Source organism: Thamnophis sirtalis, unplaced genomic scaffold (genome assembly GCF_051295495.1).
Source record: "Thamnophis sirtalis isolate CommonGarterSnake01/CBP01778 unplaced genomic scaffold, rThaSir2_p1.2 scaffold_1, whole genome shotgun sequence".
Classification (NCBI taxonomy): domain Eukaryota; kingdom Metazoa; phylum Chordata; class Lepidosauria; order Squamata; family Natricidae; genus Thamnophis; species Thamnophis sirtalis.
The window spans coordinates 116,896,065-117,040,243 of record NW_028261381.1 but is presented as its reverse complement, the minus strand read 5'-3'; the positions used below and the strand labels follow the sequence as shown (position 1 = coordinate 117,040,243).

The 144,179-nt window shown below is 38.4% G+C and overlaps 2 protein-coding genes across 2 annotated transcripts; both read left to right on the top strand.

The window, feature by feature from the left end:
• The first annotated feature begins 40,779 nt into the window (after positions 1–40,779).
• Positions 40,780–118,398, top strand: SPRED1 (sprouty related EVH1 domain containing 1). The gene is made up of 6 exons (XM_014070887.2): positions 40,780–41,644; positions 91,754–91,928; positions 100,580–100,748; positions 101,876–101,925; positions 112,737–112,895; positions 116,367–118,398. The coding sequence occupies exons 1-6, from the start codon at positions 41,613–41,615 to the stop codon at positions 117,024–117,026; spliced, it is 1,245 nt and encodes a 414-aa protein (XP_013926362.2). The 5' UTR covers positions 40,780–41,612; the 3' UTR covers positions 117,027–118,398.
• On the top strand, positions 51,976–54,317 carry LOC148049708 (syncytin-A-like). Its single transcript, XM_087725498.1, has one exon. It carries the CDS (start codon positions 51,979–51,981, stop codon positions 53,179–53,181), a length of 1,203 nt encoding a protein of 400 aa, XP_087581624.1. The 5' UTR covers positions 51,976–51,978; the 3' UTR covers positions 53,182–54,317.
• Positions 118,399–144,179: the final 25,781 nt, after the last annotated feature.

Below are 144,179 nucleotides of genomic sequence, written 5' to 3'. Positions count from 1 at the left end.
ATACATCTCTTGTTCTTCCAGTGGCAAGAATTCTTGCCTCTTCTTACCTTAGAGCACCCATATTAAAACAAACCATGGTATTTTATCAGTCAAATGAAATAAGCCAAAAAACCAGGCACCTCTGTGGGGGGGCGGGTTAACAATGAAATTAAAATGCCATGTTCGTGTACATTAGAACTATAAAAATAAAACACAAACACACATCCTTCACATTATATACAATTGAATTGAAAATCCCTGATATTGCCATTCAGCAATATGGAGTGCTGAATGTCTGTTGGTTCCTCCATCCAAAAGAAGAGGAAGTAGGCAGAACTCTTGCCAATTTCACTGTGCCTTGGGTACTACAGTACAGTAAGGATTAAATGGGAGAGATTTCAAGGATCCTCAAGCAGTCAATGCAGCCAAGATCACTCTTGGCTTTATTTTGAAATGTCATTTGTGCAGTCTGTCTTCATTGTTTAATAACTATCTCATGTCCTGTTCCATTACAGATGCTATAGTAGCATGTAACCATGACTAGAGATACTAAGAAAACATATCTCACTGCAAAATAGTCAATATGATATGGTATAACTTTAGATGCTTTATATGCAATACAATAATGGTAGCAAAGGGCTTGGATGTATTCTTTCAAACTATCACTGGGTTCTCCTTATATGAACCTGAGTATGGCATAGTGGCAGAATATTATTTTATTTTCTTTGTATCCGTAGAGTGGGGTGAAGAAATTGGATGTTTCTTTTTCCAAACAATGGAAGCTTAGCATTAGGGCTAGCATTTTGGTGCTTTTCTTTCCAACCTCTGAAGGTAGCTCTGATATAGAGGTGGGTTCCTACCAGTTCGCACCTATTCGCTAGAACCGGTTCGTCAAATCTACCGAACCGGTTAGAAGAGGTTCCACCTGTGGACCCGGAAAGCAGGCCACACCTACAGAAAAGGTTCCAAAAATTTTTGAAACCCACCACTGGTCCTTGGATATGATTATTCTACACTATCATGCTCATATTTATAAAACTCAGTGCCTCTGTGAAAGGTAAGGATGACTACTGCGTTTGTGGTGCAATCAGAACATTGCGTGTGTTGAAGTTGTTTTAACGCAAACCAAAGATGCCTTTTAAAAAACAAGTTTACTACATATTCTTATGCATGTGCTGTGTGTGAGGTAATTTAAGGTGGTTCTGACAAGTGTCGTTGGCATCTTCATATCCGGTCACATGGGTGGCAAGCCACTCCCATCCGGTCACATGGGCAGCAAGACACTCCCACAAAGGAGGCCACACCCACAGAGTAGGTTCGAACAATTTTTGAAACCCACCACTGCTCTGATGTTTCCTTGCCATCTATTTTTTGTGTATTAAGTCTTTCAGCGGCAAACATAATCACAGATCAGTGATACTAACTGCTTTGGGATGGAGGATTTGAGAATAAATGTAGTGGTTTAAGCACCCTTAAGAATTGCATCAAAAACATATCCACACATCATGTATGCTTTTATTTTAAAACCATAGCCTACTTTCAAAATTCTGAAACAGATTCTACTTCCACATATTCTAATGTTCATTTCCTGCAGCTGCAAATTTAATTTAGGGTGTTTTTTTCTCTTTATTGTGAGGATGAGCTGTTGTAATACCATGTTTCATGGAACAGGAAACCACGGTAGACCAGACAGTGACAGCAACCCCAAAGGCCAGACTAAGGCCAGGGTTCTCTTTCTCTTAGAATTATTTCTAGAAAATAATACAAGAGTTGCTATTAGTTAGATTTAATAATTTCTTACAATAAGAAAATATCGAAGTTCCAAAGTGGTTTATAAATGCAAGAATTTTCTAAATCTGCCTCCTATCTATAAGTAATTCTCTCTTTTTTGGCATCTCCTTGTACTGTTCTCCATTTACCTGAAACAATATATACTTTTTCTTCAAATCTGGATTTACAGGTTAACAGAGTTGGAAAGGACCTTGTAGGTCATATAGTCCAACTCCCCCACCCAAGCAGGAAACCCTACATCTTTCTGACAAATGGCAGTCCAATCTCTTCTTGAAGGCCTCCAGTGATGAAGCTCCCTATATTCCACATGTCCAGTGAAATGGACTAATAAATATTCTGCCCTGATTTTTTGGAACAATAGAATACAGATAATCCTCCACTTACAACAGTTCATTTAGTGAACTAGAAAAAAGCACTGGCACTGAAAAAAGGAACGTATGACCCTTTTTTACACAATCATTGTAGTAAACCTATGACTATGTGATCAAAATTCGAACACTTGGAAACTGACTCATATTTATTATAGTTGCAATGTCCCAGGGTCATATGACCTTCTGAAAAAGAAAGTCAATAGGGAAGCCAGATTCACTTAATAACTGTGTGACAAACCGCAGTGAACTATGGCAAGAAAGTTCGTAAAATGGGGAAAACTCACTTAACAAATATCTCACTTAGAAACAGAAATTATGAGCTCAATTATGGTCGTAGGTTGCGGAGTACCTGTAACACAAATTTTGTTTCCTGAACAGGAGAAAATGTTTGATGCAGAATTTGAATCCATGTTTCATTTCAACACACTGAGAGAACCGCCAATATGTAGAGGCATGCCATAGGATCTCCTGTGCAGAAGATATTTAGATACAACACGTATAACTTCCATTGACACTCTTGTCTGTCTCTGAAATATGAAACTATCTTAAGCCAATGACTTTTTTTTCACCTAAAGCATCTCTCCTTTTGAACCAACCTGTTTGATTTTCTAGGAAGCTGGAAAAATCAGTAGGAGAGATAACCTGAAAAAAAGTTGAAAACTTAGGATAAATTAAACACAAGTGGAAAAAGAGAAGCTGACCCTTGACTTAATTTGTGTACAACTATCAATTGTTTCAGAGTCCCAAAGAGCAAGTATTCTGGCGATTAGTTATCCAACTTCTCCTTCCTTCCTAGAAGACGTCAGGAAATGATTAAAGTCACTCCTTGTCATCTAACTGGTGTCTTTTGATAATATTTCATCACTTACTTACTATTAGGATATAACTCATAATCTCTCTGCAGTCTTCAAGGAATTACAATAAATGATAAAAAGGGGGTGAGGCAAATTTGCACATTGAAAAGCATTCATAATAAATAATAGAGATTTCAATAATGGATGAATGGTGCAAAAGCTGATGGAATTAGCAAGAGATGGCTAAATTGACTGCTTTGGTCAAGGAAGAAAATACAAATACCTTTGTTTCTACCTGGAAACCGTATACTGGACATTGTGCTTGAGATAGAAAAAATGAAATTTTGATTTTGGCTTTTACCAATTAGATAGATATGGTGTTATGGAAATGACTAGCTTAAACTACTATGTAAAACTAAAAAGTTGTGGTTTGATGTTATTACCCTATTTTAGGAAATTGCTGTTAATTTCTTTCTCCTCCCCTTCTTTTCCACACTTTTCCCTTCCCCTTTCGCCCTTCCCATTCCCTATTTCTGCTTCTTTTTGCTTTTGTATTTTTTTGTATGTGATATCATAAATTAATAAAATTGTTATAAACCCACAAACCCACAAACAAATAAATAATAGAGATTGATGTTTTAAAATTATTTAGCAGAAAAGAAAGTTACAACCCTCACCTCTTTTTATGCACATTCAATCCCATACTACACATTTGCAATGACTGCAGCTTTAAGAAGACTTGGGAGGAATGACTCTAGTCCTGTTAACCAAATGGCGCCTAAATATACTGTTCTCCAGGATATGGCCACAATAACAGATTACTTAAAGTGGTTTTCAGCTATTCACTGCCCAATATTATGCTTCTAACAAAATGCGGAAGTCTAAAATATCTCTGTAATTATGGTAAACACAGACAACAATCACTGAAATTGTAGAGTACTACTCTCTCTCCTTAACCTACAGGCTGTATATAGAAAGCTAAATGAAATAGTTTTTCTTCTCCTGTGTAATTAGATATGTACTACATTCCAGGTGTTGGGAGATTATAGGGGCTTGCTTTTGCTGGGGGCCAAATTCTAATTCATTTCCTTTCCCAGTTTGTGCTGTTTGTTGCATTTTGAATAGAAGAATAGAGACATTTTAAGCAAGCCCCCCTGACTTCTATTAAATGTGTTTCAATTCAATGTGTTTAGGGGCGAGATGAAAATGTAGCTCCTTGCTGAAAAGCATCGTAGAACAATATGTTAGCTATTAGATTTGACATTGTCATAAATCTCATTCTCATCCTTCTTTCATATATCTAGGATCAAAATGATTATATTAAAACTGCACTAATTATGACAGAAGCATACATATGTATTTATTTAAAGAAAAAATGATATCTCCTCTTTCTCCTTGATGAGAGAAACCATCCAGACTCTAAGGAAGTGTTCTGGGGTGTGTGGGAGTAAAAATGCAGCTTTTCTTGACCGATCCATATCTTTTTCAAGCATTTTTCATGACCCTTAAAAAGGCATAACTGTTTTAAAGAGTATATCAGTGGTGGGTTGCGGGCAGTATGCTCTGGTATGGGAGCAGCAGGCACTGTTCCGGTACGGTGTTTTGGAGGGCCCGCCCACCTGCCCGCATTCCTGAGCTGTATTTGACCCGACCGGCCATTTCTGCGCATTTGATACAGACACATCTTGTTTTCAGGTTAACCCAGAGCCTGAGTACATGCATACTTAGTAAAAATCTAATATATGATTAATTTCTTTTCAAGTCATGAATCTAAAATTTGTAAAATTAATTTTTGCTATTTGCCTTTTTTCTTCATTATTTTTTGTGATTTTTTGCTATTTATTATACATTATAGATTGTACTTTATTCTCCTGGCCTGTGCAGTATCTTCAGAGTATTTTTATTTCAGTAAAAATAGAATTAAAAAACAAAATAAATCTAATTTTTCCAGTGAAAATTTTATTTTATATACTTAGAAAATGTTCATCCTACATTTCATTGTAATGTAACCCCAAGATAATCAGTACATAAAAATAAAAAGCAATAAAATGAATAATAGTTGAGCTGTCAAATTCACTCTGTGCCCTTAACTGCTTGTCTCTAATACCTAGTTCTCAAACTGATTAAACAGCCTGATGGATGATTAACTATGTTTCACTGGTTTTCATTTTAAAGTTCAGTTCCCTTTAGAAGGCAAAAAATTAATATAGCAATAGCAATAGCAGTAGACTTATATACCGCTTCATAGGCCTATCAGGCCTCTCTAAGCGGTTTACAGAGAGTCAGCATATTGCCCCCAACAATCTGGGTCCTCATTTTACCCACCTCGGAAGGATGGAAGGCTGAGTCAACCCTGAGCCGGTGAGATTTGAACCGCTGACCTGCTGATCTAGCAGTAGCCTGCAGTGCTGCTTTTTAACCACTGCGCCACCTTGGCTCATTAAATGTTTCCAAAACATATTTCTGGCTGACTCAAGTATTCATCAAGTTCTAATTCCAGAACCATGCTCTTAGTATTTAGTTTGCTTGCTTATCTTTAGAATATTTTACTGGCTTTGGAGTGTGAGCTGTCTTTGTAATGCTTCCATAGACATATTCATGGCTCACTGATCTATCCTTATATTTGGCCATTAACCGGCAACTATCCTAGTTTGTCAAAGGTCATGGATGAGTTTCATAAAACATTTAGATAAAGGAAGCCACATATCTCACAGCAACTGTGGACGTGAAACAATCATCATTATTTTACAGATGTAAGGAATCTTTAGTTTTAAACAAAATCAGATTACTGTTTCCTTTCAGAAATAGTAACCAAGCACTTTATAAATTTTACAAATTCTTTTTCCTCATATTGTTCTCAAAGATTTATTGATCTATATATTAAATGAAATGTTGCCCTTCTGAAAATCCCATTTAGATGTTGGCACGATATGGGATCACAGCATGGAACTCAGAATAGTTAGCCTCAGGATATTGGTTTTGAAGATGTAATCAGCAGGGGTGTGTTCAGACAAGAATGTAAGAAGCTGAACTTCTGCATTTAATTCAGCAAAATTATCTATCAGGAAGCAGGAAAATTGGGGGGGACCTTTGAACTTTGAACTAATACTCATTGTCCTCACCCATTGGTGCTGGGCACTGTCCTCCATGTTCCTCCTAGCGTAGTAACTTCATAGCAACAGAGGATAAATCTCTCAGTTTTTAACTGAGGCAAGGGGAAGTCACCCTTTGAATTGAACTATGCTTTATGATCCTACCATCATACTAGACTCTTTTCATTAATTCATTATTACCAACAATTTCAGATTGGTAGTATGTTGAAAACTACAATTGCTGTCCCTGACATAGTATTTGCTCAGCTTTTAGCTTTTTCTATCTTTTGAACAATGGTGGGTTCCAGATCCCGGCATCGTCCACATGGACAAGTGCAGCACGAGCATGCGTCTTACCACCTCCATGAGCCTCTGCAACGTTCCAGCTGCTCAGCAGAGCGGCATGCAGGCACTGTATGCACCGTGCCCTTGAACAGAAGCGCCAAAGACTTAAAAGACTGGTAAGGAGCTCAGGCGGGCGGGTGGGCCCTCCGGAGCACCGTACTGGAATGGTATCCGGTGCTACAGGCAGGCTCCAGTACGCCCGTACCGGGCCGTACCTCCTGCAACCCACCACTGCTTCTGAACCTACTGCATTAACATTTTCAGATAGTCAATCACTTAATGCACAGCGGTACAATTTGAGTCCTCCATATAATTCAGTCTCCTGTACAGACATCAATGGATGGAAAGGCTAAGCCATTAACACAATGTTCAGAGCAAACTACGTGGCTGTGACGTCTACCTACTTTTACCTAGCTATGAGTTTGATTCTTCTTCTGGTTTAAATTTTATAAAATGTGTTTATCAAAAGCAAAATTACAAAACAGAACCTGGATAAGATTAGTATATATTAGGGTTTGGGGTGTTTTTCTCCAAAATGGTATGATAATGATGATGATGATGATGATGATGATGATGATGATGATGATGATGATGATGATATATTTTGAGAGAATTTATTCTGGGGAAGATGTAAAAAAATATTAAGATCATTTCAGTACTAAAATTCAGTTTCTGCTAGTTTTTGCATGATAGCCAGAAAATATAATCCTTCCTTTGGGACTTTGTTTACTTCTTAGCCAATACAATTCCTAACATGGTTAATTTTTTTATATTATTTAAAGGTAACATGAGTCTTGCCCAAAAGGCTTACTGATTCCGCATGATATTTATGAGAGATACATGATGATACAACTCCCACAAGAGGCCATATGCAGCTTGTTCCTTCTCACATCCTACTTTAGCTTTCTATATTCAGATCCATGAATGAGAGGAAGTGGGCAGGATATTGCAAAATCAGCTGATTCCCATTCTGTGTGGGAAGAAGCCTTTGTGTGATCAGTTCCTGCTGTGTTTGTGCATGCATGTCAAGATGTTAGCCCTGCATGAGCTATTTTGCAATGAATTGTCCAGTTTTTTTTAAACCAAACCTGTGGTCCAAAAGACATAATTCCATTTCCAGCTTGGCAACAGCGTTTGAGTCACATGGATACTTCAGCCAGGCTTCCTCTTTTGGGAGATTTATCATTCAATCAACCAGAATGTCAGACTGAAAAAAGAATCAGAGAGGAAGTTTAAGGACCAGTTTCTTTAAAAAGAAGTAGTAGCAGCTCTACAAAGTTATTGAATGTTTAATTCTATCCACTGTCAGAAAAGAGAGATCCACAGCTAAATCTATAAAGTGCGTACCAGATTGCTGTGTATTTTTTCTTTTGAAACAGAATCCCCTAAAAACAAAAGATAACTTTTGCTGTTGTCCATGAAAATACCTAATTTTGCTCAGGATTTTCTTTGTTACATTTCAAAGCACTCAAAAGCATCTCTTCTGATGATATGATGCCCTTCTCCAAATCCTTATAATGTGTTTGTGATCTGATATGATTTGTCTTTCATTTATCTATTTTCCATTTATCATGCAGTCCTCCCTACCTAAATTCCCTGCCTCCTTTTATTGTCCAAAGCCTGCCTTGGTAGTGCCAAAAACTAAAGTATCCACTTTGTTAAATATTGTTATACAGGGAAGGAGTGTTTAGTTTCATCTACTTGTGAAGGGCAGCCCTGAGCAGACATTCTCCTGACCTGAAAAACATTGCCTACTGCTGTGTTATAATGTTCAATAAATCAATAACAATAACATAACATGCCCTTGAATACCACTGTGGAACCTTTCACTAGTCCAGATCTCACTAGTCCTTGATGTGCACATGTGATAGCCCTGCTGGGGCAGATGCTAATTTGCCTTAGGGTGCGATACAAGGTTCTGGTTTTAACCTACAAAGCTCTACATAGCCAAGGGCCTGGTTACTGGAAGTCATTATTTACATGATGTCTGATTTGCTGATTTGCTGATTTGCATAGAGAGAATTGATATGCTCCAGGTTACTCCAATTAAACAATGTCACATATCAGCAAGCAGAAAGTGGGCATTCTCAGTTGTATTTTCTGTCCTCTGGAGTGTGATTCCCTCTGAGATTTTGATTGCTTCCCCACCCTTGGTGCTCTAAAGAACCATAAAGAGCTGGCTATCATCTCAGGCTTTGGGATAGGGTGGTTTCAGGCTCCTTTGCTAGATGGGGGATGTTTTGGTATTTGCCAGATGGCCATTTTGCCAGATTGTTAGGTTATGTTTTGAGTTATCTATAGGCATTTAGAACCAGGAAACAATAAATTGAATAAATAAATAAGCAAGCAAACATAAAAGCAGCAATCAGTAAAATTTTATAATGGCCTAATATTTGAGTAAATGAATGTATTAGCTGGCCATTAAATCCATAAAAATAAAAAAAAAGTTGGAGTCAGTGACACAAAGTTAATTAGATTACTTTAAAGAAAGTCACATAAAAAAGTATTTCTCTCACTATTATAGCCAATGAATTCAGGTGTATCAATGGTCTTTTGTTTTCAAATCATGTAAAACAAAAGGTGAAGCTTACTGAGCTGCTTATTTCAGTGCATATATGAAAATTGTTTTTAACATACTGTATCATTCTTCACCATCAGTTCTCTTGGAATTGTATGATATGTAACAATAGCTTTGCCCACTGCTACCAACTGCTCTGGTACAGTGGCTCTTATCAACACAGTTACATAAAATAATCCTGGATCAACTCATGAACAAGCATGATACAATATTGTTCTCAGACAACTGTCACAGAATTACATTCTTTAGATTTGTGCATTTAATTTCTTTGGTGGATCCAGCCTCTATATTTGGGGTATACCTAAACACCCATCATGTCTTTTTTTTAAAAAAACCAAAATGAGCATAAGGTCATCCTAACTAGAATATTAGTTCATAATTGAGCAAGTTCCACAGAAAGATTCTTTATGGCTAAACTTCTGGTGACCTGCTTAGAATGAAGTCAGTTTAACTAAGAATGGTGACAAGACCTATATTTAAAATGTTCTGCCACACCAAGCCCACAATTAGTGAACCCTTTCATTTTAAATGAAGCTGAGTGGAAGATTTTCCATAAGGGATATGTTGTAGCATAATCCTCTCTATTTCAAAGTTCTCAGTGATCTCAGTAAACACATAAGAGTGTCAAATGCCTTATATAGCCTCTTTGCTCAGAAGGAATAGAGTTTTAAACTGACTGAAACTCGGGCTTTACATTTGCAATGGAAGTTATGGCAACATGTTGATTATATTTTGTCTGTGAGAACCCATCCAGTATTTCACAAAGTGTTAAACCATGTCATGGCTCATATATCATCCTCCTTACTATATAGCTATGACAGAGCTTTGCACTGGCAAAAACATGTAAAAACCAATTTATATTAAACAGAGGGGAAGATGGTAGCAGAAGAGAGGATTATTTGGTTGTAGGTTTATTTGTCTATACAACTATTTGTATGCCCTCTATTCTCTCAGGTAACATTGGAATGCTATGACTGGCCATAAAGGGGAACTGGTTGTCAAGTGCCCAAAATGCAGTCATGTGAATGTGGAGTGTGAGTGAACCTATTGGAAGTTCATAATGGGTCATAAGTAGTTTGGTTTCCCATCAAAATTTTAAATACTTCCTAACCAAGTGAGGACTATGTGTATATGTAAAAGGAAGTTTAAACCTATAAACATATTAAGAATATGATTGTTAATTTCTGTTGTGATTGCTAAATGTATCTTCACTGTTATTTTGTTTTTTAAAAGTTTACAACAGTTTACCAGGTTTACAATTGCTTAATGTATTGTAAGTGTGTGTAGGACTGCACTTTTAACAAGTGAAGAGCTCAGGTGTATAAAAGAATTCATGTGCATTTCCATCCTGTAGTATCTATCAAATTATAGGGCAGTGGAGTTTAAGTAAAATACAAGTACTAGCTTTCATATGCTTATTTCTTTTTAAAATGTGCTAAGTTTGAAAAAAAACCCAACATTTTTAAAATAGATAAATGAGCAATCCTAACCCACTATTGTTGATAATTACAGGAAATTTGCTTCTTCTGCTTTTATTTAAAGTTGTTCTTCATTGCCTTCTATACTTACCTTCTTTATATTTACAGTTCTTTATTTTGTTAGTTTGGCGCTATGTGCTACATAAACATCTTGCTGAGCAAAGAATGAATTTTTGGATAACTCAAAATAGTAAACTGGAGTACTGTGTGCTTCTCTATTTTCTAATTGCCAGTATAAGAGTTAACTTTTAACAATGAACAATGACACATTAGTATTCTCATGCAAATATTAATTACTCATAGGGTTTAGTTTTACAAAGAAGATGGCCAGGATGTGAAACTTTTAAGGAACAGAAAATAGGAATGCTTGCAAAGAAGGGGAGAATCCAGTGAGATAGAGAAAGACAGTGAGAAACAAAAGAATTAAAAAGGGGGAAATGAAACTGATATACAAAAATAGCATCAGCAATCAGATGAGCTGTACTACAGTACCATAAACAGAATACTGGATAATGAATATGTTTAGGAGTCCTAAATTGAGTTGCCAAAAAAAGCTTCAAACTCAAACACCCAAACAAGATAGAACAGGTGACACCTGGCTATTGAATAATCACAGTTTATTTATTTCTTAAATTTTTATTAAAGATCTTCACAAAAGTAAAAGAAAACATGAATTAATATAGAGTAAGATTAAAAACAAGAAACAAAAAAGATACAAAAAGTGTGAAAAGAAATACAAATAAAAGAAAAAAGAAGATACACAAAGAACTAACTTCCAATCCTCTTTACAAGTTACTAACTTAATCTCTGTCCTCCTTTATTAAAATTACATTAAAATTACCTTCTTTTCATGTCCAACCCTTTTTAATCAGCAAATCCAATTCATCAATCACCCAATTCATTTTTTTCCATTTTCAGCAAAAAGTCTATAGGATTTCCAGTATTTAATAAAAAGTACTTACTGTCTTATCACTGATCAAACAATTCATTTTAATCATTTCCTTGGATACCATTCTATCATCTTCCCAACCCATGCATCTAATGTGGGTATTTCAATATCTCTGTGTGTATAAAGTATAACAGCAGTTACCATATCAGTGGTGAGATTCCAAAATTTTTACTACAGGTTCTGTGGGCATGGCTTGGTGGACATAGCATGGCTTGGTGGGTATGGCTTGGTGAGCATGGCAAGGGAAGAATACTGTAAAATTTCCATTCCCTCCAGATCAGCTGGGACTCAGGAGGCAGAGAATTGATGGTGGTGGGGCCAGTCAGAGGTGGTATTTACCGGTTCTCGAAACACTCAAAATTTCCACTACTGGTTCTCCAGAACTGGTCAGAACCTGCTGAATACCACCTCTGTACCAGGGGTGGGTTTCAACCGGTTCGCGGCGGTCCTTACCCGGTTTTGACGAGTTCTGCGCTTCCACGCATGCACGATCGTCCAGGCATACAGCACCTGCACGATCGTCCAGGAGCAGCTGGAGCGTCGCGCAGACGCTAGTACGCATGCGTGCACCGCGCGCGTGCACGAGGACATCGCCGGGCCCGTTCCAACCGAACCGGTTGGAACGGGGCGAGAAACCCAGCCCTGCTCTGTACCATATAGAAAACCAATCTCAGAGATGTCTTTTCTAATTGGCTACCCTGAATAATCACAATTTACATCTACTGTGACAGACTTTTGGCAATGGACATTTACAAAGGGACGAGAAACACTTGCCACCTTCACTGAGCCATCATCTACCAATTTCCAGCTTTCTTTAGTTAAAAAAAAGTAGATAAAATGGTGTTAGGTAGCTAAAGGAGCTCAAGAAAAACATTAGAATTCATTCTGATTTTCCATTCCAAAAGGTACTCACAGAAATTAGCAATTCCTAAACTGCTTTTTGAGTGATCAAAGACATTTCTCTATAATATATATTAAGCAATAATTTTTGGATTTTTCCCCATGCCTGATCAAGGTAAAACATACTGAAGTAGAACTAGATTGGGGGACGGGGCATAATAAAAGCAGTTTGCTACTACATTCTTTGGATATGTATGTATGTATGTATGTATGTATGTATGTATGTATGTATGTATGTATGTATGTATATGTGTGTGTGTGTGTGTGTGTGTGTGTGTGTGTTGTATTTGTGCTGATAAATAAAAAAATCTTATATATATATATATATATATATATATGTGTGTGTGTGTGTGTGTGTGTGTGTGTGTGTGTGTGTGTGTGTGTGTTTTATTTGTGCTGATAAATAAATAAAGGGAGACTAGTATAGATCTATTTCAAGCTATTTAGCTCTCATTAGCTAGCCATACCCTTACTGGGATTTGAATTATATATATATATATATATATATATATATATATATATATATATATATATATATATATATATATATATATATATATATATATATATATATATATATATATATATATATATATATATATATATATATATATATATATATATATATATATATATATAAAATATTCAAGCTAACTTCTATTTTAGGATAAAAACATCATTTGGATTTCTGCCCTTGAAGATTTTGTAATGTTTTATGACAATTTATCAAGCAGTACATTTGAAAGCATTTGCATATAAAAATTACAGTTAACACAAGCCAGTGTGGATGAGTTTGCAAACTATGCTGAATTAATTCTATATCTTTTTCCAAACAGTTGCCAATTTAATAGATCAAGGGAATGCTTCATAATATACCTGATCCTCAACAAAGCCTTCAACAGAGAGCATCATAATATTACCCTTCAAAAAGTGATTAAAATAGCTAGATGGTACTACTATTAAATGGACTTAAGTTGGCTAAATGACCATACTCCCAAGGTATTTTGTACAAGCTGTCAGCTAATTGAGTAGGCTGCCATATTAAGAGTCCATGATATATCGGACTGTGAAACCAATGCCATAAAGTATTACTTTTATTGTAAAGCTCTAGTATAAAATCTTTCAAGGCGGAATACCCTTCTACCTCCCTTCCTTTATCTTGGTGTGATCTAGGGAGGAGCTTGTTTAAAATGTTTACTCATCTTAACTTCCTGTCTTTCTTGTCCCATAAGAGTCACATAAAAGATCCCTTTTATGTGATTCTTGCCTTGGTAGCAGCTCTTCCTCTTATCCAAAAAAATAGCTAACATCCACAAATGTCATTTTTCTTAAAGTTATAGTTTCCGTCATTGAGAAACAAAAGGAGAATACACAATTAAATACTCCATACTGATTACATTAAAAGGAAAAAAAACTTACTTTTATTTGTGGCAGGCATCATATGGTTTAAACCTTTGATCTTTTTTATTTACCCCTGCCATGACTTTGATATAATCTGTTGCATATGTAGGCTTGCTAGAATGCATATTATAATCTTAAATGGGATCTATAAAGTGTATCTTCTCCAAAAGAAAGAAAAGCGGAAACTTACGACTGAGTTTTTCATTCTTTTTTAATGTCAGTAGTAACAAATAAAAGGTTGACCTCTCTAGTCTTTATATATTTAATTGTCTGGGATTCTTCTTGGGTTTGATTTATATAATTATTTACACTCCATTTTTTCAGCTTGATGGGTCCCTTGAGTAGCTTACACTTAAACTAAACCATAAAAACAAAGTCATGTAAACTTGGTAAAAAATAAATCCTAAAAACATCAAAAAAAGTGCAACAATCTAGTGTCACATTCAGTTTAGCCTCAAGAGCAAAGGCATTTCATGAATAAGTTTTCCTTAACCTATTGTTTTCCAGATGTTTTGGAACTATAATTTCCAACTTGTCAGCATCTGGGAATTCTGAGAGCATAGACCCCAAAACATGAATATTCAACATATGAATCCAGAAACTTTGGAAGAAAGTTTACAATATCAATACAAAATGACACAACTGTTTAAATTCTTCTGAAACTAAATTAAGTGCATTACAAATATTGGTGACATCGGATTCAGTAATATAATGTGAATTCTTATTGTCATAATCTTTTAATACCTGGTTTCATACTTGTCCATAAAATTGTTCGGAATTTATTCCTCTATAGTGGTAATTAAGTCCTACATTTTTGCTTCTTTTATAGCTTCCTGAAAGCTGAGTGAATATTTAATTTGAAGATTTGTTCTGAAGAAACAATTGTTACATTACCCCTTTGACATAAATGTTCAAATCACATCAAAAAGATTCAGATCCAGTTCATGCATTAGTACAGATATTTGCCTATGCAAAAATACCCATTTTCTAATAATTTCCCATAGTTTGAAGAAAACCAATTCAATTCAAATATTTGAATCAATTCAAATTTCTGAATCAATTTTTTTTTAATCCAAGGGTCCTGGATTTTCCTAATTTTTATTTTGCTGTGATGCTCCGACTTTTCTGTCTGGCAGACAGATTTATATGTTAGATTTAGGCTGTAATGAGACTTCATCACCTTTCCTACAGTCTAAAATATTTGAGACTCTTTAGCTTAAAAAAAAAAAAGAAGCGGAGATATGATTCAGCAGGGATGTGACTGAGACATAAATTCTTGCCTCATGGATAAAATGAGCAGTTTTCCCTCACTTGTGGCGACAGTGTGCCTTCTACTAAATACTGACTCCTGGCAATAGCCTAGATTAGTCCCAGTAGTTTTCCCAACAACATTTTCAGAAGTAGTCTGCTATTACTTTCTTCCTACAGCTGAGGAAAATAATTGAGCCATAATCTCCCAGCTGACTTTGTGCCTAAGGTAAGATGAGAACTCACAAGTCTCTAGCCCAGCCCAGGGGTGTCAAACTCACATCATCACAGCAGTGTCATGTGATGTAGTGGGACTTTCCCCCCCCCCCATTGCTGAACTGGGCATAAGTGTGGCCAGCACGTGATGCATCTGGCCTGTGGACCAAGAGTTTGACAGCCCTGCTCTAGCCTGATAACTTAACCACTACACCAAATTGCCTTTATGTCCCTCACTAAGGATGGATGGTGAGATATCAAACATGCTCTAGTGAATCCTACACTGACCTGGGAGGTGAATTAGGGGATTTCTCATTCCCTTTCAACTTGATTCTAGTTTTTAACTGATATAGTAGTCTACTACTACAAGCCTTGGAGTGTCTCTTTTCAGAAAGTTCCACATTTACCAAATCTGCTGAGTTTACCCTTTGTTCTTTCTGCAGCTGAAACTGAATGCCTGGATTCTTTCCCTGCTCTCCTTCACTCCTTTTTCACTTTGTTTCAAATATTTACACGTTATCTGTCATGCAATGCATCTCCAGGCAGTTTACAGAAACAGAAGATTTTTACATAAATACAATCATGTAAAAACAAACATGTCCACCAGTATAACTGTAACACTCTATAGCTGTGTATCAGTGCCGCATAAATATTTCATCTCTGCTATCACGAGTTCTCAAATGCTTAGGTGGATTTTTAAAAAATTAACAACCTTCTCCCCTGAGTTTCAGAAGGTTCCACCCTTTTAGATTTCCAGAAAACTATGAACAGATGATCTTCCCTAAGTGCTAGGTTAAGATGAGACTGGAGTTCAGCTATGCATTGGGGAGTAAGGTCTTTGAGGCACCATGAACTGTAGTTTTGATTTTAATGTTTTTCTTTTCTTTTGTTTGTTTTATTGTTGCTATGAACCTACCAGGATTATTGTATATGAGAGGGATGGTCATATAAATATTGAACAGAATGAAACCAGACACTCAACTCCATTCCTGCCTTTTCTCCAACCTCATATTTAGAAGTTCTGAATGGGGAACTTTAGCTGTGTTCCTTCAAAATGAGTGCAACTTCTCAAATGATCTGACATCTGAATTAAGCAAGATCCAAAAACTTACCCATAGATATTCTCACCTTCAAGTGATTGAAAGTAGATGTTTTAGATCAGTGGTGGGTTTCTGCTGGTCTGCACCGGTTCGGACGAACTGGTTGGTGAAATTCAGCGAGCCGGTGAGGACTGGTGTACTCGGAAGTAACTTCCGGGAACACCGACACCGGCCCTGTCGCTCGATCGCCCTTACTGTCCCGTCACAGCTCGCTCGCTCCCCCGCCCGTCCGCACTAAACTAGGTTAGCCCAGCCTACCACTCACTGATTGGCTGCAGTCCAGCCAATCAGTGAGAGGGCTGGAGGCGACCTGTTTAAAAGTGGGATGCCAATGGCCAACATTCCTCTCTTCCTCGTTCCCGAGCTGACAGCTTGCTGATTGGTCCTCCCTTCGCTTCGCCTTCCAGGAGCTTGCTGCTTCCCTCAGGTAAGCAACTAAGCGTGAGGTGGGGCGGCGGGACTTGGGAGGCTAGCTTACGCCAGCTCGTGAAAGCCGCGAGCTGGTGTACACCGTGTGCCTGAAAGCACACGGTGTGGGTGGTGGTAGTGGCCTAGCTTTAGCCTAGCAAAAGCTTTCACCTAGCAAAAGCCGCGTGCTGGTGTACATCATGCGGCCAAAGGCGGGTGGGCGACAGCGCCAGTGCTGGCCTAGCTTTCAGTGAAAGCCACGGGCTGGCATACGCCACACAGCCAAAAGCCCCCCAACCCCCCTCTCCAGCCTCGCCTGGCTGGCTAAGCCTCCAGGCAACGTGCTTAGTGACAGGCTGGCCTTGTCTCTCCAGTCCAGTGTCTTACCTGTCCTGCTGCCTCTCTGCCTGCCTGCTCCCTGTTGCATCCCTCCATCGCATCGGAGTCAGATCCATCGCATCGGAGTGCTGCTGATTCTGCCTGCTGGTAAGTGACCCGTTTTTTTTCTTTTATTTTTTTAATGTATTTTAAAATATTTTATTTATTGTGCATAGAATTTTTTAAAATAGTTTTACTAAAAAGTATTGAGTATACAATATTTTAAAATGGTTTACTTAAATTTATTGTGTATGGATTCTTGTTTTAAATTGTCTTTGGTTTATGTGTCTCAAAGTGGCTGCTTTTCTATGGGCAGGCCAGGTTGGTGCAAGGCAGCTTTGCCAGATTTAGTGTGTTTCACCCTCGTTGTTTAAGTAATTCTGAGGTGGTTGCTGGTTCTGTGAGCTTCCTGGCACTGTTCTTTATAATTTCCCACAATGCCTTGATGGTTTTTATTCCAGTGACTTTGTCTTTCCTGTCCTTAGGGTTAGGGAAAAAAACTGGTTTCATTTGCAGTCTTTTGGGGGGGGATTCTTATTTTTTGGTGTTTTTCTGGCACTGTCATAGTTTGTGTGTGGGTGGGTGGGTGTAATGTCCCGCAGTTATCTATGCATTAATAATGATCTAGTAATATTTCCTTATACATTTAGGGACCTTTCCCTAAATAACTGGTGTTTTCTTCATACTTTTGGATTTCTAATTTCTGTTTCTGTTAGTTAATAATTGCTAAAACAAATCCCACGTGAAAAAGTATTCTTGATTTTAATTGTCAGTTTATTTATTCCTGCACATTGTAATATTTATTCATTTTCATATCTGTTTTTCCACTGTTGTGCAAACACAATTCCAGCAGCTGCTAACATGTGTAAAATTAAATATATATTGTACTCCCTTTCAAATAGCCAACAAAATATTTCTGGTTTTAATTCCTTATCTTGCTTTACCATTGCTTCTAACCACTAACTTCTGAATAGCTACTTGGACCGACCTAAGTGGTGTGCAGAAGACCGGCAAACCTTCATCTGCAAGTAGCTGTCTTTATTGCTGGGTGTGCTCTGTGCTGGGTTCATCCTTGAGATAGTAAAGTCTTGCTTTCTGTGTCTCTCCTTTGTGCAGGTTATTGGAGCAAGGTAGTGAGGTGGTGGTGCAGAAGATGGAAAAAAGGACAGTAATTTTCTTTTCTATTGTTTTTTGTGCTTGTTTCATCCTAATGCAGTGCATGCAATTAAAGTCTTGTTTTCTGTGTCTCTCCTTTGTGCTGGTTATTGGAGCAATGTGGTGAGGTGGTGGTGCAGAAGACCAGCAAGGCAGTAATCTTCCCTCTGTAAGTAGCTGTCTTTATTGTTTTGTGTGCTGGTTTCATCTCAATGATGGCAATGAAAGAGTTCATTTCTGTGTCTCTTCTTTGTGCAGCCCATTCATTGGAGTCAGTGATACTGAAGACTGGCAAGAACAGCCATATTCCTGCTGTAAGTATTTGATTTTGATTTGATTTTAACTTTATTTGTATGCCGCCCTTTTCCCTGAGGGGACTCAGGGCGGCTCACAATTCAGGGGGAGGGAAGTACAAAACAAGTTATACACATGAAGACAATACATCGTTAAAAAGCACAACAGTCATACTATTCGGGTGGGGTTGAAGTCTTTAGCCCCAGGCCTGTCGGAACAGCCAGGTTTTAAGGGCTACGCGGAAGGTCTGAAGGGTGGTGAGGGTACGAATCTCCACGGGGAGTTCATTCCATAGGGTCGGAGCAGCCACCGAGAAGGCTCTTCTCCAGGTAGTTGCCAGTCGACATTGACCGGCTGATGGAATTCGGAGGAGGCCTAATCTATGGGATCTTATTGGCCTAGTGGAGGTAATTGGCAGTAGGCGGTCTCTCAAGTACCCAGATCCAATACCATGAAGGGCTTTGTAGGTGACAACTAGCACCTTGAAGCGCACCCGGAGATCAACAGGCAGCCAGTGCAGCTCGCGGAGGAAGTAGCTCTTTTATTGTTTTTGTACTTATTTTAATGTTATTTAATGTTCATCCATTGGGGCAAAGAATTCAGTGACATCGTCTTGGCCACTCCCACCCGGTTACATGGCTGGCAAGCCACTCCCACCCGGTCACATGGCCGGCAAGCCACCCCCACAAAGGATAGATACCATACCGACAGAGTAGGTTCCAAATTTTTTTGAAACCCACCACTGTTTTAGATGCAATATGTGGTAAGAGCCAAAGACACTGCCTGCACCACAGATATGCTTTATTATTTTCCACTTTGAACTTCTTTTTCATTCAGATGAATGTCAAAATGAAATTAGTTCTTGCTTTATTGCTAATAGTGTGCTCTCCAAATGTACTAATAGAAAAAGCCCTATTCTGAGTAACTCTGTTACTAGAATCAGCTTTATACATCATTTTTGCAGTTCCCTAGAAACAAATAAAATATGCAAAATCTTATTTAGACTTTACTACAATTATAATAGTGTTCCAATTCATTCCCTCTGGCTTTAAAAGAAATCCAGTCATTTAAGTTAAAGTAGCCTAGGATTGAAAGTAAGTAAGATGACCTTGACAGAGATATACAGGCTCCATTGCTAAGCGTAAAGAGTGGAAGCATTTTCTAGGTCCACAAGAAGATAAATTTGGAAGTGGCTCAGGCAGGCATTCTCTGTAATTCACTAGAGCATAATAAGGAGCAAGTACAGCACAGTCAGACTTGCAAGATTCAATTATGATAGCCAAGTTCAATGAAAATAATTTTAGCCTTCCTATGAATTCATTTCCTGGCCTTTTTTATTGTGTGCATCTAATAAATCAATCAAAATATAGTTATCAGATGAACTAGAAGAATATGTAAACTCAAAAGTTGGTATTCAAGCCTTTCTGTCTGCCAACTGAATGCACACAACTGAAAGAATGAACTTTCTTTCCTCTCTCTTAGCTTCCTAAGTTTATGTTGAAGGATGGGAATCCCCTTTGCAGCAGATTTGCAGAAGGAAGTGTAAAAAAGGGTAGAAAAGAGGAAGATGGTAGAGCAACAGGAACTTCATCCACACAACTATGGATATCAGCTAATAAATGAAGTCCACATTTCATGAATAATTCTATAAAAATAATGAGCATATAGGTAGAAAACGCAAGGAAATGAAGCATTTGTAAGAAGATAAAATTTTATGACAGGATAAAAATAATTGCCTGTTTTTTCATGTCTAACACAATTGCAAGGCTAAGGTTAGCTCCAAGGAAACAAGTAAACTATCAATAGAGACAGCATACAAATCTATTCAGAGCAGCAAATTAGCCAAGAAATCTGAACCAAGGGCCCATAATCAAAGAGGAACTTCAAACAAATGCATTTAGTCGAAGAATTAGCATGCATATATAGCAGCTTCATAGCATAGTAAATTTGCCCAAACAGTGCTTAAATAAATTAACTGAACATTTGCCTTCTACATTTGTCTTCCACTGTCTAAAACATTAGTCCATATTACTTTTATAACAATACCAGAATATACAAAAACACTAACAAGTGAAGATACTGTGAACAACTGTAGCAGTGATGGTGAATCTTTTTCTTACGGCGTGCCCAAATTGCACACACACGCCCACTCAATCTCCCCAACCCCCTACCTGCCCATGCAAGCACAACACACCCCATCTTCCTGCATATGCACACATGATCCCTCCACAGGCTCCAGAGGCATTCCTGAAGCCTGAGGAGGGTGAAAATGACCTCCCCCGGTGGCCCTCCAGAAGCCGGAAACAGATTGTTTTTGAACTTCCAGATGGCCCGTTGGGTTCATTTTTCATCCTCCCCAGCTTCCAGAGGCTTTCCTGAATCCTATGTATGGGCAAAAAATCAGCTGGCTAGTGCGCACATGCGCACTGGAGCTGACAGTTGGTGTGCCACCTATGGCATGCATGCTATAGGATCGCCATTACAGATCTAGATAATATATGTCTGTTATTATCTTCAATTTGACCAATTTGACTTCACACCACTCTCCCCTATCTGTCTGGGGAGGGAGGGCTTATCAAAAACCAAATCTGGGACCAAATTCAGGCTTTTTCATTCAGATGTTTAAAACATGGACAATCCAAATGAACAACCGACTTTCATGAGCCGAAGTCTGTTCCATCCAGGCTTTTAAACTTCTGTTTGCATCTCCAACTTTTCTGATGGCAAAACCATTGGGTAAGGAGAAAAGAGAACATTTTTTGTGAGGCCCAAGGTTAGAAAAAATTAAAAATCAAGATGATAGTCATGCAATCAATGTCTTGCTGTCGTGTCTCTCTGAGATATACGGCAGTGCTGGGTACTCCGAGATATCTCTCTATTACTCAAAGCACCACTGGTAACCTGTCTTTGGTATGGTCATTTTGATCTTTCCTGAAAGAAATGACCTGGTGACAGTCTGTTGTGACAGGCCAAGTCACAAAACAGATACAAGACATTCAATTAATGCTACTTCACTGTTGTAGGGCTGTGATGACAAACTTATGGCACATGAGCAGGAGGTGGCACGCAGAGCCCTTTCTGTGGGCACATGTGCCATGGCCAGCTGCTTTTCTGGTCTTTGCACGCATTGGAGTGCTGGAAACCCAAAGACCAGTTAGGCTTTGGGTTTCTGTGCGCTCCAGCACACACACACACAAATTTGCATGCACGCGGGCATTCCATTTTGGGTACTCGGTGCCAAAAGGTTCGCCATCACTGTTGTAGGGTATGACTCTTATGAGGTGAGGTTACTTTAAGCTTCTTTCTCATAATTACTCAAATTTCTGGATAATCTCGTTTCCAAGTTCCTTCTTAACAGCCCTTTTATATATTTCCCAAATTTATCTCTAAATTCCTTTAGACCCTGCCCCAATAATTTATGCTATAATACCTACTTAATTAGGTTATTACAATCTGTACAATCTGTATATATATGCTGGTCTTGTTGTATTCAGGTCTTTTCCCGTGTAAGATTGAGATTGTCTTGGCAACGTTTCAGCAAGGTCTCACTCACCATCTTCAGGCTGGGTTTTGGGCTGAAAAACTGCATATATGTAGGCAACATAAAAAAAAATGAAAAAAATGGCTTTCTGCCTGGGTGGCTCCCAGAGTGAGCCAATAGACAGAAAAGGGAAGCAGTATGCTCCCTCCCATATTTGGGCATACCAGGGGTTGTGACACAATACACAATACACAATACACACACCCACACACCCACACACATATATATGATGCACATAATAAATCAATACTAGGCCTCTGAGACTTGGAAATGAGATATAAAGTAACAGTATTAGCCATTTATTTACATATGTGTATTAAATATGCTAATAAAAGCTGAGAATTGTATTTTATATATTTTCCTAACTTTGGGGTGGATGCATTCTTGATTGCCCCAAGTATTTTCCCACTAATTCAAAATTCATAGTAATTTTACATGTTTACATTCTGCACCTTTCAATTCTAAGAAAAAAATAAATTTCATTCTTTAATGAACTGTAGCTCATATTAGGAATCTCCCCAGTACAGAGCTTTCGAGCCAAGTGTTCAGATTACTGCAATTCCATCCAGATGGGCATTAAAAGATAGGTGCGGATTGAATGTAAAATCAGACAAGAAACCAGAAAGTTGCTATTACATAATTTCTATTGGTAGCCTTCTTTCCTGAAGAACTTTTACATAGTATTACACATTCCTTATCAGTATAATGTACAAATGGTCATGAGTTCAACAGTAAATGCCAGGTAATAAAGAGAAATGTTTCCCATGACCAGGCATAGGATTGTGTGTCACATAATATAAAGTTTATATTATTGAAGAAATCTGGTTAAAGGTATTTGAAATACAGGTAGAAATAGGGCTGCAGAAGTACTCAATTTACTTGGTTAAAAGACTCAAAATAATAATAATAATAATAAAATGAAACTTTTATTTTAGGTTTTGGTGATTAGATCAACTTTGTGGTTAAAGAAATGTTTTGTATCTACTAAAAATGTCAAGCAAAAAGTTGAGGATGTAACTTTTTTTGTACTGAAAAAAACAGAAATCACTGCTTTTTTCCTTTCTATATCTTTGCACTCTTTCGTTTCTTCTTTTCCCTTTCTTTTCTGATTATTGTTTCTATTTGTATTTACAATTATAATAAACTTTTATAAAATTCTTGGGGGGGAAGGCAACCCTTTAACCACTTCTTCCCCAGAAATGTTTCATTTCAAACTGATTGTTATACACTGGACCATTGTTCCCAATTATGGAATGATATAGCATTGTTCAGAAAATAAGTGCAAGTGGTAGATTTTAAACAGCTTCCATATTTTTATTATCTTCCATATATGCATTTGTTCTTCATTTCCAAGTCTAATAAAGGCCTAGTAATGAAAGGAATGAGTCCACCAATCTCTAAATCATCAATCAGCTAGAGGAAGCTAACCGTAAGATATAACTTTAAGATAAATTTAAAAAATCAATTTTTCCAAACGTAGAAGAAATAGGCAAGTGATTCACAAGCTGCTCTCACTGTGAGTGAGTAGACAGCTTTGGTAAATGTTCTACAATAAATAAAATAAATTAATGTCTGAGGTTGACCAATTGTATGCTAGAAAGCAAAGTGATTCACATCTGTAGGACCTTCTAAATATATTGGCTTCTGAATAGGAACACTAATCAAGAAATATGCCTACTCAGCAATACTGGGCCGCAGTTGCTAAATGCTAGAAGTGAGGACGAAAATACTTATCAGCAAGATCAATTACGTTTTGACATTTTACAATCAGCCTTGTTTATTTCCCTGAAAAGTAGAGTCACTGATTACACTTTCATATTCAATACTTAAAATCAAATCAATAACTTAGGGGAAACCAATAAAAACAATACATTTCTGAAACATAAGGTCACAGTTGTCATGAATATTTACATTTATATTTCTATCTCACAATAATATCAATTTAATAATCCTGCAAGAACAACAACAAATAAGCAACCTGCCTAACTTGTAATCAGCGTGGATTGAATTTGAACTTAGACCTGAGACTATCATTCACTGCTATCAACCATGAGCAGCTCTATTTTGACTCTGGGCTGCAATAAGTCAAATAACTGTTTGAAGTTCTTTTGTTCTGAGAGGTATACAATATCACTACTACACAGTTCCTATGTTCAATTCAAAAAATTGCTTTAAAGCCTTACGTGACACAGGTCCAGTTTATTGGTGGGGCTATTTCCTTCAGAGGGCATCTAGGTCAAATAAAGTGAGATTATGTCCAGGCTCTTCCATTAAAGGTTATCATCTGATGAGGCTTTGGAAGCACATCTTCTCCATATCTGCCCCAGCCCTTTGCAATAGCCGTCTAATCTGAGATTCAAGGGCTCCCTTCTGTTTTAGCCTTCTGAGAGACCATAAATACCTGGGTCTTCTCTAAACATTGGGCTAGCTTGGAGATTGAGCTAGGAGGCAAATAGTTTGATTGGTCTACCTTGGTGGATGATGGGAGTGGTTGTTTAATTTTTATTGAATTGTTTTTATTGGTTGTTGAACCAATGTGTAAGAAACCTTCCACTTTTGGAGTAGCTGATAACCTTGGCCCAGCTCTCAGAACTCTGGACTGATTCTGGACTAGTCTTCCACTTATTCCCATTTGCAAATAACTCATTCAGGCAAATATCTGAGACTCTGTTTTGAATTGCATGATATTATCTCTTGACCTTGAGTAAACTGAAATATATCATAGCAACTGTATGCAAGTCAATAATTGAAACCTGAAGCAGGACAGAGAAGAGATATATCAGCCTACAGAGGGAACGGGGCCAGAGCAAGTGTCTCAGTAGGGATTCTCCCTAGTTCTCTGGGCAGCAAAGGCAAAAGGGATGGAGTGCTTTCAAAACTTGCAAGACTCTGTTATGTAAACTTACAACAAAGATGGTATTACTACTTATGGCACCAATCCTCAAACTATGGCCTGTCGGCTGGATACAGTCCGCCAATGCAAAATATCCGGCTTGCAGAATGGTGAGATTCAGCCCCGCTCCTCACCCCACTCTGCCCCTCACTGTCAGCCTTATCTTCCAGTGAGCATCCTCTCCATTTGCACTTCTGGTTAGTTATTTCACTGGTTGAGCTGCACTTCTGATCACAAAATTATAATCCTGGAAAGTAATGACAAGTTACTTCTCTACTGCTTGCAAGAAAGTGACAGAGATACAGTATGTCCATGTAATCACCATGAGTCAAGTTGAATGTGAGGAAACCTTTTAAATATGGACAATTCTTTCAGTCCTATTCCTATCCATAATAAAATATATTCATAATAACTATATTATTCATATTAATGATTCCCATCACATTTTTGGCTCATTGTGTAAGGTGACCAGACGTCCCGATTTTGGTGGGACAGTCACGATTTATAACAATTTGTCCCGTGTCCCGGGCCGTTTTTAAAAAGTCCCGATTTTCTGACTTCATGCTGAAAGTCCAGTGGATTTGCTTAAGAAATCCTAACCGGGGCAAGACAAAAGACACTCTGTCTAAACCCTCTCTATGTTTCAGTACTTTCATTGAAGATAAAACGTTAAAGCAAGAAAACAGACCCCCCTCCCGCCCATTTTACTTACTTTTATAAGAAAAGATGACCCAGTACCATAGAGCTCCAGGAAATACTTGGCTAGAGAAGTCGTGAGTGTTCCTTCCTGGATTTTCTGGAGGGGAGAGGCACGGAGGTTGGAGGTCGGCTTGTGTGGAAAAAATGGTGGCAAAGTTTCTTTGAAAAATATTTCCCTGCCTAATTTCACCATTTTAATTTGCTCAGTTCTTTGTATTAACATCTACATCATTCTGGATTGACTTGGAGTTCCTGCCTGCTGGTAAGTGAGCTGGGGTTTTTTCTTTTATTTTTTTAATGGATTTGAAAATAATATTTTATTTATTCTGCATAGGATTTTTTAAAATAGTTTTATTCTGTGTGGATTCTTTTTTAAAATTGTCTTAGACTATTTAAAAATAGATTCCATCCAAAATAAATTGAAGTGAAACCATTTTTAAAAATTCTATGCACAATACTTTAAAATATATTGTGCATAGAATTTTTAAAAATAGTTTTACTTCAATTTATTCTGTGTGGAATAGTTTAAAATGTTTTACTTCAATTTATTCTGTGTGGATTCTTTTTTTAAATTGTCTTAGACTATTTTAAAAAAGATTCTATCCAAAATACAAAATACCAGCTGCAGTTATTCATTTAAGAACTGTGGCAAGAAAGGTGGTATAGTGACCAAAGTTACAACGGCATTGAAAAAAGTGACTGATGACCATTTTTCACACTTAGCGACCGTTGCAGTATCCTCATGGTCACATGATCAAAATTTTGATGTTTGGCAACAGTTACAATTTATATTTGTAAATTGTAGTTATGTTGAAATTAAAAAAATATTACAATACTATTTTTGCGTTATATGAAAATTTTTGTTGCTCCGTATAAAATTTTTAATCAACACCCCGCCCCCGCCCCCCCGGTCAAAGGTGTCCCTCTTTACCAATCTCAAAATCTGGTCACCTTATCATTGTGGCATGTTTTTAACTCTGGGAACTGAAGATGATAAGTGATGAAGGAACCAAGTAGCATTGAACTGAGCAGACCAAAGTGGCTGTCAGCACTGAAGCCATTTTGGGAGCATCTTCAGGGCTGCCACAGCAAGGCTGGTTGGAGCTGTGGGAACATGGGGGGGGGAGATAGAGATAGCTGGGGGATGTGTAGCCAAAATAGCATTCTTTCCAGTGGGACCCAAGGACACTCTACCAGGTGATGGAAGGGCATGGACAAAAGCTAGCTGAAGTTGGGACTGCAACCTGATTGGATCATGTGACAGATATGTGACCTGAGGGGAAAAACTTTGGGTTTTGATTTGGATGGGGAAAACCTCGGGTCCTTCAGAGTCGGGTTTTCACCAACCATGCCAATAGGACATTCTTAATAAATCCATAATTTGAGGAAACTCTAGGCCTCAGGATTTTGATTACTTTGGGTCTGTTACTTGGAACCCTGACAGTGGCTACTTTAAGTAAGGAGTCCCTGCAGATTTTATTCTGCTACTTGTTGCTGACTATAGGGTGTGTGTGCGTGCTCATATCCATTTGAAGGGCATTGAGCCAGTGCTGTACAAAAACATTTCTGTGGTCATGTGGCCAGTATGATGTCATGGAGTGCTGTTACCTTCCTACCATAGTGGTACCTATTTATCTACTCTCATTTGCATGCTTTTGAACTGCTCATTTGGCAGGAGCTTGGGCAAGGGAGTTCACCCCATCATCTGATCCTCAGGACTAGAACCTGGGCTGCCAATATTCTAGTCAATCAATAAGCCCACTGTCTTAGCCACAGAGACATCTTATCTCTGATATTTTAAGAGCATTATTGAAATTCTGCAGCAAATCACAACTACTGGATTTTAAAATTATCATCTTGAATTTGGGGGGGCATTGTTCTCCCCAAGGTGTGTGTGTGTGTGTGTATTTATAAAATGAACAAATAAAACTAGCAAATGCCATAGGGTAAACCCAGTACTTTACACCTTCATGTGAAGAAATGTATTATTCAGTACAAATTTCTGCCACATAATTACAAAAATTATGCAGAATTAAAGGGCAATTAACAGAGATGATATTGTGTATAGGCAGAAAAGGAACTTTTGTGATGATCCAGCCAGATCAACTTTTAAGGAAGTTAATGGAAATTATTTAAGAAAAAAATCATCTTTTTTATAGCTATAACAACTATTTTTCCATTTTTATTTTATTATTCCTCTTGTTTTGCAAGAGGAAAATTGTGCAAATACTCACACAATTTCCCAGGCATGTGATATTATAAAACATCTTATAAATAAATCCACTGCTGGAATCAATAAAGTGTTTGACCAAAGTAAATAAAAATAACTTGGATTTTTTTTTTAATTCCCTTTCTTCTCTTTTCTCTGACATTTGGGCAAGAATAGTTAGACAAAAGCTATGAGAACATTTTGGGAGAGGTCATCAGAAAACAGATACTTAGCAAGTTCATGTAAGGTAGGTAGGCTGGCACACACCAAGCTCTTAGCATTGTGCAGACAACTCTACAAAGTACTCCAAATCTATCAATCAGTGGAAAAATTAGAAGCTTTGCTGGAATTCTGCCTTTCCAAATGGAACATTTTTAGTTAATGGATTTCATAATTCTGCAAATAGGCATGAAGTAGGGATTTTCCCCCTCCCTTTCATTCAATCATGTCTGATTCGTGAAGACTGCCTGGACCAATCCCAGGAGTTTTCTTGGCAAGGTTTTTCAGAAATGGTTTGCCATTGCTTCCTTTCTCAGGCTGAGAAAAAAGACTGGCCCAAGGTCATCCCTCTGGCTTCATCCCCATGGTGCAGGGGTGGGTTTCAACCGGTTCGCGGCGGTCCCTGCGAACCGGTTGGTTGCCGAACCCGGAAGTAAGTAACTTCCGGGAACGGCAAAGCCCCCCCCCCTGCGCCCGCGCGCGCCCGCTCCTTACCCGGTTTTGATGAATTCTGCGCTTCCACGCATGCGCAGGACGCACAGCGCCTGCGCGATCCTCCAGGAGCAGCTGGAGCATTGCACAGACGCTAGTACACATGCGTGCGCCGTGCACATGCACGCACACGCCGCACACATGCGCGAGGACGCCGCACACATGCGCAAGGACGCCGCCGGCCTCGTTCCAACCGAACCGGTTGGAACGGGGCGAGAAACCCACCCCTGCCATGGTGGGACTAAAACTCACAGTGTCTAGCCCAATGCTTATACCAAACTGGCTCTCATGAAGTAGTTAAAATTTCTGCAGCTTATTTTTGGTGCCTTAGACCAAATCAAAACAAGTAGTAATTTACACAGCAATATTAATCTGAGTGCTACAACTTTCCTTATTATCAACCATTTTAAGAGAACCTCTTTCATCAAACCAGAAGTGTACTGTATATTGTGAAGTTTTATAAGTATTCCGTATTATAATGTGATCACTATTAAAAACCTGTTTTTCTGTGTTACATTTATTACTTTAACATTCGATATCAAACCTTTCAAGGAAAGTTCTCAAGGCTCCACATTCCAAAGAAAATAAGACTAAAGTTTTTTTTATGTTTCATACAATGCTTTCCATTCACATATCGTTGAAGGACCAGAGGAAAACAGAGAAATGCAATATCTTTCCAAATGTGCATTGCAAGAAGGTCTATTGGGAAATACAGAATTTACTTTTCACTAAATAATGGAAATTGGGATGAAAATATAGCACTATTTAAGAGTAGCCTAGTGGGAAGAAGCCACTGCTTAAATAACCCTACAAATTCATGGCTACATATTGTTCTCAAAATAACACTAATCATTGCAAGTAAACTTGGATTTCTTTAACCATTTTTGTACAGAACAGCCTTCGCCTTCCATATATTCACTGGTGTTGATACAGCCTAAAAGGCAAGGGCTTTAAAACATTTCTGACCACAAATCTTCATTGATGTCATATGTGCTCACAAAGCAGTCTCCACTTATGATCAAACACAGCAGCTTTATTCTACACATAGAAGCTAACACAAAAAAAATTGTTGCAATACCTTTGACTGCACCTGCTTATAACAAACTATTCTGGATAGACCCAAAGATGCTTTTTCAAGAGGCAACTGGACCTCCTGTTTCTTTCTTTGAAGACATTTCACTTCTCATCCACATTTCGCTTCTCATCCAAGAACCTTCTTCATCTTGGATGAGAAGCAAAACATCTTCAAAGAAAAACCCAAAAGTCCAGTTGCCTCTTAAAAAAGTACCTTGGGGACAACCATGACCTGGATGACTGAAAATCTCCATAGACATCCTGGATAGAAAAATTACCTCCAGATCAATGAATGCATATTAAGAGCATATTTGCATAAGTGGATAGGATAAAGAAGACCCAGTTCAAGCCCATCCATAACCAGACAAGTTCCCAGGATGACACAAGATCAATTAGTATTCCTAGCACAGACAATATTGCAAGATTGGAGAGGGGGCGGCAGTACATACGGCCTTCCACTATGGAAGGGGAAATGGTATATAAATCCAGGGAATAAAATTAGAAATAAAAAAGAAAATGAATATCTCTTGAATTATCAGTGTGAACATTTATGCATCTGAATCTTTTTTCCAAGGTCTTCATTACTGCCCCACCAAGTGCTAGTCTCTGCTTTCTTTTGAACTGCTGCTTCTTTCCTTTTGCTAATCAATCCTAACCCCCCCCCCCAAAAAAATCCACCCATTGTAACTTGGTTGCTGTTATCTGTTGTCATTAGTTGGGCCTTTTTAATATTTAATCATAGGGTTCTTTCACTGTATTCCTTGACTTTCATTATTAGATATTTGCATATCATTTGTTTCAGTTATCATCCAATCAAGCAGATTAATGATGCTTTTCCCTTCCTATTTTGAAACTACACTCAGTTTCATATATATATATATTCAGAATATAGGTTCAATTGAGTGTACAACATTATCTCACTCCCTTGATAATCTGGAACTAGTTGTTACACCATGTTCTGTTTGGACTATGATTTTATGACCTATGTGTACATTTTGTGTGAGGACAATGAGATTTCAATTCATTTGCTAAATTGTATGGCCAGTCAGCACCTTGTGACTCTGGTTGGTGTACAATAGGAAAACAGTTTAATAATACAGACAACCGAATAATAGACATCTGGAGTAGAGTGGACCAATAATCTCTACAAGAAGCCATGTGACACACTCCAAACTGCCTTTCTTTTGCATTAGTCCAAGACCCAGGGGAAAACCCCAATTTTGAGGGCTCTTTTAAACAAATCTTTGGGGGACATGTTTTTCCAGATGGGAGGCACTTCAACAGAGAAAGGCAAACTTGGTTCGATCCTATCAAATGAAACTCTTTACTGGATGGGGCCTGAAGCATCCCTGATCATGTATGTTCTGGGATTTTCTCATTTTCCTAAGGACAATTGGCATTTTAACATGGTTAGTATAATCAAAGACTTTATTAATTATGTATTAATTTCCTTTTGGGATTCTTCAGCTTTCTCATTTATTCAGCATTGTTTTGGTTCTGCAGCCTTTTCTTAAACTATCTTGAATATCTAGCATAGTTGGGTTGTGGAAATCTTGGATGTTAGTTTTAGAACCCAATTTATTTCTAGTTTTGTTAAGGTAGATGTTCTTTCACTCCCCTTGCCAACTGCCTGTTGATGCAAAGGGAAATGTCAAAAAATGGATCATCAAACAAATCAATCCAGAGTTCTCACTGAAGGCAGAAATGATCAGACTCAAGCTACCCTATTCTGGATACACTATGCAGAGTCTTAGCTCTCTGAAGCCCTAAATATGAGAAAGTTAGAAATGAAGAAGAGAATGACTAGCAACTAGTGGATGGAGTCAGTTACAGTAGTGATAGGTACACCATTGGGGAAGCTGAAGGACCAGTAAGGGGCCCTCTGGAACGAGCTCCCCATGGAAATTCGGACCCTCACCACCCTCCAGGCTTTCCGCAAAGCCCTCAAGACCTGGCTGTTCCGACAGGCCTGGGGCTGATGAGTTCCTGTCCCCGCTCAAATGGTGTGTCTGTTGAGTTGCTTTTAAATTGTGGTATTGTCTGTCCATGTCTTTTTTGCCCTATTTGTACCCCCTACCCCCACCCCGACTTGAGTTGTGAGCCGTCCTGAGTCCCCTCGGGGAAAAGGGCGGCATAGAAATATAATAAATTCAATTCAATTCAATTCAGATGGTAATGGAGAAGACATATTTACGTATGTGATTACTGAAAATCACTGTAGAATTGATGACACAGAAACAATCAAATTTATGAAATAAGAAAGCACTGTGTATTTATTCCAGAAATACACTGCTTCTTAATTAACAGCTATACTGAAAAGGGTGCTCTCTTAAATTTACAGTCCTTCCTTCCTGTCTGTCTGTCTGTCTGTCTGTCTGTCTATCTATCTATCTATCTATCTAATCATTCATCCATTCTCTAGAGCAGGGATTCCCTAGCACTGGTCTGTGGCATTCCAGAAACTGGGCTGCACAAACAAGTGAAGCCCCATCCGTGGACTGCAAGCAGCATGTAAAATCAGTCTCCTTCTCAGTCCACGGAAAAAACTTCTCTCCACAGAACTGGTCCCTTGGGGTGGGGGGCTGTTTAAACATGAGTTTGAGGGAGTGAAGTGCACCTGCAATTACATCAGCAGGCTGCCAAGTGTTCAATTTTTGATTACACAATCATGACCATGGGAGTTCTGCAATGGCCACAACTTTGGGTATCAGACATAGGTACTATTTGTTCAGTACTACTATTAATTTTGAGCAGAAGCTGAACTAATGGTTGTAAATTGAGGATTACCTATATTAATTTAGAACCCTTACTCTCAAGAGTATTTTCTGAAAATTAAAAGTAAAATATTCCAAACATTTATTTTATTTTACAATAAACACATTTGGAGGACCATTTTAACCATGTAAGATTCATCACTCAGAATTTGCATCATAGCACTATCACCGCATACAATTATTATTTTTAGATCATTGCAATGCCACTTTTGGGATCCCTTAATTTTTATGGCTCTAAAAAAATTGTGATTTTTTTTTAAATGATATTGTTTAAACATTTCTCTAACATTATCAGGCTGATACAGGTGGTAAACTGAGGGCTACCTGGGTTTTTGTGGGTTTTTTTTTTGTGGGGAGGTTTTAATTGGTCCAGACATTGTTGCTGGCTTCATGTTGGCAATGAACCTAAAGCAAGCTGTGTGACTCAGTGACAGTTGCAGTCCAGACACTAGAAAGACAAAGAACTAATACACTGGAAAATTGTAGCCATGGATGACTTGAATAGTAAGAGATGCTGTGTATTTCTATACAAAATTAATGGATTGAGTGCTCTTGCTTAAAGTAGCTATTTATCTTTATTATAGCTGAAAATATTTTTGTCCCTCTTTTAAGATACAAAATCCATTCTAAAGCAACTTCCTCATTATAAATGGAGCAAAATATGAGTAAATCAATTGTAAAAGCAGACAATCTATGCAATTAAAATACCAAAGTATTAAACATTCAATCACAACTGTAATCTCAGGCAGAGCAATTTGCTGATTCACACAACTTGATTCTGTCAAAGACCTAACAGCTGCATACATTCAACATGCAAAACTTTGTACATTTTAACCTTGGTTAGATTTTCTCTACTTGACCGTCTTTGTGTGTGATGAACAAACCCTGCCTAGTTGTCTATTTGTGGTTCACTGTACTGTGAAACTGGAAAATGGGTTAATTCAGTAATCCAGTTAAGTGTCTTGTGCAGATCCATTCAGGGAAAAGTTTGGGTAAATGAATGGCTCTTTAGAGCTTTCTTACAACCTGGAAATAATAGGCCCTAATGAATTCCAGATGGCTAGGCATTTCCTAAGTACAGGGCCACTTCAGAAAAGGTAGTTCTTTCATTAAAAAGAGATTGGGTTTATACATCACACTGGAGTATAATATGATTTGTTTGAGTTTGGCTTAACTCTGTTGTGTGAACCAAGCCATTATATTTATAAGCATTAATTTAGTATGTTTTGTGAACATAGCCAAATTTGGTTTGTTCAGTAAGCCATGGTTTACCAATGAGTTAGGAAATCAATAGTTGACATAGACATTTTTCTATGCATGCCATGAAATTTCACTGGGTCCTTTGGGAAGAACAGAAAATAAACTGAAAATAATTCAGTTATTCCTGAAGTTATTCCTGAAATTGGTAACATTAAGGACTAAGACAAAAATTCTTACCTGTAATGGGCAAAAATAAAACTCTCCTTTGCCATGTAATCATTTCTTGCTATGGACAAGCAAATTTCATATAGCGTTTTTTTCTGGTGGGTGGAAGGTGCAGATACAATCTCTGAGATTTTCAAAAATACAATGACTTCCATATTTTTCTTGCAGAAGTACCCAACATAATTTTCATATCAAACCAAATTGACCCATGATCAGTGGTGGAATTCAATTTTTTTTTACTACAGATTCTGTGGGCGTGGCTTGGTGGGTGTGGCGGGGAAAGGATACTGTAAAATTTCTATTCCCACCACATTCCATGGGAAGAATACTGTAAAATCTCCATTCCCTCCCCACTCCAGGGGAAGGTTACTGCAAAATCCCCATTCCCACCCGATCAGCTGCGATTCGGGAAGCCAAGAATCAGTGGTGGGTTTCAGGCAGTACGCCCCAGTATGGGCGTACTGGAGCCTGCCCGGAGCACCAGGTACCGTTCCAGTGCTCCAGAGGGCCCATCTGCCCACCCTAGCTCCTTATCTGTCCTTTAAGTCTTTGGTGCTTCTGCGCACAGCACGTACGGTGCCTGCGCGATGCTCTGCTGAGAAGCTGGCAGGCAGGTATGATGCATGCGCACGCTGCACGCATCCATGTGGGTGACTTCAGGCCCGTTCCAACTGTACCGGTTGGAACAGGATCCAGAACCCACCACTGCTGAGAACAGATGGGGGCAGAGCCAGTCAAGAGGTGATATATACCAGTTATCTGAACTACTCAAAATTTCCGCTACTGGTTCTCCAGAACTGGTCAGAACCTGCTAAATACCACTGCCCATGATCCTAAATACCAGCCTTTTCCTGAAAATTCTCCTAAGGGAAATCTGGCACCTTTCTGAAGTGTTGAGACTGCAGTTCAGAGGATTTCCTAGCCAGACAAACTAAATGCCCTGCTGGCTTGGATTTCCTGGAGTTACAGTCCAGTATGAGAGAGGCTGGTTTAAGTATCTAATTCTCTAACAGTAATCTTATTTTCTCCATAGAACATTTGTACACTGAATCCTGTTTAGAAATTTAATCAACAAGATATCATTGAACTAGTAACATAAGCAGCTAAATACAACTAAATCTGTATTAGCAGAATCTGGGTACTGGCCAGTAAGTGGTAACAGCCAAAGGATTTTTAACTATAGGAAATAAAGTAATATTAAGGATTCAAGCCTGGACAGAGTTGGGCTAATTACATCGCGTCAAGGTCACCAAGAGTTAAAAGGAATGGGATTGCAGCCACTAATAATCATTTTCAAAAGACCATGCAGTAAAAACTATCAATCCCGATACAATTCCATAATACTTTATTTATTATCCAGAAGGTCTCTTGATGGACGCCTTTACTTATAAGTAAAAAATGAATAAAATATTCATAATAAAATAACTACAACCAAGAGTTTTGCTAAAATGGTTTAATAAAGAAGTATTTGGATTTAGTAGTTTATTTCTGGATGGAAAAATGTATATTCAGAACAATTTACTTACCCAATTAGTTTTTTTCCCCATTTGTATACTTCTCAAACAAGGACATACCTGCAGGGTTTATAAACCAGTGAAAATAATTTTATCCATGTTATTACATTTATCAGTAGATCAGAATGATTGGGTGGAGTGGAACGGAAGTAAGAGTCAAAGATCAAAAACTGAAATGTATTTTTAAGTTTTGCTTAACCTGGTAAGGAGAAAGCAGCAACTCTCCAATTTAAGGAATGGTATAGACAAATAATCTGGAAGAATGAAATTACTCCTGTGATCTTGTCCTGAAGATCGAATCTATTATAGGATTAGCACTTGCATGATGTCTCATGCTACCTGTTTAGTTTTTATACAGGTAAGTCCTCAATTTAGGATTGCAATTGGGAATGAAATTTTTGTTTTAAATTATGATGGTTGACAAGTCAAAGTATCCACTTGACCAGACCTAATTTTATAACTGTTTGTTAAAATGGCAATTAAGCAAATCACATGGTCATAAGTGAGAACTCATTCTCCTGAATGGGTGTTTTTTGCCAGAAACCAGCAAAAACATTGCAAATTGCTGTCACATGACCACAAAACATAGCAACCAGTTATAAACGTGACCCAACTGCCAAGCTCCTGAAATGTGGTCATGTGACTCTGGAAAAAGCAATGGTGTGATAGTTTACCACAAACGTAAGTGCTTTATGGGTCATAAAACAGCCTAAGCCTATCATAATTCCAAACTGTTGTTAAATAACTGGTCATAAATCAAGAACTGCCTATATATGCTTTGATAGAACAGATACATACTTCCAAAAAAGGCTTTATCTCTGTTAAAGTCTTAGCAACCATTGGTAAGAAAAATTCCCTCTCCTGAGGACATTAGCTGCCCGAGAGAAACCCAATTTAGGTGCCTTAAAAAGAAAACTACAAACACTAGCGGATCAAATACAGAACAGGGCTATCCAGATGTACCATCTTTAAATGGCTTCAAAAGTCTAGTCCAGAATCAGATAGAAAATACCAAAAGTAACTATAAGACATATATCATCCTTATGTTATCCTTATGCATTCCCAGATGCATCTGACTTACAAAAAAATGTTGACTGAGGCAGGTCTGATCCGACATAAGTTTTCTTTCTTTCTAGGGTTTCATGAAGAGCCATATGGTCTGGATCAGGGGTGTCAAACTCAAGGCCCAGCGGCTGGATCCAGCCCGCGGGGTACTGGACTGTGGAGCCACCCTGGAAACAGCGAATGATTGGCCCACAGTACTTCTGCCAGTGAAAATTGGCTCCTGAGCTCTGTTTTCAGCTGCCACAGCCTCCTGCAACCCTCTGCCAGCAAAAATGAAGCTCTGTTTTCACTGGCAAGAGGGTTGCAGGAAGCCGTAGGAGCTGAAAACGGAACTTGGGAACCTATTTTCGCTGGCAGAGTGCTTGGGCCATCACAGGTGCCCCCAACAGGAGTGATGCTGAGTTGGCCACACCCACCCTGGCCATGCTCATCTGAGGTCAAACACAACCCTGATGCAGTCCTCAATGAAATCGAGTTTGATACCCCTGGTCTGGACCTTATGTGATCTATTACTGAAGTTGCTGATCAGTGGGAAGAAATGGATGCTCTCAGGAAGACAGTCAACATCTGGGCAGGCCATTAATATGAAGAAGTGTTCCTTCAACAGATAAAGATCAACTTGTCAAACCACATCCCTACTGAAAAGATAAAGAACTGAAACGTTTGTCAACCATTCTTTAAACTATCTGAATCACAAGAAAAAACATTTAAATATGCATAAATATTTTGATAAGATTGTCTTCTATATGAAACATTTGAAAATGAAGCAAATATTAGAAAACAATCTTCTTCTCGCTAGCATGAACTAAATCCATTATGATCCTTCCTGCCACTATATTACACCTTTTGATAATATTTCTTCTGGGAAATTCCAAAATTCTTCACATATGCTCTTTGCTTCTGCTGTGCTGCCTCACCAACATATTGGAGAAAAAAGATATGTGACTTTTCCCAAGTGCAAAGGACTCATTGCGATCACTTAACAGTTGTAGTGACGGACACTGAAACCATCATAAATATGAATCAATTGCCAAGCATCTGAATTTTGACTATGACGATGGAGATGCTACAACTATTATAAGCGTGAAGAACACTCATGTCACATTGTTCAGTCCCACTGTAACTTTGAATGGTCACTAAATGAGCTGTTGTAAGTTGACTATAAAGAGATTTTAGTAAGTTAGGAAAACCATGCCAAACAAGGTCTCTGGTATTTGTTCTTAAACTTTAATAATAGCCTCTGGGTCATATGACTGTGAGACCCTAGAACTGTGATGGCGAACCTGTGGCACACGGAGCCATTTGTCAGGGTATGCAAGGCGCCTTCCAGAGGCTTCCCTGAAGCCTCCAAAGCATGAAAAACTGGCCCTATGGGCAAACCAGAAGTTCAGCAACGGACTTCCAGTTACTCGTAGGACCATTTTTTGCCCACCGGAGCCTTCAGGGGTCTTCAGGAGGCTTCCCTGGGAGGCTTCAGGCTTCCCTAAAGGCTCTGGAGGGCAAAAAACAACAACAATCTTACGGACAAATTGGAAGTTTGTCCATATGTCCATTTTTTTGTCCATATGTCCATTTTTTGTCCTCCGGAGCCTTCAGGGAAGCCTGAAGTCTCCCAGGGAAGCCTCCTGGAGGCCCCTGAAGGCTCTGGAGGTCAAAAATCGGCCCTATGGACAAACCAGAAGTCACCATTCCCAAACTTTCGGGTTCCCTGTAGATCCGTTTTTTGCCCTACGGAGGCTGCAGGGAAGCTCCTGAGGCCTCCAGAGGGCAGTCATGGGGGGGGGAGGCTGTTTTCACCCTCCCCAGGCTCCTAACAAGCCTCTGGAGCCTGGGGAAGGCGAAAAATCCACAGCAAAAGCGGGGGGGGGAGTCGCTGATCATGTGCATGCTGGGGGTTCGCGCACATAGTCTTTTGGGTATGGCACACCGGTGCATGACCCCCCTGTGCTCCCCCCGCTTTTGGCATGGCAGCCAAAAAAGGTTTGCCATCACTGCCCTAGAATGAAGCAGTCAGCAATTTTCGAGCTTTTGCCCAACTCTCAAAGGTAATATTTTTTTCTGTATTTCTTTTTCTCTTTATCAAATCTCAATCCTTTTCCACAAAACTGACACAGCTACGAAACATTTCTCTGATCTCTATTACTTATGGTCAACTGGACTTCACCTTCAACATATGACAGCGATGCATAAGGAATTGTATATGATGCTGCTGGGGGTCAGATGCCGTCAGCTGGAGAAGGAAAACACCTGGGGTTGATGTTCCCTTCCCCTCTCGAACCATGTGACTGTTGATTGTCTTTTAAATTCCCTTGTACCTTCTTTGTTGTATTTCCTTCGTGTTTACCCCCCCCCCCTTGGGTTTGTGAGCCGCCCTGAGTCCCTCTGGGAATAGGGCAGCATATAAATAAAATAAACCTTCAAACCTTCATTTTCACATCCCAGCCAATTGACTTATATCACATATAGTCAAGTCTCACGCACAGGCTGGAGTCAAGAAAACAGGAAAATAGTTGGGGCATGACTCTTCCATGATTAAGACTACAAGAGGAAAGTTTCTCAAATTCATTGTTTTACACCAGTGTTTTTCAATCTCAGTAACCTAAAGTTGTGCTGACTTTTAACTCCCAGAATTGAAACTGAAATCCACATATTCTAAACACTAGCTGGGGAATTCTTGTGAAATCCAGACATCTTAAAAGTTACTGAGATTATAAAAGACTGGTCCTACACACAGCTTCTGGCATTTATACCCAGCATACCCAGAAGTTGGGGATTTGGAAACAAATGAACACCACATTAGGAATGCTAGCAAGGACTTTAGTATTCTTTCAGTCACTCCTTAGAAATGCACGCCAACATTGAGCAGCCTCTCTAACTTCCTGTAGAATTGAGAAACGCTTCGCCACCCCACGTGGGGAGAGGAGGGGAAAAATGCTGGTTACTTGAATGAAAATCGGAATGCAAGACAGGAATGCATGCCCAGGATAGGAAACTCAACCAGCGTAGGGAAACATTGCGTAACGATTAAGAGCGTCCTACTCTCATCCCAGATCAAAGACACTGCTTACTTAATCGTCCCGGCTGGTCCACATTGCACCATTCGTCTTCAGCAGCAAAGGAACTTTCGGCTGAATTACGTGATTCAAGCCGGGCAGCCCCGGCTTCCACGCAAGACACAGATTTCTAGAATAGTAGCTTGTGTAACCGAAGGGGAAGAGTTGCTTACGTCCCAAGGGTGAGAAAATCTTCCCAGCTTTTGGACAAAAGGGAAGGACTTCAAGAGGTTTTGGGGTTGTTGGGGTTTTTTAAAAAACAAAACTTTGTTCCACTATTCCTGACTTCCCGTTCACCCCCACCCCACCCCCGTGTACATGAAGTACTCAGCCGCTTCAAAGTCTCAAGAACAACCCCCCCCCCCGCCTCCGGAGAAGAGCGGGTGCGTGTTGAATTGTGCAGAACACTAGATATCCCTCCGCTTCCACCGTGCAACACTTCCAACAACACACACACACACAAAATATCGAGGGAAGGGCGAACTATTTTCAGGAAACTAGTTCGTACCAGACCCCGGGCGGTGGAAATCAATTGGCCGTTCAGGAAGGGAGCGGGGATTAGAGAATTGATTAGGATTGTCCTTCCCCGTTTCGTTTCTGGCCTCCGGGAAGCTAACCTCCCCCCCCCCCCCCCCCACACACACAGACACGAGAGAATTCTTGCAGGGTCGGCAGGAGGGCGACTCAAGAAGCTCCATTTCGCAAACTGATAATCCGAGATTGATCGCCGGTGCAGACTAGGATCTCACGGCTCCTTCTAAGCTCCCCCTTTTGGAAGTCGGCTCAGGGCCCGATCCGTGCGGGCCTACAAAGCCTCTAGCAAAGGTGGGGGGAGCGCCAGCTCCCTCTCTCCCCCTCCCTCTGCGCTTAGAGCAGTGCACTTACTCGAGACATGTCCACTACCCAGCTAAACGTGCTTGAGCTACAGTACTCAGCTTTTCCGGGCGGGAGGGGGCGCAGGACCCTATCCCTCCAAGGGGGTTGATTGTATGAGCTTGGAAAGTGGAAAGGAGCTCTATCCCCCATCCCCGCGTCGACGGCTCCCCTCTACCAAGTCCAGTGGATCAGCTGCGGACCGTGCCTGCGCGCTGCTCTTTGGCACTTTTTTCAGAGCGAGCGAAGCAGGCCGGAGCTGCTTCCCCCGCCCCCACCGCGGTCTGCAGCCGTGGGCTCGCGCCTCTCCCCGGACAGCGGGTTCCCCGTCGGCCCTTTGGCCAAGACCGAGATCTCCTTTGGCCTCCTGAGCCTTGGCGGCGGAAGGAGCTTAAAGTCAACGCTTCCGCCCAGTTCTCCCGAAGGAGGGGGCCAAGCCAGGCGCTGGGGAAAAGCGCCGCGGTTCCTTCTGGGGGTTGGGGCGCCCTTGCTAAAGTTGCTTTCCTTCAGCTCCGGAGAGGGGAAGAGAGAGTTCTCGTTCGTCCGCTTGGCTTCTTCCTTCTCAACCACCAGCTGCTGGTGACGCATCCGCCCTCCCCTCGTCTCAGGGCTGCTTTAAAATACACCCTCCCCCACTTTTCACCCCCCACCTTCCCTCCTCCCTCCCTCCCTCCCTCTTCCTCTCGCTCCGGGCTGAATTAGTTCCTCTCCCAGTGTGGCGTCTGCTGGCTCCCAGAGCTCGTTTCTTCTCCTTTTTTTTCGCGCGCTCTGCGATTTGGGGCCGCCGGTTCCTGCTTAAGAGTCTGGAGGAATTTCTGTGACTCCCCTTTTCCTTTCTGGCAGCAAGAGGGAACGGCGGCGAAGGCCAGTGTGCGGATGAAGGACCTGCTGCAGTAGCGGGCAATGAGGGCTCCTGTCCGGGTGCAGCTGCAGCCCCACAAGGACATTGGTCGGGAGCTGCGCTGCAGCTGAGCGAAGGGCTCCGGCTCGTCACCCCCACCGCGATCGGCGACGGCCACCCTTTTCCAAGCGAGGAAAAAAAAAGAAAGCAGAAGCTACGATCGGTGCCGCTGACCCCCTCCCCTTCCCCGCAAAAGCCAGTCTGAGTCTCCGGAGGAGAAAGGCTGCTGTTTTACCCCACACATACACACACCCCACTCAAGGATTGAGGCCATTCTGGCGGAAGGGTGCGAAGGGGGGCTAGATCTGGGGTTTAACAATGGTGGGGCTTCTGGCGAGCTCCTGCTGCGCCCTGGCCGCGTCGGTGCTGCTCCATCCCGGTTTCGGATCTCGGTGAGGAAAAAATGAACGAAGAGACGGCGAATTCTAACCATGAGTAAGTTGCCTTTCATCTCTCCTGTGAATGGGTTGGTTAAGAGGACGGTCTCTTTCCCTGGTGGCCCCCGTTGCCCTGCAGCTTTTTTTTCTCTAGCCGAAATGCCTGTCTTTTGCCTACTTATCTATAGGAAATCTCGTTTTATTCGCTTCCTTTTGGAAAGTCACGGCAGTCTGGGATCTGGCGGGGGGAGGGGGGAGATGTTTATGCTTATCCCGGATTAGCAATGGCCTGTACTCCGCCTCCTGATTAATCTTTTTTTGTTTTTCATGTGTATGTTTTATATTTCGAGTAAAGTGTGGGAGCTTCTTCATCCTGTAGGAAACTGGCCCTGAATTTTAATTGGATGAGTCAGTCAGTATAAATATTGTTAAACCTTCCCCTGAAGCTTAATTTTATAATGAGCTGTTAAGACTTTTCCTCCATTAACTAAAAATTGGAAGAAAGAGGATGTTTAACGTATTTACAACAATCGATTTCTAATCGGAAGTAAGCCCCTTTGAGTTCATTCCCAGATGAGCGGTTTTTAGTATTATGGCATTCGAGGGTCTGCAGAATAGCAATTTTCAAAACATTTCTTAAGAGAAAAGTGCCACATCTTTTATATATTAAAAAAAGGAAAGTACGCTAGCCTTGTCACAGATCCTGAACTTGCCCAATTCTTTTAGGCAATGAACAATGTTGACATTACCTATGACACCTACCTTTTTAAATAGTTACTGTTATTTTAAGGAATGGATATCATTTATTGGATATAATTCGAATTATGAAAAAGCATTCTCCCGGTAACGGTAATTCTCCCCCCCCCAAATGTCTGCGGTAGTTAAATGTTAAACATAATTCTTGGGTTTGGGTGGGGAAGGGACACTTGTCACTTGCAGATGCTCTTCCGAATAAAACAATAATCCTTTAAGATCTGTCAGTCAGAGCCTCCTTCTTTTGTTAATTATGTACTTTATTCTTAAACTAAAATGACAGGGGATTGAACCTAGGGTGCAATAGACAAAGTACAAAACATTGTACCCAGCTAGTTGATAAGGTGAAGTGTTGCAATACTGCTAGAACTGCGAGGGAAGCAGCCGCCGCCATATTTTCTTTTTTGTGAATTGTTCTAATTTGCATACCACAGTTTTCATTCATAAAAAAAATAATTAAACCTTCACCACGTTTGCCATTGCTGGTCCTTCTTGGCAGGGAGTGGACTTTTTGTAGAAGAGTAGAAAAAGATGATTAATCAGTACAAGAGTCAGGAATCTCTGGTTTTTTGTGTTGAAAAATGCTGCTTCTCTGGTTGTTGACACTGTTATGTGGGAAATATCAGCTCGGGAAGTGCTTAGAGCACGTGATCCACTCCATTCATAAAATACCTGGCTGGCCATTCACAATGCAATGCACTGTCTACATGGAGCAATTTCCAGATCAAACCTGATTTTTTTTGGGGGGGAGGAAGATAATACATCTTGCTATGTACATCAGCATTACTTTTGCTGGCAATGCATAGACAGTAGTATGCTTTGAAAAGAATTTTCAATTTTAAGGGAATTTCAGTAAAACAGTAATGCCACTGGGGGTTACTGCTCTTTATTTTAAAGTGCAGAATATTCCAGTATATACTTCACTTTTAAAACATGGCACATCTAACAGTAGTTGTAAATGAGGGACAAATGGTTGCATGAAAGTGGCTTGAAGAGTTATTAATTAAGAATTAAAATGCTTGACTGCAATTTTGCAGTTGTTGGGTGATGCAATATATACAGCCTATTTTAATTTCATAAATTGTAAAATATTTGGCAATGAAAATTTTATTTAATAAATAATTGTGTTCTCTCAATTGTCAGTGAAGCATTTTCAGTAAAATTCCGGGATGAAAAAAAAAACTGTTATAATGTAAAATACGTTGTTGAAAAGATTTTTTGTTAGTGGCACATTTATCTTCTTTTGTTCTTACAACATACAGATGTACTGTAGAAGAAAATGCTCGAAGATCTTGTTTTGGTTGTTGTCAGATTGGATCCCTTCGTGTGTCATTAGTTTGTTGGTCATATCCTGAGTTGTTATTCTACTGATTCTTCAGAATATATTATAGTTAAAAGTGTTCTATGTTGTTAGTTGTTATTCCATCCATTCTTTAAAAAACTGCTTTTTTTCCTGAAATGTTGCAATCAATGATTGTAGTTAATATTAATTCACATAAATTTTGTATTCAAAAGCTCATATTCTATTGAATTGCACATATCTATATTGTCCACACTTTGTTATTAAAAAACATATCTATTAAATATTCTACTAGGCGCAGTTAGCAGAATTAGGTTCTAATATAACGAAAGTGTATGTGCACACATACATATTTCATCCAAAGAATTTGCCATGAATAGCCAGTAATATTTTCCAGTGAGCATTTTTAAAAAACTTTTCTGGCTATTTATTTATAGTTATACGAGTTTTTTTAAAACAACAACAACAGAACTGCCAGAGCTTTTTACTCGGCCAGAGAAAGTATTTCATGGTTGAATAATGCTGTGCATTATGTGAATAGAATTGACAAATACTTTCTAATTCAAGCTTGCATTGTTTGTTTAAATATCCAGATCATAGCAGTGATTTTTTTTAAAAAAAAATACTGCTTGCTTTAAAGGATCATACTAGTGGCAGTTTTCGTAGTATTCTGCCAATGGATTCATTAGAAGCTAATATTTTTGCATAAACTGCCGATCAACTATTTTTGCTCATGAAGTTAAAATGGGACTATTGGTTTTGAATAATTGATGTTGTGAAGGCCATTTTAGGAAATATTTTGAATTATAGATCCATCTTAGCACACCTTTACCTTGTTTCTTTTTAGTTTTTACTTCAAGCTGTCTCAAAGTACCATCCTAATTCATTCAGACTTTATTCTTAAAAGCCATTTCATTACCAAAATATAGTATTCTTAGGTTATGAATGAGAGGATAAAAAATGTAACTGTTTCCTTCCTATTCTTTCAGTAAAAATTCTGAAACTTACTGTTTTGTTTTCTTGTTCTCACATAAACCTGGTTGTGTACTGTTAATCATATACACTTGACAATTAGGGAAAGGACAGATCCTCCTCTCATTTCGATCGAGTTTGTTCTCTGACTTTGCAATGTGTTAGAAAGTCTGACTTTATTATTAAAGGTCCGATATACTTGTTAACATTACTTGCAAAGATTTGGCTCAAAATCATGCAAGGGTCTGAGGGTAAATGAAAGAACTACGCTAAATATCTTAAAAATGAGGACAACTATGTGAATTGCTGTTGTAGGTTGGAACTAATGTAGCTTTCCCAGCTGCACCCCTGGGTTGATGGCCTACATATATGCTTCTTGATTTTACGATCCAGCTATTATTATGACATGACTTTCAAGAAGTGTTTATTTTACATTTACAGAAGTACTAAAATGTTGATATTGCAGACATTTTATTGATAATGAAATTTAATCTGTTCACTGGTTGTATGAAATTTTAGATTTAAAATGTAAAGATGTGCGTATTTAATAAAGTTCTTCCAATAATAAATAGCAGCATATGTATAAATCACATTGAATGTACCATTTTATGATATAGATAAATGAAAGGTTCTGTAATGGCCGTAAACACTCAGGCATGTATCCATATTAACTATTAATTTGCATTATATGGAGAGAGAACTTAATTGTATATTTATTTATTTATAAAATTGATTGGTCATCCATCTTACCATAGGGTAATTCTGGGTGGCTTGTAGTCATAAAAATATGTCTATAAATATACATTTTTTAAAAAATCAAACATGAAAATCTAAGGACATATATAAGCCAAATATATAAGGAAAACTCAACATTATGGTATGCATTATTAATGCAGCTATTGCACGATGTCTTCAGAAAAACTGTAGTCAATAAATTGCAAAAAGGATATTTGCAATGAAAAGAACATGAAAATTAGGAGGAAAGGTAAAATATAAGTAGCACTAAAATCAGTATAAGCAGAAGGAAAAAATAAATGGGGAAAAATGATGTGTTAACTTGAAGTAAGGAAACAGGTTATAAATTGCACGTTATAAATGGCATCTATGTATGTCATTTCATGTAGTAATTATTGTAAAGGTACATTTATATTAGATGTGATAAATTTTAAAATTTCAACATCTTTGTAAATATTTAATTGGAATAGAGCCTGCTGAAGTTAGTACTGTGTTGTAAACATTTTGGCATCTGAAAAACACTAAATACAAACCATTTTTAAGAATATTTGGTATTTATAAAATTGGCATTCAAAGCAGAGTTCAGCTAAAGGATGAAAACAATGACATTCCTACATAAACCCCATTTATTTTAACTAATTTTTATTTGAAATGTACTTTCCTTGCATTGTAGTAGCTCTTGAAACCCCCTCAAGACTTTACATGGGATCATTTTTTCTGATATTGACAAGAGTCTTATGAATACATTCTACAACGGTATAAAATAGGAAACAGTAACTTAGCCACATTTAAATACTTCTTTTTTTAAATGGAAAACAGTAGTTAGAGTGGTGGCATAGCCCAGTATGATTTCAAGTGCCGTGGGAGATGCAATTCCAAATATCTCTTAACAACACTGAATATTGTAATGTTTACTTTTGAATATTGTGCATCAAGTCTACAGTTTTACTTTAATTTGTAGTACAGTAGTCTTCCAGTTATGACCACAATTGAGCCAAAAATTATGTTGCTAAGTGAAACATTTGTTAAGTAACTTTGCTCCATTTTATGACTTTTCTTGCCATATTTGTTAAGTGAATCATTGTATATTTTAAGTTAATAACATGGTTGTTAAGTGAATCTGGGTTCCCCATTGCTTGTCAGAAGGTTGAACAAGCTGATCATGTGACCCTAGGACACTGCAACCGTCATAAATAGGAACCACTTGCCAAGCATTTAAATTTTGATCACGTGACCTTGGGGATGCTGCAATGGTTGTAAGTGTCAAAAATGGTCATGCCACTTTTTTTCAGTGCCATTGTAACTTTGAACAGTCACTAAATGAACTGTTGTATGTCGAGGACTACCTCTATAAATAAAGGACTGATTCGATTCAAATGAAAGTAAATTCAAATCTTTATCAAGTCAAGTTTAATTCCTAGTGACAAGAAATATGGAAAGAACTCAAAACAGGCATTTCACAGTGTTACATGCTTTACATGTTACATACTTCTACTTCACATGAATACTTTTGAATGCCTTGCACAGCAAAGCATAATCCCGACAACAGAGACATAGCCATGTTGACTTTTTAATGGGATGATGGGTGGTTTGCCATTACCTGCCTGTAGGATGTTTTTACCAATCTTGTCAACTTCGTAAGGATTTCATAATAGTCTCCCATTCAGACATTAATCTTGTGTGACCCTGCTTAACTGTCTCAGGAACATCCAAGATTGTCCTAGTGCTGCTATTTGCTGAAACTGAAGGATACTCATCCTCACTGAAATTAAAATAAAAGAATTGGGGGAAGTCTTTAGTCTATTACTCTTTAGTTCCTTAGAGCAAGTTTAATAAATAAAAGCAAAGACAAAAATGCTCTTATTTCAATCTGTCATGTTAAAACATTCTGGCTCGTTAAAAGGAATTAAAATAAATCATTTTTTAAAAGCAAGAATTTGCCATATTGATCCTTCGAGTGTAATCGCTAAAAAAAACTGTTGCATAAGTCTTTCATTCAGGTTTTCATTTAGACCATTGGCTTCTTATTTATAAAAAAATATTTTTAAAAACGATCATGATCAAACTGACTGTTGCTAAGCAATGCTGTCGTAAAGTGTGCAATCGTGTTACTGTGTTGCTTAGCAACAGCAGTCTCCATTGCCACTGTTAAATGAATCCCACTGATTATTAGGTGGAAAGCCAAACCGAGCCATTCCCAGCTTGCTTTCTCTCAACTCTGAGCCTCGGTAAGATAAGGGACTACCTTGTCTGCACCTCTTCCATTCCCCCCCCCCCCGGACCCACCTCCCTATATTCCTCCCATCTCTTTCCTTTTGGTTGCCTGACACAGCAGTGCTCTTCAGTGGTGGCAGCACAGGGTCTTCAGCACTCGTTTTGATGACACAAAGGAAGTGGTTTGCCACTACCTTCCTGCAGGATGTTGGCCCCCATTGTTCCTGGACCTCTTCTTCAGCTCCAATGCTGCTGCCATGGGGTGTCTTAAGTCCTGTGCTGTAGCACCTGTCACAACACAAAGCACCCACTACACTGTACTTCTCCAACCTTGCTGAACCCAGCTGGTCATCTTCTCAAAACATCATGAGCATGAAATGCACAAATTGGAGAACAGAGGATGTGGCCCCCCCCCCTTTTTTTTTGGCAAGACTTCAAAAACCTTCCAAATCATTGTGAGAATGAATTTGTAAAATTCTCCAAATGCTCTTTGGGCAACAGTGGGAACAGTCTTGGGAAGAAGGCCTGGCATAGCCATCAGCTGCTTCACATGGGCCAGGCTTGCCAGCAGTGGGAGAATGGCGGTAAGGGCAGCAGGGCTTGAGGAGGTGGTAGAGGCTTTGCGCTGCGGCACTGGGATAGATGGTTGCAGCACAGAGCTCCTTGGTGGAGCTGGGGCTGAAGTAGAGGCCTGGGGCTGTGTTGGTGAGCTGAGACTCAGCTAAAGGCCATAGGCCTTTAGTTCAGCCCCAGTTTGCTGTTGAAGACAAAGAGTGACACTGTACAGGGCCTACAAAGGACAGAGATGGGGAGGAGATAGGTGGGCTGGGAGAGTTGAAGTGCCCCTGCAGTTGTAAGTATGGACGGGCTGCCAAGCACCCAAATTTTGTTCATCTGACCACAGGAGTGCTACAACAACCATAACTTCATAGGTACTCTTTGTTTACTAACTTCAAACGGTTGCTGAACAGTCATTAAATTAAGTGAGGACTACCTATACTTCTATCTTCTTTGAGTAGAAATAGGATCCATTTCTATTCATTTGGATCGAAATAGAGTCCATTTTTATTAATGGATGGAAACTAATCAAGGAGAGAAGCAATCTGGAATTAAGGAGAAACTTTCTTACAGTGGAAACAATTAACCAGTGGAAAGCTTGCCTTCAGAAGTTGTGGGCACTTCATCACTGGAGGTTTTTAAGAGGAGACTGGACAGTCACTTGTCTGAAATGATATAGGGTCTTCTGCTTAAGCAGGGGGCTGGACTAGAAGACCTCCAAGATCCCTTCCAGCTGTATTCTAGTTGATTAAAAAAAAAACAGATTCTCTAAATTATCAGTTTCCTTGCCATAGTGAATTGACAGACACGATTTATTTTCATTTTAGCCACTATAACTTAATGACAAGAAGATTATTTTTATTGTTGGAAACTATATTTTGCCGTCTTTCTTGTTTGATGCCACAAATAATTTGATGCCACAAGACAGTTACTGTTTGTGAAAACTGCTTTAATTAGAATAATCTTACTATTTTAGGGATAGATTTCAGCTAACTTAATAAGGTAAGTTTCCATATTTTAAAAAAGGGATAGCAAAAATAATCCAGGGGGAAAATAAATTTATTATGTCATCATTGACAGGTGGTTTTTGCATGCTAAATAAAAGACATTTGCCACAGTTTATTGGACTTTTAATATTCCAACTGTCTAGCAAGGGTTGCTAAAATTCTGTGCTAAAATAGTTTTGCCATTGAAAAACGAATTCTCCTATTTTAAGAATGATTGATCATCTTATACCTTGTCCTTCAAATCCAGGACTATGAACAAGGTTGCATTCAGACAGAATGAAAAACTAAATTCTGAACCCGATTACAGTTTGAATCTAAAGCCAATATATCTCCATGTTTCATAAATGAACTGAAGTATGCCATTTCATTCCTTATATCATCAGCTTAAACATCTTTTTTTTCAAAGCCGAACCACACACACCTATAAATGCTCACCCAATGTTGCTATGGCAATGGAAACATTTCTGCATACTTAACAAGCCAAAGTCAGGTAATAGAGGCTTTGCGAAAATAAGTTCAGTTAAGTATTTGCCTAGGGCATTGAAAAATAAAGTTGCTCATAAAAGCTACTTATCAAAACAAAAAAAACCCAGTAGATTTAATAAGATTTCTATAGTTTGGGCAGGCCTCTGATCTGCTAACAATATTAAGATTGGAGATTTTTCAACAAACAACAGGTAAAAGATATTGCTGCAGAATGATGATTTCTTTGTTAAGAGGGTATTGTGCAACATGGGTCAATGCTGCATACAGTTATAAGATCAAATGCAATCCGGCTATCAAAAGTTGAATTACAGTTACATTCAATATGAAGTACTTTCATTTCTGTCTATTTGCATGAACAAGCATTGTACAATGTGTGGTTTTAAACCAAGGACAGTAGAATTATTATTTTCTTTTGATATTGATACCAAGACTTTATTGCTGCCTGTAGATAAATATATTTCCAGGTAATTCATCAATCATTTTATTAGAGCCTCCTATTTTAAAAGAAGTGCTTGTTTTATAATGAAGTCTGACCTTGATTAGAGCTAACCTTGGTTCATTAGTAACCGGATGTAATGTGTTGACCTGGGGATCATGCTGCAGAATTCATTTTAGCAGGGCAGCAGGTGACTCCTTATCAAGGGATTGAAGGAGGGAAATGGGAGGAATTTACCACCACTAAAAGAAAAGCTTCCACTAGAAGCTTTTTAGGAAAAACACACCAGGAATTAGGAAATTGGCACCTAGGCGAATACAGACCATCCTAGCCATGAAACCCCCCAAAACAATACAACAAGTAAGAGCCCTATTGGGAGTTTTAGGGTTTTGCTGGCCATGGATCCCCTCCTTTGGGGTACTTGCCAGGCCTCTAATACAACTGACTAAAAAGGACATGCCTGATCCCATTGAGCCAAATGGGCAGCAACACAGCCGTTACCTCATCATCTTATGACACCAGCATTAACAATCATTCCTGAAGCATCCTAGAAAGAATTTTTGGATCACGGGGAAGCGAAACAACGCGAGGAAAAGTTGGGAGCAATTTTTAAGGAGGAATTTTGGAGGGTGCCTGTAGCCACATGCCGCCTCCTTAGGTTAATTTGCCAAAGGTTGCATGCCAAGGTACATTGTGGAAAACAAGCTATGGTAGATGCTATCAGGAGAGAATGGTATGCACCGGCTTCTTATAGCGAGGCTATGAGAATGGCTAGCACTTGTCAAACATGCCAAGCAAATAACTCCATCTCCAGGAAATCCCTGGGCACAGCACCCTTTTGAAAAAGTACAAATGGATTACATACAACTCCCATATGTCCTTGTATGTAGGGACCAACTGACTCACTGGATAGAGGTCTTCCCTTGCCGACGCGCCATGGCCCTTGAAACAGCCAGACACCTTAAGGCTATATGGGGTACCCAGTGTCCTGGATATGGATAGAGGCAAACATTTTATATGCCCAGATCCTCACACACATATTCCAAGCCTTGGGCATTACACAAAACCTACACATTCCACATTCTCCCACATCCTCTGGGGGGACTGAAAGGGCCAACAGGGAAGTGAAGACCCTGCTGGGCAAACTCTACCAGGAGACACACCTTTCCTGGCCACAGGTGCTCCCAATTGCACTCTTTTACATTAGAACTAGACCCAGACAAGATATAGGAGTCTCCCCCTTTGAGATCCTTTTTGGCTGACCCCCAGATACATTAAAAGGCCTGGACCCACATTCCCTCTGTTTAGAAAAGGGGGATATGGTTCTCTCTTCTTATCTTTCAGCATTAAACAAAAGATTGCAGATCCTATGGATTCAAAGTGCCTTGACACAGACCTTGCCCTTGGATGAAGCCCTGCACCCATTTGAACTAGGAGACTGGGTGTGGATCAAATTCTTCACAAGGACCTCGCCCCTACAACCTAAGTGGAAAGGGCCCTACCAAGTCTTGCTGACCACACAAACAGCCATCAGGGTTGCTGAGAAGGACTCCTGGATTCATTGGACACATGCCAAGCCCGCAGCACTGACACAATCAATTCCAATGATCAAGTTGAGGAAAAACCCTGAGACAGACCAGTAGACATTGCAAACATTTTTTTACAACATAGAACCTGGATGCCAAGATATAAACACTGGAATACAACAAACTAGACTGTATTTTTTTAAAAAAAGAAGAAATAACAAACTTTCATTTTATTCCCCTTATTTTTTTTTAATTTTCTAATTAATACTCATTTTTTTATCATAAGGAGGAAATAACGGGTTTTAATTTTTTGATTGTTATTTTTTTTCCTTTCTCTCCAACGGACTCGACCTTTTTTATTTTTCACCTTATTTTTTTTTAAAGGGGGGGAGGGTTGATCCAACCATGGGAAACAAACAATTCAATGTAAACACACTGTGTAGCTTATATCGTATATTACTATCTGTACTAGTTGTAACACAGGTAACAGCATTCTTAGAGCCAAACCTTATCCTAGAGAAAGGAAACATATGGGAATATTTAGCAAAGGAAATACTTAACACCACTAACTTTTGCTTAGCAGAAGGAAAATCAGTCAAGGATATTCTAACCACATGCTTAATGGGAGTAGCATCTAGACCACATGGTATCCTCAACCACACTACACTTAGAGACCTCCACCTTCCTGATTCCTACAAAAGCATCTTCAACTGGGGTTATTCTTCAGACACTAAGGACCGCACTATGTACACACTACATATTGCCGCAGTTACTGCTTCTGAGCAGTGCTTTAATCTCACAGGGTGTAGGCCACCGAAAGTCACAGAATGCATCAACTTAAGCAATACAGATTTACAATGCAATCACACAGAAACTATCCCATTTTCTTACAGCTACCTGAGGCTTCCCCCAGGATGGCTTTTCTTATGTGGGCTAAAAGCCTTCTCATATCTCCCTGCGAATGCCAAGGGAGGCCCCTGTACTTTAGGGATATTGACAATGTTTATGCCCTCCTTACAGAGGCGACACAGAAGAGCTTTTCACACTTTAGACCCAGATTGTGACTCCAAAGTCTCCTTACTCACAAAAACTGAATATGTTTCATTGGCAGTATCACTAGTGGGAGTGCCAGGGCTGGCAGAACGAAATTCCAGGAATTTGAATAGCCTAGCATGTACCCTAGCCAGAAGTTTAAATTTGACCTCTCATGCCATGATGCCTCAACTGAGAACTAGAGAGGTCAGAGAAGCCACCCTGGAGAATAGGGCAGCAATAGATTTTCTATTATTGAAACATAATTATGGCTGCGAAACATTCAAAGGGATGTGTTGCTTTGAAATTGACCAAACTTCTGGACTTATAGAGAAGGACATCCACCACTTGAAAGAGCTGGCCCAAAATATTGGCCACGAACAATCGTTCTTCGATTTTTCCTGGCTCTTCTCATGGTTACCAGATTTTCATTGGCTTAAAGTCCTCATAGCAACCATAGTCGCTATTTGTGTCCTGGGAGCTCTCCTGTGTTGTCTCTGTCAATTCATACCTCTCTGCCTTAGTTGCATAAGAGCCTTTAGGCCTGCCCCTCAATCGAATATCCCAGGGAAATAGGCAGCTCTAATGATGGTTCAAATTGACCATGAATACCAAGTATATTCAGACATCCAATTAGAGGAAACAGACAGTAAAGAAAATCACTAAGAACAAAAAAAAAATGGGGATTGTAGGAAGTAAATGGGAGGAATTTACCACCACTAAAAGAAAAAAAGGATAAAATCCTAAAACAAAGGCACCACTAGAAGCTTTTTAGGAAAAACAGGAAACATTGGAATAGAAAATCATTTAAAACCCCCATAGAAACAGATAGCCCAAGAAGGAAGACCAAAGTAATTAAAATTCCAATATAGTGGAGGAAAAACAGGAAATGCAGATACAAGAGATCGGGCTAGGTGACAAGGGGGAAGCAAAGGGTGCTAAAGACAGACCAGGATGACAAGGAAGGAAGAAAAAAGGTGCTGAAGACAGGTTATAAAGATAGTATCAGTTTTGGGGAAACATACTTGGGGCAAATAAAGTTAAAATTACAAACACAAACTAGCAAACACCTCCTTGCCAATCAAAGAGCAAAGCAGGAATGAAACTATTAACACAGGAATCACACAAAAGCCAGAATCATTAGCACAAAGCTACAAAAAAATAATAATATCAGACTTCAAAGGTAAAAAAGAGTATAAAATATCTAGTCAATCCCAGTTTAGTTGCTAGCCCAGGAACGGTGTCCTTGCTGCTTGTACCTTGCTGCTTGTACCTCCTTCCTGAAAAATAAAATACCTGGCTTCCACCCAGCTGTTTTGGTCAAATTATTTTTCACGCTTCCCGGCGGGAAATTCGAACCTAGCAAAGGAAGATTTAAAACCTTCCAACAGGATCCTAAAGTCCAACCAAGATTCAAGGGAAGTACTTTATTATTTCTTCCTCTACTGGTGCTTTATGCTTTTAAACTTAGTCTGTAGAAACCAGTGTGTGGCAAACTAAATAGCAGGCTTGCAGTATCTTTTGGCTATTTCTAGTCCCATCAGAGGCCCATTTCTCCCTATCAGAATTAGTAGCAGCAAAGCTTGCTATAGGAAGTACTATAGTAGTACTGCATCTCTAGTCACCAGTCCTGGAGAAAGTTCATAGTAACTTGGCAATAGCTTCCTCAGGAACTTTCTTTTTTGCTTTCATGATTGGAAATGAGACTTGGGGAAAATATTCAGGATTGTTTTTTTCAACAGACATTGAGAGATTGATATGCCAAAGGGTATACAGGGGTGGGAGTAGAATTCATTGGTTTGATTCATTGGAGATTGATTCATTGGATTGATTCATTTCTTACTCAGTGTGAAGATGTGTAGTAAGGGCTAGTTCAGCTATTGCTGGCCCTTGAACAAATTGCAATTGCCTATGTTTCCTTACTGCCATGTAAAAGATTTGTCTCAATATTGATAGGATGAGTGCGTTCAATGTTTTGGACTAAGCATTCAAACTGTGAAACTCTTGCAAAACGTCCAAGCTTTATAGTAGTAAGAGAGCATTTATGTCGCTGTCTTGTCTCTACTAAATTTGAGTGATCAATGAATGGAGAAGTATTTCAAATGTAAACAAACATTCTGCAAAAGTAGCTGTAAAACTTTATTGATTGCTCTTACTCACTGAACTGCATTAATCCAGGCATTTCCTTGCCCTGGAAACCTCAGCACTGAATAAAAACACTATGCTAAAATACTAAGATTTTGCACACATTTGAATGGGTTTATCTGTACATAATCCTGCTTTGTTCCTATCCTTGTTTCTTTTGGCTATTGTAGGGGCTTCCTGTTTTGCCCCATCTGTATCATTCGTTGCATGTGTTGGGTGAAAGCAGTTCCCATTGAATATTTGCTTTTCTTCTGACAATCACTTCCTGGTTTTGTTCATGCTGCATTTTATCAACTCTTTTATTTGAAAATTTGAAAATTTTGAGTATTTGAAAATTTATTTATAGGCCGCCCTTTTCCCTGGGGGGACTCAGGGCGGCTCACAACTCATGGGGAGGGGGATACAAACAGTAGCACATAAAAGCAATACATAATTAAAAATAAAGCACAACATTCATTTTATCACTGAAATATAATTTTATGGCTAAATTTATGATGGCCTTTAAAGTCTCTTATATAATATATGCTAGAAAATATATGTATTACATTCTAAGACCACAAAACAGTCGTGGGTTACAGACGGTACGCTTCGGTAGCATGGGAGCACCTGGTACCGTTCCGGTATGGTGCTCTGGAGGGCCTGCCCGCCCGCCTTCCTTATCTGTATTTAACCCAACCGGGCCATTTGCACACCTGCATGGAGTATATGGTGCATGTGCGATGACCTTCCAAGCAGCTGGAGCGTTGAGGGCGGTGAGTGTGCATGCGCTTGCAATGCTCATGCAAGTGGTGTGCATGCACGCACAATGCTTATGCATGTGGTGGACACCTGGCCCTGTCGCAGCGTACCAGTTGCAACGGGATCCAGAACCCACCACTACCACAAAACTGATCTTCTGCCCTGTACTATGCAAATATCGTACAATAGTTCTGCCTTAGTTTTATGAATGAATTGTTTTTTGTTAAATTATTTCCTAATGAAGGTGATTTTTATTTTCTTGTACTCTGGTTCATAGTACAGGTAATATACCTGTGCCATGAAATAAAAAATGCATCAATATCACATAAAATAAATCTTAAGTCTTGTAACTTACATTTAACTAACTATATTAAAAATGGAAATCCAGAATTTTACATGTTATTGATACTGAAAACCTATGTTTAAATAAAATGTACTACAATACATGTTTTAAGTATTTTGTTATTTATCTCTACTAAATTCACATCATTAAATATACTATTAAAATCTACTCAGTTTGTGAAATGGAAACATTTTGATTTTTAATTGTGGTGTTCTTATTTCGGATAGGCATATTCCATTCAAATCAGACATAATAGTTCTGAAGTTGAGTTTCAATTTTATTCTTTGAAAATGGGTGTCAATGCACACAAATAGTAAAGTATATTATTTAAAAATGATGAAAGCCATTGAAATAACTCAATGTAATCTTCACTTTACTTTTTTCTAAATAGGGGGGCTCCACAATGTTTTCTTATATCTGTGGCTGTATGTGTAGGATACAATGGTGTGTGTGTTTGTTAAATATCCTAATACCAATGCCAATTGCTAGATAGGAACAGCTGAATGAAAATGTGTATATTTATGTAGCTTTGTTTTTTTTAAAAAAAAAATACAAATAATTGGAGAGGTTAGGTTCAATCACCACTTACTATCTAAAGAACTTTCACCTATTCAGTAAAAGCATGACGTCCAAAGTAAAAAATTACCTAACAGCATCAGATGCTTCTATTAAATATTTGACAGTAAGTTAATAGACTATAATAGTTTGGGCACAAAGCACAAATACATTTTCAGTTTTTAAACATAGCCTCCCCTAGAATAATAATTACATTGTAACTTGTATTATATAACGTTGGCTTATTGCATTATTTACCATATAGTATGAAGTCATAAGATTAAAATGCAGTGAGATTAAAATATCAATGTTCTATAATGGACCAAAGAGATCTTGGTTGAAGTCCAACTTCAGTCGTAGAGGTTATTTGCATGACTTGGGCCAACCATACTCTTTTCATTCCCTTCTATTTCACGTGGATATGGTTGCAGAGATAAAATGGAAACAGAATTGTTGTATATGTTGTATTGATCTCCTAAATGAATAGTAGGATATAAATAAAATCTTTGGTGCAATTGTATCAGCCAATAGAAAAAGTTGCTTTTATACCTCTACCCTTCTGTGTTCTTCCAAATCTGCTCTAGTATCTCAAGCAGGTTTTGGGAACATACAAGAGGAGGAGGTATTGGGAAATTCCACAGTACCAAAGCATGCCTGTTCATGCAGTGTTGGATATAATACATAACTTTTAACGTTTTGCAAAGTTGTAGGGTATTATGGGGACAATTATACATCTGATAGATGATAGCTGCTGATTTTTAAAACCTTAGCAACTGGAAAGCCTAGTTCTCTTGCTTGCGAATGAACATCTAGTTACTTGTTTGAATAAATAAGGAAAAGCCCACTGAAGTATTTGCACGCATGGTGGAGAGACAAGTGGGATAATGATTTATTGTGTCTATATTAATAAGGTATGCAGATTTGATGAATGATGAATAATTAAGCCCCCTTCAACTGGATTAAGTTTTAAGACATGAAAGTGTATTAGCACAAGTGAAGCTCTCCTTAAACCACCCCTAAAGCAGCGGTATGCCTTAGAAGAATTATGCCACTGCTTTAGAAGTTTTCCCCAGCTTTCTGCCTGTGTTGTATGAACAGACGCTTTACTTTGCTGGTGATCCCAATGGAACTATTGTCTGGGCAAATTGTTGGGAATATTCTTCAAAGCAGCAGTCTCAGCCTTCCAGAGACGTGATTGTGTTTAACACTTTGAGGTTGTTTTATTTATGCTAATGCACTTTCTAAAGCACCATTTTTGAATGTCATGCCGGGCTCTTAAACATGCTCTTTTATTTCAGTCAGAACAACAGGCTACCTTTGAAACAAAAGATCTACCCGTTATTTAATTTAATGGTTTTTTTTCCCTGATTGTTTTTATCCTGCCTTTATTCTCTTTATAAATGACTCAACACAGTGAACGTATCTAATATTGGTTCCTCCTCCTTTTTTCCCTGTAACAACTACCCAGTGAGGTGAGAGATAGTGACTGTGGAGGAACCCCAGAGACTCAGACTTGCTGAAGGACGAGGGCCTGGCCCCTGACCAACCGGCCTTTGTGGGTCTCTCTTTAAGCCGTCCTTGTTCCCTTCCCTTCTCTTCAAGGCCAGGAAAATGGCCAATATGGGAACATCCCAACCTAGACAGGAATCTTCGACTGGGGTGGGGGAATCAAATGTATCTTCTGTTTTCCAAACCAGCTGTGGAAAAAGAGGTGGTTCATCTTCCAAATTATTCCTAGATGTCATCCATCGACCGTGGATTTCCCGGGGTTCTGGTCCCTTCCCTAACAATCAGGACAAATGTTTCTACAACATTGGTCCTGACTTAGCTAAGGCTCTTGAGGTTCCCACTGTGGATGCACCTGACACAGCCCTGTCATCAACAATGGTTATCACAGGTTCCCCTGAGAAAGCCCTCCGCCTGGCAGACGAAAGGTCTGAGCAGACTTTGGCAAAGTGCCACCAAGCTGCTGTCTGGGCAGTCAGATACTCCACGCGGCGTCCTTCTTTACCAGAGATTTTCTACTCTGGTTGAAGAAATTTCAGGGTAGAATCTCCCTCACTGATGCCAGAGCCCATCAAGACCTCAATAAAATAAAGGCAGCAATGGAGTTTTCAGTGGACGCATCTCTGAATACAGCTTGGTTTGCGTCGAAATCCATCATCTCGGCAGTAGCAACCAGGCACCTCTTTTGACTTAAACCATGGCAGGTTGACTCCAGACCAGTGGAGACAAGCGTCTTCCCCCTTCCCCTTTGCAGGGAATCAGCTATTCAGAGCCCCTTTAGAGCCTCTCCTGGTCAAGTCTAAGGACAAGCACAAGATTCTGCCATCACTTTACAGACAATCGGAGACTCACGCTTCTTACTATTGGCGCTGTTCATTTGGGTAGAGGAGTACCTACTGTCGATACGAGCGGAGCACATCTCTGAGGTGGCAAACATGCAGGCAGACTGGCTCGGACGCTTCCAGGTCAACCATACAGAGTGGCGCCTACACCCAAACCTGTTCAGAGATCTTATCTTCTGGTTCAACCTTCCAGTTCTCGACCTCTTTGCCATCCCAGACAACAGTCAACTGCCCTGGTATTATACAAGGTACACAGTTCTGGACTTGAAGGGAGTAGACGCCCTTCGTTGCCCTTGGCCACCAAGGCTCTTGTATGTCTTTCCCCCTCTCCCACTCATCCAGGTGGTTATCAGGATTATGCTGGAAGAGGGGGTGGAACTCCTGCTCCTAGCACCACACTGGCCCAGGCGACCTTGGTTCGCAGACTTGATGAGCCTGACAGTGACTCCTCCCTAGAGACTTCCTCCTTCCAAGGTTGCACTCAGCCACTCTGCTCAATCTCCAGGCGGTCAACTGGAGTCACTGAGAATCCACTCAGATTCTCAGTGACTCCAGTTGACCGCCTGGAGATTGAGCAGAGGGTCCTGACCATGGACAACTTTTCTCTGGGTATCATCATGACCATTCAGGCTTTGCGATGGTCCTCAACCAACTGTATCTATGACACCAGCTGGAAGGTTTTCACCTGCTGGTGCTTAAATAAAAACATCATCTGCATGGCTTCTTCCATCCCTAGTGTCCTGGAATTTATCCAACAGGGACTGTTCCCTAACAGTCTTATGAGACAGGTAGTGGCCCTACCCTCGGTCCTGAATTGCAGATCCTCTGTATCTCTTGCCACCCACCCGCTAGTTCGAAGATTTCTCAGGGGTGCTCCCGGTCTTCTATAGGTATCCAACTTGGGACTTAACCAAAGTATTGGATGCCCCTACCAGGACTCCATTTGAACTTGAGATCCACCTTCCAGCACTACCTTTAACTCAAGGTAGTGTTCCTGGTGGCCATAACATCAGCCAGGCGAGTGTCCAAACTTGCAGCCCTGTCAGTGAGGCAGGACCTCTGTGTATTCCATTCAGACAAGGTGGTACTATGGCTGGACCTGCCTTCATCCCGAAGGTGAGTACAAGGTTTCATAGGTCTCAGCAGCTGTTGCTACGATGATCAGAGGCCTTCTTCGTTTCCTTCCAACCAGCCACAGTAGGAAACAGGGCTACCTCATCTTCCCTGAGTGGTTGAATCAGGGCCTGCATTGCAAAATCATACAAAGTCCAGTCGTTACCACCACAAAGGCGCATCACAGCTCATTCCACTAGGAGTGCAGCCATGACCGCAACCTGGGTAACACAGGCCTCAATAGAGGTCTGCCAGGCCGCCACTTGGACCTCTCTGTCCCCATTTATCCGCCATTACAAATTAGACAAATATGTGTCAGCGGAGGCCGCCTTTGGCAGAAGGGTCCTTCAACACATACGCATAGATTAGGGGGCCTACCTGCAAGGACAAGCTAGCTTTGGTATGTGCCATTCCTGGATATCTCCACCACTTATGGAGAATGGGCATTGGTCTTACCTGAGATGCCCATTCTCTCCAGCCCCACCTTGATTGGTGTCCGGCCCTAGACTAGTGACGAGAGGCATGGTCAATTAACATGTCTGTCTACATTAACATGTTTGTTGACTTCATCAAAAGCTGAGAGGAGCTACCAGAGGAGGCGTATTATCACAGATTGTAGACTCAGTCCGATTGGATGCTGGATGGAGTTAAACCATTCCTGGATGCTATTTCCATCGCCAAGAGAACGGGCATCTTGGGTAACACCAATGCCCATTCTCCAAAAGCTCAGAGCAGTTTATTATATGGTAAAAAATATGTCCTTGTCTGTTTTGATGTTTAAGAACCAAAGTATTTTAGAAATTGTGTTTTGTGTGATAAAATAACTAGGCACACATGGATAAAATAGACTGTTCCTTCCCACTCCCTCCAACCTCTTGCAGCTGCTTTTGATTTAAATCAATAACTGGCTTCACACATTGTTCTGGTCCATAATGTTGTTTGGTTGCTTTAGATTTAGTGGTGATATGTGAACACAGCTGTTGTTTGTAAGACATGATTTATGGTTCAGCATTATGACCAGGCTACTAAAATTTGTTTAGGAAGCCATGGTTAATCTGATAGACTAACCTATCTGTGTTAATCTAACACTGCCAAGAAATGAGGAGAGACCAACTAGATATCTCATATAGTTTCAGTATCAGGATTTACAAATACAGGTAGAAAAGGACCTGTATGCCGACTGTTTGTGAATGCCAGAGCTTTTCAGTATATCACCCTTGATCTAAAATCTCCTGGCTGCTATAATTTTCAACTAAAGATAATGATATGGGAAATCTGAAAAAAGAATCTGCTAAATGGAAAGCTAAAATGCTGAAATAATTTGGGGGTAGTTTATGTTCTGTATTTTTTAAAGACCCTCAGTGTGGTTTATTTTTAAAGCAGTCAAATACAATAATAGAGGAACCTTGCAACAGTATAACCACTGTAAATGGATTAGCATTAAAACAAAGTCAGATGAGGCTCGATGGAACTGAAGGCTCTCAATTAAATAAATAAAATTCTTGAGATCAGTGCTCAAATATCTGTGTTTTGTTGCACATATTCAGATGTATCTTATTTTCTGCAACATGGTTGTCCAACTTTTTTGCTTGTGTGGCCCGCATTGAATAAAGAATTGGTGTGTGTGTGTGTGTATGATTTTATAATTAATGTATATAAAGACACATACTGTTAAAAGTTTACAGTCTTGTGGGGTTGTATTACTAGCTGTCGAGACCCAAACATACCCTTATTAGTGGAAAAATATGTTTAAATTTGTCTATATTGCTTTTACAGTTGACAGTGATATTCATTGCTGCTTTATAAAAGTTAATTGAGAAAATCCTAATTCAATTCAATTTCCATAAAAAATAAGTTATTATTTTTGTTAATTAGTCTTATAATATATAATAGTGTGGTCTTTTGTCTAACCTTGGATATTAGTAATGAATGAGAACTCAAATGAAACCCAATTATATGAGCTGGAGTAGTATTTTATAAGTGCCTTTGATTTTCAGAGCCATATCGCTATGCAGGATGCAAACAAGTCATAATAAGAACCAGTCTGTCATAGAGGAATCAAACTTTCACCATAGTTTTATTTGGGAAATAGTGGCAAACTCTGATTTTAAATTATAAAAACTGTACACTGCACAAAGCTTCTACACTGCTTTTAAGCATTGGTCAATAATGGGCTGACTTTTCTTGGAACTAGTCACTTCTTCCACTAAAATATTTTTTGTGTTACTCTCAATCTCTCAATTTTCAACACATGAATAATGTGTATGAATAATGAAGATAAAATAAAATCAGGACTTGAGCAAAAAGAGTGCATTGTGTCTATATGTTTTTCATGGAAGGAGGGGAGAAGTTTCAAATCTGGCGGAGTCGGTGGGAACGATTGCCAGGAAAGCTTAGGTTACTGAGAGAAGCGGGGGTTAATTTTTTAAGCTTGAGTTATACATTTTCCAGGCCATAAAAAACCATAGCATTCATATGGATAGAAAAGAATCTTTTGCTTCCTTTCTTTCTGTGCTGCTTTGGTTTTTAAAACTGAAAGATGCCTTGGGAATGGAACATGCTGTTTTCTGTGCCCTTCCGACACATACGTTCAACTGTGACATGCATATTATGAAGAGTAGGTAAGGTCAAGCAACTGCAAAAAAGGGTTTTTGCATCCTTTTCCCTTTCTGAAATCTGCTACTTCAAGGCCTTTCTACTGCTGACATTTTCTGTTTGCTTTACAGTCTTCATGTTAATATATCAAATCCGGTCATAAGACAGCACAGAAAGACAAATAACATTTGTGTAGCTAATGCTCCTTTCTTAAGAATGAAGTTACATTTCAAAAGACTTTCATTTTTTAAGTGAGAAAAAGAGCTGTGCAACATACTTTTATTCATTCAAGAAAAGTCTGATTATTATGAGTGTTTTAATATACATGTGCAGAGTAGTAAATGTTAATTTTCCCTAGCATGGTGTGATATAGTTTGATTTGGCTTAAATATTTTGCTCCTAGGGTATCTTCCCTACAAATAGACCACATCATTTTTAAAGTATTTTTTGATAACCGGCTTATAAAAGGTAGGAACGGTATATAAAACCCAGTTAAAATTAATTAAAAATAGTTTTTGAAATCCCATTTCCTTGATCCAACAATACTGTATTGTTCTACTTATGCTCTACTTCCCTCTATTTATGATGATGCTGAGAACTTCTAAATTCTGTTCAATAAAGGTACGTTTTGTATATCATGTCAAACCTTAGTAAGATTTCTGTTGTTTTATCATCTTCCTTCATTAGGGAGAGTTTATGTAGTGAGGCTAGCACTTCTGGATTTCTGTGTCATCTATTTGTGTGACACAAATATATTGTGGCAAGCTGCAAGCTAACTTTGCTTTCAGATTATCAAAGGCTAAATTAATTTTGAGAATGGAGAAGGTAACATGATTGTATGGTGAAAAGACACAATTCCTTCCTATCATTAAAAAAGTATCAGGCTTTTTTAAACATGTAGTTGAAAACAAATTATATTATAATTGTTGGGATCAAAATCAAAGTAAAACTGTTCAGGATTAACATGCAATAATCTTTGCTCTAAAACTGAATAACACATAATAATTACCAACAACTACCTTGCATTATTCATAATTGCCTTTTCTTACTTCAAATTGCACAAGTATGTGTGCTTTTGAAATCACTCATTCAGAAATCTTCCATGACAGCAGGCCCTTTTCATCAAATTCAAGTAAGAAATCCTTACTGAGAAATATGAAATGCTTAGTTTCTTCTGATCATTGCAGTAGAAATACACTTGGTGAATTTGAAAAGAAAATTGGGATGCTGTTTTTGTTTAGCTTGTTAACTTACCTGATTCAGAAGGCAGGTAGATGGATGAATCTGTTGGTCTTGTTGAATCTTGTTGGTCTAGCCTTTATTAAAATGAGAATCAGTCACCATATTTATTTATTTATCAATAGAATTGATTTTACCTAGAGGACAGAGCTCAAAAGAATGTTTTTTCCATTCCTTGAAAGAAACCACTTCTCAAAGAAAACAGTGGCATCCCATTTACATCTTCTGTTCAGCCCAGAGGAGGAGATTTGAAAGAAAAGAAGAAGTATCTGAAGACAGAAAATCAGGCTGCCAAAAACAGCAAATCCAAGAATTTGTGAGAAGTTTGTGAGAGCCCCCAAGACAAAGAGTGGACCACTTTATCCTTACAACTGGCCACTGAGATTGGAGAATTATCTGTCCAGTAGCAAGAAGAAGGCTTTCCAATATTCAGTTGATGCATATTTTTGTATTCAGTAAATTGTCCCAAAGAGTGGAAAAAGCAACAGAATTGTGTAGCAGGCAGTGTACAAAAAGCGGGGAAATGTACTGAACTCAGTATTGAAAACAATAACTAATAAGCCACACTTTTCGTGACATCCACCCAGTAACAAAGGGTAACACTGGGAATTTCTTGCTTCCCTGAGTGACCAAGGAACTGGCACCTAACATTTTTCTCCCATATCCCATCAATACTTAAAGATGACAGCAGAAAAATCAATGATAAATGCAAAAAATATTTGGATTTATTAAAGAAATGTATATATTTATATAACTACCCTGTTTCCCTGAAAATAAAACCTTCCGGAATAATAAGCCTAATCAGGCTTTTGAGCGCATGCGCTAAAATCAGCTCTCCCCTGAAAATAAGCCCTCCCCAAAAATATTGCAACACAGGAGCAGCCATGAGGTTACCACACTAGCCGTCTCCTACACCTCAAAATAATAAGACCACCTCAAAAATAAAGGCAAGCACTTATTTCGGGAGTTAAAAGAAAATAAGACCCTGGCTTTATTTCTGGAAAACATGGTATATTTTGGAAAAGAAGAAAGAAAGCCAATGCAGGAAACCATAAGATAATGGCAAAAAGTGTGAGAAGCCATAGGCAGATGGGAAAGGGTTAGAAACACTAAAAAGCCCCTAAATCAGTTTAGAGCAGTGGTAGTCAACCTGGTCCCTACCGCCCACTAGTAGGCGTTCCAGCTTTCATGGTGGGCGGTAGGGGTTTACTGTAACTCTGCTTCATACATTTTATAAAATAAAGTTACTTCCCTACTTTATAAATCACCATTACTGTGGAACCGGTGAACGGTTAGAAAATTTTACTATTAACAGAGTTATAAAAGTGGGTGGTAGGTATAAAAAGGTTGACTACCCCTGGTTTAGAGAAAAACAGAATCTAACTGCACTTTCCATGAGCAAAAATATGATGCCCTTCTTTGAACAATATTTATTCAAAAGTGTGATAATAGAGGGATATCTACTCTGTATTCTAAGAAGTAATTGATAAGACTTCCATTTCCAGGAACACTTACAGTCCTCCTTATTTCCATGTATTACTTAGTAGAGAGAATAGCAGATCAACCACCTGGCTTGTGTGGTTAATGGAGGGAGTATGGTTGAGTTTCAAAGCATCCAGTCAACCATCTGTTGTGAAAGTGTATCATATTTTGGAGTTCACGGAAATCTTGGCAAGAGCAAATAAAAATAAGTGAAGGATTGAAAAAGCTACTAAGGGACATGGCCCAATTCATTCATCGGAGTCTATGAGCATGACAGACTCAAAAGTCTTTGAGAAAGACCTTTTCTGAAATTCTTAGAATCCATATCTAGCCAGTGGAAACAGTCCTGAGGTAGAGCCTGACTAAGAACAAGTCAGTTTCCTCAGCAACATGTATTTAACAGTTCATCTGTTAAATGTGTTTAGCTGATACACAAACCTATTGCTTAATATTTTGTAACATTCACAGCAGCGGTGGATTTCACATTTTGTTACCACTGGTTCGCCCTGCACGCGCCTGCCTCAAAAACATGCCTAAATAAGACAGCATAGAGACCACCCACGATTTCCACTACCAGTTCGAGTGAACCAGTTCAAACCAGCTGAATACCACCTGTGATTCACAGGCATTAAACTCCTATTTATGAATATAAGCTCAACTGGATGAAATGTGCTCTTTGCTATGAATTCCTGAGGACAACATTCCCTATAGAAATAAAAGCCTAGCAATATAAGGGTCTGTTGAAGAAATTGAGTCAACCCTCCCGTTCATATTAAACATTGTAGTTGGTTTAGGATTATTCAATAAGAAAGTTTTGTGCATTGCGCCAGATGTGTGGCTAAAAAACTACTATTAGGGAACAGCACCTATAAGTGAATTCTATCTGAATATGCTTTTGGCTCTAAGAACTAGCAAAAGATTCTGTGATGGAGAACTGTAGTCTAGTGGTTGCTTCAGTGGGGGAAACTATTTTTAAGGAAGTCTTTGATGTGGAGTTAGCTGGAGACTTTTAGTCTACCGTACCTGAGTACCACCTAAGATTGTCAGCTGACTTCCCAAAAGTATTGGGACTCAGGCCCTGATCTAGACTCAGTTTCATTTAGGAATCCCAAGATTTGTCAAAACTCCCTTGCTTTTGCTTCCTTTTAAAGCCTGCCATTTGGCTTTTTTATGGGCAGCTCCTGAACAAGCCACTTGCCACAGATATATGTGCAGTGGCAAAGTTGCACACTTTGAGGGTAGTGATTTTACAACATCACTGGAAACTATTAATCTTATTCTCACATTGCTCTGACATAGAAGACTTTACATACAGTTAAAAAAAAAATAGAGTTGCTCTCAAAAGTTTTTTTTTCTTTTCCCTGAAGCTGAATTTTACTTTCTGTTATGCTCAGGGCAATGTAATGCAAAAAAAAGAGAATTTTTATGGATTATTGTGATTGTCAGAAGTGCTTCTTCTTTTCTTTTAAAGTGGATTGCTCCTCACTTCTCACATTGGTTGTGGCTCTTTATGTAGCTTTGCTTCAGATACTCTGGTTGTTCTACTTTTTTTTAAATGTATCAATGAATATATTACTTTATTGATTTTAAAAAAGTATTTTTGTAGTGCAAACTTATCTATGTTGAACCAAATCAAAATCTAGGACTTACTCACTTGTAAATATATTTAGGATTACATAACATTTGTTTTAAAATTCAAAGCACCTTTAGAATTAGGAAAGATGCTTTCATTTTAGGATTTGGTATAAGAATCTTTAAAAAGACTGAAAAGAGAAGCTTTTGTCAGCATATTGCATTGTAAGGACAAAATGATATGTAAACATATGTTTAAATCTTCATTTGCCATGGTGTTTGATAAAATAAAATTGGACCAAAATTTAAACATTTTTTATTTGCTTTTTTTCTGTAGTCCTCTTTTTCTATTGTCCTCTTTTCAGTAACATTTAAATTAGTTCTAGAATTTATTTAAATAGATCTAGACTTATAGATATAACTTTCTGGGTGAAAGTTAGGGTAGACAGTGCGGCAGCTAAATAGAATATTTTTTTCTATTTTCACTGACACGTTCTGCTGTTCATGCTTCGTTTTGCAGCCATTATATTCCCAGGCAACATATCTTATGGGACAAATATAACTCCATTAGTCAGCTTGCGTGGGTTGCTGATAGAATGTAGTCAGTAATTTCTCCTGGTGAATTTAGAAACAATCTTTTGCATCTGGTTAAGCTGCCATTAGGAAACGGCAACTTGGGCAGTTTTTCAATAAGTACATTTTCCTATTTTGTTTCCCAAACCAAAAGTCATAATACAATTGTAGCAAGAGCATTTTGAGGACAAATACTCCTGAGATAAAACCCCCATTAAACAAAAACTTTCAGAGGTGTGAGTTGTAGGGGCTGAAATTATGGTAGTTTCACCAGTAATTAGAATGTGGTTTTTAATTGATAAAATCAGACTGCTTGCTGAAATACATATCCACAATACTTTGAAATTGTACTGATGTGTATGAATACTTTTTATCAGAACATAAAGGAGATTGACATGAGAGCCAGTTTGATTTAGCGGTTAAGGCACCAGGCTAGCCTGTTGAGTGACTTTGGGTCAATTATTGTTTCTCAGCCCAACCTACCTTACAGGATTGTTGTTATGGGGAAAATAGGAGAAGGAAGAAGTAACAAATAGTCCTCCACTTACAACCACAATTGAGCCTCAAATTACTGTTGCAAAGTGAAAATTTATTAAGTGAGTTTTGCCCCATTTTATGTCACTTCTTGCCATTGTTATTAAGTGAATCACTGCAGTTGTTAAGTTAGCCACATGGTTGTTAAGTGAATATGGTTTCCCAATTGACTTTACTTCTCAGAAGATTGCAGAAAGTAATCACATGACCCTGAGACTTAGCAACTGTCATAAATATGAAGCAATTGCCAAGTATTTGAATTGACCATGGGAATGCTGCAAAGATTGTAACTGAAAAACTGTCATAAGTTTCAGTGCTGTTGTAACTTTGAATGGTCACTAAATGAGCTGTTGTAAGTCGAGGACTACCTGTGTTAGGTATGTTGGCCCTCTTGACTTAGTTATGAAAATAATAAAAGGTGGGACAATAACAAAGATAACTTGGATAATGTACTATATTTTACAGATGAGTGCCAGAAAAGCTAGAGAAGTTTTGTTCCACATACCGTATTTTTCAGAGTAGAAGACGCACCGGAGTGTAAGACGCACCAAGATTTTGAAGAGGCAATTTTTTAAAAAAAAGTAGGTAGGTAGATAGAGGGATAGAGAAGGAGAGAGAGAGAAATACAGTAGATAGGTAGAGAGAGAGAGAGTAGGTAGGTAAGTAGATAGAGGGATAGAGGGAGAAATGCAGTAGGTAGGGAGAGAGAGGGTAGGTAGGTAGATAGAGGGAGGGAGAAATACAGTAGGTAGGGAGGGAGAGTTGGTAGGTAGGTAGGTAGATAGAGGGAGGGAGAGAGAGAGAGAGAGAAGGAGAGAGAAATACAGTAGGTAGGTAGAGAGAGAGAGTAGGTAGGTAGGTAGATGTTTCCAGGTGTATTTATCCATGTGCTGGAGAAGGAAATCAACCTCCTAACTAAAGAGTGTCTACCTTTCCAAAAGGAGGGGGAAAACTTTTTGCACTCTGCAAACCTCCGAAAACGGGCCTGGTTTTTTTTTCAAATAAAAAGCATGAATAGCCTTGGGGGGGGGGGGCTCCTGGAGGGGTGGAGAGCCAAAAATGAGCAAAAAACAGCACTTTTTTTGCAAAAACGGGGCTGATTTTTGTCAAAAAAAATGCATGCATAGCCTTATGGAGACTTATAGAGTGCTGTTGGGGGTTGGGGGGCAAAAAATGGCCTGTTTTATGCTCATTTCTGCCCTCCCCAGCCCCCAGGAGCTCCCTGAAAGCCTTTGTAAGGGTATGCAAGGCCATTTTTGTTAAGGGGCAAAAGAATGCTGTATTCGATGTATAAGACGCACCCAGATTTTCAGCCTCTGTTTTGAGGAAAAATGGTGCCTCTTATACTCTGAAAAACATATGTATCTTCATATGACTAGTTATTCCTTTGTTAGCTACAGGAGAAATGAACAGTATTTTATACTAAACAAATAAGAAACAATACGGTAATAGAAAAAAAGCAATTTTATGTCTAGTACAAATTAAACTGGCAGAAGCAAAATGAACTCTTCTCATGTTCAAAGCAAAAGCCTAACATTTCAATAATGTAGAAAAATTCTATAAATGTTATGTAACAATATGTTTCATCCCATTACTTTTTATATGAGTAGTTTTCTTAGCTTGTGAGAAAAGAAGGTTTATCAAAATTATCAATATTAAGAAAGCACATGAAGGCAGTGATGACTTCCAAATCTTTTCCTACCAGTTCTATGAGAGCGTGCTTCACACGCTCAGCACTAAAAGACCACCCTCGATGTCAGCGCTGCTGAGCTGAACTGTTTTTTAGTTCAGCTGAGGCGCAGTAATCAGCTCTGCCACGTGACTCAGCTGGGCCAAAAACAAAGGAATATAGGACAGGGAATTGCAGGGGCATGAGAGCGAAGCCAGTCAGCAGTGATATTTGCCGGTTCTCTGAACTACTCAAAATTTTTGCTGCTGGTACACCAGAACCGGTCCGAACCGGCTGAATACCACCTCTGTATGAAGAGTATTGCTGAAATACTTCTATCAAAGAATAGGCCTTTTGGTCATGGTTTTCAGATAGTGTCAGAGAAAGAAAGGAAAAAAATAACATTTGACTGACAATTATTTTATACATATATGTAAATACTACATTTGGTCCAAGAACATTGCTTATCTCTAATATTGCATGTGATGCATTTGGGGAATCAACCAAATTGTTGGACTGTGACCTTATAAATTTATGCTGTAGACCTATGATTTAGGCTATAAGTAGTATAGAGAGACATCTTTTCCTACAATGTGCTGTTCTGCCTTCCTTATGCGTTTCCTGTTGTCCAAGGATCAAAGGCTAAGTTCCTTATGATTAATTTCACCTTTACTCACTGTTTTAGCAATTCTACTTAGAGATTTCAAAGTTTAAAGGTATAGTTAGACATTTTCACTCTTCTCACAACTTCAATTTTTCAATTTTTGTTTTCCCAAATTAGAATGAATTCTTGCCATCTGACAAATAAACTTGTGAACATGAGAAACCATTGAAATAGCTCATTTTAGCTAATTGTTACTACAGCATATCTGTGACATTTTAGTTTTAATCAAGCAGGCAGTCTTTATTGGGTCAAAGATATGTGGGCATTAAAATGCAATTGTGGGGACATAGTGCCATGTTTCCCTGAAAATAAGACAGAAGCCGCCAGCAGAATTTCTCTAAGTGGCCTTTCCACGGAGGGTCTGGCTCCAGATTTTTCCACTGGTATAAGTGACCACCATCGGATGGCTCCCATAGAAGGGCATCTTTAGCTGTTCCACGCCCAATGGGAGCACATCTCATCGGACCAGTGGGTCCTTTGACTGGACCCGGCATTTATTCCCAAGATCAACTCCTGGTTCCACTGGGCCCAGGAAGTTGTTCTTCCTGATTTCTCTCTGCATCCCAAACATCTGAGGGAAAAGAAATGGCACATGCTTGACGTTCGTTGCACGCTATGTAGGTACATCAAGCGCACGGCAGATTTCAGACATTCTAAGTTGTTTTTCGTGTCCTTTCAACCTGCATCCCAAGGTCGCAAAGTCTCTTCATCTACCATTGGACGTTGGCTGCATGCATGCATTGCCCTCGCTTATGTCCTACAATCCAGACCGGTGCCATGCCATGTTACCGCACATTCTACACTGAGTGCCGCTACCACCATGGCCTGGGCAACCCAGGCACCAATAGAGGAGATCTGCAGGGCAGCTACTTCGACTTCCTTATCTCCGTTCGTTCAGAACTATAAATTGGACAAATTTGCTTCTGAGAGGGGGCATTTGGGAGGCGAGTCCTACATAGTATTCATACCAGAGTATGGTATGACCTGGACTCTTCAGCTTCCTGTCCTAGTGACATTTAACGTGGGTATATCCCATGCTTGGATTCTCCAAGCAGCGTACAGGAATTGGCTTACCTGAAGGGTTGAATTTATTGCACTTATATGCCACCCTTTTCCCCGGGGTTGTTTTCTGTACGCTGCGAGGAGAGTCCAAACCCCCCCCCCCGGGTCTTTCTCCGCTGTCGATTCTTATTTTGGATGATTTTATGGACTTACTTAGACTACCTTTCAACGGGCACACATCCACGCCTTCATTGAAAAATCTGGCAGTCAAGGCAACACCAGAGACGTGGCTACAATTTCAATTCAGTCCTAGGCAGATTGGCTGAGTTTAATCCATTCTTGGACTCTCCTCGCAGCGTACGAAAAGGGTAGATTTAAAAGTATAGTATTTAAATCAGAAGAAGAGATTATTTCACTTTACAATAGTCACACTTCACCTCAAGTAGTGGGTCCATCATCAGAACTTGATTTAGACTAATTGAAACAGGGTTGGAGAAAGACAACAAGGGTGGTTTGGAGATTAAAAATTAAATCCTGCAAAAAAATAGATAGAGGCATCTATCACCCTATAGCGAACCTATGGCATGTGTGCCACAGGTGGCATACAGAGCCCTCTCTGCAGGCATGCAAGTTGTGGCCCCAGTTCAACACTAACCATGCATGCAAGTGCACCTCCCACCAGCCAGGTGGTTTTCAGGTCTCTGCCATGCATATGTGGGGGGTGTCGTGCGCTTGTGCGTATGTGCAGGGTGCTTGTGTGGGGTTGCGCACAAAAGTGGGGGGCAGGGGAAATGCATGGGAAGCACTGGATCATGCACACATGGGCACATGTGGGGTGGGCACACATGCAAGAGAGGGCAGGCCATGCGGGGGATCATACGTGCATTGCATTATGGGTGCGTGTGGGCGTGCTTTCGGCACGCGGAGAAAAAAAGTTAGCTATCATTGTTCTATCATATACATTGTGGCTGTACCTTGACACAAGAGACAACTTCTAATTGAATTCATCCATTCTTCAGATAGACTTTCTCCTTTCTTTACAAAGGTATGTGATAAAATCATGCCAATTAAGGTTAAAAGTGCACCTGAATTTCTTTTGGTACCATCAGTGAAAAAAATGGTTTATCATGCACCTGTCTATTTGATGGATCAGGATAAAAATGCATGCAGTACTTTGTTGAAAATTATAGTTGACTAAATCTATAATGATAAGCCAAGTAGTGACATTTTTAGTTTGATAATATACATTTTGGTTAGCTTAGCATTTTCCCCCAACTAAGTTGTTTCTTAAAGCATCACAGTAATGATAAAAAAAAAATATTCAACACTTTTTAAAGTATCCATCAGACAAATATATGGGTGGGGAAATGGTTGAGTCCTTTCCCTTTAATACACACACACACACACACACACACACACACACACACACACACAGAGTTATACATAGCCTACTCCCAAGAACAGCAGTTCATGATAACCAAATAAGCTGTTTGAATGCATGGTAGAGTTTCAAATAGTACTTGAATTCATTCATAAATGATTTTCAGATAACAAAAGTTCAGTGTTATATTTTTGGTTAGAAATGCTGGGTACAACAGGAATTATATGAAAGTGGAGTATATACGTTGTTGGGTGGAGATATATATTCCACTTATATATACACCACCTAATCCTTTACATCTTTCATAGTACTCTTGTTCCAAGCAATTGAAGAACTTGAAGGCCTTGTTACCAGCTCATTCACTTGCAGGAACAATAGTGTTTAGCATGCCACACCTGCTCTGAAAAAGTCCTTTAGCTTTGTTATGCCTGTGTTCCTCTTGCGGCACACAGCACTCTTTAGTGCTTTTGAAATATATTATATTATAGGCATTAAACTTCAAGTTAGTGACAAAGCCACATTGAATTGAGAATTGAAGGTGTTGGGAAAGTCATTTGTTATGTAAACTCTAACCCTTCCAACTCTGTTATTCTGTCTTCTGTTGGCTTCAGAGAGCCTGGACCATTTGTAGCAACACAATAACATTACAACAGGGAGAGGGGCAATGTTTTCCCTCATTTGTTTTGCTGTACAAATAAGGTTTGATAAATTTATTTCTCCAAAATATCAAAGAAAACATTACAATGTTGGAACTGCAATTTGGGTGCCAAATTTTACTGGTATCAATAAAAAATATTTATAAATTCTTTATTGCATAAGGGAAATAGATACTTACTTGCTTGCATGGCAAAATATCAATACATCTGGTTTTACCGCAGTGTACAATATATATTATGCCAGAATTGTTTGCTCAAAATTAGCCTCATCAAATGCAAAAAGACCTACTTTTAAGTATACTAGTATATGGTTGTTATTTAATGTTTCTTGTAGCCAGCTAAGAATCTTTCTTGTCTTGTTTTTAGATGTTTCCCTCATTCTTCCTTGCGGAAATCAACTATCAAATAATACACTCTTAGATAACTTTGCATGTATAGGATATTTGAAACCTCCCTTCAGATTTCCAGCAATTTTCAACAATATTCAAATTTGAGGACAGTGAAATATTTTCAGATGCCTTTATATTTCTTTCCTTTAAGTACCAATTAGTTAATTTAGAGTTATATTTTTGGATCATTGTGTTGTTGAATCATCCAACTACTTTTCACTTTCAGTTCCTTCACTGACTGACATCAGCTTAAAGATCAAGAAAATCTCTATTAGAACTGCCCCCAAATTGAACAGATCTGTGAAACAGAACCACAGATCCCTATAAATATTTGCCAAACTTTTAGAGGATGCTGGAGGTGCATGTCACAAGTCCACAAGATTTTTGCATGAGTGTCAGGCATGCCTCCTTCAATATCCAAGAAAGAAAAACCTCAACTCCATTTGAATAGAGATAAAGTACTTTTACTAGATCTGAATTGAAAGCAGTGAAAAGGAAAGCAAGATCTGAATTGAAAGCAGCAAAAAAGAAAGCAAGATCTGAGCCAAAAAGGCGCAAACATGTACATATCAAATGTTTACCCAGCACCCTCCCCACAATTCTCCAACCCTAGGTCCAATCTGCAACTCCCTAAGGTGTCACGTGGGGTGCATCTTCAAAAAGCCTCATAAAGTTGGTATGTGAGATGGTGGCCTTGACCAAGTCGAAACACAGGCCATCAGCATGCGCGGAAGATGGTGAGAACAAAACTCGCTTCTTCATAACTCCTCCAGCACCAGTAATTCCCCTTCCCAAATATTTCAAGCCTCCTCCCTCCCCATTTCTATGGCAGCCGATAGCAAGCAAGAAAAGTAGAAGCTGACATGAGAGAGTTGTCAGAAGAAAACAGTTTTTCAGATTGTTAAACTAGCCATCCAGATTTATGATGTAAATCTAAATATATATGAACCTAGGAAACTAATCTTTCTAGTGCTACAATGTCACCAAGGCTGCAAACAAAGCTCTATTTTGGAATTGAATCTGAAATCTTTTGCATATAAAATATACTACTGTATGAATCATAAAAGGAATACGACTGGAAGGCTTGAAGAATTGTTGAATAGTTGCTACTGAATCACTCATCTGATGATGATGCTTATAAGTGTTGACTGCCAATAACATGGACCACAGGTTCTTCACCCTTCATAGGGCATTTACATTTGAGTTATTTTTAACCTATTTTAATATACAATAATTGGGGTCATTGTAAAGCTGAAATTGACAATATAATCTGTTCATAATGGATTTACTTGGATTTGAAAGTTTACTTTGAACTGTTTGGTGTAGTGTGTATTTCCTGGTGTGTGGGAAGTTCATACAAAGAATGACTCGGACTCTGTAAACAGACATAAAGATAGAAAAGTAGGTGTAATCTGGATATCTGATTACCTTATACTTCCTTGACTCTAACATACAAAATACAATCTCGTTTATCTAAATTGCCCAAAGAAATAACATTAAATGTTTGCATAACTAGGAGTTATAACTGGGAGTGCCACTATTTTAATTTTGAGACAACTGGTTCTTAAAATCACTTCTGTCTCAATCCTTCTAAGCCCCAAATGAAGAATTAATAAATGTAATATATGCTGATTTTCACATCTTCTGTTCATTAGGGAGATTAAAATATTTTAGCAGGGGTGCTTGTTTCCATCCCTTCAAGCTCCTCCTTCATGCAGATACTATTATACAATATTTCTTGATGAGCTCAGCTTTTGATGACTACATTTTCTGGTATCATGGGTTGAGAATGTAGTGGGGAGGATTATAAAGGAGACAGGAAGGGAGGAGGCAGTTTTATTAGTGTCGTGTGGGTGCGTCATTACAAGAGACCTTGGCAACGATGGCTCAGATAGGCAACCACACTGAAAATGTTGCTTATGGATTTTTCTATGTCTTGCACTATATGGAACATATCAGTGGTGGGTTCCGGATCCCATTGCAACTGGTACGGTTGCAATGGGGCCTGGTATCCACTACATGAACACGCGCAGTGTGCACGCACACATGCACAGAGCGCGCATGCGTCCTTACCTCTTGCGACGCCTCCACGAGCCTCCGTGTTGCTCCAGCTGCTTGGCAAAGCATTGCACAGACACCATGCACTCCGTGCGCGGAAGCACCTAAGAGCTCAAATACAAGTAAAAAGCTCGGGCGGGCGGGCCCTCCGGAGCACTGTACCAAAACGGTACCCAGTGCTCTGGGCAGTACCGCCTGCAACCCACCACTGGAGCATATAGAAGTGAAACAAACAAGTAAATAATGAAGCCATTGGAAAAAGCCAGGAATTCACAGCGTTGGTCAGGTGCATGCCAGGATTCACACATTAGATTTAAGTACATGAAGCATGAAAATCACAATCTAACCACAATGTGAAAGTCAAGTGTTAAAAGCTTCTTGGACTTTACCTGTGGTACAACTGTCATCTATTAAAACCTTTAAATGAAGGTGCCGCTCCCCAGGGGTAGGCTTTAAATTTTTTAGCAAAGGTTCTCTTCCCGATTGCTGGGGACATGGCCACGGTTGGTGAGGCCTAGTCAGCTTCCTGCACTATGGCAGGCAGGACGTTTTTGCCCTCCCCAGACTCCGGAGGTCCTCTGGAGGTTGGAAATGGGCCTGTTTTCCTGAACTTCCAGTAGGCCCATTTTTTGCCCTCACTGAGTTTCCGCGCACACCCTGCACTTACCTGCATCCAAAACGGGCTGCGTGAAGAAGGCGGGGTGGGTGGGTAGGGCCAGCCAAGAGTGGGATTTGGGGGTTCTCCGAACTGCACAGAATCTTAGGTAGAAGTTCTCTTGAACCCCTGTGAACCCCCAGCAGCCCACCCCTGCCCCTGCCTGAGTAGAACTTTGCTATCAAATAAGTCTATATTCCCAGAGAATGTTTATTCTTGTGTTGTACAGTATTTGGGGATATATTTTTCTTAAAACCTGGCAAGTTTTTGCGCTTTTCTTCTGACTTGGTTTGAGAAATTCTCTGCCTGAAGTTGGTCTAAGCCCAGACCTATATATCCCTACTTCTGCTTTTGGTCAAACAGGATGTAATAAAGATACAATGGTTTGCCCTTGGTCTTTGATATCTTTTACCTATAAAAAGCTAGATAACTTAGTAGCAGGTGGAAAAACCTGCTGTGTCTCTTCTACATTTGGTCAGATTGGCAAGCCTGTGAGAGAAAAATACAGTAAACTGTTCATTTAAAAAACCTTTTAACAAACTTCAGAAATATTATTTTTCCTTTTGGCCTTCTCTCCTATTAACTTAGGCTTTTTTTAATAATAGTTTTATTACAAAGTGCATTCGTATCAGTTAAATATTGTTACCATTGTTTTCCCATTTCAGCTGTGGTATTCAAGAAGTGGTGGTGGTGGTGGTGAGGATGTCTGTTTTGATTCTTAATTTTAACACTTTCCAGTCTGACATTGTGCAACAAAATAATAGAGAAAAGAAAATAATATGATCAGTAAAAGTGATTGATAAATTTTAAAAAAAAATGTGTTACTCTCGTTCAAACTGAGATTAAATATCAAGATCCATGTCAATCTAAATCTCTGAGAATGAAGCTAGGTATGTTGTTTGCTGATCATGTTTAATTATTAAAATGAGTAAGAATTTGTGAAATTTCAGAGTCCCTGAAGTGCAATTTCCAACAAGCTTGGCTGATGGAAGAGGGTGTGAGAACTTGCAACGTGTGTGTGTATGTGTGTTTGTGTTTGTGTGTGTGTAATCTGAATAAATAACTGCATATAAATAGTAAGTGGATTCAAATTTACAGAAAAATTTGGTGCTTAATTTTAACCACGTCAATATTGCTAACTTGAGGTTCACTGAAGAATATTATTTTGTCCAGAGGTGTCCAATCTATGTTTATCTGGATATCTGTGTTTATAATAGTAATAAAGAATTTGGAAAATTAAAAATATGCTTAATGCTTAAAAAGAAGCATTTATTCACTTTAGTTGCTTGAAAAAAAGGCTATAATCCAACTTATATGCGGCAAATATAAAGATTGTCTTTACAACCTGAGAAGTGAGAATCTAGGATGTGGAGATTGAGATAACTTCTAAGTAATTAGAGAAAGATAAGGAATGAGGTGTGAGAAAGAAGACAAAAGAAAATTAAGATCATCCTGTATCTCCCTTAAAGAAAACGATAATGTTGCAACAGATAGCAGATAATAGGACAGAGGACATGACCTCAGTTACTAGCCAAAGAAGGGCAACATTTCATACTGCTTCCTGTCGTTTGTGGAGGAGTTGGCTTTGCTGTTTGATTTGTGTAAATTGCTCAAGGTCCTTGGGATCGAGTAGAATGTACACCAGGTAGATAGGTATTGATTTTGTCCTATGCATTTAATCAACTTGCTCATTATTGATGGCTTGCCTTGCTTAGCCAAGCTCACAGAGCAAATGAAATGAAAGAACATTTGGCTAAGAGATTCTGCCAATTGATTGATTGATTGCTAAGATTTATAAGGCTGTTCAGTTAAAACTATGTGGCTCTGAGCAGACACATAATTAAACAAGCAAATAAATTAATAAATAAACAATAGAGGCACAAAGGAGCTCTACAGAGGGGAATAGGAACTGATCTCTTGCCTACTCATAATATTTAAAAAGTTTATTTTTTTAAAAAAAACTTTACATTATTAAGATTTTAAAAATCTTACTGTATCTCAATCTCTGTATATGAATGAAGAAAGTGTTAGCAATCACTGATGAAGCAACATAAGATTTAATGCCCAAAAGGAGATGCAAGTTAAGTGTGCTGTGTTTTTTACAGCATGTTTCATGCAGCTATCTATCTATCTGCCCTATAATGTTATTACCTGAGCAAGGCTTGCCACAAAGAAGTTTCCTATCATATGCACTCAAGATACATTGGGATTTTAATTCTCAGAATTCTCAGTGAAGCTACAGGAGGGTAGGAATCAGTGGTGAAATTCATTTTTTTTTACTACCGGTTCTGTGGGGGTGGCTTGGTAGGCGTGGAGTGGCTTGGTGAGAATGGCAGGGGAAGGATACTGCAAAATTTCAATTCCCAGTCCAGGGGAAGGATACTGCAAAATTTCATTTCCACTCTACTCTGGGGCCAGCCAGAGGTGGCATTTGCCAGTTCTCCAAACTAAAAATTTCCGCTACCGGTTCTCTAGAACCTGCTGGATTTCACCCCTGATAGGAATTGCGAGAATTATACTCCTAACAAGTGATGTTGATTGAGCAAAAATAGTGATTAACCAAACAAATCCTAATACATCTGCTTGTGCATATTGCTAAGCTTCTCTAGATCATTTTTCTAAACATTCCTTCAGAGAGCCCTATTAATTTTTTGCACTCTCTAATAATACTTTTCCATGATTGTTCCTAGTGGCTTATGTATAAAAATAATTACAACTTTCACCAACAGTATCTTCTTATGTGAACCAGCTTAGTAATTTTCAATCGACTAAACTTTGACATAAAGGAAGAGTTGAATTGATTCAGATAAGGCATCTGAAATACTAACTCTACTAGATCTGTACTGAAAAAGGAGATAAACATGGATGGCCAACATGTTACCTTTTCATAGGTGAGTGCTAATTTGTATTAAACCAGATTTCTGTAATGTGCCACAAGACCTATTTCAGGTGGATAGGAAAAATAGAAAAAGACTAGCCAAGCAGCACTTTTTTAAAATATTATTTTGGGTTTTTGTTTTTTTTTTTAGAAAATGGAAGGTATTTCATTAAATTTTAGTTTTTACTGTTGAAACAGCATATATATGAAGTTGCTTAGGAAATCTGTGTTCAGAGAGTAGAAACATTAAGTACTAGGCAGCATAAGTTTAATACATTGTCATTATTATGATTAGTCATACAGACAGCCAGATATTTAAACTGGATTTGGTATTATTGTCCTCCTGTCAAATCCTTCTCAAGAATCTGAGATAGGCAGATGTTATTGTCTGATGGTATTAAAAGTTATCATCGCAGGATGTAAGCAGTTCCAAGTAAAGCTCTTTTTGCAATTGACTGATGATGATTCTGTCAAATGTTGATGGTGTTCAAGCAGTGCTTGAGGTTAGGGACCGTTGCTTTAGCTGGTATTGGCCTTCATACACATCAAATTTTTCCGAGAACATAGGATATGGTAATGTATCAGTGTAATATATGTGCAGTCCCAACCACTGTGGCCTTTAGTAATTGACAAATAGAAATTTTGTGAATGCACAGATTTTCTAAGTGCTCTCCAAGATTTTTGGGTATAGCACTCAATGTGCCAATAATCACTGGAATCACCATGACTGACCTGTACCATAATCTTTCAACTTCAGTGTTCATATTTGATACTTTGTGATCTTCTCATAAAGACAAATATTCTGTCTTCTGTCTTACACAGTTTAACTTGGTGTGTTATGAACCAAGACTATATAATAGTGATGGCTAAGCTTTTTTTGTTGTGTGCCGAAAGCGCATGTGTGCATGCGCAACAGCTTTCATGTGTACCCACACCCATAATGCAATGCGTGCACAATCCCTCTGCATTTCTCAATTCCCTGCGCATGCACACATGACCCCCATGCAACCCCACACAAGCGCCACCCCTCGCAGACCATTTTGGCTTCTGACAAATTTAAATTTTTCAAATAGCAAGGTAGCCCTTTAGGTATTGCTCCAAGGGCTCCAATTACAATTGGGACAACACGTGATTTCTTTTTCCACAGTTGCTCAACTTCAATTTGCAAGTCCCGGTACTTTGTGACTTTTTCTTGCTGTTTATCTTCAATTTGTGCATCTCCAGGTATTGCAATGTCAATGAACCATACTTTTTTCTTTTCAACTATTGTTATGTTAGGTGTGTTGTGGGCCAAGTGCCTGTCAGTCTGAATTCTGAAGTCCCACAAGATCTTGACTTTCTCATTCTCTAAAACCTTCTGAACTTGATGGTCCCAGTGGTTTTTGCTGAACTCAAATCCAAAATTTTGGCACAATTTCCAGTGAATGATCTTAGCAATGCGGTCATGGCATTGTAGGTAGTCAGTTTGTGAAATTTTGCTGCACCCACTGATCAAGTGCTCGACTGTCTTGTCTTTCTCATTACAGAGGCGACATTTGCTATTGGTGGTAACATGCTGAATTTTTTTCCTTCATGCAGTTTGTGGCTAAGGCTTGTTCTTGAGCTGCTTATTGTTATTGTTATTGTGGTTGGTCATGTAGTCATCCAGATGTTAAGAATGGATTTTTATCCATCTATCAGGTCCTTCCCAAGGATCTAGGATAAGCAGATGTTGATGTTTGATGGTGTTCTTCTATGCTGTTGTCTCAAGTTATTGCCACGTCCACTAACCAAATCTTTTTTGTCTTTCTTATCAACAGTTGTTAACAGTTGTCTGGGTGTTATGTGACAAGTGCCTATCTGTTCGAACTATAAAGTTCCAGAGCACTTTGTCTTCTTCATTTTTCTATTCTTTTCTCTTATTTTATGAGCCCACCAGTTCTTGCTTGCAGGCAAATGGTATTTCTTGAGATCTTTCAATGTATCCCCGATGCTACTTTGTCATGCCATTGTTTGTAGTCTTATTATTATTATGGTTCATAACATAGTCAGCCGGATGTTCAAACTGAATTGGCATTTTTGGTCCTTCCCAAAAACCTGAGTTAGTTAGATGTGGGTATTTGATGATGTAAAGATATCGTTACAAGGTGCAAGCTGTTCCGCGTAAAGCTGCCTTTTGCAATTGACTTTATGATTATTTTGTCAATGTCAATTAATCTTATTATGATTCATAAAAATGTGAAATCACAGCTGTCAGTTCTTTAGCTGGTGTTTGACCTCCATATAACCTAGGATGTTGTAATGCAGGAGTCAAGCTGCTGGCCCGTGGTCCGGATGCATCACACATAGGCCACACCCACCCCAGCTCCATGAAGGGGAAAAAGGTGATACATCACATGACAGCAATGTGAAACTGTGGGTTTGATACCCATGTTGTAATGCATTGGCATAGTATGTATGCAAATCCAAGCATTACGTGTCCAGCTTATTATTATTAAATAAAATATGCAGGATGTATAAACAACATAATTCTGCAATTAAAAAATCAGTTTTTGATTTATAATATTTTGACAAAGTAACCTGGAGGAAACAGAGTTTCACTCTGTCCTTAGAATAGAAGTTCAGCAGATACCATTCTACTTTCTTTAGATCTATTAGAAACATAACTTGCAAATGAGCAAATACCTAGTGATTCTGTTATTCAGTACATAGAACACAATGTATAGAGCAGGGGTCCGCAATCCCCAGCCAAAGCCCACAACTGTACCTTAAGCCATTTGGAAGCAGTGTGGGAAATGGTGGGCAAGCAGCAAGTGAGCATGTTTGTGCATTCTCCATTTGTGCCAGCGGCCAGCACGCTTGCCCATTGCTTGTGCAAATGGAATTGCACACGTTTGGTCACCCACTGTTCGTGGGGAACCATCCTTCCCCCCTCCCAGGTCTGCAAAGCCAAAGAGGTTAGGAACTGGTATAGAGTAGAGTAATGCCATTGAAAGGAAATCCATCAGAAATGCATATCTGTTTTTATCTTTTATGAGGAAGATGTAAAACTTAAAAGACAAAATTCTCAAGCATATTTTTATATGAAGGAACGCTGAAGGAGAATTCTCCAAGAGTAGGCTTTACTGTTTAATTATTTAGGAAGCAGGCAGAGGTGATCCAGTACAGAGATGGATTGCTCTTGGTTCAGCCAAACCGGTAGTGGAATTCAGGCCTGGGTCGCAGTACTGGCAGCGACCCAGGCCTGCCATGCCCCCGAACCGGTTCCCTCGCCACTGCTGGCCTCTGCCATTTTGGTTGTTAGTGACTTCGCATGTGCAGGTCACTATAAATTGTTCTGTGCATGTGCAAAGAACAATTTACAGTGAATTACGCACACATGCATAGCGCACATGTGGCATATGCGCGGGTTGCGAACCAGTAGTAAAACCAGTAGCAACTCTGATCCAATAGATACTTGGACTTTGGACTAAGCCTAACATAAAAGACTAGAATAAACTGAGAGAAACCTGGGTGAGGGAACAGGTCTGTTAACAGGTTGGATAAAGAAAAGAAGCAGAAAGAAGAAATCTTTTGTGGAGGGAATGAAATAAATGGGTTGAATATGGTTCTAGTAATTACCCTTCAGTTAGGACTGGAACAGTTGAGAGTAAAAACAACAAAACCAACCAAATTGAACTAAAAAGGCTACTAATTCTTCAGACTTTTTAATTTGGGGGAAGGAGGAATGACTAACTTGCAGGGCATGATCTTAAATATGCCTAGTATGATAAAAATGATTATATCATAAAATGCAAGGAAAATGAAACTAAAATACTTATTTAAAAGCAATATATTTTTGTTTATTTTAAAATAACTAAACAATTTTTTACCCAGACTTGCAACACAAATATGATTTTTCTTAATTGAGTAGTGGCACATGGATTATAAATTAGATTAAACTACATAGAAAACTTTACATATTTTCCCAGCAAATAATACAGCCTCTGAAGAAATGTGTAATAATCATGGACTTCATCAAATTGCATATATTTTAACATAGAATAACCACATTTTATATATGTAGTATTTTTTTTATCTGTTAGAAAACAATACACATCATTTCAGCGTCTGAAATACCTCTTCCATACCTTTCCATAGGTTTCTCCAATATTTTTATTACTAGACAAGCGAAAACAAAATGTAGGCAAACAATTGTTTCAGATAATTGTGTTAAAACAGTATCATTTCTGAAATGTCTGGATTTATTAATTTGTGTTATCATTATATAAACTTTTAAACAGCCATTTCTAAACTGTTGGCTTAATTGCTTAAAATTTAATTGTAGTGGTAGCAGTTACTATAATGCAACATCTTGAATTCATGGCTATTTTTTCTAATGGAATTTATGGCATCCTGCTCTTCATAAAAGTTGGAGATAATTCAGGAACCTCTGTGGTTCAGGAGCTAGTGCTACCCACATAAAAATAATTTGTTCCTCATAGCTGTGTCCTCTGCTTATAATACCTTTGTTTTGTTGGGAACTCAAATACCTATCATAGCTCAATTGGCCCTTGTATCGTATGCTAAAATATTGTGGTTTTTTAAAATAGATAAATTGATTCATTTTAAAGATTTAGGGTTGAACAAGATTTTCATTTAAAAAAGATGTTAGCTATATCCAATATCCAATATTGACTTCTGGATAACTTTTTCCTTCCTGGTAGCAAGGTACGTCATTCATCATCTTAAGTCCTTGTTGTCTGAAATAAAGATACAGTTGTTTATTTCTAGCTTTTATGGTTGTATCTTTATTCAACTGAAACCAGAACTTTTATTTTGTAAATATTTTTGACATCATTGCTAATAGAAATTCTACTTGATTGGGACCCATTTTCCTGATGTTCATTGACAATACCTGTAAGATGCCTAAGATAAAAAAATATTGACCTTCTTATGATTTGAAAATAAACCTCCAAAACCTAGATCTGTAATCCATATCAAAACATACAGTATGCTGCTTTTTTATTCATGATAGCCACTAATCCCTGATATTAATCGGTGTTGATTGAATATTTATATATTAACATTGTCTTCGTCGACAAGATAAGCTACTGTACAAAACTTTTTTTATCATAAGGAACAGTGGCTCAAATCTGAAAAAAAATATTTCCTCTTCTCTACAGATATGTATATCTTCATAGTAAATGATAATTTTAATTACGTTATTATATGAAGTGGTCTTTTTTTCTGTTCCAAAAAAATCTAGTGGGTTGGAACTTATATTTGTTGGACTAATTATTATTAAATACACAGCTGTCAGTTGCTTAGCGAATGTTGGTCTTCATTTGAATCAAGTTCTTCCCAATAACCTAGGATGTCGTAATGTAGTATTTGTGCAAATCCAAACAGTGTGGCCTTTTGCAATTGACAAATGGAAATCAGTGCTAAGTGCCATCCAAATATTTTTTTCCTTTGATAACTACTGGAATTATCATGGCCAGTTTATTATTATTTTGATGATTGATCACATAGCCAGAGGTTTCACCACTGGTGGGGTCATGTGACTGGGTAGGTGTGTCTATGTAGTCATGTATGTGGGGGGTCAAAACACAGAAATTCACTTTAACAATGTCCTGCTGGAGCAGGGTTGGATTAGATGGCCTCCAGGTTCCTTCCAGCCCTGGATTATCCTCTGAAGCTGCATCTAGTGCCAGGTTTGTTGTCCTTCCTTCCTCTCCTTTTTCCCTCCCTCCTTTTCTCTCTCTCTCTCTCTCTCTTTCTTTCTCAGAACCCCCACCCCCATTTTTGGGCTAACAGGCTTTGGGAAGCCTACTGGGAGGAAAAATGGACCTCCCCCCCACCCTGTTTTCGGCCTAGCAGGCTTCAGGAAAGCCTGCTGGGAGCAAAAACGGAAACCTCCCCCCCATTTTTGGCCTAGCAGTCCTCAGGAAAGCCTGCTGGGAGCAAAAATGGACCAGCACCCCGTTTTTGGTGAACCTGTAGTAAAAAAATACTTTAAAAGTTTAAAAAAAAAGTTCCAAAGATCAGCTGTGCGCGTGCAATCATCGGAACTGTTTTTTTTTTTAATAGTTTTTTTTTTACTACCAAGTCTGCAAACTAAAAAAAAACTTTTTTACTACCGGTTCAGACAAACCGGCCCGAACCGGTAGCATTTCACCCCTGATTTTTACCCATCTATGGAGTTGTTCCCAAGGCACTGGCTGACCAATTTTGCCAGCATCAATCATGTTTAAGTGGTTTTGAACATGTTTTGGGATTGCTCCAGGACACCTGTTACTATTAGGACTATCTTTGTTTTCTTTTTCCACAATCATTTAACTTCTGTTGCAAATATTTGTATTTTTAGATTATTAGATTTTTTTTTTTTTGAGTGGTTATCTGGGAATGTATGCAATCTGCCTTTTACGCTGTTCCCAGGCAATATTACTGTTACTTCAGATCCATTATGTTTGTCTCACAAATTACATATTTGAAAAAATTATATGGGATCCGTAGGTACTCACAAAGAATTTATACAAACGCCAAAAGGTTCCAACAGGGCTATGTACAGGTACATAATCCATGAGTGTTAATTCATAGGTGACCACTTGGAAGAACTGCAATTACAAGTGAAACAGGCTGAGGTGGAAGGACTTGTTTATCTGTCAACCCCAACTGAGTGATACCAAATTGACTTCAACATTATGCTGTTGACAGATTTGACCCCTGCTACTGTTGAAGAATTTCAGGTCATCCGCTCTACATCTTTTCATATGTAATTAATGCTCTTAGGGTATAATTTTTCTTTGGGGGTTGTTTGATACAATATGATGTTTTGACTCTTTTTTTATAATAAAAACTATCACTTTATCTGATTTCTTTGAAACAGAATATTCTGAATATTGGAATGGGCATTGCAAATTTAAAGTAATTCTATATATCTTTATATGTGGCTCATTAAAACAGTTAATAGCTTATGGGTTCTTTTATACTATATTAGATTATTATTCCTATTTTATAAATGATACTAGGGATTTAATATATGATCGCTTAATATATGATTTTTTCATAGGGTTATGTGGAAATAAATCATAATTTAGCCAATCCTCATAGATCAGATTGATTCTCTACAAAACATTGTTATATTTGATTGTGGTTCTTTTTTACTTGATCCCTTCTTTGCTCTAGCAAATATATTTTTCTTATGGGCAAATAAGAAATTAGGTTTAAAATAAACTTCCAAAAGCAATTAAAGGACTAAAACTGGTTTGGAAATTGACTAGACCAGGGATTCCCAGCTCCCAGGTCACAGATCAGTACCAGCAAAGCTTGTTGGGAACCGGACTGGGGAAGTGGCAAGCACGCAAAGCTTCATTTGTGCATGCACGTGAACTCATCCCCTCCCCCACTGTCGGTCTATGGAGCCAGACAAATTGGGGACTCTCAGACTCCCAATTTCTGGTTTGCACATTAAGACAAGCCATAAATCTGCTAAAGAACATCTAAATTCCAGTGTATTTCTGTTTCCAGCTGTACTGGGAAAAATGTGAGAAGCTGTGCATATAGTATACCTGTTACATAAAAACATTAAAATGCAGAGAAAAATGTGGACATTTTTCAGATTCAGGGATTGTTTTTTTATATACCTTCCCCTTTACATAAAATGCATGTTCCCACCAGAAGAGGGTGTATAAGTATACATGTGCATGTATTCAACCTGTTTCTTTGCTTGGTCTTTTTGTTCCCTTTGGGATAATCATGTGACAAAAGTGACAAAAAAAGCTACCTTGCATTTTGCAGATATTGTGTATGGATAGTGAACTGAAAACTTTACAAGGCAGGCGGAAATTAACAAATAGCAAGGCCAGCTTCCAAGTTTTCTTTCCTGTAATTCATCAAAATGGATGCTGTCCTTGTCTCTCAGGGGTTGAATTTCTATTTATTTGTAGACGGGGTCATTCTTGGTGAGTGCAATAGAGAACTCCTTATCATTGTTCCAGGAGCTTTACTTTAAAACCAGTACTGAACCTCTCAGCAATCATTAAGTATTCAGAGTGGGAATGAGAAGGGAAGGAAACATAAGACCTGTTCTCAATCCTCCATAGAGGGAAGAAGCAGTATTGTCCTAGCAGATTCCTGTTCTTTTAAAATGTAAGCTCTATGTTCACCCTTGATGTTTTGATATTTCTCCAAAGGAGAATATCAGTTATCATTATATTAAAAATGGTTGATTATGAACACTGCATCTTCATGCAAGTTTCATTATAAGCCTTCCATACTTTAAGAGCATTTTATATGTAGCCTTTAAATCTGTTTCCCAATTTTGAATAGCTTGTACAATAGCAAACTAAAAGAAAATGCTTTCTTCGTGGACAACTAATTCTTGCCAAGAACACATTGCATTCAAAGCATTAGTACAGGTTTGAATTTTGTTTACAACTAAGTGAAGCAATTGAATGAGTTTATCATTCCTTTTAACCTATCCCTTCATAGTCTCTCTCCAATCCTGGATATCCTAAAATATTGATTATAATTTATTTTTGTTTTATATTTTTTTTCCACCCACAACTCTCATTAATGGAAGGGTCGACTTGAAGATTAAGCTAATTCTGTATTATAGTTTAATTAGTAATATTTAAATGGCAAAAAATACTCCACCATCTCTTCAATGTTTTGTTTGATCTTTGTAGTTCATATTCTTTTGGGTTGGTACTGATTTAATAGAAACACATACAAAGCACAGTACTCTATGATGTTACGCTGTATTAACATTTATCTGGTGTTTTTTCCAAATGAGAAGAAAATATACTACTTTGTTACTTAATGAAACTTTGTAAGTTAAATCTTAATATGACAATAGGAAATAATTACTAAATGCATAATTGATATACCAGTAGTTAGTTTCCCTTTTAAAATAAATTAAAATTTTAAAACAAAATGTTGCCTTGCATCTGGTAGGCATGCTCGCTGTCCCTATCGCCAACTCCTTAAATCAGTTGTGCCATTTCCTGGGATCACATAGGAACTGTACTATCCCAGGGTGATTCAGAATTGAATTAAAGTTATGGTGACAAGGCAGCAATATCCAGTCACATATTTTCTGTGGACATCATGTTTTATTTAGCATATAGTGAGAGTATGACAAAAAAGAACCAGGGGCTGCACAGCTACCATAGGTGTCCAGAAAAGGCACATCTTTTTTAAGGAGCCCCTGATAGATACAGTGGGCATAAGACACAAGATCCAAGACAGCTTTCTGCTTTGAATTCAATATTACTGGATCCCTATTTATTTATTGCACTTTCATAGCATCTAGCACCTCTCCATACATAGTTGTATTTCAGTGTAGCAATAAACGTTTGTATATTTGTCTTTATTTTTATGGTTTTGCATATTTAAGTGTAGTTGATTAAAGTTAGACTAGGTTTCTTTATGTTTGAATTTGTTACGCAATTGCTGTCCTGTCCCATAAATCACCGTAGCATGAAATTTACCCTGAGGAATCCTATGGGGATGTAGGGAGAAAGGAAATTTGTTCTACTGACAATTACTGTTCTGTCAACAAATACATGTATTTATTAGACAACCGATGTCCTGTTGGGTCATCATCTGGAGAAATAGTTCCTTACCTAAACAGAAACAGAATGACCATGGGTGAACAAAAAGTAATGGAAGTAGGAGCGACTTTTGATAACCTGCTGGCTTCCTCATTGAATTTCTTTATGGGAAGCTGGCAAGTGGCATTGGACATCTTTCTCCCTCCGTCCCTCCATCCTTTGAATTCTAACCAGCTTCCCCATTTATTTTGCTTGTGGGAAGCTTGTGCGAGGAGAAAAACAGTGGGGAAGCCAGCAGGAACGTACAAGTCCAAGGCCAGCAGGCAGCCAAATGGCTGCTGCTGGGTCAGGGAGGAAGCAAGAAAATAATGGCTTTTCCATATCAAAAAAGTGACATTTAAAGAAGCTGACTGAAGGGCATAGTTAGACTGGAGGTTTCATAATTGTTCTGTATCCCTAATGTGAGGGCAAATTAGACATAGTACTGGTATATATATATATATATATATATATATATATATATATATATATATATATATATATATATATATATATATATATATATATATATATATATATATATATATATATATATATATATATTGTTGTTTACAGGAGAATGGAACAGAGCTTCATTTAACACTAACAGATAAGAAAATGAATAAACTGTTCCCATTTCATATTTCCATTTGCCTATAAGCAGAAAGTCAGATTTATAGACTTAATAGATCTATAGATAGATCTCTGATTGTGCAGAATAACATTACCTGTTATTAAACATTTCAGAATTCCTTGTCACATCCCGAGAGATCGTGGTGAAATGAAGTGATGACAGATAGAACATAAATTTATTTACATTAAGCAGAGTTATCCATATACTTTTTTGCTTTTTTCAATACAAAGAGTGGGTGAGCTTTTACACATTTACAGTATAAATGGCATTGCTTTTCATAATTTGGATTGTAAATAAAAACAAAAGCTTTGGGATCCATTGAAAAAAGTTCTGAAACATAATGTTTTTCAGGCAATAGAATGCCAGTATACAGTACTTGAAATTGCTGATAAGTAAAATTTGAGTGTCTTTTTCTATTAAAGTAATCTTGAATATGTTCCTCTAATGAATTTGCAACTTCCTGCTGACTTTCCCACTGACTTTAGTTATGAGAATTGTGTAGAAGTTCTTGGCTAAATCCAATCTATCCATTTACTAAAAATACTAATGAACACTATATGTGGCCTTTCCAGTATGTTTGAGTGGGTAATAATTGGATTCTGGTTGTATTATTGATAGTAAAGTATTTGTTGTTCTAATTTGTTTACCACATTGGATTATTTTTACCATATTGCATCCAAAGTAACAATGTAGCAAAGTTCTTGAAGAAAAGATAAATCTGTTTGGTACAAATACAGTAAAGGAGAATAGAGTTAATTTCAGATTATTCTTCATTAAAATGGTATGCTTTTGTGTACTTGTGCCTTCCATTTTGAAATATAATAAATGTGGTCCTTTGCCTGTGCTTTTTGCATTTTAGTACCAAAGACTAGTTAAAAACATATTAACTTTTTAAAAAAATATCTGTATCAATCAATTTTTAAAAGTTTTTCCCCATCTGATAAACAACAGAACAGTAAATTTAAAACCTGCCCTTCAGGCCCTGTACTTTATAATTAGATTACATTGAGGTGGCCTAAATGTCCCTTTCACAATCTTTTAACTTCTTCTCCAAAAGCTTCAACTTAAAATATTGGGGTATAAAAGGATGGATACAACCTTAGTCCTGTTACTGTTTAATTTTTACTGGATGCTGACCTTCCATTGTTGTATCCCAAAAAGTCAGTGATGGTAAAATTAAGTTTGCATTTACTGGCAGTTAAGTGACTTTTTACAGGAAGCAAGTGAGCAAATATTGTGATTATCTCCTACTTAGTTCATGCTTTCTTGTGGCAAGTTATTATGATCCAAACTGTGTCTTTCCCTTCTCACCAAATTAGAGAATGTACTGCTGAATATAAACAGAACTGCATCAAATAATGTGTTGCCCTGGTTACCAGCCCTGACCAATACTGCCATGCTACACATGCTGATGCAAGATTATCACAGCCAATGTGGTCTAGTAAATTTGGGAAGAGAAGATTTGTTATAGTGTTTTGACCTTGCTTGTGCAATAAAGTGTCTATCTTGGATCCATTTTCATATAAGAAACATTGGAAATCTCTACCAAAAGCATTAAGACTAGGCCACAGTAATTCATTCTCTTTGATGATCCAACTAGCTGAACTTTTGCTGATAACATCATTACAAAATTTGCCTCATCTCCCCAACTATGTTCAAGTAAACTGTATACAGTAATACCATACAATAGCAGAGTTGGAAGGGACCTTGGAGGTCTTCTAGTCTACCCCCCTATACTGTTTCAGACAAATGGCTATCCAACATCTTCTTAAAGACTTCCAGTGTTGGGGCATTCACAACTTCTGGATGCAAGCTGTTCCACTGATTAATTGTTCTAACTGTCAGGAAATTTCTCCTCAGTTCTAAGTTGCTTCTCTCCTTGATTATTTCCACCCATTGCTTCTTGTTCTACCCTCAGGTGCCTTGAAGAATAGTAATCAATAACGGTAACAGTAATCAATAGCAATAGCATTTAGACTTACATACCACTTCATAGTGCTTTATAGCCCTCTCAAAGCGGTTTAAAGAATCAACATATTGCCCCCAACAATCTGGGCCCTCATTTTACCAATCTTGGAAGACTGAGTCAACCATGAGCAGGTCATGATCGAACTGCTGGCAGTCGGCAGAATTAGCCTGCAATACTGCATTCTAACCACTGTGCCACCACCACTCTTCAGTATTCAGTTCAGATTACCAAAGATGTTCCCAATGCTGCTGACAATCATGGGATATGAAATATTTTTTGAAAACTGTATGATTGACTAGATGGTTTGAATAATTTAATGTGGCTATGCAATGATTTAATTTAATCATATTCATTCCCAACATAGAAAACGTAATTTTTTTTATCCTTAATCTGTTTCAGTAATAGTTATGCCCGTGTGCGAGCTGTGGTGATGACCCGTGATGACTCAAGTGGTGGATGGTTACCACTTGCAGGGGGTGGACTAAGCTACGTCACCATTTTCAAAGTCATTCACCAAGAAGAAAGTGGCTGTGCTGATTTTCTTATACATGGGGAACGTCTCAGGGATAAAACGGTAAAAATAATTATGTCTCTTTTGCTATATTAATTAAAGGGAAGTAACTCCATAAGAAACAGTTTGCAGCACCGTATTGTTTATACGTGTGTGTTTGTTCCCCTACTCTTTTCTCTTTGTTGGATGCAGATGTGCACCCACATAGGCATATGTGTGCATGTTTATATACACACCTAAACACATTTTAGTAAGTGGTTTTAAATTTCAAAGTTCATAACATTTTCTGATCATTTGGAAAGTACTGTTGATTGCATTAAAAGTGGTTGATTGAAAAATCCATTAAAATATTCCTGTTTCTTGCATTGGAGATAACCTAAAAATGGTTTAAAGTGATTTGTAATAATTATCACAATAAATGTATAAAATACATCATAAGATTGCAAAATTTGAAAGAAATGTAATTATTATCACAATAAATGTATAAAATACATCATAAGATTGCAAAATTTGAAAGAAATGTATTGTTGGTACTGGTCTCCCATGTTGGCTAGGGAATTCTGGGAGTTGAGGTCCATACATTTTAAAGTTGCCAAGTTTGAAAAACACTGTTTTACACGAATCCATTTCAGGATAAGGATCATTATACAAACCATAGAAAAAGTGTAAGAAATAGTAAGCAAATAAATTGGAAGCAGACTAATATAAGATAAAATCTAATTAAATCCAGTGCACATTACATTATTCACTATGCTTCTAAACACTTTTTCTGTTTCTGCTTCATGCACCAATTCATACATTGCCTTTAGCCGTTTAAATTTCACGTCTCTTTTTGAGAATCTGTTTCTTTTTCTCTTTATCTTTCCTTCACAGATTGACTTTGTAATGTACTTCATGCTCTCTTTTTAACCAAAATATCTCAATGTCCTTCTTTCATACTAGTTACTTTTGTATTTAGTCTACATTCATTCAAATCATAATCATTCCTGACCGTATCTCTTTATTTTGCCATACATATCCTTTTTCAGTTCATAAGGTAAATTCCATTTCAATTCACTGTGTTGTTCCTCCTGACATATCCAGCCCTCATTTCCATGGAACACAATGGTCAGAATAGTGCACCTACACACATATTTTAATTGCTTCCTGTAAATACAGATTCCTTACAGTACATTGCTTTTTACTGGAATTTAACAGAATAATATATTTTTCCATCTTTAGAAAACATTCTACCCTTGTATAGATTTTTTTCTATTTTTTTCTTTTTTTGTTGTTGTTTGAGATCCATTATCCTCATTCATACAGTATTCTGTATCTAATATCACTGCAATCATTTGGGTTCCTAGTCAAGAGTAGTGCATCATTTGCAGCCATTTTCATGTCCTTGACTAATACATTTCTCGAATTATTGCAAGCATTCCATATATGTTTATCAATAAATGCATTAACAACCAAAGGTATATTGCACATCCTTGCTTTCTCTGTGTTGAATCATTTCCTTATTTCCTCGCATGTTTAACTTCCATCATATATCACTCTTATTACATGCAGTAACCAACATTAAATTCCATATTTGCACAAATGTTCTGAAATACATTAATAAGCTTCATTATATACTTTCTTTAAATCAATAAATGTATATTTTTTGCTTTTATTCATTTCTCAATTACTTGGTGAAAAGCAAAAATCTTCACTGCATATACGTTTTTCTTTTCTAAAATAATATCCTGTTACCTGCTCAGTGTCACTCTGGCAGTTGTATAAATTAGTTAAATAAATAATAAAGTTTCACTATACTTCACAAATTTAACTCATCCTGGACCATTGATTTCATTATCTTTTTCTTAGACATTGACAATATTAATCGTGATCTTTTAAATTCTATTTTTCTCATAGCACTGTCATTCCCATATAGAATCTTCCATCTCACTTTAGTTTGATTCCAAATTATTTTGTAATTTAGCAGATCATAGGAGAACTAGCAGATATATCACAATCATGCTCATACTATTATTCAACTCTACAATATAAAAATTAGCTCATAAGTTACTGTTACTGTCAACTCACAATTAGGAGGTAGATGATGTGTACTGCCACACTCGATATATTAGCATATAAAGTTGTGGATGTATTAGATTGTTTTATTAGAAAGCATCAAAATGGAAAATAGGTATGCAAAAAGAAAAAAAACGTAATACTGTAAAAATTAATAAAAATACTGTATTTATATCTACAGTGTGTATTGCTATCAGCATTGAGATTTTAAAAGTTGAGATAATGTCACTCTTAAGAATGTAGATTGTGAAAAAGATTGCAACCAACAAAAATCTTTTTTTTTCAGTGAAATAATTTGTGCCAGAAAAATGAAAGGATAAATTACAAGAAATCAGAAAACTAAATGAGTTATTAGTTGCCTGTTTGGTATAGAATTCTTCATTAATATAATATCCATTTCTTACACATAATCATGCTTATAGGTACAGCTGGATATAACTATTCACTGATTTGCTGATAAATAAAGAGCTCTTTAAACATAGCAGCTTGATGAAAGTTACATTTACATAAGATTAGGGTTACAACTCATCCAGAAGGGCAGGGAGCAAGACTGGGGGATTGGCATTTGGAAACTCCCTGGATGGATTACTTTCTTTAAATGTTACCTTTAGCTATACAAGAGGCACCCAGAAAAAGGCAGCTCCCACATAACTGGTAAACCATGAGCCTGGCACGTAGTAATCCATGTAATATCTGCCCCCGAGTGCCTGTTTTGCCATTTAAATTAAATGTAGAGCTTGTGAAATTGTCTGCTTTATTCATACTCTCAGTAGAGCAGCTGCTAAATAATATAGTCTTTGAATGTATAAAGATTTAGTCATAATCATTAGTGTTAAATATCCTATTTGCTATTTAAATGTCTGCTGATTCTTAAAATCATGCAGGTATGAAGTGGTCTGTAGATACAGTGAAGCAAGGTTGGTTTGTAAGGATATCAAGCCATTGATATAGAGTGGGGTTGCAAACTAGATCTGGGTCCTTTTTTTGATGCCTACTTTTCTGCCCCTTTGTAACAACTATCAATCCAAAGGTTAGTTAGGGTTTCTTATGTTGTAAGACATCTGTTCCCTGCTTGCCCTTTACAGTTTTGCATAATGTTTCCAGCAGCAAAAAGGAGTAGTGCACTGGATAAGAATTTACATTTGAATACCTTCAATGTGTCATTTTAGAACCTGAAGCAAATTATTTGAGATAAATAATGTTGATAAAGCTTAGCGTGGGAATATTGAAATAATTGCTCAGAATAAGGTAAATCATGAAAAATGAGAGTATTTAGTATGGATGAGAGAAGGAGTTTCAATGTATTGTCCAGTTCTATATTATAGTGTGATTCCCACGAACGCACACATATATCCTTGAAACGTATGATTTTGCTTATTATGCTCCTTTTCATCTTCTGTTTTAAATTTTCCCACATTGTACCCCTTGCTTTCCAACTGAGCAATGCTTTTAGTACTGTTGTTCCAATATAGTCAACAAATGGCATTGCTGCTGCCATCTTTTATGGACTCTTTTATTACCTGAAGAAACAAGGAAATCTGGATTTCAACTATTTTGTCAGAAAAAGCAAAGAAAGCAAAGAAGAGAAGCTACTACCAGAGATCAAACCATAGGAGAATGAAGGAAGGGAAGATTTGGTGAAGCAGTTTGCTTGCTTTCAGCAAGGAGGAGCAGCTGTTTGTTACTTCTTCTGTAATTAGAGTTGAGCATACAGTTCAGGAAAACAATGGACATTTGCTGTTCACCAAATGATATCGTCACTGTTGGCTAGTTGTGGAGGAAGGAAAAAGTGATATAATTGGAAAGCCACTATCTATGGTACTTCTATGTAAGGTGTGTCTTTATCCATTATTGAAGATGTACAAATGGAGAACAAGACCGCAACAATAATCATTCTCCTCTCTGAAAATATATTGCCATGTATATGTTTGGCATAGACTCAAAGGTTCTGAGCAGCTAGAATTTACTTTTTATGATTTCTCACAATTTTTAATAAGTACAACTTTGTTTCTTTCAGTGTAATATATCAACAGTGCACTTATTATGAGAATTTTTTTTGTAAAAACTGCTATTGAAACAGTAATTAAGATTTAGCTGGCAAAAAGTCTTGCTTGCCAGTAAACCACTATCTTGTCATTGCTGCTGTTCCTTTTGCAATGTGTTCCTGTGTGTGTGTGTATACACACACGTGTATATGATTAGCACTGACATCCAGAGCCAGCTGATTTGTTTGGTTGGGGGGAAGCTGTCATAAACCACTAATTATAGGTCAGACTTAAAAACTCATCAGGTAGCCCTGCCTTTGGTTTTTCTAGGAGTTGTCCTGTCGTTCAGTGTGGATGGACCGGTTTCCATACTTTTCTTTTATCCTACTTCTACTCTTCAGCCCTGAAAAGCCTTTTTGACTGGTTGACTCAGTCTCTTCCAGACCACCAGATACATTGAACTCCCCATCTCAGAATTCCTGGCCATCCTGTTCACTCGGTTCAGGAGTTTAATTCAAGATGCTTAAAACCATGAGTTTAAACCTCTGGTAATAAAGTGGAATGCATTTAAAAGGAAGACAACAGAGAAGGATTGTACATCACTTGATTTTTGAACCTTTAAAACCTGCTTAGCATTAATGACATTATTAAACATTTTCTTGCTGTAATGCACTCCTGAAATGAAGAATAGAACTTAACTTGAAACAAACATACATTAAAAGGTAAAGGTTCCCCTCGCACATGTGCTAGTCATTCCCAACTCTAGGGGATGGTGCTCATCTCTGTTTGAAAGCCAAAGAGCCAGCGCTGTCCGAATACCTCTCCGTGGTTATGTGGCCGGCATGACTAAATGCCGAAGGCACACGGAATGCTGTTAACTTCCCACCAAAGATGGTTCCTATTTTTCTGCTTGCATTTTTACATGTTTTCAAACTGCTAGGTTGGAAGAAGCTAGGACAAGTAACAGGAGCTCACTCTCTTACGCAGCGCTAGGGATTTGAACCGCTGAACTGCAGACCTTTCTGATCGACAAGCTCAGCGTCTTAGTCACTGAGCCACCGCATCCCACTAAACATAAATTAGGAAGTGCTTTGATGTATACTGACTGTCTCTCTGACTGTTTGGGTGGGGTAGCAAGACAGAGGTCTAGTTCAGAAAAGCAATGCATTGGAATTTAAGTAGGGGAGGAGAGTTTTGTGGTGTGAGCTCACTGCATCTAGAAAGCACAAGATTATGCAAGTAAAATATTTTGATTTATTTTGTTTTATTCGAGAGTACTTGTGACAAAATACTAGATGTACTTTCATGAATGAGAATACTTGCTTGACATGTTTTTGACGAACAATCTGCCCGGTATCTTGAAAAGCGATAGCACTGAGGAAATGAGTTTCACTTTGGAATGACAGAGACTATTTCTGGACTTGTTTACCCAGCTTGTTTAGACATCTGTTGGAATGTAAAGCAGTTTTTTTTTCACTCTTTCTTCACAAAGCACCCTTGACATAATTGCACACTTCCTCCTTCATTATACTTCCCTTCTGAGATCTGGCTCCAGCCAGTCTAGTTTGAACAATTACCTTCTACTCTAACCTGGACAGGTCTGCTGCTGTTTTAAGCTATGTAAACATTGCCGGATAGTTCCTTTTATATGAAGCATTAAGTAGGCACGCAGGTTTCAGTATTTTAGATTGTCAAATGCTATTGCTTTTAAAGTGATGCTTACTTTGCTTTCCAATTTTATAACGAGTCAGTTTGTTGCCTGTTGCATATCTTATTTTCTGTTGCCGTTGTTTAATCAATGCAGATTAGCATATTCAGACAATGAAAAAAGCTTTTGAAACTTGTACCATTTAGGTCTTCTAGAATAGGAATTTGAGAAGCAGAGAAACAATTTTTAAATGTCATTGCTTGGTATCACACTTCTTCCATAATTTAGTGTGCAATGACTATGGAAATTTAGCATGATTATTTTTAGCAAGGAAAAAGGGAGACAAAAAAGATTGAAAATATTAAACTGAACAGGTAACCCTGGGCCCAGTTTTTCTTATCCTTAACCTATGTCACAGGGGACAAAAATCTTTGCATTCCTCCTTGAAAGATAGGAGATCAATGAATGACACTAAAACTTGGATAGATTAATCAGGGTTGTTGTTAAAAACCATTACATTTTTTTTCTGTAATTGCTCATCCTGGATGCTTTCTACATATATTGAGGGAGGGGTTTTAGTCTAAAATCGAAGAGGACCTAACAGCACTCTGGAAAGAAAAGCAGCTTGGGAACAGAACAGTGTGAAACAAAAGCAGTTGATGGAAATTGAGTATGGCTGCGAAATGGTTTGGATTTGATTCTGAAATGGTGTCTACGGTGTGCAAGGGCATAAATATAACATCTGTCTACAACTTAAAGCAACTACATCACATAGCAGGTCCATAATAAAGAAACTCCATTGTGTTTGCATAGATAGAAAAAAGTAAAAACCTGGGTTTGTTTAAATGAATAGAATACATTCGCTGATTTTTTTCTGAAATTAATTTCTTAGGGGAAAAACCTTTTAATATACAGCATGAAGAACATTAACAGAGATATTGGAAAGCAAAGCCCTATCAAATCAAGGGTTTGCTTGCAATGAAGGCTAACTGGATATGTATTTAGAGTTATTTGTGCTTACAGATAGTCCTTAACTTACAATCATTCATTTAACAGCAGTCTGAAATTATAATGGTCTGAACCTCTGCAACAGTCTTTCCATTCTCAAAGAGCTGCCTACCAGAAGATCGAGCTGAAATCCTTCTGCTGGCAGCTTTCATTCTGCCACTTAATGACTTGGGATTCACTTAATGCACACAATTGGGAGTGCTGAGGGTTGTGGTTTTTGAACAAAGTAGTCATGTGGCATTTTGTTTAACTATTGCTTCTCTCCACGATCAAGATTCTGGTCCCAGATGTAGTCATAAGATGAGGACTACTTTTATTTCCACTCTGAATTTAATTCAGGAGCTCAAGGTGACATAGATAGCTTTCCCTTCTCCTATGTTTCCACAATTACCAGCCGAAAGTCATCAAGTAGACTTTAGTTGCTAAGAGTAGACTACAATCTGGTTCTTTCTGATCCTGGTTCTTAACCGCTGTAATATAGTTGGTCTTAGTTACTGATATCCTAGTCGCATCCAAATTAGGTTTGGACAGCTGGGAAGAATGTTTGTGGAAGATAGGTTCGTTCGTTCATTCGGTTTAGACACCACCCAACTCCAGACTGAATCTGGGTGCCTCACAGTACAAGACAATGTAGCAATAACAAACTACATAAAAGTAAACACATGGCAGATCCAATCAATACATAAAACATATAATATCCCTAGCAATGGCTTCAAACCACCTTAGCCAAAAGTCTAGGAGAGGAACCAGGTCTTTAAGGATCTGCAGGACACCATTCAGATGGGAGCCCCCCACATATCATTTAGGAATTTCATTCCAAAAGGCAGGTGCCACAAAAAACAAGCTTAATCAGTTGCCTAGAACCAGTTTGGCCTAGTGGTTAGGGCACTAGGCTAGAAAGAGGGAAACTCTGAATTCTAGTCCTACCTGAGACATGAAAGACAGCTGACTTTGGGCCAGCCTCCTTCCCTCTCTCTTTTTCTCTACCCAAACCACCTGACAGGGTTGTTGTGGGGAAAATAAGAGGAGGAAGGTATGTTTGAGATGTTCACTGTCTTAAGTTATTTGTAAAAATAATAAAGATAAAGGTACCAGCGCACATATGTGCTAGTCGTTCCTGACTCTAGGGAGCGGTGCTCATCTTCGTTTCAAAGCCGAAGAGCCAGCACTGTCCATGGTCATGTGGCTGGCATGACTAAACACCAAGGCACATGGAACACTCTTACCTTCCCACCAAAGGTGATCCCTATTTTTCTACTTGCATTTTTACATGCTTTCGAACTGCTAGGTTGGAAGAAGCTGGGACAATAATGGGAGCTCACTCCGTTACGCGGCGGTAGGGATTCGAACCGCTGAACTGCTGACCTTTCTGATCGACAAGCTCAGCATCTTAGCCACTAAGCCACCGTGTCCCTTAAAAAAATTAAAAAAAATAAAAGCAGTATACAAATAAATACACAAATAATATTATTGAGTCAAACTGGCAACCAATGCTGCTTGCAAAGCAGGAATATCAAACGGTCATATAAAGGAATCTATTCCAATATTGTATTACTTGTGAAAGATGTCATTTTCAAATCCTGTTTACTTGTTTACTTACATACCTGAATAGTCCATAATCAGTTCACTTTACAGACTGTTGCCCTTGTGTTCAGGTATAGCCAAACTTGCTGGAAGGGGCGAAAAACCAAGGATATCTTGATGATGGTTCCCCTTTATAAAGCTTCCTTTTTCTTTGTGTAAATGTTTCTGTTTCTGCTTTTGATTTCACATTAATTAAATTTTGGGATATGTAGAATAGGTTGTTAATCTGATAGGCTTTCAGGGCTAGCTTTTAGAGCTTTGTGATTAAATTTACATTCTATATGTTACTAATTAAAATCTTTTATGCTATGAGTTTTTTCCCTTTTTGTTTTCTGTGAAAAGCTTTGATTTTTTTTGAACAAAAATTGTTTAAATACACAAACACACAAAGGTCCTGTATAGTAACCTCTTCTTTTAACTTGGTTTATTTTCAGGTGGTTTTGGAATGTACGTTAAAGAAGGAGCTTATTTACAATAAGGTTACGCCAACTTTTCACCACTGGAAGATTGATGAAAAAAAATTTGGCCTCACATTTCAAAGTCCCGCTGATGCAAGAGCATTCGATAGAGGAATTCGTAGGGCTGTTGAAGATATATCTCAAGGTATGCATTATTCAGACATTGTTTTGTTTGGAAAGCTTACACCTCCCTTTTTTTTTCTTTTTAGTTGTTCATTCATCTGCTCTCACCAACCCACTTACTGACAGTTTTAAAGAATGAAAGCCGAAATGTATCACTGAAATATATGTGCACATATGCAGAAAGAAAACTTGCCTTAAGTCTTGAAGGGGGAAAAAAGAACAGTATGTTTAACAATAATAAAGTCCAGATCTTATTTGGGGGAGGGGGGGGGAAACCTTTGCAAATTTCTGTAGTTATCAAAGCTTTACTTTATTTCAAAAAATACTTAGTTCTCACCGGCCCCTTCTACAGAATGGAGCAATGTCCATACACTGCATGCGAACCAGTTTGTAAACATACCATGGCATCTGATGTGCTTTGGTCCTTGTTTCAAACTTTGTTAACGTGTTTACTGTCCATTGGCCTCAAAGACCAGGACATCTGGGAACAGAGCAATCACCATTCAAAATCAGTGTATTAAAATAGATCTATTCCTGTTTTCTAGCAGGAAAGGGATATGGAAACAAAATACACCACTGTCTAAAGTGTTTCCTCACATAATGTGTTTTATTATATCCTGTATTAAGATCAGAGGTGGGTTCCTACCAGTTCGCACCAGTTCAGTAGAACCGGTTCGTCAAATCTACCGAACCGGTTAGAAGAGGTTCCACCAGTGGACCCGGAAAGCAGGCCACACCTACAGAAGAGGTTCCAAAGTTTTTTGAAACCCACCACTCACACACACACAGACACAGAGAGAGAGAGAGAGAGAAAGAAAGAAAGGAAGAAAGAAAGAAATAAAAAAAGAAAGAAAAAGTGAGAGATGAAAGAAAAAAAAGGAAAAAGGGACAGAGAGAAAAGGAAGAGAGAGAGAGAGAGAGAGAACACATGGCCAGCAAGCCACTCCCACCAGGTCGCATGGCCGGCAAGCCACTCCCACAAAGGAGGCCACACCCACAGAGTAGGTTCGAAAAATTTTTGAAACCCACCACTGATTAAGATGATATAAATATTGTTCTTTATAAAATCGTTGCGCTATGCTTAGTGAGAAACTCTGGAAAACAAATAAAAGTGAGTTGAAATTTTATGTTTGTGCCTTTCGCCCATAGGTTGTTTGACCTCACATGATGAAATCGAAGTGCCTGCAGATGGCTTTCCAGTAAGTGTTTTCCAGTTCATTATGTTAATTGTGTTGGCTGAAATTACAATAAGTCTTAATCTAAAAGACATGCTTGTATTCATTTTTATCTGTCGATAGCTAGTTTTGGGAGAGTCTTGCCTTGAGACAAGGCTGGTGGACATCTCTGGGACTGTACAACTATTACCTGTCCCAAGGAAAGCTGTTAATGAATCAGCATGGTTTTGCAGACACACGAGTGACAGGCTCTACAAGCTAATTATTAACTTTTCTAATCCCTGAAAAGAAATGATTCATTGACAGAAAAAGATGCTGAAACTGGGATAGTAGCAACATATGGTTATGGATGTGGGAGGAATACAGGATTTAACAAGGCAAGATTGTCAGATATTGTGTTTTCAGAATTAAGGTTTGGCCCCAAAGCAGCAGTGTTTTTTTTCTTCAAAAATGTCTGCTTGGTGCCCTCCTATCAGAGCGGATTGCTGTCAGTCAGGAATTTACAAAAACAACATTGTAAAAGCTGGGCTTGGTTCAGTCTAAACTTCCTAGTGCACTTGTTTCGAATGCAGGTAGTCCTCAACCTATGACCACAATTGAGCCCAGAATTTATGTTGCTAAGTGATAAATTTGTTAAGTGAGTTTTCCCCCTATTTTACAACTATTCTTGCCACATTTGTTAAGTGAATCACTGCAGTTGTTAAATTAGTAACACAGATGTTAAGTAAACCTGCCTTCCCCATTGACTCTACTTGTCAGGTGGTCACAAAAGATGATCGTCATAAATATGAACCAGTCATCAAGCATCCGACTGTAATTCACCTAACCGTAAGGATGCTGCAACCATCCTAAGTATGAAAAATGGTCATAAGTCCCTTTTTTCAGGGCCATTGTAACTTTGAACAGTCACTAAATAAACTGTTGTTAAGTCGAGGACTACCTGTATTCAGAAAAAGTTTTTTGTTTTTGTTTTATTTCATGTATACCATTAACTAATGTCCCAGGTTCATTCTGAGATGGTTCTGCCAATAGTCAGGATTATCTAAGAACAAAAGCAATATGAAACTCTTGCTTTTTAAACTTGCCAGAATTTGATTAAAAATTAGGGATGTACAGGAATAAAGTTTATGGATTTCATTAAGGAAAACAACCATCCTTCCAAACACCATCGAGAGAATCTGACTGTGAAACATGGGTTGGAAAAGATCTATAATTTAAACCCTGGGGCAGTGACCCATATGAAGACTGCAGTGGGCAAATCTTTGTGTATACAACTTCATTGTTTCCTTCTGTAAAGAAAATAATCCAGCTGAGTTATGTCTGTGTAGCCTTCTGTTGAGCAAACCAATTCCTGAGAAAGCATTTAACATTTTTGGAGCGATAAGATTTACTGCTGACACCTGCTTCCACAAAAGGGCTGTCTCTTCTTGCTACTCTTATTGTATGAACCAAGTGTACACTAGTATGATAATTGAGCATAATTTGCCAGGGGATCTCTTTATGTCCTTACTACTCTGGGCAATGCAAGATTTCTCCCAAGATCCTGAACCGCTGTGGATCGCCTGTAGCTCTCTTTGTTTTTGGTACTGCTTTCTTTCCTCAATAAGCAAATGAACCTTGCAACATGTTTGTGTTTTTGAAAGCAAGTTGCATATATCCACAGAGAATTGCTTCTGCCATCCTTTTTAAAATTTCTAGCATGTTAATACATCCACGAATGTTTGCATGTTTTTTTTTCTAAACAGGTAGGCATCCTTCAAAACCTGGCTACTCACAGCCACCATTTTTACTATTCAAAAAGTGAATGTGGAATATCTGTAACATTCTTCCATTTGCATTATTGGCTGAACCCCATAATTAACAACTAATCATCTAGTAGAGCAGAATAGAATAACAGAATTGGAAGGTACCTTGGTGGTCTTCTAGTCCAATTTCCTGCCTAGTACAGCACCTGGTATTCTCAGGCGGTCTCCTATCCAAGTACTAACCAGTCCTGATCCTGCTTAGCTTCTGAAATCAGATAGGATCGGGCGCGTTCAGGGTAGTATGGCATCTCTACAAATCTTCTAAGTAAAACGATACTAGTGCTTACCAGTGCTTGTTTCTCCATTTTTTAGAATAAATTGGTAAGGCATGGAGCCTGACTTGTGTCAAGAGAGTTTTCCTTGTTTAGCTACAGATACAACATTTCCTTACCCAAACTAGTCATTCTGGTTTGGAACACAGTATATAAGTCACAAGGCAAAAATAAAAAAACACACACACACCTACACACAACAAAGGAAATCAAAATTTTCTTTTAATAAATATCCTGAACTTTTTATCTGTTTTCCTGTTTGCATATATGGTATCAAGAGAAAAAAAAACTCAAATAATGAATCTTTGACAAAAGTACCTTCTTCCAAAAAGCAACAAACAACTAATGTTAAATAAGCAAAAAATTGGCAGAGTTATTAGAACAAAGACAAAGCCAGTAACTTAGAACAAATTTTCATAGCAAGCTTGGTAACAAATTGAAGCTTATTTCCAAATTTGAAACTTTCTTAGTGGTGATATCTGGAAAGAAAATACATGTTTCAGGCAAGTGAACAAGCGTTTTAAATCAAGGTTTTCAAAGTAGTCTGCCCAACATGAATGATTTTACAGTTCATCAAATATAACCTATTTGTTGTTGTTAGTTGTGAAGTTGTGTCCGACCCATTGCAACCCAATGGACAATGCTCCTCCAGGCCTTTCTGTCCTCTACCATCTTCAGGAGTCCATTTAAGCTCATACCACTGCTTCGGTGAATCCATCCAGCCACCTCATTCTCTGTCGTCCCTTTCTTCTTTTGCCCCCAATAATTCCCATCATTAGGCTTTCTCCAGTGAGTCCTTCCTTCTCATTAGGTGTCCAAACTATTTGAGTTTCATCTTCAGGATCTGGCCTTCTAAAGAGCAGTCAGGGTTGATCTCCTCTAGGACTGACTGGTTTGATTGCCAATCAGTCCTAGAGGAATAAAGCTATAGAGGTCAAATTATTTGAAAAGGAAAAGAAGTCTTGGGCTGAGTATCTGCCTTTCCACAGTTTTCACTTGAATCCACGCTTTCAGGGTTAGTGAATTCATTGATTTCTCATTAGTTCTAAAACAGACATCTGAATATGGATTAGAGTATTGGACTAAAGGGTGATTGTGGGTGTATGTGTGTTCATAGTTCACCAATAGATCACATGTATTTGCAGGGCAAACCTTTATAAAGAAGCAATCACATTAACTTCCTGGTAAGATAACTTACGACTGCAATTTTCATTGCCTTGGCTGAAGAGCAGGCAGCCAGAGGTCACAACCATTTTGTGCCTTCCAGATATTCTGCTGAATTTTAGGAATGAAATATTGATAGTTATAATTTGCCCCCACTGGCTGGGGTGGAGGTATTTTAAAAAAACAGGGGGGGAATGTATTTTAAAGCTCTGGGAAGCTGTTAAGACAAGAATCATACCTTAATTGCCTCAAAATTATTGGGTGATTACTTCCTTGTGGTGGGGAAAATGAGGGGGGAAATCTGTAGGCTTCTTTGAAGCTTAATTTGTAACATCTCAAGTGTAAGTTGTGCCAAATATTTTGGACCACCCATTTAAGTGATATCATACCTTTATTGTTCATGCTTTCTGCAGCCTTCGGAGATTAAGAAAGTTCTTTTCTACTGTGTTTTATATATAAAGAGAAGTGCAAACTTGGAAATATAATTGCTTGTCTCGATTTTGAAGAGCGGAGTACCCTTATGTCTTTTCTTTGAGTATGTATGTCAAGTAGTGTGAATAGTGTAGCATGACTTATCTGTTATCTGAAAATCAATTACCTTGTACCAGTATTAAAATAAAATATACATATTTTGGTCACCATATGCAGATACTAAAATATAAAGGAAATATAATGCAGCAATCTTTTGAGAGACTGCTCAAAGAAATTGGAATTGTAATATAAAATGTACAAAGAACAAAACCACAAAAGAAAATAATATTTAAAATGAGCATGTTGCATAGCAGTATGAATACTTCCAGTCACTAAGTTACAATTGTGTTGATAAAGCATTGTATTAAAAAGAAACATTGAGTTGGAAGGAAGCACTAATGTAATTGATCAAGCTGGTTTTAATTTAATAATGTTGAAGCATTTGTTTTAGAAAGGAAGCCTGAGTCTTGAAATAGACAACATTAATTTGGAAGTTGTTATGAGTACAGAAGAAGGACCAGGAAGTTGCACAGGAAGAACTGGAACCGGAGTAATAGAAATGGAATGAAATGAAATCCTGCCAAGTAGAAGGCTATGAACTTGGAATGATAAGAGACATTTTTGTTTTTGGCTGAGAATTCAGCTGAAAGTACTGAATAAAGAACCAGGAATCTTAGTTTATTAGAAAATGACTGAGCTGTTGATGTAATGTGTATCTGGAAAACCAAAATCAGTTTTGGATTGATTACAGGTAGTTCTTGACTTATAACCACAATTGAGCCCAAAATTTCTGTTTTTAAGTGAGACATTTGTGAAGTGAATTTGCCCCATTTTATGACCTTTCTTGCCACAGTTGTTAAGTTAATAACTGCAGTTGTTACATTAGTAACAGAGTTATTAAGTGAACCTGACTTGGCCATTGACTTTGCTTGTCAGAAGATCGCAAATGGTGATCACATGACTCCAGGACACTGCAACACTCATAAATATGAGTCACATGCCAAAGCATTTGAATTTTGATCATGTGACCATGGGGATGCCACAAAAGTCGTAAGTGTAAAAAATAATCGTAAGTCACATTTTTCAGTGCTGTTGTAATTTTGAATGGTCACTAAATGTATTGTTGTAAATCGAGGACTACCTATTTAAAAATATCCCAGTAATACAGTTAAAACGTGATTATTACTGTCAGATAGCCCAATTCTGAATGCTCATATATTGTTGAGGGATAAAACGGTTAAATTAGAAAAAGATATTAAGAAAAAAAAGTGTAGGGTTGATAAATAGTAAATTGTACACTATTTTGATAATCCCTGTTGGATTTTCAACCTGCCTCAAACAATAATCAAACAATCTTCATGGTGTAAAAATTGCCTCCTGTTCACAAAGCCAAGAGAAATGTAGGTTTCCTGATTTTGTAAGGCCTCTGTAAACTACTTCTGGCAAGCCACACTTGCAAGAACAGAAGTTCCCAAAGGAGTACATTGCTAAAGAAATGATGTTCCAATAGATAGGATTTTCAGGGCTAATAAAATTAAAAGCAGATCCTCTCTCAGTGGAGAATCTAGAAAAGCATTTCTTCTTTGTTTCTTTACATTCTCTGTTACATCAAACATCTGCAGCTAGCAGCCGTACATGTGACACTTGAAACCCACTTAAAAACATGTCGCTAAAATCTGCTGAGTGGTTTAACGTTGGAAGAGTGCTTTCTACCATTTGAATCTGGTATCTGAAAGCCTTAACATGTGATTTCTTAAAAGTGCATCAGTATAAGGATACTGTGTAGGATTTTACTCTGAAGTCATTTTAAATATATAGTTTGATTAAACTGATATTCAGTCAAAAGTAGAGGGATTGATCTGGCATTTTTAATCTCTTTATGCAATAAATAGAGGTGATTTAGTGAAGCTTTTCGTAAGGCTTCCTATAAATTAAGAGCCGTAACTTAAAAGAAAAAAAAATTCTCCTTAACTACTTGGTTGCATCTTCATGAATCCCACTATCCATGTTTGTGGGAAGAAAGATGTGAGGATTTGTGTAAATTCAGTTTGTGATCTATAAAACTTGGGAAACAGTGTCTTTCTATAACTATAGTAAAGGGGTGCTGCTAAAGGCATATTCGCAGGAGGGACAGCCCTGTTCTCTGAACATCTGGATAAGGGAGTTACTTATGAATCCTATCATAAAATGCTGGCCAGCTGTTGTGAAATAAAGGCTGTTTTCATGTGTGGCTTTTAGTGGTTGGGACAGGAGAATTTCTATTTTCAGCTTTCTTTCTGAGTATGCCAGAAAACAGCAAGACATCATACTCTGCTTGTACTCCTAAGGAATTGGCTTAATCTTCTTAAGCATCTGAAGTGAGTGCTCTCTTACAGTATTACTGTTTGATTGAGAGGTAACTTATTGCATAAAAATAGAATTGGCCTTGTTTGTAAAGAGATTCTCACTGATTTGATCAGCAACAGAGACCTTAGGCCATGATTCTGAATATCCTTACATGCAGGGTGGGCTTCGAAAATTTTAGCAATGGGTTCTCTGTCTGGTTGCTTGGTGGGCGTGGTCCAATGGTGGGTTCTGGATCCCATTCCAACCGGTATGGTTGGAACGGGCTCACTGGCATCCACATGGATGTGCGCAGCGCGCGCATGCGTCATACCTGCCAGCAACACCTCCGCAAACCTTGCGACGCTCCAGCTGCTCAGTGGAGTGTCACACAGGTGATGTGCGCGGAGGTGCCAAAGGCTTTAAAGGACAGGTAAGGAGCTCGGGCAGGTGGTACCTGGTGTTCCGTGCAGGCTCCGATACGCCCATACTGGGACGTACTGCCTGCAACCCACCACTGGCGTGGTGTAGTTGGCCTCCTGCATCACAGTGGGGGAGTGTTTTTGCCCTCCCCAGGCTCCAGAGGAACTTCCAGGAGGCACATTTTTCACCCTCCCTGGGCTCCAAAGGCTTTTTTCGAGCCTCCGGGAGGGTGAAAACAGCCTCCCCCAAGCTCTGGAGGCTCCCTGGAGGCTGGAAAGAGGCACATTTCTAGGCTTCCAGAGCCTCGAGGAAGCCCATTTTTTGCTCTCCTCAGGCCTCTGTAGGGGCCCTGCACTTACCTGGCATCCAAAATGGGCTGCGTGGAGACTCCTAGGAGTAGTGGGATGGGTGGGGCCAGATAGGAGTGGGATTTTTGGGGTTTGCTGAACCATGCAAAATCTTCACCCGGGAGAACCTGGAGCAGCCCACCCCTGCTTACATGACAGTAAACCCACATTGTGAAAGAAGTCCAGTGAAATAAAGTAGACAAAAGGTGGCAGCTTTGATAATGTGCATGCACTTGGATCCTGAAAAACAGAAACTGCTGTTATCGATGGTTCCCTCATGCTTTTAGCAGATGCTTTATGTGGGAAACATTCTGTTTTAAATGGCTACATAAAATATTTCATAGACCATAGACTGCTTCTGAAGCTATTCAGGAAGATGGGCAAGAAGAATGCAACTAATTGAAGAGAATCCGTTGTTGGTATTGAAAGCAATTGCTGCTGTCTGTGAAATTACGAAGCGGGGATGATTTCAAATTTGATGTTCATGTTCTTAATCTTTTTAAAATGTATTCTAAAGAAAAGGGGGCTGATGAATAAAATGCTTTTGGGAAATGTGGAAAATCCTGTAAAAGGTAAACAAGTGCAGCGCTGGTATCCCTTATTTTCATTTCACTTCTTAAATTACTTTCTTAACATGATTTGCAGGAGAGCACAATGTTCTCTCCTCGGAACTTCATCCTGGGAAAAGTATGGAGAGGAGGTTTGAAGAAGAGCAAATCCCAATCTGTTTTTTATTTTATCTGCAGCTGTCTTCCAGCTTTGAGTTCTGCTGGACTGCTACAGCTGGAATCATTTTATTACTCCTTTATCCAGCATCCTTTTGCTTGTGCACACAGAAATGTTTTAATAGCCTTGGAAAAAAGTCAAAGTATGTCTTAGCAACCATAGAACAGTAATTTTCATGCCAGCAGCTGAGAGCAAACCAGGTTTACACTATGCATTAAAAATTGGTATAACTTCCTTTACAGGTGATAATGGATAATTTATACCAGTGTTGCAGTTGAAGATATTGAATATAGGTGTATAATTGTTTTGCAAGTAGAAAAGAATCAGACATTTGTATATCTGTTTGTGTACAGTGAGATAGAGACAATAATGAACATTAATGCAGTGACTTTTTTTTGTAATTTTACTATAAAAATGTTTGTTTTGGCTTCGTTTTTACTATAATAACAACTTGTGTTGGGCGTCTTGTTGGAATTATGTTTCCTGATTAATTTTTTGTTCTATTACTGTTTTATTAACTTTATTTTATTTTTTTAGGAATGAACCCATGTAAATTCATAGTAGTCTAAAATGGAGAGTAAATAAATTGCTTTACATTACTGTAGCTGTTCCTGATGCTTAAAACCATATAGATCAATATGTTGTCACAGTGCAGGGTAATTATATTGCACATTCTCAGGAATGGCCAATGTTTATAAACTGGATCTGTCCAATTTAATGTGCAGACAGCCAGGATGGCGCAGTGGTTAGAATGTAGTACTGCAGCTAATTCTGCTGACTGCCAGCTGCCTGCAATTTGGCAGTTTGACTCTCACCAGACTCAAGGTTGACTCAGCCTTCTATCCTTCCGAGGTGGGTAAAATGAGGATCCCGATGGTTAGGGACAATATGCTGACTCTGTACACCGTCTATAGAGGGCTGTAAAGCACTGTGAAGTGGTATAATGTCTTAAGTGCTATTGCTACATTCAGGAGGCTGCTTGTAAGTCCATTTTGTTTGCAAGTCCAAACAAACATGCCTATGTGGCATCCTGTAAACTAACAATCCAGGACCTTTTAGGTTGGAGTTGCAGACAGGTTTGTTTGTATCATCAAAAGATTGTAAGTAGAGTAATGTCTATGTATGCTGCTGAATTGAGCACAACTACTGCCTATAGTAATAAGATCCTAAATGCAGCTAGATTTCCTTCAATGGCACAATATCACAAATAGGACTGTGTCTTAGCCTCACTTGTATTGAATTTTTAATCAACGTTTTGACCTTGAAGGATTTTTTTTTTATTAAAGCAATTGCATTTTGATAGAAAGCGGTCTGCCTTTGTCTATGCCAATTACTTGATCTTAATGGCTCTGATAGAGTAGCCTTCAACAGCTGCATTCTGGGAGAACAGAACTTGTAGAAAAAATCATTTTCATACAGATGGAGCAGCATTCCCCACCTTGAATATTTATTTCCTGACGGCAGCTATTTTTCAGTTCTGCACAGCTTTACTTCAGTGGCAATTGCAATTGAAGTGTCCTTTGGGCATACACACACTCAGAGCATAGGGAAAAGGTTCCTGTACAGCTTTGATCAATGCACCTCCAAATGGATTGCACAGCTCTACAAAATAGCCCGTCTCATGGTGGAATTGATAGATAATTTATGTGGCTAACTTCTCTGTTAACAGCATGAACGTTGCTATAAAGACATTTTGATAATTGATGAAACAGGTGACTTTCATATCACTAGCTCTGTTATAAAATGTAGACTTGGTACCCATGTATTCCTGAATAGACAAAGAGTTTGTCTGAAGTGTCTCAGAAATTCATCATACATCTAGTGAAGAATCTTCAGGCTATGTCTAAAGCTTTTTCAAATAATTTGGTTTTTGGTGATTAAGGCTTACAGGGTCTTGGTATTAAACTTGGCACTTTTCCTACCTATGGCATCTAGAAACCCTTTTTTATGTTTCTTGGTCTCTTAGGTTGGTAGCAGTTATTGACATTTTCCTTGGAAAAATTGAGTTCATGGCCTATCAAGACTTCTGTTTTCTGAATGGAACTTTCTTTGCCTATTTTTTTCTCGAAATTCTGGCATCCTCAAAATCTATTCTGAAAGTTCACATGCATTTTGGGGTAAATTTTGGGGGGAATGTGAGAAAACTGCTCCCTCCCCCATTTTAAATGAATGAGCTTTTCTTTCTTTTTGTAAAGCATTAATTGGAAACTATGTTCCTCTGCTTTTCATCTGACAAAATAAGATATCCATGATCCGTGTGATTTTTCCCCCTTTTATTTTTTTAAAAAACATTTTATGCTCTCTGATGTTCAAGAGTTGATTTGAACTGGCTTTTTACCTTAAATTACATTTAACATTTTTACTGAAAAGGTTGGGTTCAGTTCTGTAATATGGATGTTGGACAACTGTAAATTGATCAAAGTTTTAGCTTCTATTGAATTAATAGAGTTTTCTCAGAACATAGATAGGCCATATTGTTTTGAAGCCTATTGGCCAAACAATAAATACATTCCCAGATTATTATAATAACTGAAAATGTGGAAGTGCTGGCAAGTATACAATATTCTTTTAAGATGGACTTTGTCAGGTGATGTCTTATATATTAAGACATGATCAAGGCATTTATCTGAGTTAAAGTAGTTATAATGGATATGTTTCTTCTATTTATAGTAATATCTAGATCTCTACTCTCTGATCTACAGGATTGAGACTTTTTAACTACATCATTCTACTCCATTGCTGGCTACTTGAACAAGGGGAATTCTTGATTGATATCCTTGATTATCAAGCAAAGCAGTCATAATGCTAATCAGGGCTTGGGAAAATGATTAATACTCATTCAGTTCTAGCGCAGTTTTCTATGTGGCAAATATAAGAACAATTATATGGCCTTCTACCCATATTGCGTGGCTTTGATATATGTAGCTCTTAATGGTTGCTTCCTTTCTTGCACCTCTGATAAAGCACTGAGCAAGTACCTTTAAGGAGTGATCTCCTCAAATTAATCTGTCTTCTTCTTTCACTTCCTCTTTCACTTCTTCTTTCACTTCCTCTTTCATTGCTTTGGGTGACAAAGGATTTCCAGTGTATTCATTATTATTTTTATTTTGATGCTATAATGCTACCTCCATTTATTTAAAATAGTATGTATGGTGCATTTTAATTATGTGTGAAATGGGTACTTTGAATGTCATATGCAATTTACTAACTGAAGTTCTAAACAACATTGAAGTGGATTTAATTTATATAGATAAAAGAAAGAGAAAAAAACAACCCTATGTATTTTAATATATAATCTTTTCCAGGCAATTCCAGAAAATACATCAAGTTTGCTAATGAAAGATCCAATTTTCCAACATGACTCTCTAGCAAGCAATGATCCTCACAAAACCTTATGTATAAGACCTTCCGTCTTTGAAGATTTGAACAACAGGAGATTGTACTTCCACAACCAGCCAAACCAGGTAATCCATGAAAAACAACTTGTATATTGAATATGTCAAAAGATACCTCTGAAGTGCTACCAGAATTTTGCCTAGCAATATCACTGCTCCAGTTCAGACATAATGGAACAGAGGATTCCCTGCAATGATGTGAAATGTCACAAAAGAGACTGGAAGTTTCTGCTTTCAAACAAATCATAATTCTTGCTATGATTTGGTCATAATGAGTAACTGTTGCTTGTTTAACAGCAGAAGCAGGGACTTTGAACTCACTTCTCTGGTTTGCATAATTCATTGATACATTGGAGATTCCTCTACCCACATTCTATGACAGATAACCATTGTTTTTTTCCTCACCTTTTTTCCCCCCTCAGCTGTGGGGGTGCAATGGCTCAGTGGTTAAAGACACTGAGCTTGTTAGCTGGAAAGCGGGCAACCCAGTTCATGAAATGACAGGGAGAGCTCCCTTTATTTGCCCCAGCTCCTCTCCACCTAAACAATTAGACGGCATGCAAATGTGAGTAGATATTTAGGTACCACTTTGGTGGGAAGGTAACACTTTTGTGTACCTCGGCATGTAAATCATGCTGGCCATGTGATTATGGAAGTGTCTTCAGGCAATGTTGGCTACCTCAGCTAAGAAATGGAGATGAGCACTGCCCCCTAGAGTCGGACTTGACTGGAAAGAGGAAATCTTCATGTTTACCTTTATCTTACAGTGAACTAGCCTGTCATCTCATCAATATCATGATCAGCAATCATTTAGAGTTACTAACAAGCCATGAAATTCATGATGTTTATGGAAATTTTGATTTTAGGCTGAGAGAACTGAAATGCTTAATTTTAAGACTTGATGAAATAAGTCTTTAAAGATAAGTACAGTATATATTTCTATAGTGGTGCTGTGTTTTATTTCTTTTGCATCTGCTTGTGTTGAATCATGGTGGAAGTATCTCACAGATTATTTTTTTCTTATTGATTTTCTTTCAAATCTAGGCAAGCTATGTTCTTGGGTGAAGATCATACTTCCATAAATATTTGAACAAATACCTATTGTGCTTGCCCAAACTTATGCTGGCTATATGATTGTGAACAGCATTGTAAGCCAGTTTCTATCCATGAATCAAACAATCTTTTTGGTACCATGCACACTGATTTTCCATAGTAATGACTGAACTACTCTGTAATTAAAATTCAGAACTATCTGTAAAAAAAAACAACTCTTGATTTGCATGCTCTGCTTTTAATTGAGAATGGAACTTGAATTATATTCCAAAGAATTCCATATTTAGCTTGCTCATTATGTAGCGAGTTTGAACCATTTGGCAAGAGTAGTTTTCATTAGTTTGAGCCAAGTAAGTCATAGTGAATCTCAAATATTCCAACATAAGGTTGCTCTGCCCTATAATGGAGTGTCTTGTCTTTGCCTTTGGCAGGGATGGGAGACGGCTATTTGCTTTTTAATCTTTGCTTATAAACTAAAACGTTATAGCAAACTTTACTTAGTGAACGATGCTTCTGTCATCACCAGCCAATACTGTAGAAGGCTATGGAAAAGTTATTTCTGTTTCGGTTTTGTGGATTTCCATTAGATGCCAGCAAAGTGAACAACTTCTTTGGTCCTGGCTGAAGTTCCTACCACAAGTGTTAATGTATTTATTAAGCAAGTACTTCAAGTAATCAAGGGATTTTTTTCCCTTCTAAAAGCATTTTGAAATAATTCAGGCCTGAGCTCCAATGTTACTTTTACTTCTGCACCTGTACTATACTTAACCTCTGCAACATGATTAAAGTTCTAGGCCTAGCTCAACGACAATCACTTAAGACCAAATTCTTTCAACCTTCCTAATTTAGCAGTGGATGTTTGCTACAAATTTAGGCAGAGATCAAACTGGGGGCTGGGGAGGTGAGCCTTCTGAATCCACTCATGTTTGAGAGGTTTTCATGCTTCAAAATTAGATGGTTTCTTTTACTGATTTTTTTTACTGACAGTTTTTATCCGTCAGATATTAAGCACGCACACAACCAACTGGGGATGGAGGGAGGAAATACCAATATGCAGCTTCCACTCACACAAAATTCTGTCTTTATTATTATCAAATTCTGCTGATGATATGTACATTTAATTTGTCTGTTAATTGACTGACTGTTGTTGCCAGCGGGAGGGAGGGATTGCTTTTTATTATTTTTTATGATAGATGTTTTATCTTCATAAGTTCATTGAGAGTTTATATGGGCAGCTACATAAATTTTCTTAAATAAATAAATGTTCTTTGTACACACAGTTACTGAAATTGCATTTTTTTCTCTAATTACATTTTGTTTACCGTTATTTATTGAACAGTTTTCCTGTTCAAAAGAATATAGCAGAAAAAGCAGTTAATATCCTCAAAACGGTAGATAAAATAATTATTGAATATAATAATAAAATAATTAGAATGCAGAGCCGTATTTAAGAAGCAAGCAAGAAACCATGGGGGGTGGGGGGAGTAGAAGGTGATTCCAGGATTATCACATTAACAATTGCTATATGCTCAATACTCAACTTGATGACTTTCACAGATGGATTGGAAATCTTGGGTGTTGTATATAAGCTTACTTTCAGATTTTCAATACCAATATGATGGATTGGCTGCAGATATGAATCAGTTGTCTATATAACTACAACAGAAATACGTACACACAAACACAGACAAGGTTGAAATTTATGCACTTTTTTAAAGGATAGCCTCATATACAGTGCATTACTGTAATTCAGCTGGGATGTAACCAGAATTTGTGCACCAGTGCAATTAAGTTCATTAAATAAGACTACATATGGCAAGGAGTCCAAGCTGATAAATAGCATTGATGATGCTTCCTCTTCCAACAAAAAGAGCCAAATCCAGGAACACTTGCCAGTTGCATATTTGGGCTTTCAAAGGAAATGCAAATTCATCAGGTATAAATGTAAATTACTATCTGCAGAGATCCTGGCTTGATTAAGCTTCAGATTATTCACCCTTCTTTCTTAGATTCCTATTTCCAGATATTCACTGTGGGAGTCCCACCATCTCCTTCACTTTAAAATAATGTTAGAACTGCATATCATCCACAGCTTGATGTGATCCCAGTCTAATTTTTAGATGCCTTCAAGGGATTGATATGACGTTGTGAATACGAAGTTCATTAAAAAACATTGTGCTTTGGAATAATCACCTTCTTGTTAATTTGTAATATTTCAACATGTCCTTTACTTCAAAATGTTCTGTGTGAGAGAGACTGTGAACTTAATAATATAACAATTATCAGCACTGCAGTGCTTGGTTATTTTGACTGTTGAAAAAAAAAACATTAAATATGGCAGATATGTTTAAGAAAACTGATTCTCTTTAGACATAAGGTGTTATGACTTAATACTTTGCTTGTTTGAAGTAACGCACTCTGTCATCAGTATGGTTATGTGTAATATTAAAGGGCCCTTTTTTCCCTTCTGTGTCTTCTTTTTTGTAGATACCCCAGAAGCCAGTCAGGAGTGTCACTTTTCAGGACGAAGAAGAAATTGTTCGGATAAACCCTCGTGATATTCTAATCCGTCGCTATGCAGACTATCGGCATCCTGATATGTGGAAAAATGACTTGGATAGGGATGAAATAGATTCCTCGCTGCACTGCCCTAAAGCAGACCATAAAAAATCGGACTATCTCTACCCATCCGGAGATGGGCCTAAACTGAATTCCCTAAAAGATTCTAAGAGTTCTGTGGTACTCAAAACACAGCCTTCTTCTATCAAATTGAAAAAATCTAAAAAAAGGAAAGAGGATGGTGAGCGCTCTCGATGCATATACTGTCAAGAGAGGTTTAACCGTGAAGAGAATGGCCGAGGCAAATGCCAAGATGCTCCAGACCCGATTAGAAGATGCATATACCAAGTTAGCTGCATGCTTTGTGCCGAGAGCATGCTCTACCACTGCATGTCAGACTCCGAAGGGGACTTCTCTGACCCTTGCTCCTGCGACACGAGTGACGACAAGTTTTGCCTACGATGGCTCGCCCTCGTCACTCTGTCATTCATTGCACCATGTATGTGCTGCTACCTCCCGCTAAGAGCGTGCCACCACTGTGGCGAAATCTGTGGATGCTGTGGAGGAAAACATAAAGCTGCAAGTTGAAGAAGCCCAGTGCAAAAATGGGCTGACAAGTCTTTGTTGCTGGGAAGTATCCAATTCATGGAAGCACTTGGCATGCAGAAGGGAAAACCCACCCTATAGGAAAGGCCTCTTGTGGAAGAGATGTCAGAACTGTGGCATTTGACCAATGCAAGCCATGCCTAATCTACTTTTTAAGTGCATAGACAAGTGGTGAAGGAGTTCTTGCAACCTGAAAGCCTTTCCTTCCGATTGGTCTTTGAAAGAAGTATAAACTCCATACTTCAGCACTCTGTACATTTTGTGCTATAGGTGATGGGGGGGAACACTCTTTGAAATAATCAATTTGGCAGAAAACTTAATTACACCTGCACTAGGGAAAGCTGATTGAAAACTAAAGGAAGTTAATGTCTTGGCAGATATGAAAAATTAAATTGATTTTAAGTGCAACTAAATTACTTATAAATAGTTTTGGGAAACAGTTTTATGTACAAATAACAAATGTTTATATTTAACAAAATATACGGTACAAATTGTTAAATCTTTCTTCCACTTTCCAGTTCAGCAGTTATGGACCTTGTTTTCCAGGCACATTCCGTGATAGTATTTATCAGTTTTAAATACTTAGTATTTTTATTCAAATAGAGAAATCAATATTTTCAGTCTTATTTCCCTTCAACTACATTTTTGTATTAATTTTCTTCTGTACATTCTGGTAATCTGAAAGCCTTTAAATATTAATTATTGTAGTCTTGAATGACCAATGTTTTGTTAAGCACAGATATAATTGTCTAATGCTCTTATGAGAACATAACATTTATTTTTATATATAAATAACTCTAATTTCAATGTAATGGCAAGATTTTACCCCTCCCTTTCTCGCAGCCAGCAAATTTTCTTTTAGGATTTCCTCCTAAAAATTTTGATGACAGATGTTTGGGAAGAGAAAATTACCACTTCGAAATTGTTTAAAATATATGCTTATAACTTTATTTCAACTCGGTGCCAGTTATTTCTTTATATGTTTCCATTATTTTACTTTTATTTGACCTACCACAAGTTAAACTTATGCTGTATGACAAACTGTAGTCCAGGTAGGAAAAAACAAGTTAATTTCTTGTTGAATGAAAATGGATTTTATTTTGTCTTTGAGTTGTATTAATGAATATATTTAACTTAACATTTGGCTGTGTGTTCTAAATGCCATTTCTGGTAATTCCTAAATGTTATCTATCATATGGCATAATAACATAATTAAGCATAGAGGATTTTTATTAATAAAAGTTTAAAGCAGTGGAGCAGTCGTTCATTCAAAAAGGTTAAAGGGTGTGGAGAAGGAAGTAAAATATGTCTTTAATACGTTTTTGGATTAAAATTAAAATTTCACAATTTTTAATATCTGTCTTTCTTCAGAAAAATATACATATTGATTTTGTTTTCTTTGGATCATGTTCCATCATACAGTTCCACCTCCACTATACAACCTACATTTCCCAGAGCCCAGACATTCAAAACCAAACAATTGTACATAACACTGTTTGTAAAATATCTTTTAAAAGGGGCATTTATATTTTATACAACAGCTTGAACAGACATTATGTACGTACATCATCTTGAAGTATTATTTCACATTGAAAAGAAGAGGAAATATATTGATAAGTATTGAAGTTAAGAGCTTCTTTCTAGTTTTGTACTTTTATCTAGAATAAATAACCGAAGTCAGCAAACGTGATTCTTTAGCAGCAGTTGCCTTTCCTGCATTTTATATCTTTAAAAACTGCTGCATAGGATGTCTTTCATGCTTCGTGTAGTCATTTAGTCAGCTAACTTGGTTGCCTAGGCAGAATGTTCATTTTTCCCCAAACAGAGAAAAAGGGGGAGAGAAAAAAAAATCTCTAATTTTTATCTCATTAATGGCATGAGAACTGCATGAATTGTGAATAGCAATGATTAAAACATTCTGGGTTTTTGTTTTTTTTATGAAAGTGGGGCATAACAACAAATAGCCATAAAAAGGTACTTGCTGGCTGACCAAGAAAGTGCTTTGGACCTCTGCATGTATATTTGCACACATACATATTTAGATACTTTAAGATACAGCGAGTCTGTCTGATGAGCACTAATCAATATAATACATCGGATCCTGTAATGTTTTTCACATGGAATTCTGTATGCTTTAATCCTCTTTCTGAATATGTGCATTTCAGTGTGTTGCAGAATTCAATCTGGCTTGGTCACTGGCACCAGAGGACATTATCCTGGGACATGTATATTCGCCTCCGTTCATGTCAGTGTGTATTTAAACATTTCGCTGGTAAACATGTATTATCCTTTATTGAATACATTTATGTTCCTTTTTGGGGAAGGCCCTGAAATACAAACACAATACTATGGGATTTTAGGTTCACCACTACCATTTTTAAATGGAGATATTTGGAATTTAATGTAGGATTAAAGCAAAGTCCCTTCTTAGAATAACCATTAGATTTTAACTTAATAATCTACTGACTGTCTCCTATTATTTAATGAGTTTATTTAATAGTGTTTAATCATGCATTTTCAGTGGATGTTTATCCGTATGTTGGATGCATTTCTTGTTCCTGTTTTTTATTTTCATCCTGCTTTGTCCAGAAAAGTACAATGAAAAGCTGTATTTTATGAAACAGCAATTCAGATACTTTCTAATAGATAAAGTTGCCTGTTTTGCTAAATCTCTGAATGATATTTTTAAGCTTGGGAAAGTTCTTCCTAGGTTATCCTACATGAAAATAGCTCTGTTACTCGGGCACCACCTGCTGGACAGACATGATTTAGAAATTGTGACGAGTCATACAGCCCTTTAAGCATTAATTTAGTAAAATCTTCCACCAAGTAGGCAAAAGTATATCAGGATCTGCTCATAAATATGGGGGTAATATGCAGCAGGTCAACAAAAATTTCTGGTTTCAAAAAATGAAAAGAAGGACTAGGGGAGGCATGATAGCCGTGTTCCAATTTCTCCGGAGCTGCCACAAACAAGAGGTAGTCAAGGTATTCTCCAAAGCACTTAAGAGCAGGACAAGAAGCAATGGGTGGAAACTAATCAAGAAGAGAAGCAACCTAGAACTAAGGAGAAATTTCTTGACAGTTAGAACAATTAATCAGTGGAACAACTTGCCTCCAGAAGTTGTGGATGCTCCACCACTGGAAGTTTTTAAGAAGATGGTGGATAACCATTTGTCTGAAATGGTGTAGGGTTTCCTGCCTAAAGGGAGGGGGTGGGGTGTTGGACTAAAAGACTTCCAAGGTGCCTTCCAACTCTTGTTATTCTGTCAATTCAACAATCGTGACAAAACTCCCTTCCTGCTAAATTAGGATATTGAAAGAAAGAAACTGTAAGAGGGTGGGAGGGAGCGAAACAGTAGCTTTATGAGTCATACAGTTTGCTTGCAACATCCAGCTGGTTTACTTGGAAGGCTTTGGGGATGCTAGAGAAATGAAATAGACAAGTCTAAAAGAATATAATGTGATGTACCCACTCACAAACTAGACCATGTGTATAGAATATATTTTCTGGGATTTGGCTCTACAGTGGAGGTCAATTCTTCCTATTTAGCATTTGCAATTTCTTTTTAATTCAATGTACTATAAATGTCATTTTTGAAAGGGTAATAAACTGATAATCGCAGATTTGTCAAGTAGTAATAAAGTTGTAATGTTTTCACGCAAAATCCATAAGCTTCAAGAAAAATAGTTATAGACTAACTTTTAAAAGTTAAGATTCTTTTTCTCTGGAAAAGTTCTCTAAGATTAAATATATTCTTTAATCAACCTTATTCCCATTTCACCAAAAATCAGATCTATGTTGATGGAGAAGAGTTTGGGAAGAAACTAGGAAGCCTGAATGCTTTCTTAGAGAATGTCCCCAAATAATAGCTATGAACACCCCACACTCTTTCATATCATTTAAAAAGAAGTAGCTCAGAACATTTGCAGTGAATCACAGAAAGCTTGTCCTAGTTCTCCTTTAAAGCCAAGGATGAATTTTTATACACAGCCAGATTATAAAGGTTTAATATCTGAATCAATGTTTCTACAAGGTTGGCAGCTGGAATATAAGGTAAAAACAACTGACAAACATATAAAATATCCTTCCCTAATTCAGTGTCCTACAAAGACTATGCTCGCATATCCTACCCATCTGGAGAAGGTTGAACTCTGAGAAATCTACCATTAAAATGCAAGGATATAACCATTCTTAACGGGCTTGATTCCTGAATCATAATCTACGGTAGCAGTTTCAGAAGATGTGTGTACATTGAGATATTTCACATTTTGTTCTTCCTAAATTTTTATACTCATATTTTGCCTCTGCACAACAAAATTTTAACACTAATTTGAGTAGTGCATAATGTTTATTCTACATGAAACTACAATTCACAAATTTCACTTAAGTATTGTGATTACTACAAGTGGGTGGTTAAAATATCCATATGCATTTTAGTGCCACTAAATGCCACTTAAATAGCATTAAATGACATTTTGCTCCAAAGATGCTTAATTTCAATAGTTGTCATTAGCTATGAGAATAGAAAAAGATTCAGTGGAAGAACTTTATATTGGGAGGTGCAATGTAACCTATATATAAAGTTTTTCCTTTTTATTTTTGGATTTTATTTTGGTAAATGCCATTTGTTTTTCACTTCTCAGAAAGTGCCTCACTTGCAGATTATTTCCATTTAAAAATGTTATATCTATACTAATGTAGGTTTTAGGTTCAATTTCATGTCATATATGTATTTCTTTATGTATAAAATAATATTAACAATATCCTTGAGTACCTAATGTAGATATATATGAGTTTTAACTCATCAGTTACTACAGTACACCTGTTGGAATTTGACATACTGGATAATAACATAAAACAGTTTTAAATGTTTTCTGCAATTATCTGAATAAAACTATCAGGACATTAAACAGAGTGAAGTCATGGTTATTGCATTTAATTTGGGGGACTATTCTGAGTAGGATATCAGGAAAAATTGTAGAAAATTGCATTATGTAGCATTTCCAATATGAGTCTGTTACCTTTGGCAAGGCCTTGTATGATGCCTGTAAAACAAGTGCTCTACTCACTTATATAGCAGGAACACACAACACTGTAATTCATAAATCCAAACCATGATGAAAATCTGAAGCCATCATACAAAGACAGTTCTATAAAGCCAAGCAGACAAAATACAGATTTTTTAAGGTAAAGCCAGCCAATGACAAACAAGTTTGAAACTTCTGGAGAAATAAAAACATTTTAACTTGGTGATAAAAAGATAAGCAATTCCAAGTCAGTTCTTCAGGGAGCATGAATGTACTGCTAAAATAATTATCAAATAGTCCATGCTTAAGAATGACATACCTCATAAAGAAGGCCTTTGAAAATTACTTCTGTAACCAAATAGATGACATGAATAAATTCCATTCCATTGGTACTGAGGTTCAGTGCATAAAAGTACTGTAGTTCAAAGCTGATACCTCACATTGGTCTTAGAAATGAATGGGAAACTAGGCAGAACACATATCTTCAAACTTCTATCTTGAGTTGTTATAAAGTTGTTTCAAAATAGAAGAGGAAAGAGGACCCAATGTAGAAGAAATCAGATTTATCTCTGAATGTAAAGGCATCAAGTTTATCTAATATGAAGTGTGGAAGAAGTTTGTCCCACCTTTTAAAGCACAAGAACAGGTGTTGACAACTTTGAAATATGAAGTAAAGCACTCTGAGTAAAATTATCTTTGCCTGCAGCAAAAGGATATAAGAAAGCTCACCAGATGTTCTTCGGCAGCATGATCCAAAGGGTAGAAGACCCAGCAAGAAAACCTTTGTACAGTTCCCATCAACCATTATTCTCATGGTAGACAAAGGGAGAAAGATCTTAAAGCCCAGATAAACCTGGAAGACAGAAGAGGACAAACGGGTTTGTTGTATGTTTTCACAGATTTTGACTTTTGCACTGATAATAGTGATGCTTCTCAAAGACTACAATAAAGTATTTTTGTTCTGTGCAGTTCTTTGTCAAAACCCCAATTGATTTAGGTGGTCTGTTGAGTTCAACTGGACTTGCATCTCAGGAGACAGAAATGTACAGAAGTGTTTTTCAGTTCTTTTAGTTTACCTATATATATATATATATAGGTAAACTAAAATGGCTATGTGTGTATGTTCCAGCATAACTCTGGAAAGCCTCGAGCAATTTCAACCAAACTTGGTACACAGATGACTTACTCTCTAGAAGCATACTGTGCGGGTAAGACAATCCTAACACCCTTTGGGGTATGTGTTCTGTTACGCCTGTTGTGTCTTAAAATGGCTTCTACTGTACTTCCGTAAAATGGCTTCTACTGTATAATGCACTGTAATTGCCATGGTAATGGCTTCACAGTACTCCATAAGGAGGCTCCCTCTGGTAAAGTGGAAAATCCAACATTAGAAATTATGTTTGGTCTGGACATTTTCCCCCTATAAATAAATACCCAGACAACGCCAGGTTATCAGCTAGTTTCCAATAATAGAATGGGATGCAGGGCAAAAGGCCCAAAGAAGAGATGTGGATGAGCCACAGGAAAAGCAGAAAGAGAGCATCCTAAAGTTCAAGGGTTTTTTTAATGCTACCCTCGGGGGTCTGCAGGAGCCAAGGTGGCGCAGTGGTTAAATGCAGCACTGCAGGCTACTGCTAGATCAGCAGGTCAGCGGTTCAAATCTCACCGGCTCAGGGTTGACTCAGCCTTCCATCCTTCCGAGGTGGGTAAAATGAGGACCCAGATTGTTGGGGGCAATATGCTGACTCTCTGTAAACCGCTTAGAGAGGCCTGAAAGGCCTATGAAGCGGTATATAAGTCTACTGCTATTGCTATATTGCTATTGCATATTAAGAGCCAAGGTGGCGCAGTGGTTAAAAGCAGCACTGCAGGCTACTGCTAGATCAGCAGGTCAGCGGTTCAAATCTCACCGGCTCAGGGTTGACTCAGCCTTCCATCCTTCCGAGGTGGGTAAAATGAGGACCCAGATTGTTGGGGGCAATATGCTGACTCTCTGTAAACCGCTTAGAGAGGCCTGAAAGGCCTATGAAGCGGTATATAAGTCTACTGCTATTAATCATGGCCACAGAGGCCATGCTTATTAGGAGAGCTTGCCAAATATTCAGCTTTCAGTTAATGTTTAAAAGCATAAAACACATGTGTTAGGAAACACCTGCAGCCTTTTTTATTTATTTATCTATTTGTTTATTAAACCTGTCTTTCTGCTGATGAAAGTATTATGTGTCTCAAGCATACAAAATGTAGTTTTTGGAAATTACATATATCTCTCAAGCATTTATAGCTCTTATATTAATGTATGAAAATTAATGTAATTAATGATGAAATACACATGCTATTGAAATGCAAATTTATTTGAAACAAAATTAAAAACTGTACTGAAGAGCAGCTGGCCTTTTTGAATCTCAAGACAGCCTAGCCTTCAAGGAATCACATGACCCTTGAAAGCCAATGAAAGAATAGAAAAAAGAGGATTTCTCAAGTTTGAGGTAGGAAGAGTTTCGGAGTTCTGTTAATGAGAAAGTTGACTAGAATCCTGATGAGAGGGTGGCCTCCAGTAAGGTGAAAATTATTTAGCTGTAAATACCAAAGCACACTCAAAATTAGGAAAGCTAATGACTCAGGATCTATCTCTATTCAAAGAACAATCTCTATTCCTCAAAGAGTGTTTGATGCTCACCGAGGTTGCGTATCTTATCCTATCTTATTTGACAAAGCATCCTCCTCCACAGATGTTCATTCTGTGGCTGTTCAATGGAACAAGTGAACAATCTTAAGCCACGTTCATTTCTTAAGAGGTGGCCCAGTCTCCAGAATTGAGTACCCAAATTGATGGTTGCACTTGTCCTAATTCTGTTCTATACTCTGCATCAAAGAGGTAAAATTGTTAGCATATTGTGTTGCTATAACAACAAAATGACACTGTTGGCTGTAGCCAGAAAAAGCCTCCTTTATTTATACAGTGCCATGTATTAACTGGTGTAGCTTTGCATGTCTCATATTTATTAATCCACTTATTTATTAATAAAATTTGTATAGATGCTCATGGTGACTTACAATAATTAGATAAAAACCACAAATATAAAAACATTAAATCTTGAAATCTGCTTTAAGAAATAAATTGTGTGTGTGTGTGTGTGTGTACACATACAAACAAAGCCTAGGTCAGGGGTGTCAAACTCGTGGCCCATGGCCTGGATAAGTCATGCGCTAGCCATGCCCACTCCCATTTTAGCAAGATAAGTTAAGATACACCGCGTGGCGACAACTTGATGACGTGAGTTTGACACCCCTAGGTGAAGAGAAGATGCTGAGCTAAAATGACTGGGAAGAGGCAATCACTCAGACAACCCAGTCCCATGCTATGAAGGACTTTTCATATTAAATCCAACAATTTGAATTGGATTCAGAAGTAAACTGGCAACGGAAGTGTAACTTGCACTGTTCTAGGAGCACACATAACTGGCCCTGCTACTGCATTCCATACCAGTGGAAGCTTCCAGATATTGTTCAAGGGCAGTCCCAGGTAGAGTGTATTGCTGTAGTCCAATCTGGAGGCCAATATGATGTGAGTGAGTGTAAGCTGGGCCTGCTGATCCAAGAAAGAGGGCCACTTGTGCATAAGATGGAGCTATGAAAAGGTCCTGCTAGCAACAACTGCCACCTGCTCATCAAACAGGAGTTGTGAGTCTAGGAGGATCTCCAGATTGCACACTGGATCTGTTTGGGGGCAGTGAAATCCCATCAAACATCAAAGATGCATTATCCTAGAACCAGTGGGCCTCAAAATCCAGAGCCACTCAGTCTTGCCAGGTTGTAATTGAATCCTGTTATTCTCCCTTCCAGACTCTCACAGCTTCCAGCCATTGTGAAAAGACGTACATGGCATTTGTTGCAATGTCTTAGGCTGCAACATTTTAAAGACTATTATTTTTACAAGTGCATACAAATATTGTTTTTCCCATATAAATTATGCACATTCTGAATCAGCAATGACTCGTATTCCTATAATTAATGCAAAAGTTGTAATGGCAAAACCAGTTAATGTTGCCTAGTAATTTTCATTTTATTTGAACATTTCTGGTTCATGTGCGTTCCCAGCAATGACAGGAATGGATTGATTTGATGGATACTTTGCCAATCTTTTAACATGCATATTGGTATTTCCTAGACGCCACGTGGGAATAAATACAGCAAATATTGTAAAGTGTTTGCTTTAAAAATTAATAAATAAATGTCCTTTCCTGTCCTAATTCTAATTCTTAGGTGAATTTATATTTAACAGTTTGACCTACTAAGTTTTGAATGTTTACTCATTAACAGTAATTTCCTTTTTACCTTTTCCTTTGTGCTCGTAGTCTTTGTTTTAAAAGGAGGAAATGCTTTTGTATATTTTAAGATCAATTAACTGCATTAGCAATAACCTGTATCCTGAGGGTAATGGGAAATATGACAGCATGAGATATGACAATTTGGTTCCTCTGCCAGCAGCAAAAATGCCTGACTAAGACTGTGTGGAGGAATAGTGCTCACCAATTAGTCATTTGCCATGTAAGTCCAATGTTCTCTTTCCATAATGACCACAGTCATGTGCTTGCTGTAAATTAATCCAAGCTTTTGTTCTTCAATCAAGGCTATATTTCTATTCTTACCTATAGAACTTCTTTTATTTGGGGCGGGGTTCCCTAATAATGTTTCAAGTAGAACATACTGTATATGCTTTGTTGAAATGGGTGGCCTGATTACTTGGAGGAGCTAATGACAAATCTGGAACCAGTCTTTCTCCACTTGAGGTCTTCCATATGTGTTGGGATTTCAGCTCCCAGGATTCTCATCCACTGAGCCCTGTTATCTGGAAATATGGGGACTACAAATGACAGGTTGTCACATCAGAGAAAGGAGCCATGGTAACTCACTAGGGATGAAAGCCCATTGGATAGAATTGGCTTCTACTGTTGATATCAGTTGTCCTCTAGGTTGTTTACCAGAAGGGGAGATGCTTTGGTTATCTAGAACAGGGCTGTCCATCCTTAGCAAATTCTGAGAGTTGAAGTCCACAAGTCTTCAAGTTGCCAAGTTTGGACACCCTGATGTAGAGTGTACAGTAATAAAGTTGATAGTTTGATAGTTTTGATGGGGGCAAACGTTTTAGTATAAAATGGCCTCATATTTATGATAGTTGCAGTGTCCCAGGGTCATGTGATCAGTTTTTGCAAACTCCTGACAAGCAAAGCCAATGGCAAAGCCAGATTCACTTAATAACAATGTTACTAACTTTAACACTTGCAGTTATCCATTTAACAAATACGGCGAGAAATGTATTGTAAAATAGGGCAAAACGTACTTAACAAATGTCTCTCTCAGCAAGAAAAATTTTGAGCTCAATTATTTTGGTCGTAAGTCGAGGACAACTGTACATTTTGTTGAATTCCAAATGCTATTAGCCAGTATTCAAGGACGATTTTAGTTGCAGTTTAACTCTTCAGGAATAGGGTCTCTGTTTACTGGCTTTAATATTCCCATTCATTTGTCTTACAAGTTCTTCTAGCGGTACTTATTGCATTCACAATTTTTGCCTTCTATTCCTTGAAAGAGAATAGCTTGTTGCATTATTTTTTTCCTTGTCTCTGAAATATTTCCAAGTTAATGTAATACAATAAATTAATTTAAAAACCCACTGAATGCTAATACAAGAAGTATGTGGAAACTTTCTTTCTCCTTGCTTTTCCCTCTTTCCTAAATTGTTTATATAATATTTCAATAAGACTGGAAAACTGTTTCTGAAACCATAGACTGTGACCTATGAGATAAGGTTTCTTAGCATATCTATAAGCATATCAGATCTATTTATTAATAAACAACTCCTGTGGAAGTTCAAGACAGTATACATAGGAATTCTTAATTTTCATTTGAACAACAGCCCTGTAACAGAGATCAAGCAGATATATAATTGGTCCATGGTCACCCGAGGAGCTTTCATTACAAGCAGATTCAAACTTATATTTTTGCTAATATGTTTGACAACCTACCCCAAAAGGCAATTTACTCATGAAGAGAATAGGAAGGGGGATCTATGATTCAGATGTTAAACATGTCTCAAAAACCATTTCCATGTTGACATATACTGCTGGCGTTGACTCAGTGGTGAGTAGTCAGCATGTTTCCAGAGCAGAGCTATATTTACCGAATGAAAATACGTGTATCTCATCTTGATCTCATCCCGACGTCTATTTATTATAACAATAAATAATATAAAAACAAAATCATAAAATTTCACATAAGTAACATACCCTAGGAAAATGGGATCATCATTAAGGAAAAGAAACAAGGCTCACAAGCATGAAACTTCATGACATCAGGGGTGTCCAACCTTGGCAACATGAAGACTTGTGAACTTCAACTCCCAGAATTTGCCAAGGTTGGACAGCCCTGTTTTAGATCAACCAAAGCATCTTCCCTTCTGGTAAACAACTGAGTGGATAACTGACACCAAGAGTAGAGCCAATTCTATCCAATGGGCTTTCATCCCTAGTGAGTTTATCATAGAACTTACGAATGAAGCTTCTGAGGGAGTAACTTCATGAATATCAGTCTGAGCATGGGCAGATTTTTGAGATAAATAGGGGGCCTTCCTGCATATTGGATTATTTCAGTATATTGATGTCATGATTGGAAGTATAAGCTATGGTAGAAAAGTTCAGTCTTTCTAGGTTAGGCATACATGGTGAGGCATACACAGCAGTGGTGGGATTCAAATTTTTTTATTACTGGTTCTGTGGGCATGGCTTTGTGGGTGTGGTGTAGCTTTGTGGGCATGGCAGGGAAAGGATACTACAAAATTCCCCACTCCTGGGGGAAGGATGCTGCAAAATCCCCATTCCCTCCCCTCTCCACTAACCTGCTTTCAAGCTCCGTTCTCCTGTTCAGGGCAACAAAAGAAGATCAGCTGGGAGGCAGTGGGGGCGGGGCCAGCCTATTGCCTGGTTCTCCGAACTACTCAAAATTTCTCGATTCTCCAGAACCGAGAAAGTTCCCAGGTCTCCAGAATCTGTCAGAACTGGCTGAATACCACCTGTCTATTACAAAGATTAGGCGTACTTTCTAGGTTAGACATACCTGGTGAGAATGGCTTATAGGTGGCTATATATAATTATTTAAAGAGTGCTGGTAAAATCTGTGTATTTCTTTTTTTTAAGTTTTTTTAATTTTAATTGAACAAAAACACAAAAAAAGAATCATCCTTCATTACATCTTGTAGAAAGCATGTCGATTGGTTACAGATAACTTTCGTGCATTTCTTCCACAGTCATTACTTATAGTTCATATTAGATTATACACTTTAAATCAAAAATCTTTGTATATCTTATTATCAATGTACCGCAATTCTCATTTGACTACAATTATTTGAACATGCTTTTGCCTCAAATCGTTCATTCTTAAAGACATAATGGCATTCATTAGCTATTTCAAAAAATCTTCCAATAACATTATACCTTTATGACATCTTTTAAGTAAAAGTCAATTAATAAAGTTTCTAAACCTTTTCCCCCCTTTTCCCCCCAACTCACTGTTCAGAATTTATATCCAAGTTACTTTTGCCAATACCATAGCATGTATATATTTTTAAACAATATCCATTGACATTTTCTTGTTTTTATTATAATTGGCTAAAAATCATTTACTCTTTATGTCCCATCTCCTCTCATCACCCCCCCCAAAAAAACTTACACCTTTATAACAAGATCTAAATAAATTTTTTTTTTTTTTTTTTTTTATTTTATTAAGGATTTATATGCCGCCCTTTTCCCTGAGGGGACTCAGGGCGGCTTACAACAATGAAGGGAAGGGAGTGCAAGACAAGACTTGAAAAAAAGAATCGTGATTAAAAGAAATTAAACCATAAAAATACAACATTCACTCAACATTCGGGCGGGGTGAGAATAATCCTATCCCCAGGCCTGACGGGATAGCCAGATCTTGAGGGCTGTGCGGAAGGCCTGGACTGTGGTGAGGGTACGGATCTCCACGGGGAGGTTGTTCCATAATGTCGGAGCTGCAACAGAGAAGGCTCTCCTCCGCGTAGTCGCCAGTCGGCACTGACTGGCGGATGGAATTCGGAGGAGGCCTACTCTGTGCGATCTGATGGGACGCAGGGAGGTGATTGGCAGGAGGCGGTCTCTCAAATAGTCAGATCCACTACCATGGAGCGCTTTATAGGTAGTAAGTAAGACCTTGAAGTGCACCCGACGATCCACAGGTAGCCAGCGCAGCTCACGGAGGATTGGTGTAATATGGGCGAACCGTGGTGCGCCCATAATCACTCGCGCGGCCGCGTTCTGGACTAGCTGAGGTCGCCGGATGCTCTTCAAGGGCAGCCCCATGTAGAGCACATTGCAGTATTCCAGCCTAGAGATCACAAGGGCTCGAGTGACTGTTGTGAGAGCCTCCCGGTTCAGGTAGGGCCGCAACTGGCGCACCAGGCGAACCTGGGCAAATGCCCCCCTGGTCACAGCCGACAAGTGGTGGTCAAAACTCAGCTGTGGGTCCAGGAGGACTCCCAAGTTGCGGACCCTATCTGAGGGGAACAGATTTTGCCCCCCCAGCCTGATCGATGGAACGTCAGCCAAATTTTTGGGAGGAAAACACAACAGCCACTCGGTCTTTTCCGGGTTGAGTACCAGTTTGTTAGCTCTCATCCAGTCTTTAACAGCCTCAAGGCCCCGGTTCATCACGTCCACCGCTTCATTGAGTTGGCACGGGGCGGACAGATACAACTGCGTATCGTCCGCATATTGATGGTACTTAATCCCGTGCCTCCGAATGATCTCGCCCAGCGGTTTCATGTATATGTTAAATAGCAGGGGGGACAGAACCGAGCCCTGCGGCACCCCACAGGTTAGGGGCCTCGGGGACGATCTCTCCCTCCCCACTAACACCGACTGCGACCTGTCTGAGAGGTAGGAGGAGAACCACTGTAAAACAGTGCCGCCCACCCCCACCTCCCGCAGTCGTCGCAGAAGGATACCATGGTCGATGGTATCGAAAGCCGCTGAGAGGTCGAGGAGAACCAGGATGGACGCATAGCCTCCATCTCTGGCTCTCCAGAGATCATCGGTCAATGCGACCAAAGCGGTTTCAGTGCTGTAACCGGGCCTGAAGCCAGACTGGAAGGGGTCAAGATAGTTAGCTTCCTCCAAGGTACGCTGAAGCTGTAAGGCCACCACCTTCTCAACAACCTTCCCCAGAGAGGGGAGGTTGGAGACTGGACGATAGTTGTTAAGAATTGCTGGATCCAAGGACGGTTTCTTCAGGAGGGGCCTCACCACCGCCGCCTTAAGCGCGGTGGGGAGGTGTCCCTCCCGAAGAGAGGCGGTGACAACCGCCTGGATCCAGCCTCGTGTCACCTCTCTGCTGTTGGCAGTCAGCCAGGAGGGACACGGGTCCAGTATACAGGTGGAGGAACTCACAGCTCGCATAGCCTTGTCCACATCCCCAGAGGCAACATCCTGAAACTCAACCCAGAGATGGTCTACCAAGTTGTTCCCCTGTGTCCCGGCTGGATCTGCGGGGGTGGAGTCCAGTTCCGATCGAAACCGAGCAATTTTGTCCGCCAAGAACTGACTATATTCCTCAGCCTTACCCTGCAGGGGGTTCCCCGTCTCCCTCCTATTTAGGAGGGAGCGGGTTATCCTGAACAGGGCGGCTGGGCGAGACTCGGCGGACGCTACCAAGGAGGCAATATGTGATCTTTTGGCGGTTCTCAATGCCCAAATATACTCCTTGGTGCAAGCTGTCAACAGTGCTCGGTTCGATGCGGACCTATCGGACCTCCACAGGTGCTCTAGGCGTCTCCTCCGGCGCTTTATCTCACGGAGCTCCTCGGTAAACCAAGGGGGTCTCCGCGAGCCGCTGACCCGGAGGGGCCGTAGTGGCGCAATTCGGTCCAGAGACTCTGATGCCGCCGAGTGCCAGGCCGCAGCAATAGTCTCCGCCGAACTGTGGGCGAGAGCATCTGGAATGACCCCAAGCTCCGTCTGGAACCTAACAGGGTCCATCAGTCGCCTGGGGCGGAACCACCTGGTCGGTTCCTCCTCCCCACGGTGGGGGTTTGGCCTCCGGAAGTCTAGCCTCAGTAGGTAGTGGTCTGACCACGACAGGGGAATGGTCTCATTTCCCCTCAGACCAAGATCATAACTCCACTGCTCCGAGAGGAAATAAAAAATTGTTAATAAAATTTATAGGTCTTTTTCCCAAGTCACAATTTGCAATTTATATCCAAATTTCTTTTACTAGTTTGCCAGTACATGTATATATCATTAAGCTGTATCCATTATCATTTCATTATTGTTATTATAGTTAATTATTTGTTAATGAATAAACATTTAATAACAATCTAAAATAATCTAAGAGTTACTAAATTCCTACTTATTAATCACCAAAATCAACTAATTTTTTATTATCAACTTTCATTGTCAACCTGTATCTTTCCAGTAACAAAACAGTCTTGCCAATTGTGGTGTCAGTCTTCTTTTTATCTGCTTTATAAGGTTTTTATAGACTTCTCTCCGCACTTTGTTGCTTGAAGGATCTCTCAGGTAATCTCATTGCTGCTACTAAAGTTAGCTTGTCTTTGTTTGTCAATCTTGCTTCTGAAAAAATTTCTCTTCTTAAATCCATCATCATTACCATTTTTTTCCTTCTGTATCCTGGAATCTGGGGTAGAGCTCCAATTCATCGAATTCCCTTTTCCATATTCCCTTCTTTCCACTTTCACCCACATTTGCTCCATTAATAAATTCATCTATTGTCTTATCTTTATCTTCCATATCTTCATTCTCCCCTTTAATTTTTGGGGCTCCAACCCTATCATCTTTTGCTGTGAGGAAGACTAGTCTTTCCAACTTCTTCTCAATTCTCCCATATCCTTCCAATAGTTTTTGAATTCTAGCCAAGATATTTTGGAATTTTAAGGTTTCCTCATCTGAATATTGATCCATGTTTCCAAAACAGAAGAAAGAAGCAGGGGAGAACCAATAGCCACTGCCACTCTAGCCTTTCAGGCCTCTTTTATTTTCTTATTTTAGATTGACTTGAACACAAGTTATTATATGCTCTTCAAAGGAGAAGGGTTCTGTTTTTTCCCCCTTTCTTTCCCCTGCCAAAATAGTTTTCAAAGGCACCTGTGAAAACAATTCATGCCCTTGGCTCTTTTATCAGTTTCTGTAAATAAGTTACAAACCCTTCAGCTACAAAGTCAGTGAAATCAAAAAGGATAGAGAAAAGATACGTTGTTTCAAAAAACCCAGCCTCTAACCTCCGAGTGGCAGTGTGCTACTTTTCACTTTCTAATATTTATCTCTGGCTTATAGGAAACAAAGTTCTTTAATTTTAGTGAAATTTAATAACAAGTAATAGGAAGAATTGTTAAAATAAGAAGGAAGGTTTTAATCCAGAAGTTAAAAAATAAAGCAACAAAAAGCAGAAGAAAATAAATCAATCCGTTCACTTTAAGAGGAGAAATGAGAAACGTTGCGAGCACTTCAATCCACAAAGAATAGTTACAAAGAAAAAAACTTTCCAAAGCAATCAAATTAGGGTTAATTTCACCGCTCAATTCTTTTGCTTAAGGATCTAATTTGGCTTTAAAGAAAAATTTCTTTGGGCAGTCTTTCGCAAAATAGAAAAAATACCTCAGCAGATGGACTCACTTTCTCTTTTCACTTCCTTCCTTCTGGAGCTGTCTTGACTTCATCAACCTGGAGGCTGCCTGTTTACCGCCGGCTTGAAGTGCTTCCCTTGGGTCAATCAGGGACTTTGCTATGTCCCTGAGACCAACAAGGCTATGTCTTCCTTATCACCATCTCTACAGGACAGTTTAGGTCTCAATGGACCATCCAGCAGGAAAAGTGTCAACGGCGGTCTTGGAATATCGAGACCGCACGTTGTGACATCGGGACATAGATCCTCCTTCCAAAATCTCTGTATTTCTATGACATACAGACTGCTTTGCACTTTGAGACTCTGTGGATGGAGTCTTTGATGTATATGTACTTAATCCCATCTGAAACTCATATCCTCTTTAGGTTTGTTCACATATAAACAACCTCTTTGAAGACAGCCATATTGTTAATTTATACAAACTTCAGCATGTTTTCTGTGGTACTATTTTATTTTTATACTTTGTACTACATTTTTCATTGTTTATTCATAATTATGAAGTCCCAGTTTGTGGTTCATTTATTTTTCTATCTTAATTATAAATTTTTATTCAGGGGCTTCAATTTTAATCTTAAACACAGAACTGTGCTAGGACATTTCTCCCCAAATATAACAAATGCATGCACTACAATAGCTGAACAGAGACACTTTGTTCAAGCACATAAACCTTCATCAGGGTTTATTTTCCTCCTCCAGAAAGATGCTTCTTTGTAATAAAATCTCATTCCCAGGATAGTTTACCAAAAGAATATTTAAACATAAAAGTCAAAAATACAGTAAACTCAAAACATGCAGTCCTTGAACTAGCATAAAACAGTGGGACTTTCCCTGGCATAAAAACAATACTAAAGTTTTTTTTAAAGGTGAATATGAGGATGATTATACCTGGAGAAAACACCACCAAGATGATTTGCTGTATCAAATTTAGACGGTAAAGCAGTTGTATTTGGCAGGACTTGGAAACCCTAATTAGCACAATTATACTAATGCTTCTGGGATACCATTGTCCCCAAGGTCCATTTGACCTGACTCTGCTATACTTTAGAAGAGTTTTTAAAACATGACTTTCTTATGGTATAAGGGAACTAAATCACATGGTTATATAAGGGAGGCGTTGTTGTTAAACTGGGAAAAGGTTAAAAGATTACACTATTTGAAAATTCCAGTCTGGATATCAACAATTGAAGCATTTTCATATCCAATAATATATAAAAAGGAACAAACAGTTAGATATATAGAATTATTGAATACAGAGGGTGAGCTCAAATCTATTCAAGAGTTGAAACAAGAAGGGATGGAAATGAACTGGTATTCAAATGTACAGATACAATCTAGATATAATGAAGGTAGAAAAACTAAAGGTCTTTATAATAAAATGACTGAGTTAGACAAAATTTTAACAGGTACTGATGAAAAAGTAATTAAAAAACTATATGGATATTTATTGGAGTTTAAATTGCATGAAGAACAAGTTAAAGAAACTATGATAGCCTGGGGGAAAAACTTTAAGTATGGGATTGACTTAGAGAATTGCCAGAAATTGTGGTCTCAAAATTACAAAATGACAATGTCTACTGCATATAGAGAAAACTTGTATAAGATGTTTTACAGGTAGCACTTACCCCTGACCAGAATCACAAGAATGTTCAAGAATAAATCAGAAAAGTGTTGGAAATGTCACCAGATACCTGGCTCATACAGTGCAAGTCCACCACATGTGGTGGACTTGCACTGAAGCTAAAAGATACTGGACTAAAATCCACATGTGGTTGGAGAAAATGACACACAAACAAATAGACCTTAAACCAGAGGTCTTTTTATTGGGGATCATACCAGAAATCTACAACAAAGACTTAAAATATCTGATTGTAAATGTGTTAACAGCAGCCAGAATTGTATTTGCAAAAAACTGGAAAAACGAAACAATACAAAAAGAGGAAAAAGTTATCCGAAAAATAATGGACTGTGCTGAAATGAGTAAATTGACATTTGAAATTAGAGAGCAAGAGGATGAACAATTTTATAAGATATGGGATTTGTTTTATCGGTGGCTAGGGGGGGGAAAAACCATTGGAAATGAAAAATGATATACTTATGCTTTAATTGAAGAAAGTAAATGATGATATAATTTTGCTGTGAAATAATCTAACAATGACACAATGAAGAACTAATATAAGGTCTGGTGATATAATGTATAAGGCTAAGAACTTATTATAATGATATTTCGCTGCTGATAAACAATTCTAATAGGGGAACAAATGAAAACTGGTATATATAGGCAGCGATGTTTTGTTGAAAAATGAAGGAATAAGATCTCTGTTTGAAGGTATGAAATGCAAGGTTAACAATAAATATAAGTATACTTTCTGGGGAAAAATAATGCTAAGGTTAACTGAATATATATTGTAGAATGGAAATGAGGCCTTTAGTTATATTAGATGAAACATTTGAGATGATAAATAATACTTGAAGATGCAGATGTTAAAACACTTGTAACCAAACGACATGTTGCATGTGATGATGGGTTTTTTTTTTCTTTCTTTTTCGTTTTTTTTTCTTCCCCTTTTTTGGGTCTTTTCCCTTCTCTTTTTAAACCCTAGGTTATTGTGGTGTCTATTAAATATATAACAGAGAGATACGGGGTGTGTGTTTGGGGGGAAACGTAGTAGGGATGCACCTGTAATCAAATGACATACTGTATGGGACGGTTTTTTCTTTTTTCTTTTTGTGTGTGGGTTTTTTTTCCCCTCTGCCTTTCTTTTTCTATTGTTATGTGATTATGTTGTCTATGTAACAAAAATAAAATAAAATTTTAAAATAAAATAAAATAAAATATGACTTTTCAAAGATCCAGAAGTTTTTTGGCTTAACCCGATTAGATGAAATTCTCTTACTTGCATTATTTCCCCGATGATCTGGTATTCCTGTATTTAGTTGTGTATTCTTATAGGGTTGTTAATTTTATATACTGCCTTGAGTCTTTTGGTTTGGTGCCCTAATGAAATATATATATATATATATATATATATATATATATATATATATATATATATATATATATATATATATATATATATATATATATATATATATATATATATATATATATATATATATATATATATATATATATATATATATATATATATATATGTTATATTTATGCTGATAAATAAATAAAGGGAGACTAGTATAGATCTATTTCAAGCTATTTAGCTCTCATCAGCTAGCCATACCCTTACTGGGATTTGAACCTGGGCTATATTGCACACTAGGCATACTAGGCAAAGATCTTAGCCATTAGGCCACAGGCTCTTATCCGTTTATCAGCGAAGCCAGGGTGAAAGGTATCTATTAGATTTTTTACAACCCCTGGTAAGCCCCAATTATGGGAGGAAGGTCACACTTCCACTCTCTGTCTTCGGCTCGTCACAAGAGACCATCCAGACAGAAACCCAATATTTTTTACTGTTGCCTTTTTGCTATATTTGTTATATTTATGCTGATAAATAAATAAAGGGAGACTAGTATAGATCTATTTCAAGCTATTTAGCTCTCATCAGCTAGCCATACCCTTACTGGGATTTGAACCTGGGCTATATTGCACACTAGGCATACTAGGCAAAGATCTTAGCCATTAGGCCACAGGCTCTTATCCGTTTATCAGCGAAGCCAGGGTGAAAGGTATCTATTAGATTTTTTACAACCCCTGGTAAGCCCCAATTATGGGAGGAAGGTCACACTTCCACTCTCTGTCTTCGGCTCGTCACAAGAGACCATCCAGACAGAAACCCAATATTTTTTACTGTTGCCTTTTTGCTATATTTGTTATATTTATGCTGATAAATAAATAAAGGGAGACTAGTATAGATCTATTTCAAGCTATTTAGCTCTCATCAGCTAGCCATACCCTTACTGGGATTTGAACCTGGGCTATATTGCACACTAGGCATACTAGGCAAAGATCTTAGCCATTAGGCCACAGGCTCTTATCCGTTTATCAGCGAAGCCAGGGTGAAAGGTATCTATTAGATTTTTTACAACCCCTGGTAAGCCCCAATTATGGGAGGAAGGTCACACTTCCACTCTCTGTCTTCGGCTCGTCACAAGAGACCATCCAGACAGAAACCCAATATTTTTTACTGTTGCCTTTTTGCTATATTTGTTATATTTATGCTGATAAATAAATAAAGGGAGACTAGTATAGATCTATTTCAAGCTATTTAGCTCTCATCAGCTAGCCATACCCTTACTGGGATTTGAACCTGGGCTATATTGCACACTAGGCATACTAGGCAAAGATCTTAGCCATTAGGCCACAGGCTCTTATCCGTTTATCAGCGAAGCCAGGGTGAAAGGTATCTATTAGATTTTTTACAACCCCTGGTAAGCCCCAATTATGGGAGGAAGGTCACACTTCCACTCTCTGTCTTCGGCTCGTCACAAGAGACCATCCAGACAGAAACCCAATATTTTTTACTGTTGCCTTTTTGCTATATTTGTTATATTTATGCTGATAAATAAATAAAGGGAGACTAGTATAGATCTATTTCAAGCTATTTAGCTCTCATCAGCTAGCCATACCCTTACTGGGATTTGAACCTGGGCTATATTGCACACTAGGCATACTAGGCAAAGATCTTAGCCATTAGGCCACAGGCTCTTATCCGTTTATCAGCGAAGCCAGGGTGAAAGGTATCTATTAGATTTTTTACAACCCCTGGTAAGCCCCAATTATGGGAGGAAGGTCACACTTCCACTCTCTGTCTTCGGCTCGTCACAAGAGACCATCCAGACAGAAACCCAATATTTTTTACTGTTGCCTTTTTGCTATATTTGTTATATTTATGCTGATAAATAAATAAAGGGAGACTAGTATAGATCTATTTCAAGCTATTTAGCTCTCATCAGCTAGCCATACCCTTACTGGGATTTGAACCTGGGCTATATTGCACACTAGGCATACTAGGCAAAGATCTTAGCCATTAGGCCACAGGCTCTTATCCGTTTATCAGCGAAGCCAGGGTGAAAGGTATCTATTAGATTTTTTACAACCCCTGGTAAGCCCCAATTATGGGAGGAAGGTCACACTTCCACTCTCTGTCTTCGGCTCGTCACAAGAGACCATCCAGACAGAAACCCAATATTTTTTACTGTTGCCTTTTTGCTATATTTGTTATATTTATGCTGATAAATAAATAAAGGGAGACTAGTATAGATCTATTTCAAGCTATTTAGCTCTCATCAGCTAGCCATACCCTTACTGGGATTTGAACCTGGGCTATATTGCACACTAGGCATACTAGGCAAAGATCTTAGCCATTAGGCCACAGGCTCTTATCCGTTTATCAGCGAAGCCAGGGTGAAAGGTATCTATTAGATTTTTTACAACCCCTGGTAAGCCCCAATTATGGGAGGAAGGTCACACTTCCACTCTCTGTCTTCGGCTCGTCACAAGAGACCATCCAGACAGAAACCCAATATTTTTTACTGTTGCCTTTTTGCTATATTTGTTATATTTATGCTGATAAATAAATAAAGGGAGACTAGTATAGATCTATTTCAAGCTATTTAGCTCTCATCAGCTAGCCATACCCTTACTGGGATTTGAACCTGGGCTATATTGCACACTAGGCATACTAGGCAAAGATCTTAGCCATTAGGCCACAGGCTCTTATCCGTTTATCAGCGAAGCCAGGGTGAAAGGTATCTATTAGATTTTTTACAACCCCTGGTAAGCCCCAATTATGGGAGGAAGGTCACACTTCCACTCTCTGTCTTCGGCTCGTCACAAGAGACCATCCAGACAGAAACCCAATATTTTTTACTGTTGCCTTTTTGCTATATTTGTTATATTTATGCTGATAAATAAATAAAGGGAGACTAGTATAGATCTATTTCAAGCTATTTAGCTCTCATCAGCTAGCCATACCCTTACTGGGATTTGAACCTGGGCTATATTGCACACTAGGCATACTAGGCAAAGATCTTAGCCATTAGGCCACAGGCTCTTATCCGTTTATCAGCGAAGCCAGGGTGAAAGGTATCTATTAGATTTTTTACAACCCCTGGTAAGCCCCAATTATGGGAGGAAGGTCACACTTCCACTCTCTGTCTTCGGCTCGTCACAAGAGACCATCCAGACAGAAACCCAATATTTTTTACTGTTGCCTTTTTGCTATATTTGTTATATTTATGCTGATAAATAAATAAAGGGAGACTAGTATAGATCTATTTCAAGCTATTTAGCTCTCATCAGCTAGCCATACCCTTACTGGGATTTGAACCTGGGCTATATTGCACACTAGGCATACTAGGCAAAGATCTTAGCCATTAGGCCACAGGCTCTTATCCGTTTATCAGCGAAGCCAGGGTGAAAGGTATCTATTAGATTTTTTACAACCCCTGGTAAGCCCCAATTATGGGAGGAAGGTCACACTTCCACTCTCTGTCTTCGGCTCGTCACAAGAGACCATCCAGACAGAAACCCAATATTTTTTACTGTTGCCTTTTTGCTATATTTGTTATATTTATGCTGATAAATAAATAAAGGGAGACTAGTATAGATCTATTTCAAGCTATTTAGCTCTCATCAGCTAGCCATACCCTTACTGGGATTTGAACCTGGGCTATATTGCACACTAGGCATACTAGGCAAAGATCTTAGCCATTAGGCCACAGGCTCTTATCCGTTTATCAGCGAAGCCAGGGTGAAAGGTATCTATTAGATTTTTTACAACCCCTGGTAAGCCCCAATTATGGGAGGAAGGTCACACTTCCACTCTCTGTCTTCGGCTCGTCACAAGAGACCATCCAGACAGAAACCCAATATTTTTTACTGTTGCCTTTTTGCTATATTTGTTATATTTATGCTGATAAATAAATAAAGGGAGACTAGTATAGATCTATTTCAAGCTATTTAGCTCTCATCAGCTAGCCATACCCTTACTGGGATTTGAACCTGGGCTATATTGCACACTAGGCATACTAGGCAAAGATCTTAGCCATTAGGCCACAGGCTCTTATCCGTTTATCAGCGAAGCCAGGGTGAAAGGTATCTATTAGATTTTTTACAACCCCTGGTAAGCCCCAATTATGGGAGGAAGGTCACACTTCCACTCTCTGTCTTCGGCTCGTCACAAGAGACCATCCAGACAGAAACCCAATATTTTTTACTGTTGCCTTTTTGCTATATTTGTTATATTTATGCTGATAAATAAATAAAGGGAGACTAGTATAGATCTATTTCAAGCTATTTAGCTCTCATCAGCTAGCCATACCCTTACTGGGATTTGAACCTGGGCTATATTGCACACTAGGCATACTAGGCAAAGATCTTAGCCATTAGGCCACAGGCTCTTATCCGTTTATCAGCGAAGCCAGGGTGAAAGGTATCTATTAGATTTTTTACAACCCCTGGTAAGCCCCAATTATGGGAGGAAGGTCACACTTCCACTCTCTGTCTTCGGCTCGTCACAAGAGACCATCCAGACAGAAACCCAATATTTTTTACTGTTGCCTTTTAGCTATATTTGTTATATTTATGCTGATAAATAAATAAAGGGAGACTAGTATAGATCTATTTCAAGCTATTTAGCTCTCATCAGCTAGCCATACCCTTACTGGGATTTGAACCTGGGCTATATTGCACACTAGGCATACTAGGCAAAGATCTTAGCCATTAGGCCACAGGCTCTTATCCGTTTATCAGCGAAGCCAGGGTGAAAGGTATCTATTAGATTTTTTACAACCCCTGGTAAGCCCCAATTATGGGAGGAAGGTCACACTTCCACTCTCTGTCTTCGGCTCGTCACAAGAGACCATCCAGACAGAAACCCAATATTTTTTACTGTTGCCTTTTTGCTATATTTGTTATATTTATGCTGATAAATAAATAAAGGGAGACTAGTATAGATCTATTTCAAGCTATTTAGCTCTCATCAGCTAGCCATACCCTTACTGGGATTTGAACCTGGGCTATATTGCACACTAGGCATACTAGGCAAAGATCTTAGCCATTAGGCCACAGGCTCTTATCCGTTTATCAGCGAAGCCAGGGTGAAAGGTATCTATTAGATTTTTTACAACCCCTGGTAAGCCCCAATTATGGGAGGAAGGTCACACTTCCACTCTCTGTCTTCGGCTCGTCACAAGAGACCATCCAGACAGAAACCCAATATTTTTTACTGTTGCCTTTTTGCTATATTTGTTATATTTATGCTGATAAATAAATAAAGGGAGACTAGTATAGATCTATTTCAAGCTATTTAGCTCTCATCAGCTAGCCATACCCTTACTGGGATTTGAACCTGGGCTATATTGCACACTAGGCATACTAGGCAAAGATCTTAGCCATTAGGCCACAGGCTCTTATCCGTTTATCAGCGAAGCCAGGGTGAAAGGTATCTATTAGATTTTTTACAACCCCTGGTAAGCCCCAATTATGGGAGGAAGGTCACACTTCCACTCTCTGTCTTCGGCTCGTCACAAGAGACCATCCAGACAGAAACCCAATATTTTTTACTGTTGCCTTTTTGCTATATTTGTTATATTTATGCTGATAAATAAATAAAGGGAGACTAGTATAGATCTATTTCAAGCTATTTAGCTCTCATCAGCTAGCCATACCCTTACTGGGATTTGAACCTGGGCTATATTGCACACTAGGCATACTAGGCAAAGATCTTAGCCATTAGGCCACAGGCTCTTATCCGTTTATCAGCGAAGCCAGGGTGAAAGGTATCTATTAGATTTTTTACAACCCCTGGTAAGCCCCAATTATGGGAGGAAGGTCACACTTCCACTCTCTGTCTTCGGCTCGTCACAAGAGACCATCCAGACAGAAACCCAATATTTTTTACTGTTGCCTTTTTGCTATATTTGTTATATTTATGCTGATAAATAAATAAAGGGAGACTAGTATAGATCTATTTCAAGCTATTTAGCTCTCATCAGCTAGCCATACCCTTACTGGGATTTGAACCTGGGCTATATTGCACACTAGGCATACTAGGCAAAGATCTTAGCCATTAGGCCACAGGCTCTTATCCGTTTATCAGCGAAGCCAGGGTGAAAGGTATCTATTAGATTTTTTACAACCCCTGGTAAGCCCCAATTATGGGAGGAAGGTCACACTTCCACTCTCTGTCTTCGGCTCGTCACAAGAGACCATCCAGACAGAAACCCAATATTTTTTACTGTTGCCTTTTTGCTATATTTGTTATATTTATGCTGATAAATAAATAAAGGGAGACTAGTATAGATCTATTTCAAGCTATTTAGCTCTCATCAGCTAGCCATACCCTTACTGGGATTTGAACCTGGGCTATATTGCACACTAGGCATACTAGGCAAAGATCTTAGCCATTAGGCCACAGGCTCTTATCCGTTTATCAGCGAAGCCAGGGTGAAAGGTATCTATTAGATTTTTTACAACCCCTGGTAAGCCCCAATTATGGGAGGAAGGTCACACTTCCACTCTCTGTCTTCGGCTCGTCACAAGAGACCATCCAGACAGAAACCCAATATTTTTTACTGTTGCCTTTTTGCTATATTTGTTATATTTATGCTGATAAATAAATAAAGGGAGACTAGTATAGATCTATTTCAAGCTATTTAGCTCTCATCAGCTAGCCATACCCTTACTGGGATTTGAACCTGGGCTATATTGCACACTAGGCATACTAGGCAAAGATCTTAGCCATTAGGCCACAGGCTCTTATCCGTTTATCAGCGAAGCCAGGGTGAAAGGTATCTATTAGATTTTTTACAACCCCTGGTAAGCCCCAATTATGGGAGGAAGGTCACACTTCCACTCTCTGTCTTCGGCTCGTCACAAGAGACCATCCAGACAGAAACCCAATATTTTTTACTGTTGCCTTTTTGCTATATTTGTTATATTTATGCTGATAAATAAATAAAGGGAGACTAGTATAGATCTATTTCAAGCTATTTAGCTCTCATCAGCTAGCCATACCCTTACTGGGATTTGAACCTGGGCTATATTGCACACTAGGCATACTAGGCAAAGATCTTAGCCATTAGGCCACAGGCTCTTATCCGTTTATCAGCGAAGCCAGGGTGAAAGGTATCTATTAGATTTTTTACAACCCCTGGTAAGCCCCAATTATGGGAGGAAGGTCACACTTCCACTCTCTGTCTTCGGCTCGTCACAAGAGACCATCCAGACAGAAACCCAATATTTTTTACTGTTGCCTTTTTGCTATATTTGTTATATTTATGCTGATAAATAAATAAAGGGAGACTAGTATAGATCTATTTCAAGCTATTTAGCTCTCATCAGCTAGCCATACCCTTACTGGGATTTGAACCTGGGCTATATTGCACACTAGGCATACTAGGCAAAGATCTTAGCCATTAGGCCACAGG

Excerpts from the sequence above, each read along its gene's own strand:
- LOC148049708 (XM_087725498.1), top strand. The coding sequence starts at position 51,979 with ATGGGAAACAAACAATTCAATGTAAACACACTGTGTAGCTTATATCGT.
- SPRED1 (XM_014070887.2), top strand. The coding sequence starts at position 41,613 with ATGAACGAAGAGACGGCGAATTCTAACCATGA. Across the intron at positions 41,645-91,753 it reads ACGGCGAATTCTAACCATGA|TAATAGTTATGCCCGTGTGC; the intron begins GTAAGTTGCCTT and ends AATCTGTTTCAG. Across the intron at positions 100,749-101,875 it reads TGTTGAAGATATATCTCAAG|GTTGTTTGACCTCACATGAT; the intron begins GTATGCATTATT and ends TTTCGCCCATAG.